The 103,030-nt window shown below is 40.9% G+C and overlaps 1 protein-coding gene across 1 annotated transcript; it reads right to left on the bottom strand.

Moving 5' to 3' along the window:
• Nucleotides 1-31,458: 31,458 nt before the first annotated feature.
• LOC124290486 lies at nucleotides 31,459-94,956 on the bottom strand. The gene is made up of 3 exons (XM_046727197.1): nucleotides 94,784-94,956; nucleotides 66,398-66,564; nucleotides 31,459-31,940 (listed from the first exon to the last, which is right to left on the bottom strand). Exons 1-3 carry the CDS (start codon nucleotides 94,906-94,908, stop codon nucleotides 31,858-31,860), a joined length of 375 nt encoding a protein of 124 aa, XP_046583153.1. The 5' UTR covers nucleotides 94,909-94,956; the 3' UTR covers nucleotides 31,459-31,857.
• Nucleotides 94,957-103,030: the final 8,074 nt, after the last annotated feature.

Genomic DNA, 103,030 nt, shown 5'->3' with positions numbered 1-103,030 from the left:
GCCTTTACATCTTACGAAGTAAAAGTAAAAGGAAGTCACCGTGTTTGATATTATCACAAAACAGTAAATAAGAACGCGACTGAAATGTCAAACTGTTCCTATGGCCAAATAAGGAAGCAGTTTCTGTACTCGTGCGTTTTCCTGATGAGTAAATTGCGAATGGGACCATAGCCATCAAACTAGAATACGCGAATCTTTGTGTCGGAATAGTTAATTTTGCACTTTATTTACAAAGTGAAAAGGTGACAGAACATACAGCTTTTGAGCAGCGTTACGAAAACACGCTTGTCAGGTTTAAATAGTTATTTATAGTAACACAGTGAGTACCGGCAGTGTCAGACGTAAACGGCATCGCCTCAAAACAGCACAATATACTTCTTGGCAAATACGGTGGTAAAAATAGACATGGTTGAAGGATGGGGACGAACCCAAACCTATCCCTACATTTTGATTTTTGTTCCCTTTCAGTCTTCCATCAGATAAGCATGCATTATATACTGTCCTTTTAGAAGTATGGTTTTTTCTTTCAAAGTTCTGACAAATTTCTGCTCAGGAATATCACTTTTCTGAAACAGGGATTGACTAGTTAAATTCCGTGATATGTGTATAGTTGGACAATATCCTTGACAAATCGACGGACGGTTTTACAAAGGTTTCCACTAGGCATCTGGGGTTCTCAAACAGAATAACATCAATAATTAAATCAAAATGAAATGAAATACGACAGACGATACGACGAAGACAGTTGCTGTACATAGCGACAGGTTTGGTCACTTTATCAGTTGAAAACTAAAAAAACTTCAATCAAAGGATTGACCGATAGTACGTTGATTTATTTATCACTGTTAGCTTGCGCAGTGGATTTATTTTGTCAGAAGTGTTTATATATGTAAGTTTAATTACTAAAGCAGACGGGAATACACCCGCATCTGGATGTCTAGCTATGACTAGACTTGCACAAGTATCGGAGGTAATAATTAATTGTTTAAATGATAATTTCTAAAAACATGATAAATACCAGACTGGGGTTCTTAGACCTATATTTGCCGCTTCGAAGGATAGAATTACTATACACCCATATGAGCTCAGCCTTCAGTACAGTCTTGCAGCAAGGCTATTCTATGACCAACAACATACTTTGTTCAAATGATTAGCCGATAATATGTTGATTGACTTGTCTTTGTTGTCTAACTAAACTGAATATTGTTTAGATAATCGTGGGTATAATATACTTCCCCTCAAAAGATTAGACTCACTAGTGTAAATGTAGCCACTTACTTCAGTCAACTATTCTACACTAGATTTGGCAAAATATTCCATACTGTTAAAAAATGCTGTTTTTAACAGAACAGATGTGTTGTAAAACAAATTCGTAACACATGCACGATATTTGCACATGCTTTTCAGCAATTTGATGCATGGTCCTCTTGCAATTCATCTGCATAAGGTTTGCAGTTGGTTCCCCCAAGTTAGTGGATAAATTCATCTTCGACGGAACCATGTATATATACATAGCATATAGTGAGTGCTTTAAGTGAGTCTAAACTTTTGATGGGTAGTATATCAGCATACAAATTTAGATGATATGTTGATGATATGGCTGACTTTTTGAGTTGGCGATTAGGTCCTGACTGAGTGTGCCCCGGTTGTGACTCAACCAAACAAAAGTACAAGTATCTGTCCTTAACTGTGAACGTGAAATCCTGAATATAACATATGTTACATAATAACTATAGTAATTGCGGCAAACCCGAATCAGCGCATAAGATCCAAAATAACTTGCTACTATACATCACAGTGTTCGCTTTACGCAGAAACCTGCGTTTTCACGCAAATAAATAACAAAAACACAGGAATTAGACACTTCTCTCTAAACTGAATATAATTGATATTCAAATAATTAATAAGAATTGTCACAAATATTTCCACAAAAATAACTTGGGCTATGTTCAATACAGACACGGATTACATATAACAATAACATCATATTATTATATTTCCCATGTAAGTCGTTTTTGTCTTAGCAGTCGACATAATTAGCAGACATAGGTCATTTACAGTTGACTATCGGAAAATCCTTTACTTGTGACGATATTTAGGAAAATCCCGTCCAGGTTAGCGTCTATCCTCTTGTCAACTAACTTGCCCGCCAAAACTTCACTCTTGACATATTATATAGGTCAAATGGACAAGGGAATAATTAATTACAAACACAGTTGAGTTGAGTTAGGCTTTACGTCACATCGGCATTATTCCAACCATATAGTGACGAGAACAAGTCTGCATTAATAATCATTGTAGGTACAGAGTCAAAATGAGTTTTGTTTCAAAAACATATATTCATTACATTGTCATTTAAAGACATAGCACTAAATTTAAAGGCAGGCAATTTGTTAGTGACATTACACAGTTACAATGTATGATACAGATCAACTTCCCTCAGGTAGTTCACTATTAGATGAGCGCTCACGCGGGAGAACAAATCTTTCAGATGTGTTGCATCATAATGTGAGTCCCTTGCAGACGATCAGTCCACACAGTCAGGCAGAATATGCTTGATGGTGAAAACATCGCAAGAGACACACATGGGGGTTCCATCCCCATCAGTTTTCAGCAGATAGTCATGTGTAAACCGACTGTGGCCAATACGACATCGTCGTTAAATTACATCACCACGTCTTGACTGACAACCCAAGTAGGTATAACTAATTGTTGGCTTCAGTTCGTACAGTTGATTTCTTCCCACTTGAGTGTCCCACCTCTTTTGCACGAGGTCCCGAGTATAGCTTTTGATAGTGGGTTTGAAGTCACTGTACGGGATCAGCAGTGGAGATAAGGGCTTGTCAAGAGCTGCTTTAGCTGCAGCATCGGCTTTTGTGTTACCTGCTATGCCGGCGTGACCCGGCAACCCGCAGAGTACGATGTCACTTTGGCCAGTAGAAAGGTCGTTGTAAAGTTCTAAAATGTCCAGAATGATTGGGTGACTTGAAGTAACGTTTTGAAGTGCTTGAAGGCAAGATAATGAATCTGTGAACGATGAAGTTTTTGGAATGATTCTGCTGTTTAATGTAGGTCAAAGCTGAGAAGATATCTTTTGCTTCGGCAGTGAAAATGGAACTGTTGTCGGGAATCCTAGAAGAAACAGTCTTGGATCCAATGACTGTAGCACTGGCAACTTGGCCCTCATCCTTGGATCCGTCTGTGAAAATGGATCTATGGGTGTCATACTTGGAACGTAACTGGTTGTATTCCTGCTGGAACACCAATGGATTTGTTTCAGACTTTTCGAGTTCAGTGAGGGTAAGGTCGACCTGTGGTTTCACCATCTGCCAGGGTGGCGAAGACAGGAGCCAGTAAGGTGCTATGATATTGAGATTAAGTTTAGCTGCAGATATGTGTGGTTGAATTCTGATTTCAAGTGGTGGAACCAGGCTTGGCAGTTTAGGAAACAGGTTTTTATAAAGAGGGTTGAAAACACAATTGTATGCTGGATTGGACTAATTTAGTGATATACTGCAGTGAAAGTTTAATGCGGCGTTGTTCAAGGGAAGGTTCGTTAGCCTCTGCATATAGACTGTCTACCGGAGAGGTCCTAAAAGCTCCCAGGCAGAGCCTTGGTGGTGAATAGAATCTAATTTTTCTAAATTGCTTTTGCAGACTCCACCATAAACAATGGAGCAGTAGTCTAGTTTAGAGCGAACCAAAGATCTGTACAAGTGAAGGAGAGTAGCCTGATCCCCTCCCCGCTCTGTATTTGAAACGACTTTTAGTAAGTCCAGAGCCTTCAAGCACTTGGTTTTCAAATATTTTATGTGTGGTACGAATGTCAGGTGACGGTCGAATATGAGTCCCAGGAATTTGGCCTCTTCTACTACCTTGATGGGAGTACCATCTAAAGACAAGTCTGGATCCTTGTGTGGTTTGTATTTACGACAAAAGTGAATACAATTTGTTTTGGATTTTGAAAACTTAAAGCCATTTCCATTGGCCCATTTTTGGATTTTGTTAAGATAGAGTTGTAGCTGCCTTTCTATTGCGTGCATGTTCTTACCACGACATGAAATGTTGAAATCGTCCACGAAAAGGGACCCATCAACACAACTGTTCAAGACGTTAGTGAGGCTGTTAATTTTGATGCTAAAAAGGGTGACAGACAGGATGCTGCCTTGAGGAACGCCCTGATCTTGGTGGAAATAATCAGACAATGTGGAACCTACCTGTACTTGAAACTATCTGTTGTGTAAAAACTGAGATATGAACTGAGGTAATCTGCCCCTCAATTCAAATTCATGTAAATCTTTTAAGATACCATGTTTCCACTTTGTATTGACTGCTTTTTCTAAATCGAAAAAGATAGATACTGTATGCTGTTTGTTGTCAGTGGAATTTTTAATAAAAGATTCCAGACGCACCAGATGATCAATGGTACTTCGGTTCTTTCGGAAACCACATTGGAGGTCACTATAGAGGTTATTGGTCTCCAAGTACCAGATTAATCGATTGTTAACCATGCGCTCCATGGTTTTACAAACACAGCTAGTTAGTGATATAGGACGGTAGTTTGAGGGATCAGTATGATCCCGGCCAGGTTTTGGTATAGGAAAGATAATGGCATTGTGCCACGAAGGAGGAAAGTTGTCGGTTGTCCAAATGTCATCAAATATATTGAGTAGTGTTTCCAAACTTGAATCCGGGAGGTGTTTGAGGAGCTGATAATGAATATCATCAGCTCCTGCCGCAGTGTCGTGATCCTGCCCCAGGGCAGTGCATAATTCATGGAGAGAAAACGTTTCATTGTAATCCTCACCATTATCAGAGTTAAAATTGACTGATTTCTTTTCTTGTTGGGTTTGGTATTTCTGGAACTTTGGGTTATAATTTGTGGAAGAGGAGTGGTTTGAGAAAGTTTCGCCAAGTTTATTTGCAATTTCAATTAAAGAGAGTCACCATCTTTGAGATGGCGAACACCAGATTTGGATCCTTTGCCCTTAATCTTTTGAATCATGTTCCACACCTTGGACATGGGTGTGCGGGAGTTGATTTTGGACACATATTATCTCCATGACCGACGTTTAGTTTGATTAAATGTACGTCTTGCCCTGGCATTTGTCATTTTAATGGCATTCAGGTTATGCACAGTAGGATGTTGTCGAAAGTATTTTTCCGCCTTCTTTCTATTTTTCCTAGCTTGTTTGCAGTTTGTATCAAACCATGGTTTGCGTATGTGCGGGTTTGCAGAGGACTTAGGAATGGTTTCTTCTCCAATAGTATTTAAGATATCAGAAAATAGTTCCAAGGGATCAGGAACATTCCTGAAGTTGTCCGGTATAAGTTTTTCAGAGCAGAGAGTTTGGAATAATGGCCAATTGGCCTTAGTAGAATTCCATCTTGTTGAAGGTGGTTCATCCGCGGGATTGATAGGAGTAAGAAAAGTTGTGAAGTGGTCACTTCCACAAAGGTCATCGTGGACCGACCATTCAAACTCGTTTAAGAGATTAGAATCCGTAAGTGATAGATCAAGTGCAGAGTATGTTCCAGTGGCAGGATGGAGATAAGTGTTTGATCCATCGTTGAGGATGCATAGATCATTATTTGAGAGAAAATCGTCAAGGACCTTTCCCATATTTTTTGTATCAGTACTCCCCCGTAGAGGCTGTTCAGGTCGCCCATGATTATGCAGGGCTTTGGGAGTTGATCATACAAGTTCTGAAGATCTGATAGGTGGACAGCTGAGGAGGGCGGAAGATAGAGTGAACATAGTGTAAACCCTATGTTCAGAGTCATGCGGACAGCAACAGTTTGTAGGTTGGTGTTAAGTGGAACAGGGCTATGGAGGATGCCTCACCAGGATAGAAGTGCCTCCTGTAGCTTTTACACCGGGAGGAGAAAAGGAGTGGTAGGAACTGTACCGACTGATGTCAAATTTATCAGTCCTTTTAGGTAGGTTTCTTGGAGACAAAACGCGGATGGTTTGAAGTCTTGAATCAATAACTGTAATTCGTTATAATTATTCTTAAGTCCTCTGCAATTCCATTGAATCATATTTTGTGGATTCATAGTGCTTCCACTGGTGACATGTCACGTGAACGTGAGAAAGCGTTTGATGAACTCCTATTGGTGTCAGGAGGAGATGGAGTGACCTCCATATCCAGAGGGCCAAAGGAGTTATGGACCTCGACGGGGACCTCTCAAGGAGAGGTGGCCTTTGGTCTTGTGTTTGGCAGTTGCTCAAGCTGCTTTATTCTTTGTAGCTTCTTTCTTTCCCTTTTTTCGCGCGCAGTTTCTGTTTCTGATTTGGGCATTTGTTCTGGTGCTTGTGATTCAGAAGTTTTGACTTTAGTAGTAGATATAATGACAGTCCGAGATCAAGTCCAACAAAATCCTGTGCAAAGCTTTATTTTACAAATAAAGCTTTTGTCAGGCCCTTAGATCTCGCCCCAGTATATCTACTACTTTTGAACCCCCAGTTAACTTCTCGGCCCCATGGGGTACAATAGTGTCGCACGTGGCACTACTGTACCACTATGACGTGTTGACAGGAGGTAACATTGTAACGTACGGTATGATCAATAATTCCTCTCTAACGAAACCTCTACCCGGCCAATCTCTCAAGTAGTACAAGTTCAGCTCGTCGGTTTTGATGTCCACTTTATCTATGTTGTAAGTTTTGGTAGAGGTACCTCACGGGGGCCCTATCTGGTATCTGTTTCTCTTTCCCACGCAATGGTGCAGCCGACTCTGCCACTATTGATTTTAGTTTGATAGCGTCGTCTGGTTTCTTGCCGGTGAGACGGGTGGTTTCGTGCTTGATAGCCAACACCACCTGAGGCAGCCGCGCTACCCATTCCATCGATCGTTTTCCCAGGTTGACCATCTCTCTCGCATACTGGTGCCCGAATAAGCGCTCAGCCAAAGTCCTATTGAATCTCTCAACTATGACTTGGCTGCGATGGGCTCCGGCCGTGCCACGCCTGACCTTGGTATCATGTTTGTCTAGCAGGTGTGACACGGCACCCATGAACTCCCGCCCGGGGTCGACTTGCAGCTCTGTGGGCCACGTCAGCGGGCTGCGTTTGTACATGCGTTCGAATCCGCGGGCTACCTGGGCCGAGTCTTTCGCGGTCAAGGGTTCGGCTTCCTTGTAGCGACTGGCCACGTCCACGACGGTTAGGGCATACTTGTACCTTTTGTTGTGGGGTAGGAACAGGAGGTTGGCCTGGTGAACGCTATTGGGTATGTTAATACCGAACTTCCTTCTAGGTACATAGCGTGGTGCCGGTAAATAGATCTGCCACAGGGCTTGTTTTTCAAACCTCGCTTTGGCCTCGTTCGGGGGTACTCGCGTCATTTTAGCCAGCTTATGTACGGCGCTAGCTCCTTTCCAGTACCCTTTCTTGGTTCAATTTTCTCATGCCCGTACGCGTACGTGTTGATCCCATCAATAGCTATCCAACGCTTAGTGTCCATCGGCGACAGGGACGTCTTGTTTATTGTCAGTCCGTATATCCTATGCCCATCACTTCTAAACGTGTTAATTTTATGCCTCAAGGTACGGGTCTTGAACAGGGCTTCCTTGAATCTGGCGTGTTTGATGTGTTGTTTAACCACATACTTCTTAACACCCTTCGCCTTTCGGATCTCACCATTGTCGGCCTTCAGGATGGAGTACATCTTGGGTCTCAAGCCTATGTACTCGGCTATTGGCGTGCCAGCACACTCGTCCTTCATCTTACCTAGGACCTTTTTATTTACTGTGCTGTGTATGGCATGGCCCTTGGGGTAGTCGCTGGTGTCGTACAAATCGAGGCGTTTTTTCATGTCCTCGTACAGTCCTCGGTTCGAATCTCCATCAGCAGGGAATCCGTGTCAGTGTACAGCACTTCACACCTGTCGCCGTACTGTTTCTTCAGTTCGTTGTAGTAAAAGTCGTACATCAGGTGTTTGGATAAATCGAGAATGCTCATCCCCACGTAAACAGGCCGGTTGAATTTGATGTGACTTTTCTTCATGTGTAGGGCAACCAGATCGTCGGTGAATATCTTACTCAGGTTGAATGCCGGGCTGGCTATCAGTCTCCCGAGCTTGTCATCCCCTTTCGACCGAACCAGCTTCACGGTCACGCGTTTCCTCAGGTTCTCCATAGTCTTACCAAACACCAAGTTGTTCATGAGCTTGTAGAGGTTTTTTCTCAAAGTCACTAGTGGCCAGCTTTCGCAGATCTGTGTTCATTCTGATGTAGGGCTCCATCCAGGGGCTCTGGTTGAACACGAGCACCCTGTGTATTTTGGTCAGCCTCATACCCAACGGCAGGTACAGCTGTAGGTTGCGATAGTGAACGATGTACTTGGTCTTATTCATTAAGTTGGGCACTAGTTTTTCAACGTCTGCCACCCGCCCACCTAACAAGTTATGTTGGTACTCGGACATCCAGTCTAGGTTAACCCTCATACGTTCGGGGGCCAGGGGGTAGCTGTTGTGTAATGCCTTGGGGTATTCCAAGTCCACCTCGAGGATATAGCCTTTGCTTGAATCGTCCGTGATGCTCATAACATCAATCTCGTGCGATGCCCATTCGAACCCCCCTGTGGGTAGATACTGGCTCATGGCCCAGCCGTACAGGTTGTTGGCGTCGAGGTAGAGAATATGATTGGTTGGCTTGCACGGGTCGTAGCCCTTCACGTATTGATTATTTGCTTTTGCGTATCGTTTGGTAGCCATGGAAATCCCACCTCTCAAACCTTTCTCAATGAATAGGTGCATGTCGTAATCGGTGAGCAATTCCAGCTTAACTCCGGTCTTTTTCAACAATGCATCCCACGACAGACCTGGGCTGGTGTAGTACCATGCGGGGTCGAGTTGATACTGCTTAAAACACGTCCTCCTAAACGTCTCAAACACGTCGGCTAGCAGGAGTACATCTGTCCTCAAGTACAGGTCGTGGTAGTCACCCAGATTCTTACAGCCCAGTTTATTCCATACGTTAATCGCGTGTGAGTAATCGTCTTGGGTGATTGTCGAGTCGGTCAGGTTGCTGTAAAATTCTCTGATGGGGGGTAGTCTGGTCTCGGCGAACTTGGCCCAGCCATCCATGTACTCGTAGGGGTACACACCCTTCCTCATCAGCAGGGGTCGAGTCTCGGCGTCCGTATATCGATCGGTGATGGGAAAGGTATCGTTGGCCTTGACCAGACTGTCGAGTGACGACAGGAGGAACTGAACCGAGTCGATGAACCTCAGGCCATTCAAGCTGAAGGAGATGTATCTCTCCATGTTGTTGGGGATGCACGTCAGGTTGCCGTTGACTTTCGCGATGGCCTGAGAGTCGTACCCTCTCAAGTTGTGGAGGACCATGGGGATGTTTATTGTCTTGGGGGTGATTCTAAGCTTGAGGTTACACACGCTGTGAGCGGCGCCTCTATACTTACCGGTGACGTAGCAGTGATCTCTCACCGAATCACCGTTCAGTGGGCTATCACACACGTGACAGTGAGTGCTGCAGGCGTGAGCTAGCCGGTCGGCTTGAGTCATACGCACGGGAGCGACTGTGTATAGTGCATTCCTTATACTTTTCTCTTCCTCCTGCAAACACTTTAGAAACTTTTCAGCCGCGTCGGGACCCCTGTACACTACGGGAGCTTTCGTTTCCCCATCACATGGGACGACCACGTATCCAAACCCACAGGCCTCGTGCTCCTGTGTTTTTTGTGTGTTGAGGGTACCCCCAGCAGCGTCAACGGGAATGACCAAGGCTTCGAAGTCGGCGTAGATGACATAAGGCATGGACATTTGGTTCTTGTGGTTGTCGAATTTTATTATATATTGTCACCTTCCTTGGGCATGTCGACTCGTATGGCCGTCTGCCCCACACCTTGGCAATCCCCCCGGTGTGATTCCAGCAGGTCGGGTCGGCTGAAACCGTGCAGGCATCGTACACAAAAGTGTTTTTTCCCATCGTGTTTCGACTGGTCGTGCAACAGCCTGCTGAGGTCTTTTATCCACGTGTAGTGGTACTTATCACCTTGCTGGATCATGAATATATTGATAACGCGGTGGGGGTTCCCCCCCTCCCCCAACATTGGACTGACCCTGTGCACGATCGTTGTGTTACCTTCGTGCCCAAAGACGTTTATGGCTATATCATTCTGTTTTTCTATTTTAGTGATCTGAGATATGGGGGTGGGTTCGGTTATTTCATCCCAGTTGAGCCCATCGTCCATAACTAGAAGGCCTGTTCGAATTAGTGTCAGCTGGAAACAAGGCTGACCTGATAGCTAACCTCATGCAATCGTCTCCTCTATTCTTGATGTTGACTATGGCCTGTTTTGCTTTGTAGTAGGGGGGCAAGTCTAGGTACGACCCGCCTCTGAACGGCACGTAGTTAGCTATGTCTAGATAGACATTATCGATTTTATCCACGACCCACCCAGAACCCATGTGTGTGTAGCGTTCTAGGTATTCTCGTATCTGCTGAAAACTGATATCGATTGACTCGTCTATAGTCTCGGTATGAGTCATGACTTCTTGTTTACCTCGGAAGTAAGGCTGAACGTACTCAATGACCCCAGCCCCCTGCTGTTTATCGAGTGACATTTTCACTGTGATTTGAAACTTTATACTTCCCAAATCGTTTAGTTCCTCATTGACTTTATCAGCGATTAGAGGCTTGATATCGGCGATGTCTATGTTCCTATCAACATGCATGCGCCAGCCTCTCAGATAGTTACCTACAGCGCGCTCAGTGCGCATGAACTCTAGGTCAATAGCTCTATTCTGCCATAGTTCTACAAGCTGGGACTTCCTCATACGGGAATAACCTATTAACCCCAACTGGCGGGCCTCCTGTTTGAGTTGTTTCACAGTGTGGGGCTTTGCTAGGGGGTCGTTTAATAATGTGACTAACATGGCTCTCCCCAGGCGGGAATAACCCGTCAACCCTAGCTCTTTTGCTTGGAGTTTTAGTTGTTTTACCGTGGGAGGGGTTGTATGTTAAGTAATCTCAACAGCTGAAGTTTCCTCATTCGAGAGTAACCAATTACACCTCGCTGTCTCGCGATCTTCTTGAGCTCCTGAGTAGTAGACATTGTGTACACACCTAAGTATATCAATCTCTAATTGGGCCACCGGCAAGGGAGGTAACTCTTCCAACCTTGATAAAATAGAGGCGCTATAAAATCCTTAGTAAATATCTAGATAGACCTTATCGATTATACCCTCGACCCACCCGGAACATGCGCAGCATAGTAGGGTGTTTTGTATTATTTGCAACGAGTCGTCAACAAGTATATCTATCTCTCCATGCACATCTACTCGTCCACCATCAAAGTAATTCCAAGTGTGCCCAGCCCACGGTACATCAAACCCTACTTTCACCATGATTGTAAATGAGCACCCCTTATATAGTTCGCTAACAATCATGGGTTTGAGAACACTGATATCTATACTTTCCCCCACATACATCTGCCAGCTTCTCAGGCAACGACTTTCCCTGGGCTCAACTTCCACGAACATTGTTATACCTAGGTGTGCACAGTCTCTAATTGGGCCACTACACTGCTATCCTGAGGAGGCGCCTACGTTCTTTTCTGTAGTCTTTTTTCTTCTCGTAGATAAGATGATGTCTGACTACGTTTGCTCCGTGAGCTTTGCATAGGCAGTAGTGACCTTTCACCCCGACACCACACACAGAACACGTGTAGTTGATACTCTTTATATGAAAACAACAGTACCCCTCAGTCCTGCAGCTCCTACCACAGGCCTCGGTCTTCCCCATAAGTATGTACTGGCATCGGTACGGGGCAGTTCTCAGCTTTGGTACTTATATGAGTACTTAGTCTAATTGTTTTGCAACCAATGCAGTCGCTGCTAGGCCAAGCGCGATAAATACCAGTTCTCGGTCCTTTTGTCCCGAGGATGGTGTGTAGTACTGAGCGAGTGTGGGCTTATGGAGTGGTTCTAGCTCTTTACCGGTTAGTAGGTAGTATTCTCTCGCTGCGTCGCCGACATCATGGAATGTTTTAACGGCATGGTTCTCACGCCTGAGTTGTTCGTTAACGCTGCTTGAAATTTCTCAAAGGCCAGGTTGTGGCTCTTACGCTCAGCTTGTATCTCAGCCGTGTGTGACTCCCGTAGTTTCGAGAAGAGGAAATTACTCCCGGAAAATGTCAGGGCGTTTACTAACTCCCCGCCGACCATCATGGCGATCGTAGCCATCCTATATATAGTTACATTTACTTCAAAATATTTTCCGGTAGGATCCCTTGTTTTACTAGGATGTCCTTGGTGGCCATCGCCATACCCAGGTTCATTATGAGCATACCCATATCCTGCAGGTTGAAATCTAGCTTGATAGTAGGTTGTTTAAGCACCATTTTGGTCAACCGAGCGTACCCTACGGCTAGACTGGCGACCACGGTGGCGTGGTATGCATCGTTGACGAACGTTTTCCCCTCAGACATTATGTATATGATATAAAAATATATATTTATAATATGATATGTGGGTTGACCTCTAATTGTGCGGGCTCCTCCCGGGGAGGTTGTTTATTATATAACCATGAGATAGCCACGGCAGCAGTTGCGCCTGCAATCAACAGGAGTGGAGCCCGGCTCCATGTGTTACTCTTATGTTGGCTAGACCACCTTTTTTTACCGGCAGCTACTCTCTTAGGGTTCTTCTGCCTGGTGACTGTAGGGGTCACCTCAGGAGGGTTCACCATCAGGGGAGGGAAACCCTCCCTGGGGGTTCCCCAATGTTGGGGTCTCCCCCAGTTGGGGTGGATTTCCCTCGTTCACCTCCTTTGCAGCATCCATCTTGTATACTATTATTATTATTTTTCCCCTCCTTAAATTGGCAATGCTTTGCTGTGATAATCGCCACCATCACCGGGGCTAAAAACATACCGTATTTGCGGTACAGCACGCAGCTGATAGAGCTTAAGGCGTGTTCAATAAACGGGTCTTTATCAAGGTCCTCCCACAGGTAAAGTCGACGTTCCTGGGGAATGGGAAGGAAGTACGACACTATACCAGTGTATATCTTGGTCATAGCCGATCCTATAGTTTTTGTCATCTCGGCCCCGAGTCTAGTCTCGTATCTCGCGTACAGCTTATCGATTTCTTTGGCTGACATTTTGTGAATTTTATCGGGAATGTAGTCCCCAAAGTAATGTTTGGCTTTACCACCGACTGCCAGCGCCACCAGTCTCTCTCGCTTGTCGTCACTCACCTGTGGCGACTGTGGCACCAATAATTGTTCTAGCAATTCATCACACTCCATCTTTTAATGTAATAAGCAAGTTTTAGTTTAAATAATATAATACCCGATGCAGGCGAAACATAACGAGATAAAGGTTAAGTTGCACATGACTAGCACTTCAAAAACAACCATCGTATAGAACTGTAACAATTAATTGCTAAACGCTAAGCTTTGCTAAGCATTGCTAAGCTTTGCTAAGCATTTGCTAAGCATTGCTCAGCTAAAACACCCTATAGGCCACGGGTTGGTCGGTCTTGAGCACGAGCTTAGCATGTTTAGTTTCAGCGAGCTGTTTCTTCACCGATTCCCTATCATGTTTATTCATCACATTGGTCTCTCTCAAACGCTCCTCGAATGAATCCCTGTCCTTGCAGTGGAATAAGGCCACCCATCTTGTCTGCTCCCTGAGGTCTTTCAACACCGAGTTGAACTTCTGCGTTAGCACCCAGACGCTGTGCTTTGCGTGCCGGACGGAGAAGGCCAGGTACGATAGCATGTCTCTCTTTTTTGTTATCTCATGATTAGCGCCGCAGTCGTCCAGTATGAACAGAGTCGACTCCCCCTTGAATTTGTTGTGATAAGCTTTCAACCAGTCCTGTTCCCGGGTCGACTCTGTGTACGTCCGGGTCCGTCATCACCCAAGGTCTTTCCGTGTACGTTCTATTCATGTGCAGAGTAGGGCACATGATAACGATGTTGTCGAACACATCCCGGTAGTACCCCTCCAACATATTCAACACGAAAACGGTCTTCCCACAGACTGTCTGTCCGCACACTATGGCGCAGTCACGGGGTAAATCAATAGATGGCTTGCCGCCGGCAGGCAGTGGCTTGCTGCCATCAATAGATGGCTTGCACGAATCTCCCATTGTCTATATTAAGTTGCGCGTCCATTATAACGTACAGATATAATTTCAACTTGCCCGCGGGTTGAGCCTTCTTGGTAATCTGGATTGTAATCCCTTCGCTGCCGTTGCCTATGCGGCGACCGCTGCCGTGCAATTTATCGTCATCCGTGGATCGCATGTCTAACCACAGCGCGTACTTGGTGGTCAGGTATTCGCCGATCTGCACGGAGGATAGGTCTAGGTCTTTGGTTATGTGTGGGTGCTGTTTGATAGCCGGTAGCTTTTTTATCTCATCCCACTGCTGGTATGCCCTCATACCATGACTGAACAGCTGGTTGGGCACGCCCTCGATGGTCACTGGCCAGCTCCGGGCTAGTGACCATGTCGAACTCCAGAGAGATGTTGTCTATGGTGTAACTGGCCTCATCACCGTTCGGCGTACACACGACTTTTGCTGTAGTCGTTAAATGTGAGCTCGTATTCAAGCCTATCACCCAGCGCGGCCTGGTAAAACGGCGCGTGTCCCGTGAGCAACTCGAAGTCGAGCGGCACGCAGAACCTGTTCCTGTACGCTTGGGCGTTGGCCTTTTCACCGTCCGAGATCTTGTCTAGCTGGTCTGCCGTGAAGCCGTACCTCACGCGCAACCGAGTCGATTTGCTGATGCCTTGGTACACGTCATTGACGCGTTCTCCCTCGCTTTTTTCCAGAGGTCCCCGTAGCAGTGAAAGACGTCGCTGTCGTCGATGCTCAACACCTCGTTACCGCTGATCTTGATGGTGGTTTTCTTGATGATGGCTCGACCTACATTCCGCACTAGCTCGCGTTTGTCGTTGTCGGAGGTCAACGTGAGGTTGAACATCAGTCGAACCGTGCCTGGTACGATAAGGTCATTCTCACCCAGGTTTGGGAATCTAACCAGCAGCATTTGGTTCTGGTCTATCTTGCTGGGATTGTTGGTGATGGTCACCAACTGGCGCACGGCTCTGACGCCTAGAGGCTCTCTTGATCTTCGGAAAGGATCTAGTTTCCTGCCATACATTGTTATATAGATAAAATATAACAGTTTAATATAAATAATGGCTGAAGGCGGTCATGAGGACATCCCGATGGATGATATGTGGGATGATAGTGCCCAGACGTTCGGGGAGGATGTCACCACATTCACGAACAACCACTTAAGTGCTGAACTTGTACAGCCGGCCGTCGACGATTATTACTCCGCAGTTGAAAAGAGAGACAACATCAAGCCGTTGGTACGAGACTATGCCAAGTTTACCATCGATAAGAAGGGCACACTTCGATTGAAGGCTCACCCAGGGGTCGATATCATGAAAAAAGACGGGAAAGGACCGTATGCTTTGTCAACACTCTCCTGTCGCCCTGGTGGTAGTCAACTGATCCGTGATGAACTAGGTTTCATAGATGACGGTGGCGCACGGCCTAAGCTTCCCCCGAAGGTCATCCAAGATCTACAAAACATCAGGGCCGAGCTCAGCGGTGAAGGTGATGCTAAAGAAACATCAGACAGCATCGAAAAACTATTGACCACGTACCATGACAAACCCTTGCCTGGTTTCGAATTCCCTGTTCGAAAACTGCGAGGCCTAGACGAAGCCTTGAAACGTGTACGCGGAGAACTCGTGAACAACATGGGGAAACTGAACGAAGTCGACGAGCACATCGCTCGCGGGAAAATAAAACTCACCGAAACGGAGGACGATGATATGAAACGTCGTATCGAGGAGAGAATAAAAAACTTGGAAGACGAGAGACGGACTCGGTTGGAATCCGCTTCCTCGAACCGTGAAGCCCTCCTATCCCAGATCAGACGGGTACGGGAAACCATCGATCGAGTCCTAAATGAGGACACCACGCTAGCTGACAGGATCCGAATCCTCTTCCGAGAGCAAGGGATCACCATCACCAGCATTCTCACTGCATTGGGCTTCATCATATCAACCCTGATGGTGACGCTGAGTGGGGGTACCCCCACACCAGGTGGTACACCCACTGGTGGCGTCAGAGACTGGATAAAAAAACACCTGAAATCACTCGGTGAAGCTCTAGCTAAACTCGCTGGTAAGGCCACCGAAGCCCTACCCGGCATCCTGGGTAGCATCGTCTCGTGGCTGCTGAGCGCTCTGGCTAAAACTGCCACGTGGCTCGGTCAAACTCTGTGGGCAGCCATCGTCGCCGTGGTAGGGCTGGTGTACATAGCAGCTAAGGAATTTTTAACCAAATAAGCCCCACCCCGACCGCTACCCCGCCAACCACCAGGGCTGTTTTACGGTTGATGTGCTGCTGATTGGATTGTGGGGGCTGGGACTGTGGGTGTGTGGGTTAAACCCTGGACTCCGGGGGTGGTACGACTATACCCGTTTCACCCGTGGGGGGTGGTACGTGGGAGGCGTTGACATCGGGGTTGACGCCCAACTTTTGGTCTGACGTGGCTACGACTATTTCGTTGTTGTAGCCCACCACTTTGTTGATTCTCAGTCACATGTCGAACACGTGGTCGACCTTCGACCGGGCATATTCCAACACGTCTTGGTATCGTCGGATGGCACCCGGTAGATCGACCGGGGAGGCTATGGCATCCTCAACGTTAACAACGAACTGTTTCTGAGCGTTGTAAGCAGTCCCCTTACCGAGGATGTTGGAACGCGTTTGCGTCTGCGCACCCAACAGCGCCCACACGTACGTTCGAATCGAGTCGTTCAAGCGTTCGATGCCGGCACGAGTGAACCCCCTCGACGTGTCCAACATGAACTTTTTCCAGTCATCCGCTGGCCCCTGCTCGAACCTCCAGACTCGGTAATCCTTGCTTTTGTTGAAAGCAATGTAACGGTCATCCCACTCGTTTGTTGTAAGGTGATGATACGACTTGTACCCCCATTCTTCCATCTTGTCGCTGGCATCCACGATAGGCATATTGTGAGCAATTGGGATACCCAACCCATGGTTCGGTCTCGGCAAACGCCAATCCGTCTTCGGGTCTAGCTTAAATTCGTTGCAAATACGTTCGTAGGCCCGTCTATCGTACTGGTTGTTTACTGCGTCCCATGCTTTGTCCTGTGGGAGTGGAGCGCTGATCTCTTTGAGGATACGCCTGACCTGGTAGTACACGTGGTACGTGAACACAGACTGACTCAGCGGCCCCCGTCGAGTGTCTGTTAATGTCAAGCCACACCCCGTTGTAGCGCAACACACGGCGAAGTTGAGTTGATTCTGCCAGAACTGCATCGGGTTGTTGAACCAAGCGTGGACTACCTTAGCGTTAATCACCGAAAACCTATACCCCTGGCAAACACATCTATAAATTGGGCGCCGAAATACATCCCAGAAGCGTCGACCACAATCTTCATGTGTGGGAAATCTATGTCCAGTTTAGGGTAAAACACTCCTGGGGAGTAAAACACTCCTTGGGAGGATTCTCCTCCTTGTTTGTCCATTTTTAAAGTATTATATAATGGGTATATATACTCTAACATGTACGTAACACTTCCAGGAATAACGAGCAGCGAGGCCGTTCAGCTGATGCACGCGATCGATAACACGTCTGGTCAACTCGAAGTCCCACTCTGCGATATCACCTACCTACCGCGATGGACTAACATCAATGTCAACAACATCAAGCTGTTCGTCAGTGGCGCCCGCAACCAGATAACTGACGGCTACTACAGCGTGTGCTCACTAAGCGATGAGGTCTTCAAGCCCTAGGGAGCCGAACTCAAGATGAACGACTCAAACGGCACAGTGGTGTTAATCAACAACGGAATAAATCCCTTGAGGCTCGGTCGGCCATTGGCGAGGACACTCGGTATGCCGCCTGATGAGATAAAACCAACAACTACCATCACAGGCACGAAGTTACCTGACCCAGTACCGTACCAAGTTCTGTGCATTCATCTCGGTCAGCTGAGCACAACGGACAACATTCAAGGCGGTCACCCTTCCACAATACTGAGAGCCGTACCGGTGAAAACGGAGAAATACAACGACGGTAGAACCGAGTCGTTAGATATAAATCATAATCCTGTGAATATAGGATACCTCAGCATAACGGTGCACATAAAATGACTAGCGCACAAGGCCCCGGAATGAGGTTGAAAAAATGCATCAATGCGGGGATCTCCGACCTCGGGGACACACGCGGATTCGACGACCCCGGAGTAGATGGTAAATTGTATGCCTTGCAACTGAAAAACAACATTTACAAACGCGTTGAAGTCCCCTCTGGTGGAACCCTAGGTGATATAGTAGATACCTCAGGAGCGACCGTCAACTCTCGGTACACCCTAGTCCGCACCGGTGATGATAAATGGATGGTATACCCATCGTTCGGGGGCAAACTGTTCGACATAGAAGATGTTGAGAGAACGACCGTCGCCCGAAACAAACCATATACGCTCGTCTTCATCGACGATGACAAGTGGGTGTTGTTACCCGCTAAAGGCGACTGGTTTCTCAATATTAGGCTCGGCTCCCCCTACGTGTTCACGGAGAACAAAGACAACTACCTAAACAAAGTCGTGAACAACGGAACCCTGCTCGTGGTTTACGTCCCGGCTCAGAAACGTAGCGTAGTCATCAGCCCAGTCGCCAGTATGGCAGCCCACATGCTATCTAGCAAGCCCGGGATGCAAAACGTGACATTGCAGTTGGTGTCTGAATTCGAAGGCATGGTCAACATCCTGGAGAGCCTACCGGCGAACTCCACGCTGGTCATCAAAGTCTACCTAGGGGAACCATCGACGGATGAAGCCGAAATCGTGAAGGGGGTCAAACTCCGGTGGGGGAAACAACACCAGTATCAGGTTTGCACTGTTTACGTTCGGGTGGGTGTCGACTCCCACACCAGTCTGCACGGGGTCACCGTGACCGTGGAAGACACGATATCACTCACCAAGATCTTCCTACCCGACAACATACACTTCATGGGGGTGAAGTGCACCCCTGAGAAATTATCAGAAAAACAATTGGAAACTATCTCGTAATAGTATTATAGCAATGACTAGGCATCGGCCCAACGCTACGCTTAACGACCTAGGGGACACGGAGGGATTCGATCAGCCCGGTGAGGAAGACGCCTTGTACGTCCTACACTTGAAGGACAACGTGTATAGGCGGTTGTCGTTATCAGATTTTAAAGAGCCTGAATGGTTGATCAACATGACCCTCACCACACCTTAGATATCTTTTAAAAGAGATAATTATGTCTCCAAAATTAAGAACAACGGTTTACTCCTCGGGTCTTTCACTCCGGGGCCTGCTGTAAAAGTTCGGACAGCACCAGATTACAATAGCAACATGTTATGGGCATCCGGGAAGAGTAAGTTAAAGTTTGACTTCTACGAGCAACAAACTACTGTGGAGCCAGGCTCAACACTCATTATAGAAGCCTATCTCTTTACAACTTCTAATAGTATAGAACAACTTTTACCTGGGGTAACAATACACTATGGCACCGTAAACACGAACGGACGTTTCCGTATCGTCATACAACCAGACCCCTCAACAGGTTATATAGATCCCTTAGTAAGCCAATATGGGCCTCGTGTGAACGCAGAGTTACCTATTAACCTCTCCCCTATTTCCCTGCATGAGGATCTACACCTTGCAAGCTTCAAGTACATTAAGCGATTATTAACTGAAACCCAATTAAAAATGTTTCATAAGATATATTATACACACAGTATGGGTCTGTACCCCGTCGTAGAGGAAGTCGTGAAGACCCTGGAAACCGTAGACGGGTTCCGCTTGAGACAGTTATGTGATGTAAAACGCCAACTAGAACAAGACCGCGACACGCGGAAAGCACTATATAAGAAATACCATAGAGCTTTCAATATCGTGGACGGGACTGATACTGCCCTTATGGCAACCAGCATGGGACTAGGGGCGGCAGGTGTTGGGTTGTTAGCCACCATCGTGGCCGCACCTATAGTGCTAGGCATTGAAATAACAGCTGGGGTGGTAGGGGTGGCAGGGTTGGTGTTTAAGTTTGTATCCCACAGACTGCATCGTAAGGCATTGAAACACGACGAGATCAGGGTTCTGGCCGAAGCAAAGCTGAACACGGTAAGTGAGCGTATTTCCACGGCACTCACTGACAGTAAGATCTCAGAGGAGGAATTTCGTTCAATCCTCTCTGAACTCGACAAGTACCTTAAGATGCAACAAGAAATCCGGTCCAAGTCTCGTAAGTCTGCTATCAGCGAAGACGAGAAAAAAAAGTACATAGAACAGGGGGTACGAAAGGCCCAACAAGCCTTTATTACAAACACCAAAGAGATCATAGGCGATTCACATTAAACTGTTTCATCGAGGTCAACACGTCATAGCGGCACTATTGTACCCCGTGGGGCCGAGAAGTTAACTGGGGGTTCAAAAGTAGTAGATATACTGGGGCGAGATCTAAGGGCCTGACAAAAGCTTTATTTGTGAAATAAAGCTTTGCAGAGGCTTTTGTTGGACTTGATCCCGGACTGTCATTATATCTACTACTACTTTTGGCTTTGGAGATGGAGTGGCTGAGATGGGCTGAGTTGAGTTGAGTTGAATTGAGTTGGCTGAGAAGACATGACCCATGTCAGATCGGTCTGAAAAGAGATAGTTGCAGTAGTGATAGAAGGACGGGAGACAGCAGAAGAGTAGGTGATGGCTGAAGGGGCTACAGTTAAACTTGCAACCCTCTTCTTAGCTTCATGAAACGAGACATTTTCTTTGTGCTTGATCTTTATGATCTCTGATTCGCGTTGCCACACGGGACAAGATTTGGAGGAAGCCATATGGTGACCACCGCAGTTTGGACACTTCACTTTCTTAGTACAGTCATTGCTCTCATGCTTGTCACCATGTTCAAACTTTTGGCAGTTGTAGCACCGGAGTGGATTGGGTACATAAACCTCCACACCAATGCTGCAATAACCAGCTCTAATAGTTTCGGGAATCTTCGATCGGTCGAAACGTCAAGAGGTAGGTGTTTGCGGGTTGAACCACACCCTCCTTCTTGATAGTGAATCTCTTCACAGCTGTGACAGACTGCTGGGAAAGTTCCTGGACAATTTGTTTCTCAGTCATGTCAGACAGGCATCGAGCTCTGTCCCGTAAAATGCCTCTACACGTGTTCAGTGTTTTGTGCGCTGAGACAGCAACTTTTACATTGACAAACTCTTGTAATTTCAGTACATTCAAGGATTGCTGTCTCCGAGCACATTCTACTAGTAGAGAACCGGACCGGAGCTTTGTGACATTGCCAACCTCCCTGCAGATACCAGCTATGCCCTTGGAGACTGCAAATGGGTTCAATTGCAAAGGGCGTACTCTCGTCATACGAGGAATTGTCAGAGTCCATATGTCTTCGTTTTGAATCCGGGTATTAGGAAGCCATGTCGTAAGGAATGTGGTTCGGCATCACCTCTCCCCACCCACCATGGAGTGTCAACAGGGACGATCTTATATTGCAGCGGATCTCCAAGCTGCAAAGACCGGGGATAATGGGGTGTTATACTCCAACGAATTTGACATGAAATGCTGTAGCTGTCTACTAGATTAAAGGTCAGGATTGTTCGGTCCATGACAATTAATTGGAGACGTACAGAAATCGGAGGTCAGCATCACCAGATTGGCCCATGAGCCACCGCCTGCATAGGTCTGCAAGGCTAATTTGTTTTGGCAGAATATCAGTTAACACTTTTGGCCATGTTCAAAATGTTATGTAATACCAAATTTTGTATAAACATTCCATGCACAGGGCAAGGCGCGACCAGCCGATTGGTAGAATCGGACCTATTCTACCACTCGTCTAGGCAAAGTTAGGGTCGAAGTGGTGTGTTGGATTATTGAACACTATTGCCGGTTCCGTCATCCTCAGCCACCAGACTCCCTTCCTCTGCCGACACTGGGACGCAACCCACGGCAAACGGGTTGCCCAAATTGGTCGCCTCTTACAAGCACAGGATGTCATTGGTTACTGTCGAAGAATTGCTCGGAAGTTGTTCATTTCAACAAATCAAAGCACTGGTTGCAAATAATAATATTATCAGTAATAGGATCGATATGTAAAACCACTATTATAACGATCGTCGGTTGTCAGGATGTGACTTGAACACACGGTATAGGCAAACTACAGTCACAAAATGATCATTAATCATATTCAAACACTGGAACGAGGGTTAAAGCCTATAATTATAATTATCTGTTATGATAATGATCTTATTGTTAAGAAAATCTCACACGCAAAAGATTTGGACAACATATATATACTTTTATTTCTGCACGCACTGGTACAAATCCTACCGCGAACACTGACATCCCTGAACTGTTACACTGTTTGGATGGCATATTAAGGGTGTCGAACTGTATCACATTGTTTGATGATTACTTTAACATAGTTCATACCTAAAAACAGAGCTACTGTATGCATCTGAACATTAGGGCCGTAAACATTTAGATATTATCGAAAGAGTACATTTATAGGCATGTAAACGGATTTTGGTGTAATATAATAATTAATTAATACTTTAACGGTGTATATGGTGTATGTGGGAACTTTTCCCGAGTATTTAAATGTTGTGAAATGCTGGTTTGTGTTCTAAGTTAAATGTGCCAGCCACAAGATATTGCAATGTGATGCTTCGCTGAGACAACCACGGGTATTTGGTATACAATATGTGTTAAACTTTACGGCATCTCTCCGATGGCAAGGGAGTTGATTGGGCTAAACGATACGACAGTGTCTCCGCATCGACGACTTTGGCCACTCGGACTTTGTGTACGTTCAGTCACGCGACTGCAAATATATGTACTCTGTCGACAGTTATTCCCCTTAACAATGACCATGGCTACTTCCAAATTTTACCGCCACGGTCGACCAACCTGAACAACCATCAAAGGTCAAAACACATGTTCTTACACAGAGGCAATCTCTGGGTACCATAAGTTTGTTGTGACTGCCTTATGCACAAACTCGCAGCAAAACGCACGTTTGTTCAGAGATGGGGGAGACATAAAGCAGCGTCAACACTGGACGCCATCTTGGGGGAGAAATAACCTTTTTTCAAGACTCTTACATTGCCCACGTGCCCAAGCACCCCAAACGTAAGACCATCAACCGTCCACGAGCCTCTACTGACCAGAACATACAAGTCACAACAAACTCAAATGCTGGCTCAAAACGATTACAATCACAGTCATACCAACATCTATTGCCACCGACGACAGTGCTTATGTCAATGAGTGCACCCAACAAGAATCTGAACAAGGTGTATTTGAAGGGACTGTTCGTACAAGAACAGTCAGATACTATATAGGAGGCATATCAGCCAACTCCACATGGCAAGCTATTGTAAACTTCCCAACAATAGTTATGTAACAGTCACAGGACTCTGTTTGATCCAGGGCAAATATAACAACAGTAACCAATCAGCCAAGTTAACTGTGCCTAAACACCAATCATTACTTACAGAGGAAAGTGTTGATTGGCCTCAGGGAGTGCACTGTAGGAGATGGTTAAGTGTTAGACAATCGCAAGGCAAGCCCACCAATCACTCCCAGACCAGTGAGGAAGAACGCGAATGGTACTAGTCACGCAAATCCCGATCAGCACAACTCATTTCACTAATGCACTGTTTACTCCACACTCTCTCAACATGGTGTATTCTCACAGATTTAATGTGCCTGAATTTGTACCAGCCAAGTCGGAAATAGACTATATGTTCACTGCTTCTGAAAACATGAACCATATAAACAACGTTAGCATCAAAGATGACTTGAATTGTGTCTCAGACCATCTGCCCATCACAGCCAACCTTGTCTTACATCCACTTCCCTTTTATAACTAAGCCAAACCTCCTACCATGAAATGGAGGTATGAAGTCCACCCAACAAAGTGCCAAGTCATCGTTTTTAGCAGCAAAGCCGTTGACGTTACTCCCAAAGAATGGGTTCTGGTCGGAAACCCAATTCCAATTGGCAAGTGCGTCACTCATCTTGGAACAAACATTTCTTCAGACCTAAATAATACAGAGTCCATCGTACAATCATGTCGCAAAGCAAAAGCAACCTTCACTCTCTTGTTGGAATAGGTATAAAACCAAATGGTGTAAACCCTCTCGTAGCTGCATCAACTGTGCATAGAATTGTACTACCCACACTGCTGTTTGGTAGTGAACTCTGGACTAAACGACTCATCTAGGATGAAATGAAACTGGGAACAACATGGCGCTACATGGTTTAGAAGATCCAAAGTTTCCCGCCACGTACCCGCACTGACATGAGCTAAGCATGATTGGATGGATGCCTATCATCATATTGGATGGATGCCTATTGGATGGATGTCATCAGTCTCGACGCCAACTGATGTTTCTCCACAAACTTATAACTTCCGATATCTTCACATGCAACCCAGTCCCTGCCTACCTTGGTCCCTGGCTCTCAACGTCACCACAAAACATTCTGCTTCCTGGCTCAGCTCTGGATTGCTACTCCAAAACAACAAGAGACAATGTGCACACTGTGCAATCAAGTCTACACAGATTTCTTGAGACATATCGCCAGTAGTTGTACAGCTCTTAAGTCAATTCATGAAATCTTCTGGAACTACACTCTCGATAGTCTCTCCTTAAGTCTCCATGTGCATCTGAACAACTGTGATGAAGAAACTCTCCTGCAATACATCATGGGACGTCCTCAGGACAAGTGTACTGACCCAGACGTTCTCCTCGACTTTCACCTTCACTCAGCTCTCTTCTTGATGTCGGCCATGTCAACCTATCAGCGCCTGATAACTATTTATGCAGTGTCTCACACACAAACATAACAAATCTAGAGGACTCTACCTGCGCCGATCCAATATGAACTGAACTGTGTGTCTCTCGCCTATGTGCCAGCGTACCGGCGCTCATACAATATAAACTCTGAGCCTTTGTATTATATACATGTCATGTGTGCTGCTTCAACCACTTCTACTTTATCTGAATCTCTGTAGCTTCATTTAGTCCTTTTTGAGTATGTAAGCACTTATATAAAATGCACTCATTGTAAAAAGGATAAAATCATTCCATGTAATAATATCACGTGACCAATTGTAGGCCATAGCCTCGGGCGAAGCGAGAAGCGTGGCCTATATGATAAGGCCAGAAATTATTGAGAATTTTAGGAATATGTTTAATTGGATTTCTAGTATAAACAACCTTGACCAGCTATCAAGTGCTTGGTTTCATTCAAGAGAGACAAGTCCGTTAATCCTTTTTCATCAGTTTGTGAAGAGTTATCCCCCTTTGTTTACTTGCTAGCAGACGGCATTTTCAGTGATCCTCAGTATGGATGATTTAGAGAAGAGGAAATTGATTTTAGAGTATTATAACAAGGACATCAGATCAGCTAAAGTGATTTCAAGTAGAACAGGCATCCATTTGTCCACTGTTTATCGTGTTTTGAAAAATATTGCAAATTGATATGGCCTTGAGCACCAGGGAGGCGCAGGTAGGCCCAGAAAATTTACTGTCGGTGACAGGAGGCGGCTTGGTGTTTCAAAAACCACCGAAGGAGTTTAGAAAACTTAAGGCTGGATATGACTGATAGAGGAACTGTGGCTGTCTGTAAGGAGACAATTAGAACTGAGCTGCGTGCAATGGGTTGGCGGAAAAGTCGAGGAATTCCATCACCGATCATGAAACCTGAACAAAAGGAGCGAAGGTTGAACTGGTGCTTACAGCATAGAAATGTTAACTGGGATTTTCTCAGATGAAAGTTCTGTGTGGCTGTTTCCTAATACACTGAAATTCTGGACCAAACAAACTGAAAAACATTTGTATCAGCGCCCATAGTACACTCCGAAATTTAACGTGTGGGGTGGCATATCTGTGTTAGGGGCAACGTCCCTCTGTGTATTTGAAGGGAATATGAACAGTGAGCGGTACACAGATATTCTCGAAGGACATTTACTTCCATCTGCTCACGTGTTCTATGGAAATTTGTGGATTTTCCAGCAGGACAACGACCCAAAACATCGTTCAAAGCATTCACAGGCCTGGTTTCGGACCCAAAATATGGCATTATTAGATTGGCCAAGCTTATAGCCTTGACCTAAATCAAATAGAAAATGTTTGGGGACTTATGAAGGAAAGTGTCAATAAGAAAAATGTGACAAATATTGCTGAAATGAAAGAAGAGGTGGTCCGATATTGGGACAGCATGGACCACGACTTTCTAACTTCTTTGATCAGTAGTATGCCCCGCCGCATTGAAGCCTGCACTGCTGCCCATGGTGACTTGACAAAATACTTACTGTTCACCTGTCTTTGAATCTGGAGTTATGTTCTGCTAATATTCACATTTAATACGTGAGTAATGAGTGAAAAAATTATATTTTTACAATCTTTAAATTCTCAATAATTCCTGGTTGTACTGTAACAGATCGCGTGAATGGAATAATGGACTTGGACCACATCCAATCAAACGCATGTTTGTTATTAAAACTCTGCCTACATGATGATGCAATGGGAATATTGCGACATGACGTCAGTTTTGTGGCTCTATCGGTCTATGCATTAAACAAGAAGTTGTTATCTGTATAGTTGTATTTTATGTCACCCTTTCTCATCCACACAGTGATTCCAAACCAACAAATAATATAAACGCTAGACTCGTAATCTTCTGCAAAAATGTTGGATCACCAAGAATGGAACCAATGAACTTCATAAATTTAAACCAACATTTGTTCACATCTGTTAGATTTGACAGTCAAAACATGATGGGGTGACCTCGTTACTAGTCTGTTTATACACACACATTTGTTCTAAACAGATGTCGAAGCCCCTAAGTGTATCCCTTGTAATTAAATGTTCACCGTCTAGCATCATGTGCTTGACTTTTCAGTTGCAATTTATTCACACTATCATGCAGTATGCAACGAAGAAATATGTTTATCATCTTGATGTGGCGTCGCGAGTAGATAATGTTTGCAACGGGATTTTATTGTGTTTCGATGAAATGTAATATGCCAGTGAACTCCGTTTTGTACTATTCCTGTTTGTAGCATACAAACGGCGAGTCAACGTAGATATTCAGCAAGCATTACATAAGCGTTGTATGCAGTTAACCAAAAGTGTTTTTGAGTGCCCGATAACCTACCAATTAGTGTGTGCTGTTCAATGTGTTGTTTGTTTAGAATGGTCCAACATAACATTTACTGCACATGGACATGAAAGTGAGTGATCCCTTTACAGTTCTGGATTTCAAGTTGACATTTCGGCAAGGATGTCAGAGTAGGACATGATGATACAGCAGAGAGATTAACAAGTATAACAAACTACAAATTGGTGTTGGGGTTGAAGTCATGTCAAAGTAAAGATAGGGGTTAAGCCTGTAAGCTGGTTGATAGTTGACGAGATGATGGTAGGACAACGTTACCTTGGTGTCCGTTAGATGAATGGGATGGTCAACTTGGTCCAGTGACAGGGGTTTTGATTGATATCATCTGAGATAGCCGATTTTGAGTCTTTGGTACAGCTTGGGTGTTCTGTGATGAACATGTTAAGGAACCTTCATCATATGTATGTTTTCATTGAATTAATCATCATGCATCTTCTCCACTAGGAGTGTATACGTACTTAAAAGTATATCTCCTTGACTTTGCAGGAACATTTGAGTTGACCTATCCCCAAACGTGGGAAAGATGCACGCATTTGGGCCATCACTTGTAGTGTTTGTGTTTTGTTACATCACTTCGTTAAAAGAAAGGACTCGTACATAGGGGAAACGTCCCGCCCCCTAAACCTGAGAATCAAGGAACATCAGACAACAGTGAAGAAAAAAGACTCCAAATCAGCCATTTCCGACCATACATAAGCCCATCCGAAACATACCATCCTTTAGAACAACATCAGCATCCTTGAAGCCAACCGGTCCATAAAAAAGTGTTCCTCTTCATCATACAGCTTCTAAAAGCCACTTAAAGAAGATATCTACATCACCTATGCGTTTCTGTTTTTGGAGAGTATATTCACTGAGAACAGACAAGGTATCAAAACAGTAAGCCACTCCAACAGTCTTGAGAATTGTACTTTTTTAAAAGTGTTTACTTCATTATTACACCCCAAAACTCTGAACACGATGTGAACAATTTCCGAGAGAGGTGGAAGCACATTGGTGACAGACAGATCGGGTGGCATTATCTCAGTAAGCCCCCTAATGTTTGGTGTGGGGAAATTATACACACCGTCTTGATATGTGCTTCGATGCACAGTGACCTGTACATCCAAGCTTGCACGAGGGCGTAGGTAACATATGTGAAAAAGACTCACCTCCTCCGATCATCCAGTGGATATGTGTAACAATATTATACTCAACAAAATAACTTGGCACCCACAGTATTGGTATTAATTGTGAGGAAATAATTCTTTTTAGTTTCTTGTCGCGATATAAACATTTCAGTGACACGTAGGCTGATTGAATATTGTTTGTGTGACCGAACAAATGTGTCATAAAGCGTTAAACAACAATCAAGTGCAGCGACTCACGTGATCACATTATTGATCGCACATGCATTGAAATGCAAGCAGACAAACACTGGAAAACTAAACCGGACAACACATAAAAATGCAAGTTACATCAAATCGCGCGACCCACAAAGGCTTCATGATGATGTTGCAACAGATGGGCACCGTTGCAGAATGCCCCAAGGTCTGTGACATCACACCAAGATGTCCAACTTACGTCATCTCAGATTTGTGACTGCAACCTCCACTAGCAGACAGTTGGTCATAGGATTGTATGTCTGGAATCGACTGAGCACATCAGAGATCTTGACACCATACACTAAACAGAAGCGGAGAACGTCATGCACAGTGTGGAGTACGTGAAATGTGTTCCAACATTCGTCCAGTGGAATCTCACTGCCATACAGTAGCAGACCAAGACATTCTGACATCAGCTTCTTACGTTGATGTCATTTGGGAAGACGAGCGCGACAGCAGATGAATCAACCCCAGACCATGGCGAAACATGGACAGGCATTCGTTGATCAATGGTGACAAGGTCTGGTTAGAGTGTTCCGACTGTTTCTCCTGTCCAGGACACATTGTATTGTAACGGTCGCCTAAGGAGGTCACACTCGTTACTGACTTCAGCTTTATCAGTGTGAGGTTTTGTGATCCATAGGAAGTCATGCAGTATGTTTCCAATAAAACGATGCCGCAACCCACTTTCCATCTTTTTTTTACCTGGATGCTGACACTATTATACACATCTATTTTTTAAAATATAAAATGCACCCTCCACTTCCGTTGTGAGATTCAATTTAATAAGTGTCACGTTTTATATTTGGTTGAGTATATACGTATTTGAACATTCTAAATATGTTTGCGGAAAATAACATAATTTCCTTTGTTTCGAACATACAGAACTAGAATGATAAAGTAAATTAATGCATGTCGTGTCTCACACTGTATATATGTTTTGATTATCAGTGTAGTTTGAGTTAGAGTTGCTTTAAATATACTGAACCACAAAAAGAAACGTCGCCTTTCAAAACTTAATGCAAAATTTTGTTCTTACAAGGTGGTGTTTTTATTATGATTGTACCGTTTTTCAAACATGGTTTTCAATCCAAATTGACAGTCATTACCAACATCAGTGTGTTTTCTGATGAAAAAGCATATCGACCAAATGCACAGAAAAAGGCAGACATGGGAAAAGGTTCCGTATGACATTCGTGAAAATGAAAATGCACGTGCATGTCGTGACAACCCTGCCAATGAGAGCGAGTCCCAAACTCGCCTGAAATCATTTTTGTTTTGACACAATCACCATGCCACGACTTACGAGAGATCAGAGGAACGAAGTCTTTGGACGATTGCAAGTTGTCCAGACTGCACAGAGGGTAGCCATGTTCATGTTAGGACAATCTACCAACTGCAGGAGTGCTATCAGGTCACTAACAGCATCCAGTGTCGATACAAGACCATATCGTAGTCCTCTCCTCGCCGCTCATCATCGCCCAAACCGACTGCAATGGGCAACTCAGCATCGAAATTGGCGTTATCGACAATGGAGAACTATGCTTGTGCCTCACGAAAGCCGATATTGTGTTTCGACAATCGATGGCAGAGTGGGAGTATGGTGAAAGCGTGGGGAACTGTTTTCCAATGAGTGTATTGTTGAAAGAGACTCATGGGGTGGTCCAAGCATCATAGTGTGGGGTGCAGTCAGTCTGAACCAGTTAGTTGACACCGTGGTGTTCCAGAATGTGGGTCCAGGATGAGGAAATGACGTGACAGCTGCTCGCTATATTGACCAAGTCATAAGACCCCATGTTGTACCACATTTTGGACGTTACAGATATTACATCTTCCAGCAAGACAACGCTCGTGCCCACACTGCCAGAGCAACATTGGACTTTCTAAGACAACATGGCATCCAAACCTTACAATACCCTGCAGTCAGTCCGTATTTAAGTCCAATAGAACACCTTTGGGACGAGATTCAAAGAAAACTGAATGACCTCCAAAGGACTGGACTCGATCAGGCATTTCGCAGAGAATAGCCCAAGTACCTATGGCCTTCATCAACCGGCTAATTCATTCCATCTAAAGACGATGCATCGCTTTCATCGATGCCCACGGAGGCCACACATAATACTGACTTGGGGTATCTCAATGGTACCATTTTTAGTGATTTTGTTTTTGTGTGAACTCTAAATGTGACGCCCGAAAATGTGTTAACCATACATTGTCAAGTTTGAACTCAGTCCTCCGTTTTGATTGTTAATTAGAGTGGATTAAAGTGTGTGCTTTAAGAAACAGCTATCGGTGCGACATTTCTTTTGTGGTTCAGTATATTAGACGCTACAGGAAAATCCAGTTCAATGAGGCGTCTCAGTCACATGACCTGGCAGCTAAGCAACTCCTAGCACCTAGTTGTAGATGGATCTGTGAACTAAATCTGTATTGTGTACACAGTGCAAAGCTAAAATGGTGTTTTGTTTTGTCTCCATCGAAGTCGCTGCATATCACTGCGTCCTGGAATCGTATGGTGCATCATAGATCGAAGTCATGGCGAATCTCATCATCTCGAGAGAACTGACACCTATTATAAACTGAAACAATATTTTCCGGCAACAGTGAAATAATTAAAAACCGGGGGTTAACAACCTGAGAAAGGCAACGTCATTGTTGTAGGCGTTCATTCTAGAGATCCATTTGAATATGAAAGGCCGCAAAAATATTTCGTTCGACTTTTCGAACGAAAGATACTTGGGTCAATGTTGTAAAATGACAACGTTGTATTTGAGAAAGTGATAACATTCCTTGTCGTAATTTCATCTGATCATTGAAAAAACCACACGAAGGGTAACATGATCAAGCATTTATTTAGAACAGAGTTTATGAAACATAGAACACCTCGATGTTCGCTAATGTTAAGTTCCCCAGGAAAAAAAGGTTAAACATAACATAGTGAAATAAAGTATTTCTGGAGTATAACTGAGTATTTCTCGAAGAGATAACCATCTTGGTGAATGATCTAACGGTCCTTTGTACTGCTGTATACAAGGAATCTGGTGGAAATACTCCCTTGCAGTAGTATCTGACGGAGTACGAATGTGTGTAAGATAATTGGAAAATATGATTTCATATGATGGTAAGTATATTAAAGCAAACTGAAGAATGGTAGAACAAGAAGAGGTATAAATCCCGTCATAACCACACCGAAGGACCTGAATGTCAGTCTTCATGTTTTATGAACACAAAATCATGTCAAAGACTTGTGACATACTCCTTCAAAAAACAGCCGCCGTACTGAATTCATCACCATCCGTTTTCTTCTTCGCCGACCTGCAAATAGAAGCAGATTTACTTAAATAACATGAACACACATTGCCTGAAGCAAGGTAAACTACAACGTCTCACCTTCCTGGTTCTGGTGACGCTAATATCGCTACAATGATAGGGGACACGTGGTGCTGTGAACATCATGTATGTCATGTATCCTAAAGAAGACATCTTTGAAAAATGAGACAAAACGGTTTCGGAACCCAAACTTCACGCCCCAAACATCCGAAAACATGGCACGTGGATGCAATTCCTCTGTGCATTTTAGTACCGGATCAACAATATTTTGCCACTTGAATGGTTGAGCTATGAGGAATGTTGATTTTCATTATCCATGGTAATTAAACGCAACCTTTCTACTCTGGCTTATATGCAGTCGCTTACAATCTGAGTTAGCTAAAGGGGTTTTGGATGTTTTAAACTCAGCGAAGGGAAGCCAATATGTTCAAGTCAAGTCAAGTCAAGTCAAGTGTTTATTTATGAAGGCCAAAGGCCACATACAGTATTCGTATACCTTGGTACATGAGTTTCTGTGGAATAACATTTCAGTTTTAATGCTTGTCGTTTCTTAAATGCGCAATACAAGCATTTCCACAGAAGTTTTTGCATTATTATGAAATTCTATTCTCCTGCATCTTGAGACAACATAATCCCAAAAGTGTGAAAACAGCAACAGTCGCAATTAGGCACATAATTATTACATCCATCTGTACTTCAGGTAACAAACCAGGGTCAAAGAGCTTGTTGAACAAAGTAAATTAATAAAGCATAATAATAGCTTCAGTATGTTTCAACATTTCAGGACACATCTGTCTGTTTCATTCACCATCTCCTCATCACGACTAGGAACATTAGTGCTGTCGGCATTAGAAACAGTATCAAGGACATTCTTAAAGGGATTAAACCAACAAGTACTGTCTTGTTTTTTTGTTTTTTTCATAGCATCTGCTGCGCTTAACACTTTTTGAAAGAAAATGTCTAATGCAGTATTGAGATCATGAATCCCTTATTCGTGGCAAGTGGTGACCTATCAGATCGGCGGTCAGGCTCATTGTCGATTATCAACAGACCACCTTAAAAAGCTGTGTTCGACCTTTCAGTTTTGACCATACTGAATTATCACAATATTCATATACTCAAACCTTTCCCCATCACAAATCAAGGTTGACAACTGGATGCTTTCAAGAGTTTCGATTCTTATTTTCAGTATGGTCGCCAAGAAATTCATATGAATAATTTTACGAAGCCATTTATAATATGAAATTAGGTATATATGTAACTGGTGGCGAGTCTTCACACGTTTTAGCGGCATAAAATGCCAGATATATTTTGACGGGTCATATACTTATGTCAGGACACTGTTAGAGTGCATGCTTATTACTAAAATGGGTTTTCCGATCAATTGATTCACTCGATTTGTCCTGTGCGAGGTCGATTTCGTGTCTAGAGAAACCTTTTCAGACTATGTAAATCACAGACTGATTCACATCCTTATAAGTCAGACCAATTTAACGACCTGTCACTGAACAATCAAAATAAGGAATGGCCTCCTTTGCCAACATGGAGGAATTCCATGGAGGGCGTGAAATGTTTCTGTGGCTAGGGCGTTTGACTTGTGCTCTGAAACCGCAGTGATATCTTTTTAAAGCTGACCTTACTTCTTACAACCGATCATAACATTCATATTTTAGTTTCCGTATCCTTTAAAACGTCTGAAAAGACCGATAAGGCTCATTGTCAGCTCAGGAACCCTTGCCCCCTCCACACGTGGCCCAGACTGAGAATGGGCCTTCTCCCAGGAAACGCAATTGAATCCACCAAGAATTTTCCGGAGAATATGATAAAAGTGAGGTACGCCTGTTAGCGTTGTATTTTTCTGAATCTTTGTTGTCAAGAGGGACAACGATAGAAATAATTCCGTCGGTTTTATAAAAAAGTGACAACATCGGGTTTGCCGGCTTGGATATGTCTGAGGCTGGATATGGGCCTATTCCAACGAATTTTACACGACGTCCCCTACATATTCTGGGTCGTACCATGGATGGACGTCGGAGTTCATGGCGAAGACGGTAATAAAAGCACCGAGCAACACCATTATGTCGCTTAAGATACCGTGCCTGTGCCAATGCTGGCCATTCACTCACTAGGTGTTTGACAGTCTGATAAAAATAATTACACACTCTACTTTTCATATTTACATTTTGACGAAAAATCACACATTGACGGTTACAGACGTCCATCCAGCACAATGAGAGGTTACGCTCGTACCATCTTCAAGGATATTTTTTGAACCAACAATTGATCCTTGCAACCCCAACATCCCTTTCTGTCTCTTTTCCGCTCCATGTAAACATTAACGTTGGAGGAGCACATGATCCGTAAGACACCCTGTCAATAATTTGTATTGTGTATTCAGGCTCCTAATAGCTGGAAGTAGTGTTCGACCTTTGCAGAATCGAGAAGGGGACATTCCCCTGTATCAACGAGAGAACGCAAACGGTGAAGTAACAAAGGAACAGTTTCCCATACTGGTTTCCAATACCGTCAGACCCTGGCGCCGCATTCGATTTAGTACAAGTATAGATCTAGATAAGTATATGTATGAAATCATTCAGTTTATGAGGGTACAACAGACCAACATGATTTATTGCAAAGGTGTGTTTCCAAACGGTTACTTTTGAGAGTGAGGAATTAAGAAAGTTGAGAGTTGCAATGTTTTTTTTCAATTCTCAAAGTGTATGGGACGCATCGCGCAACAACAGGACTGGTGCACCGTTACTCACCTCACAGAGCAAGGGTTTGTGAGCATGGCATCAACCTCAGTGGAAAAGTCATCAGTTCTGTTCTGAGACAAATTTTCGGACACTTCAAATATTAATTGCGCCCCTGACTTTGGTATAATGATGTTTGAAAGACAACAACCGGTTCATATTATTGTTTTACTATATCTTTTCTCATCCCACTATACGTGAAACAAGTACACCTTCCCGAATGGATCATTGCATATTAGCCTAACAGCTGTACATAAATCTGACTCGTATAAAACTTTATTGTCATGACAAAGCTAACAATTGCGGGGGATAATGTGATGAATCAAGTGACACTTGAGCATTTAACCCCCTCCTTCCTGCCATTGGCTATCTACATCCACCGTCCTTCCTCTGCAGCCGTAATTGATGAAGTTGGTATGTGGCCCCGAGGAATGAGGCTCTCTCACAGCTCAGATGTACACTGCTACAGTTCCGGTGTGGGACTGTCCAAAGCAGCCACTGTTTGCTTTGCGTCTGATGGCACATGTGTAATGTTGATTTATACCTCGGTCTTTCCATTGATCTATTTGTTCGCACTATTAGCCAAGTAAGGCCCGTCGGCAAGCCTTAAACGAAATATTGGGCGATGCTGATTGAAAATAATCTAACTTTACACGTTGTGTAATTACTTAGACACACACTCTTTTAGAATAATCATTCATATCGAACCACATTGTAACACACTATGATGAAAAAACAATTTAATAAATATATTTTTACTGTGATATTTAAATGATATACGGCTTTCCCATTGGATAGGAGGTCGGACACATGAACGCGAATATGACGTTCATAAGTGTAAGAACGACACATGTTGACAACTTAGCAAAACTGGGTAAGTCAGATATTTTGATTGCATCGCCGTTCAGTGATTTTATCGGTAGAACCTTCCAAGTGAAGGAAAAGGAGAGAACGTCTAAAATATATGCCGATCCGTATGACACCATAACACAGCACAAGGCAACCTTACTTTCAGTTTGAGGAAGCGCATGCGTGTTACACATCTATTCTCACGAAATGTGCACCATTTGTAATTTTTCGTGTCTCCGCATTAAAAAACAACAACTTTTTTACTGATTTCACCTGTTCATTTCATATTTATATTGGGCGACAGGCTTGGAAGGTATCCAAGACACAGAAATTGTTAATGATCTGTTATTCATGTGTGTGACTCAGGATAAAACGTCAGTCAAAATCACCGAGATGTGCATGTCTCCAATGATAGTATAACATTTCGAGGGAATATTCATCTAGTGTCAACAAAACAGATTACATTTTCGACAAAAAGTGTTGTCCCTTTCGTCCATACCCTGAACATATCTTCATATGGTTTAAGTTTGTTAGAATTTATGTTTAATATGATGTCTCCATAAAAGTGTAATCCACGTTACCCCACGAAAATGTCCATATAATTATTTATAAACTTATATGTATTCATTAGATAGTATGCCTTATGTATAGTTTTATATTGGGACAATACAATATCAATCTCATAGCCAATACATTTCAGCCGATTTCTCACCATGATGCTTAACAGGTTTAAAGTTGTAGAGACATTTTAAGGAGGTAATCTATCTGATCACCATAAGATAAAAAGTGTACACCCAGTGTCACCAAAGGGGTTGTAAAATGAACGGACCTATTCGGTAGTAACAACTAAGTGAAGGAGATGCTCTTCCATTACACTTTAAACGTTTGGTAGGACGTCTGTGTAATCTACGTTATGTAATCTACGTGACCTCATTTTCAAAGAACACGTGAAGATCCGGGTTAGAACTGACCTTCAGTAACCCATGCTTGTCGTAAGAGGCGACTAACGGGATCGGGTGGTCCGGCTGACATGGTTGACACATGTCATATGTTCCCAATTGCACAGATCGATGCTCATGCTGTTGATCACTGGATTGTCTGGTCCAGACTCGATTATTTACAGACCGCCGCCATATAGCTGGAATATTGCTGATTGTGGCGTAAAACTAAACTCATTTATTCGCGGTGTGCACACCTTTGACACTGACCGTCCACTGGTTCCAGAAGTAATGTAGGCGCAGTCATCCAAGCGCCAAAAGCACATGACATGACGTACAATTTATTCAGTGGCGTGATTGAAATGTGCACGATTGTCCAGGGACACTTTACAGGTCACCACACACTATCAGGGCTACTGAGGTATGGCAGTTTTATGGATCTAATGTTATGGCATGAACCCTTCTAAACATTCGATGAAAATTTACTTTTAATTGGTTTATCATTCTTGATATTCTGCATCAAACCAAGCAGGAAACGTGATTACATTTTTCACTGTGCTTCTATACTGTCTGTACTTTAAATAATGAATGAAACAAAGAAACAGTTAATTACTTTTGTAACTTTTAATGTAACTCTCTGTAATAGTATAGCAAGATTTCACCAGTATTGTTGCTAAGTTTCTATATAGATATGTTGGTTTTACGGTAACAGTGCGTGTATATGTACTATCCCATCCTGTAACTTAGATTTAAAGGTCAGGGAAGGTCCATAATCTCTGTACAGAAACTAATTCAGTGGATTAGCAATGGATTAGCAGGTAATATTTAACCATCATCTTTTTACAACTGACCTATAAGATGGAGAATATTTCAGTAAATAGCAAAAAAACATTTTATTATAACTATAGAAACCATTTTATTGTAACTATAGGATGTGATATACCCACATGAACGTAAAGTAGAGATTGTTTATTTGATTGATTCCACCTTTGTATGTTTTTTACTTCTACTTGGCCTTGATTAGATTATGGTAATCAAGAATAACCCTTCTCTACCTATTGCCCATCTAGCTCCATAGCCGTTATCTATAATCACAATAGCTATTAGTAATGTCAACACACAGCACATCAGCCTTTTCAACTGTATACACTCTAATATCCTTTATGTATATGTTCTCCGTGTGGATAATGTTGTGCATCACTTGCTTTATTAAGACGTTGTCAAAGCTTAAAAGTTGTTCCTCTTCGTTATACCAGCCTCAGAATGCTACTTAATGGGGTTACAAGTCTCGGGCAGATATGCTCACAACTGGTGGTCTCTTGTATCTGGAAAACTTAGCCTCTTCCGTGATTTTAGTTGAGCTTGCGGACTTGACGATATCGGAAGTTAAACAACTGAATGTGTCCCAAAGATAAGCGGCCTGGTTAACATGTGTGATAATGGTGTACTGATGTGATAAACTCTATTATTTGAAAATTTTGGATTTTTGTTTGTGACAAAGTATTTTTTGTGGCAGCGCAAGAAGACGTGATCGTTTTGTTTCGGTAAGAAAGAACCACACAGTGCTTGAACACTACATAACATAAATCGATAATTGTGATAATTCAAGACGAAAATCCCAAGTATCTATGGCTTGTCCCTTCAAAATAACTCTTAGTGGGATATTTACATAAACTCTGTGATTAAGAAAGTTAGTCCATTGATTAACTGCTTAAGAAGTTTGAAATATCGCCTATCGCGTAAAGGTTGAGAAATTATCTATAATCTTTCATATTACCGATTTTGTATTATTGCGACCACATTTGGAACAACTGTACTGAATAATAGTCCATCGTTAGTAGGGCAGATCATCGAAAAATCGTTCACTTTGTGATACAAGCAACAAAACTTGCATACATGTTCACTTTGGGACACTCCCTGAAAAAATAACGTTGGCCACTCAAAATTCATTTATATTACACTATCTTTGTTTCAGCTCCTAAAAACATAATTTCTCTGCGATTTTCAACGTATTTGTGTCTCAATGTGTTAATCAAGATATTGTTTATGCTTTGTAGCAACATATGATTGCTTCTAAAATCCAAGATGGCCAATTTTCCAAAAAAAGCAAAGTTTAAAAATATTTCTTGCATTTTGAACTCAAAACAAGACAGAATCAAAAGAAGTCTCCATATTTGACTTTCATCATAACATCTCTAGATTGGATGATGTAATAGGCTAGAAAACCTATTAATTTTGCTGAAGGAAATCCAAGATGGCCGTCATATTATATCATAAACAAATGTCAAATGAGGCAAAATACGACAATTTCAACCAGACTTCGACTTTTTTTTGTCTCAGATATGGTTGGTGGTATTCATGTTCATCAAACAATAAGGTTGGGTACGCCAGGGGTAGAGAGAGATAGTATTTCAAAGGCAAAATTATTCCAAATTAGGACGGGCGCCATTTTTCATTCCGCAACTTGATCAGATCATGATCACTCAATACAAGAACATGATTTAGAAGACAATGAATGTTCAATGATATTTTTTATAGCTTTCAAAAGAACAAAATTATTGTAAGGAAGTATAGACATCAAAATCATCTATATTGTAACTGTTTACCTGGCTCATTTGTTTCATTTATAATTGCCTCTCTAAATGATCTGATCAGCGTTAGGATCAAGAGTTCCATGTCCAGTGCCAGATTAAAAAAGTGGAATTGAGGGCTTTTCGACTTACGCTTCTCACTTTTCAGAAAAGTTTAAGCGGATGACTTTGGAATAGGCTATGCTTGATGCAGCAATGATGTACTTTAAATTTCATCACATATTTCTTAGAATTTGTATAACACAATTTGTTTTTTGTTTAACATAAGTCAACAAGTTTACTACCAGGGGATGAGATATCAATGTTTCAATATAAGTTCGGAAAACATATTGTTTATACCATTTATTTATTTATTTATTTACATCAAGTTTGATAACTATGAAAAAAAACAACATAAAGTTTGTTTGGGTCTAATGTTATCTAATTTTGAATCTACACTATTAAAAAAAGAAACGCATTGCTGACAACAGTCATATATTTAAGCATGTAAGTTTAAGTGGTATAGGACACTGTTGAACATGTATTGTCCAGTGGAAGTAGAGGTGGGACGTAACAAATGACATGTGCAGAAGGGTCAAAGTCACAGAGCAGTCAATATCTTATGTGAACGCCATTAGCAACAATGGCTGCCTGGCATTGGCGTCCCATAGACTGGATCAGATTCCGGATGAACTGTCTAGGAATGACCAGATGTTCTTCGTGCAAAATCAGAAACAAAGCAGCTAGGGTCTGCAGCTGAGGATCACACTGTCTCACGTCGATCCAGTCCGTTCCACCAATGTTCACTTGGGTTCAGATCTGGTGATCGGAGGGTCATGCAAGAACCTGAACGTTGTGCTGAATCTTGCTGTATGCGGTCGAGCATTGTCATGTTGGAAAATGACGTTCTGACAGTTCATGGAGGGGATGACATGAGGCCTGGTGATTTTATGGAACAGTAACGTCGAGCTGTAAGATTGCTTTGGACGTGAATAAGATCGGGTCTTCCACTGCCTGCCCAAACCATAACACTCTCGCCACCGAATCTGTCCACTTCCTGTACGCAATTGGGAGCACACCGTTCATGACGCCATCTGTACACACATGCTCTTCCGTCAGGCTGAGCATATACCAGCCCACGACTCATCGGTGAACACAACAGTTCTCCAATTTGTAATGGTCACTGGAGATGGTTTCGACACCCCTGTCTACGTTGTTGCCGATGATGTCGTGTAAGATAGGTCTCCGAGGACGAATATGAGCCAAACGAAGGCGGTTTCTGACAGTTTGGTCCGAGATTGTTCGGAGTCTGGCACGACAGATGTTGTAGAGGATGCGGTCGTCAACCTGTTCCGTAAGTGTCGAAGAATAAACCTGTCCTTGGCGGACGTGGTCCCCTGACCGAGGACGATCACGTGTCGTTCCATACTGCTGGTGCTGATGCCAAAGCCTTCCTATGGTACTCTTGGACTACTAAAATGGCCTTACAACCGTTGACTACGACTCACCAGCTTCCAAATGATCGATCGCATTATTGTGCTGAGCCTCGGTAAGTCTAGGCATGACTTCACTTTAAGATTTACGTGTGTCAGTTGTCGCTAAAACAATCAGACCCCGCTAGTTTATATTGCAAATGTTGCACGGATTGTGCATGCAGAGGGAAGTGTATGAATCGCATCACATTCATTCTTTATTACCTTAATTGAGAAAAAAAAAAGATTCGGTTCCGTTTTGGCGACAGGTATTCAATGGCAATTGATTCAAACTCGGAAATGGTTGGAGTGAACGTTCACAATTAGGGCTGAGTATTGGCAAATAAATTGTATTGCAATATCTTGCAATTCAGGTACCCGTATTGCCATACGTATTGCGATATATTGGGAACTCGTCAATCCTATTTCCTACATTATAAGTCCCTAAACATATATGTCATGATTCTGATTCTCAAACTTAGGTTGCATAGTCAGGAATTATATTTTCTTACCTTTCTTATATGTTCTTTACCAATATAAGGATTCTCATAACAAAATATTGCAATTGTTTGAAAAGCGTATTGCAATATACCGGTAATACCGTGCAGTCCTATTCAAAGACATACCGATTAGACACACACTTATGATTCATTTTTGAGACATTACATGGAAAAATACTGGCTATGCGTTTCTTTTTCTATTTTCAGTATTATATATTGGATTAAACATTTTTAAAAATCTGTTAACTGCGTTATGTTATGTGCCACAATATTTCTTGAAGACCAAAAGTATAAGAATTGTTAACAGTAATACGAACAAGAGATAAGCAAACATGAATATTAATATATAACTTGATCATATATTTATTATATTATCTAAATATGTATTACATCACTGCAATGTTTTCATGTTTGAATAATTTTTATAGTACTGCAATATTTTCACCAATGTCCTATAAATATCAGAGTGATGAAAGCCTGCAAAGAAAATCTCAAGGAAACCAAACATTTTGTATGATCAGTGGCAGCCATCTGGAAAAATAGCAGCCATCTTAGATTGTTGAGTGGCCAATGCTGTTTTCTTTAAGATGAATCTTTGTTGAGTAAACGTACCAGTTTTGGTCCTTTAACATCTAAAACTTTAGGGACCACAAACATTTAATATAGACAAGAGTTACGAAAAAAATAACAAAATCGTAATTTGATCTTACCATATTCAGAAAAAAACCACCCATATAATTTATTATTTGTCTTTTTTTCTTTAAAACATGGTTCTGCAAGCTAAACTAAAGTGGAATTAGACATCTGGATGAAAAACATCTGCCAAAAATGATAGTCAAAAGAAAAAGATTATATATTTTTGTATCTTGAAAAATGGCGACCATCTTGGATTTTTGATTGGCCAACGTTGAACAAAGCGATAATGCCAATTTTGCGGCCATCTTGGATTTTAGAAAAAAATTAATCTAGATTGGCCAACGTTCAATTTTGTAGTTAAATAGGTGGAGCAGGAAACTAATCTAAAACCGCTGAAATAACCGCCTTCAAATAAGCTCCTCGGAGCATGTTGACCAATTTAATTAAGAATGTAAATGGTTATGCTTTACATATGATACTAAACAAGACTTCGTTGGAAACCTTTCACGAGTATGAAAACAAGTCGGATGCTTTTCGAAATATTGTGGTTGCTACACCCACAGATTCGGTACCTTGGAATATATTGGAAAACTCTGTTTATCCGTCCCGCGTGAATACTAGCTGGGGATTTGACCATAGACTCTTCTCTCAAGGTGCAACCTGACAGAAATGCATTTCCGGGCTCGAGTGTATGAACGTTAATATGCATATAGCGTTTTTGTGACATTAATAAAAACACTTTCCTTGGATAGCACAGATGAAAAATATCATATTCTGGATTATATCAAGATGATATATATATGATGTTATCGCTTACAATCGTGTAAAGGATTTGACTGCTTTTCTTTCCTAAATTTACCTATTGGAGCTCCCGTATTAACCTTTATTGGTTCATGCTGCTCGGATGAAGCACGTTATTGAAAAATAGTCCAACACATTTACACATGCTTAACTTAATGTGTGAACAGTTTGACGTCTCTAACTGTCAATTGTCACTAAACATACACCTGACAAGACGCCCATGGAAGTAAATCCTTTCCAAAACCGACAATACCCAAAAAAAGGTATACATTTGAACAGAATTGTACCAGATCGAAGTGTTCGAGATGACGGGGCCCGGACTGTCCAATATAAACCCAAAACAATTATGCATAATCATCGGCGTTTGTATCTACCCACTTACCACTATATTGCGTGATTCCTTATCGTATTTTAACGAACGTATCCGTTAAAGCTTTTTTATTGTATTTTATTCAACATTTGTCATATCTTGCTTTTTGGTTCGATTTGGCTCCGACTGTTAAAATACAATTCAACGTCACAAATGTATCCCGAATAACACTTTATAAACTCTCAAATTCCAGTAATTGATGCTGAGTGAAAATCTCAACACAGTCTCTACATCACAAGTGTATACTAACTGTGTTTACATCCGCAGAACAGTGTTATATACAAATATAACCATTTTATAGAGTTGAGAGTAGTATATTAAGCAAACATCTGCCCAAGATAAGTCCTATATTCTGAACTCAGTGTGCAAATCTTCCAAGTATTCGGTTCGGGCTGTCAAAAGCTACTTAAACGTCGCAGATGTATCCTGAATTATGAGTTGACATGCTTGTGAAAACAGTTTTGACTAGTTTTATAGTTGGTCGAACTCCCGCTTCTCGCCTCGTGCGCTGTCAAGCTGACAACACTGTCACAGTGACTCGGCGTGATATACTATGATAATGATGGTCACATACCATAGAGGTTATTCCAACACATCAAACCTGGCAGGATGTTTCGGTGGTCACTGGTGCTGAATTTGTTGACCTGTTGGGACGATGGCGATTCTATGGCAGACGATGTTCTGGCACGACGGGATCTACGGCTCTGTGGCAGGCAAACTGCACCTGACGGCCCAACCTCGGTAGCAGGTGCATTTAGCAGAATGTGGGAGATACTATTATATTGATTAGCGTTCAGTTGACGGTAATGGCCATGGTTTAGGGGGGTTCACATTCTTGTATGAGGCAAAAAAATATTAAGTTTACTTATTGTTGCTTGTTAAAAAACAAACGTGCTAAGTAACGTAGATACAATACAATTAGCTGCAGGTGTAACTGATAAAAAGGCGTATGGTGTCTGTTAGACCTGAAGCTAATATATCTGACACCTTGCATTATAACTTGAAAAAATTGACATTTGTTTTACGATATGTGGCGAAGTATCAGTGATTTCTTATTTCACTAACGAGTGTATCCTAGTAGTGTTTACCATGTTTTGTGTTAAATATTTATTACATGTACACTCTTCCAAAAAAGAAATGCATAAGCCATTTTTAGAAGAATCCATTGCGTTAGTTTAAGAGCAATAATTTCATGTAATTTCAATAGTAAAAGGGTGAACATTCACACGTCTAATAGACAGAGAGTTCGCAAACACAACAGCAGCCTTTATTGTTGTGTTTCTGTTGATTTGAGTCATCAACGTCCGTGCTATATATGGCCACCATTGGCAGAAATTACTGCTCGGCATCGTTTCGACTGGATAAGTCAATGAAGTCGCTCTTGAGGAATTCTTCCCCACTCTTCTTGCAATGCTATGGCCAGTTGTGGAAGTGTCTGAGGCGTGTTTTGACGTTGACGTACACGTCGATTGAATTCCTCCCATTGGTGTTCTGTCGGGTTTAGATCTGGTGATCGGGAAGGCCATGACAAGACATTGACGTTAGAACTGGCAAGGTAGCGGACCGTGACGCATGCTGTATGTGAAGTAGCCTTGTTATGCTGGAACGACTCCCTATGTCGGTCCATAATCGGAAGCATTTGGGGTGTAAGTACTTTGTTGCTGTACCGATTTGCTGTCAAATTCCCCTGAACCCCGACTAAATCAGATCTTTGTATGCTGGATATTAAAGCCCACGCCATTACACTTTCTCCATCGAATCTGTCGACCTGTCGAATGCAATTAGTTGCAACACGTTCATTTCTCCGACGCATCTAAAACAAGGGAGGGGCGGTGGGGTGGCCTAGTGAGTAAAGCGTTCGCTTGTCATGGGTACAATGTGTGAAGCCCATTTCTGGTGTCCCCCGCCGTGACATTGCTGGAATATTGCTAAAAGCGGCGTAAGACTCAACTCACTCACCAACTCTAAAAACAAGGGGACATTTTAAAATTACCGCGTTTTGGCGCCGAAGCTGTTTGCAATCACACAAAGATGACGTTTTGGAAACACATAGTTCATTTGTATTGATTTTGTCGCAGCTACATGAGTCCAATATTCTCAAAATCACCTCTGCGTTTCATTTTTGAATAATGTATTTGTAATTATGATATCTATATTTTGCAACTGACATTGCAGAGACAGATTTGATGTACCTGTTATAATCTGATTTGGAGGAAGGCCTTGAATTTGGACCTCAAGAACTCCTAGCAGAGCAGACAAAAATACCAGCTTTACCATACAACCCGCACACGCCAACAGTACCGGCTCGCAGCACGCCAACAATACGGGCTCGCACTCGTAGCACGCCAACAATACCGGCTCGCAGCACGCGTGGGGCAATAAACCCGAAAATAAGCTCGGGAAACAAATCTATCGCAACGGTTACTGTAAAATAATTAAGTTGAATTTATATCACACAACACATATAACACATATGTATTTTACTTGAGCAAAATGAATTAGAGTCCCAAATTAGTACATTGAAGGTGTGATTAGGTGTGCCCCGTCGTAATGGTCAATAAAATGGAACTATATCAATACCTAGAAAAAAATAAACTTCGGTAATGTACAGGGGTGGATTCAGGTAAAAAAATCTTGAAGTCCAAAGGGTAGGGGGGAAATGCTCCTATTTTCAACAACAACCCCCGACCAAAACATTTCATGCTAGGTACTAAGTACCCTGTGAGTGAAGGTTACCCCAGGCGCCATTAAACCGCAGTCCGAGCAGGTTCTAGTTGTTTTCGACAAAAGCAGTCGCATTAAAATAATAATAATGTTATATTTCGACCTAAACACAGATCCTAACACAATGCTTGGTTTTGCCGAGGATATAGTTCTGGACAAGATGTTTGAAGCTGTGACCCGACTCCCACAGGCTGGTGTACTGCCTATGCTGTGATGCGTGCTGCAAGCCAGTAATTCGCATGTGACTACAAAGAAATGTCACCTGACTCCACGTTCATTACACAGTTGGAAGCAATTAGTTGCAGTATCTAGTTAGAGAAGTCAATCTGCTTACTTCGGCTGCGTATTGTGCTAGAAAGTGGAGACACTCTGAGTTTGACCGATATTGTTGGACACTTAGGAGGGTTTATTGAGACATGGAGCTATAAATCTTTTGTTCCTAACTGTTGGACTCTTGATGTGTTCGTGTATATGTTGAATAACAGTCACTTTGTACAAAATTAGACTCATACTCGATTAGGTTCTCTATAGAACATGTAACGCAATTACATGCTGCCCAAATGAATGGCAACCTGTTTCTAAGCTATAGGGCAGACAGTGAACTCATTACGAATAACGTTTTAGAGGTAGAAACAGGACAGAAGCAGGTATAAATGTCTAACACAAGTACTCACGTCACAAACAGCGGGATTTGCTGTTGTTTGGCTGGATGTTTCTTCATTAAACATTTTTTTTATCATTATTGTTATATTTCCATGTATCTACGCTTATGCATACCATTGATTGAAACACGTGAAGGGCTTGTGTGGGGTTGACATGTGGCCTATCCTGTCTGAATATGAATCGAGTCATACAGTAGTCATGTAACCATAAACTTTCATTAGAAACAGGTAGATGGTATAATATTATTAAAGAAGAAAGATTATGTACACTGTGTAAGAACACAATAGGAGATGGACTTCACTTCATGTTATATTGTCCATGTTTAAGTAATGTAAGAAATTCATTCCTACCAAACTATTATTGTAATTATTAGATAAATTTATATCCCTCATGTCTTGTACGCATAAAGCACTATTGTTAAAAATAAGCAACTATGTGCAAACCGGACTACGTATGCTCCCATGAAACAAATCTGTACATTTGTATTTTTCTCTATGTCACTATTGCGTGATCTTCATGAGAATAAACCATTCATTCGTGTCCGTGCCTAACTATCCGTGATACTCACCCAAGCCTTCATTGTTGAGGAACAGGTGTACACTCAGGCTGTTAGTTAACCAAAACTCCGACTTTGAAAGCGGCGGAATACAAATCAGTTGTTTCTTCGTGGAATAAAAATGTGCTTATTTTGGACTGGAACATCGACGGGTTTCACTGTGTTCAGCGCTATTCTGTTGCGACACCTCTCGGACGATGGCAGCATTAAAGGGTATACAATAGAGGTACTGTCGAACTGACTTTTGCTGTTGTTGATTAATGAATGCAAGACTTTAAGTGTGAAGTTATCTGTGAATATCATTATTATGCATACCACACAGTATCCCTTCAGAGAATTCAGATAAACGAAGAGATGACAACAGACTTTGTCAATATAAAGTGAAATCTGAGAAGAATTATCATTTTGATGATGTACCATTTGAAGTGTATTGCATAGGCATAGTTTTATACCCAATAAAATAACTTCAAAGATTTTTTTGGGTAGGGATCGAATTAAAGTGTTATTTTATCACAGATTATATATCCCAAGATTGAGTTATTTGCAGCTTTTAGTAAATAGATAGATATACTTTATTTCCTTCATTGTCATGAAGAGCAGTACACAAACACAACAACACGAAATACAAAATAATCAGTCATAAGACTGGGATGTACTTGATACGGATATACTGACTAGATGGGGGCTGGACATATACCATATATGTATACATCACACATTTGTGAACGAATTCAGATAATTTTAAAAATGCTTAGGTCACCGCGCAATTCATTCATTCATTTCCGGAATCGAACGGTCACAGCAACTGCAAGTGTAAGTGCAATGCCTGGTTTAAGGAGAGTGTCGGGAGACCCTATTTTGGTCCTGTGCTGCGACGACTACATCGACGTCGACGGATCCTGTGGTGCAATAACGTTCGATTGTGGAATCTACAAAACTGGCGATGTGTATGGTTCAGCGACGAATCACGCTTTCTGCTTCAGTGCCGTGACGGAAGAGAAAGTTTTACTCAGAATGGTGTCGCCCAAGTTGGCTGATATGGCGGTGACAATGTCATGATATGGGGGAGCCATATCCTACACGCAGAAATCTAACTTTGTGCGCCTTCAGGGCAACTTAACTGCGATTCGGATTCACATGATTTCGATCATTGACCACAAGAGGAAGTTGTTCCAGCAAGATAATGCCAGGCCTCACACAGCACATGCCACTATTTAGCATCTTCAGAACGAGAACATTACAATGCTTCCATGGCCTTCCAAATCGCACGACCTCAACCCCATCGAGCATTTGTCGGATGATCGACGCCCCCGACGTTAGATGAACTGTTGCAGGCATTGCAAGAGGAATGGGCTAGAATTCCACATGGTCGTATTCAGTGCAGAGCAGTTTGGGGGATACTGAAGACAACGCCCAACTGGGAAGGATGCCTTTCACGTATTGAACATTTTGTGTGCTATACATGTTTATAGACATTTGATGTGTTATTTTGTGAAATTTGGCTGCAATTGATACAGAATTACATGTGTTATCTCACATAGCCGATTTACTTCGTGAAAATACTTCCAGGCATTTCTTTTTGGGGGAGAGTACGTAAACGTTTTTGACAAACCCACTGTGCAAAAAACAGTGATTAATTAAAACACGTATCATCGGTCAATCATTTCATTTGGCAACACAACAGGTAATTTCTCTCTGCTGTGCATTGTGCATAACATATAATGCATTCAGACCTTTTGATAATTACACCAGACGTGTGAAATGCCAAATGCAAACCCCTGGTTGCTACATATCCTTGACACTTTCAGATGGAATGGTGAATTTTGTTGAGTTATTTTGCATAGTCTAGGTAATCCGAGTGCCGTCACCACTAATTAATACTTGTAATAAATTCATTCATTGGACATCACGTGTAGGGCTTATACGTTTCACATGTTACACATTGTACCTGTAGATTCAGTAAGGGGTAGTGATGTGCTATATCTAGAATCGACTGCCTTAGTGCAGAATATTCCAGCATTCTGTTTTAGCGTATACAATGGGAGCTGGTTATTCCCTCTCATCTCACATTACATCTCAAAATACCAGAAAACCAGCATTGTGTGTGGCGATCAGTATACCCTGCCAGGCTAAGTTTCAAGATGGATTGCACCTACTGAGAGGTGAATGTTACCACCATTATCTTTATTGCTATACTCACTACTCTTGTGTTATACTGCCTCTACATTTGTGTTGGATAAACGTATGAACAATGCACACCAATAGATACCCTTTCAAAGTTATAGGTTTTTGAAACAGATATTTATGGAAATGTAAACTGGAGTCGTCAGTGCGATCTTTACTTCACTAAGGGCACTTTTGTATCTTCCAAATCTCAGAACAAAACTTTCATAGAAGATCGAAGAAAATGTTTGCAGAAAATGTTTCAATGGAGAAACTGAAGACGACTACATGACATGAATTATGGATAACATAACAGTTTCAGAGGTCTTGCTCCTTCATCAGGTGAGTTGGATAAAAACAATGCACTCCAATAGATACCCTTTCAAACTTATAAGTTCACCATTCACCTTATTCATTCACAGTTGGTGATGAAGAATATAAAAGTTGATATAAAAAAACGTGCCAAGTATTCATCTTGGTCCAATTTTCAAGAACTCAATCGAAGACGAATTCCATATTTCGTTAATCTGTGAGAGGTATGACTTGAGAAGTAAATGTCTGCCTTAACTTAAAGACATTTCAATATGCAGTTAATGAATAATCTTGTAAATTCTCAAAATACTAATGTTATAACCGCCGTAGATTTGTTTCTAAATATTTTTTTTACTTTTTGTGCACGTTACAATATATTATCTCCTGTGATCTGTAGCTGAACGATGTGACATTAGGCCTTTAAATACTGAATAGACTGTCCAATACAATGTCAGTAATTGTATTATACATATGATAAGGGTATCTTTTACACCGTTAGTGGTCAAAAGTTTGTATGATTATTGTCGCCCTTCGGGTAAACCAAACATTGATTTTAGATATGCACGTGCTTTGATCAAGGGCGAGCATCGCGTGCATCTACCTGTTTTGCAGGTATCAAGTTTCAGTAAACGGTCCTTACAGCTTGATAACTTGGAAAATGAACTGACTCCGTTGTTGACAAGAAGATTGGGCCTCCTCAACAGACAACTGCTCAAAGATTGCAAGTCAATAGTGTAGGGAATTATGGCATGTCAGTGGGGGCTATTGCAAGAAATGCTGGTTGTCATCCATCGACTATCAAACGATTGGCCAGAAAACTAATGCCGTTTAGGACCGTCAGGGCGACCACGAGTGACGACCCCAAGGAAGTTTTCTGTTGAAAGAACGGTGCGAAATCGCCTAAACTCGGCCTGGCACAGAGTGGTTATCCCCAGCACAGGCCCTCGTGTCTTTGCGAGGATTAAAGATTAAAAAAATATTGTTTTTGAGATGACCCCCGACTCGAAATGCTTCAGAGTATAATACATAAGACACGAGGGCCTGTGATCCCCAGAGCACAAAGCTGCACGACTGTAGTCTGTTTGCAGTGAAAACGTACCGATGAATTTCACTTTAAGCAGAAAAGTAAATCAAATTAAGTGAAATTAAGATTGCGAATCCTCATAATTTTATCTTGCCAAATGATAAAATTAGATCTCTGAATTTTATTCAACTTATAATTAAAGTTGTTTAACAAACTATCATATATTCAAATCGCTATTATTGGTTTGTATTACAAGGGGGTAAGCGCAGTAGAGAGAACGGTGAAACAAAGGCACGTGCGGTGCTCGATGAGCGTTAACTTAGACTACCGTAGAAATCAACCTTTCATGTTCTCGGGGTTTCCTTTAAAGTGCATACCCCCTTGTAATACAAACGAATAATAACGACTTGAAACTATGATCGTTTGTTAAACAACTTTTATCCCAAATTGAACAAAATTCTGAGATTTGAATGTTCAATTGTCAAGGTAAAATTATGAAGATTCGCACTCTTAATTTCCCTTTATTTGATTTACCTTGTCATTTAGAGTGAAATTCATCGGTACGTTTTCACTGCAAACAGACTATAGCTTGGTCTGTGGCTCGAAGTCACTGGAATTTGAAGTCATGGAGAAGGGTCCACTGGTCGGACGAAAGTCGATTTTCTTTGTTCATGATTGATGGACGAGCTCGTGTTTGGTGCCGCATCAACACTGCATATCAACAACGGAATATCTCGGAAAAAGTACCGTTGGCAGAGGCTCAAGGATGATGCGGGGGGAGACACGTTGAGCGCAATAGTGCAGCGGTAAGGCGTCTGCCTATCACGCTGAAGGCCCGGGTTCGATCCCCGGTGGAGGCCCCTAAGTTCGGGTCCCGAGGTGGGCACATTTGCGTAGTATCATTGGACAAGATCCTTAGAGCCACATTGTCTCAGTTCACCCAGCTGTAAAATGGATACCTGTGAGGATGTGCTGGCAATGTGAGTGTTTAGTTCATTGCGCCAAACAGGCAGCATGGCTGTATGATCCATAGGGAGTTGGAAAAGTATTGGAAAGTACGATAGTGTCCTATGACCGGGGATAGTAATTTACGTAGGGCCGTGAGCAGGCAATGTGCCTGAATATGAGCGCCATATAAGAGGACTTTTTACTATTACACGAAACGGTGTAAGAGTTAATGAACGGACATTGCTCTTATTAATGTTATGCCAGTTTCCCATAATTGTGGTATTGTAACCCCGAAAATATATTTCCAATTGTTTGATGCACAAATCCAACAGATTATGCTTTATGGCTATGGAATTTGGGGATTTCAACGTCATGAATGTGTAGAGAAACTACACCTTTTAGCATGTAAAAGATTTTTAAATGTAGCGCAAGGAACACCAACTTGTATGGTTTATGGAGAATGCGGTAGATATCCGATATGTATATCAATTTACAAATCAGATGTTTAAATATTGGTGACAGATCCTTGGAATGCACGAACAAAGAATCCCCAAACTAGCTTAAAACATGCTTGTACATTTAGATGATAGGGGTAAGACAACATGGGCGTCTCATATTAGAACTCTTTTATTTTCTCATGGCTTTGGATTTGTGTGGCTAAATCAAACAGTAGGTAATATTAATTTATTTCTTAAGCAATTTCGAGAACAATCTGTTAGCATGTATTATCAAGAATGGCATTCCTGTCTAGACAATAGTTCAAGATATCAGTTGTATAGATCACATAAGAGCTTAATTCAACCAGAACTATATCTATCTGTATTGACATCTAGAAATATCAGACGCACATTTGTCAATTTTCGATTGGGATTGTTGGAGTTATCCTACAACTGCCTTTTTCCCATTCTATCCTCCCAAAATGAAAATGTAATACGTAATCTAGCGCTTTTTGTAAAACATGCTGTTATCCTTAGAAGCAATATGTTATCTGAACTGTAATTTCTTTTGTGAAATGTCTGTAACATGTGCTGTATATATTTAGGGCTCCTTGCCTCTAGGCAGGAGACCTATTGTAATCGTTCGGATTATTATTATTATTATTATTATTATTATTATTATTATTATTCCGCCGATTTTTGTACCAAAAATTACTCCTAAACCAATGCTCCGAATCACTTACAAAAAAGCACACAGATGCGCACCGAGGTGTAGATATTTCCCCTTAAAAATCTCTAGGCTCTTGGCCCAATAGCAAAGGGGCGATAATTCAAAATTAATTCCAAAATTTCAACGTTTGACAGCAAATATCTCAAGAACTAATTGTTCCGACACTTCCAAATTTCTTGTACAGATGCACAATTGAATATCCAACAATTTTGCCTGGACGGGTCAAGTCGCTAAAACGTACCGTTTGGCAGTTATTTTTGTTTTCAGTTTTTCTGAGTAGTTTGCTCCCAAAATGTGCACATTCTGCACAAAGTGCCAGTATGGTAGATGATGTCCTGCTGATTCCAGAACACTAACTGTTTTGAACGTAGACCCAAGAACAACTGAGATACAGCCTTTTAAAGAGGGATCTATTTCTTCTCCGGAACTACTTATATAAAGGTACATGACCCCCGTGACCCCGGCTGTATTTGGAAGATCCGCTCGCCTGTCAAAACATGTGTTCTGGCTCCGTTTTGGACGATGATATCTAGCCCTCAGATACAATAGATAGAAAGTAAAGCCAAGGAGACCTCATCGTTGCCTGCAACTATATTTAACTGTTATTACTTGTATATGGGCCGGAGGCCTTAAGTACAATAAATATCTTTGACCTTTGACAACGCATTATAACTAAATAAGCCTCTACTGGCGTTGTATCACTAAACTATGGTAACCACCTTTCAACTTGCGAATGTGTGCAGCCTGTCAAGGGCAGCTTGGGTAATGCAGGTTAGATTAGATACATGTCAGCCAGAACCTTGCTTGTCCATACAAGGCTTGTGGAGTGGTATGTCAGAAATGTAGGGGATGACGGGATATTGTTGCTGCAAATACATTTTACATCTTATTAAAACAATTTATTTGTACACAAAATTACCTAGTCATGAAGTACATTTTACCAACTGTTGCAGGAATAACTTATGGTTAAATAGACATATCAGCTTTAACAATAATTTTCAGTTTTTATTACATGGAAAACCAACTGGATAATGACCATGAGGATGACATACATCTTTAGATAGAAATGTCACAAACATTTGTGTAGGAATTATTATGAAAGATGTCAGAATAAGGTTACACAATATTCCAAGTCATTGTTAAATCACACAGTTATACAAGCGATATGCAAACCGTAACTTGTAAACGGACCACAGTTCAACAGCAACAAGACAATAGCAAAAATGACAAAGCAAACTGAACATAACTGATGAACCTTTTGGGGACCTTCATAGTTTAAAATCACCACAGGAAATTGAAAGGAGAGAGAGGGCCGTTTAGCTACATTATTGGCTCTTGTGTCGCCACCATAACCAACAAGACTAGCTAACCATCAAGACCGCCTCCGTGGTGTAGTGGTTAGAGCGTCCGTCCGGAGAGCGGAAGGTCGCTGGTTCGATCCCCGACCGCGTCATACCAAAAGACGTTAAAATATGGTACTTGTTGGTCCCTGCCTGGCGCTCGGCATTATGGGTACAGCAAGGACTGGTCGGCTCGGAGTCAGTATAATGTGTCTGAGTGGGGCATTCATGCTTCACTGCGGCATGGTATCTCAGTGGGCTAGCACTATAAAACCAGCTTAAGTCTGGGCTAGTACAAGCAGCAGCACATACACACGCATGCACGTCGTCAATTGAGCGAAATATTCTCAAGTACGACGTTAAACCCAATTTCACCTCACCTCAGTTAACCATCAAAGGGCTATGTGGTATTCGCCAGTGGCAAGGCGTATTGCATAGGTTTGAACTATCATGAATTTTCGGGTTACGGGACGTTCTTCAGTGCACGCAGCAAGATAAGAAATCAGATAAAATGATGAAGCGTTAACACAATTATTTTTCTGAATGTATACCAAGGCTATTTGAAAAGCTGTGACTTCAGGAGTAAATATGGGGATATTAATTTGTATTCTAGAAAATTAAAACTTGAATCCATAGATACTGGAATTGGCAACTTTGCCACCGTCCGTAGATCCATAAGTGAGCAATGCGAATCGTATTTGGATATATTTTTGCGTCTTACTTGGTTTGTAACATTAGAAATATATCTTACCACTAAACATTAAGACCATGAAATATATGTAGATGTAACGAAATGATAAAGAGGAAAGATTTTATTCTTCCATGAAAACCATCCTGTTTATTCAAAAGTCCCCGCCGAAAAGAGAGCACTCCCGATACAGCATATGAAACGTGTCACTCGTGTCCATCGTGTGTAGGCTACGTTGGTTGCGATACGGGCTGTACATTTCCATATCATTGAGTTGATAAATCTTTGTATTAAGACTTTAAGGAACCCTGTTCCATTCCCGCACCAAACGGGTACTAGTATTTAGGTTCTTTTAATCTCGGTCCTGACATGCTCAGTTTGCACCATATCAGAGACAAAAACGGCAAGAAAACAAGGGCATGATATTCAGTCAGCACAGAGACCCGTACTGAATTGGGTGTTGTCCTGTTAAACGACCCTCAGTGAAGGTTGGTCGTGGAAGACCGGTCTGGCGTGGTTACGAAGAACATGTGTCCCAGTGCACCTTGTTTAAGGGTCCAGTGAAGATAACTGAAGCCTAACCATACACGATACACATGGGTTATCGTAATGCTCATCACGTTGTATTCACAACCCGATGTCATCTTCGAAACCTTGATTTTTTCCGAGACGACAACTTGACATCACTATTGACATCACCAGCGCAGTTGCTGTAAGGCTCACTGTAGGTTTTGTTGGCGGAGACTTTGAGTCAGTGTGGACTCCCATCTAATTCCAACCGTGCTTAGCCGAAGAAGTATTGGCTCAGCCGGCGTGGTCAATGAAGGTTTGCAGATGTGGTGCTCGTCGCTGTCGTCCACACAGATGCGTCACCAGGATGTATTGGTCCCGCGCTGGAGTACTGACACTCTGGCGTCCGGAATGACGCTGGTCTTAGACACTGCTTTGTGGCTAATCCGATTTTGGTAGATACATGTTATGTATATGTGCCTCGCCTCAGCGTTGCCGTGAATCACGTCTGTAAGCATCAAAATAGCAATGCCTCGCTTCAGTTCAGTTATTTGAACCATATTTAGCATGCGTCAAACAACGCGAAATGACTGCAACAAATAGAAATAAAATAAAACTGGTCTGGGGTTTCTTAAGTTACAAAACGCTGCTGTTTTGGAGAATACGTATCAATTTCCGCATAAACAAGAAAGATCCAAAATTTAGACCAAGACCTTGATGGTGTATTGAATCCTATTTCTGTAAGTTAGCTTTACAGGCACTGTCGTAAATGATAGAACCGTCACCCTATTATGAGCGGATTAGTTATTTGTGCAAATAGAGAAGTGGTTTCTTATCCCTTGCTCATTTGGAGTTTTGATAAGACTTTCAGCAAGTGAATTGCTTTCAGACACTTTGAGCCTTGAGATATTTTTAAAGCGATACGAATGTCAAGTGACAGTCAAAAATTAGTCGTATAGTCCTTTGAACTATGTTTGGAGAGCCCTTATTGTAGCGGTCTCTCAGTATGCATGTTCCTAACATGAACTATTAAATTTATCAGAAAACTATCCATCAAGTGAATCAGATGAAACCTTTCAAAAACTATTTATTCAGTTTGTAATGCTGAATAATGTGACTAACACAATACAGCCTTGCGGGACACATTCATTCTGATTATCATGGTCGGACAAGGTTAAATGTAGTTAAAATGTGTGGTATAAAGTGAGGTACACGACATCTCGAACCGGTCATTTTATTTCTTTTAACTAACTTTCCTTCGTGGTAGTATCGTATATTAAAGCAAGCTGGTCTTTTTTAGTGTATTATTCTTACTTATTATCTTACTTAACACTCAATAGCAGTTCTATTTCTACACGAAACCACATCGAATATGTTTCTTTAATTTCCGAAAAAAAAGATATTTGGGGCGAGAACAAAATGTCCATGACTAAGAACTGACTACTACTGATAAAACTAGATTTTGTTATATCCTATTGGAATAAAGTAACTGTGCATTATTTGACGTTATGCCATATTATAATGCTGAAAGATAATAACAATAACCTGATTTGCTGTGTTTTCCTTAATCACTGTTTAACTATTGACATGATAATATCGAATTTGGTTAGATTTGACACTAGGCATCGTGACACGCCCTTGATGAGACGTGGTGTCAAAAGTCAGTTCACCAATTCAGTGTCGTGTGTGTTTACCATTGGAGTTGAAGTAGGCTTGGCAACGGCGTCGCATTGACGACGATAAGCGATTGAAGGAACACTGGGGAATGTTGAATCTTGTCTCCTGTACCGCAGATGCTGTCTGCACCAGGCAAGACCTGCCTGTCCGTAACGTTGGACGAATTGCAGGCCGTTAGGGTCAACAGAATAATCAACCGTTCTTCAATTTTCGATATGAGATTTGTGAACTTCAGGTATAAAAATACATGCAAGTGAGTAAGTTAATTGTGCACAAAGTGCACGCGCAACGCGCGATACGTGGCACTATGCTTTGCTACATGTTTATTGAGGGTTATTTTATAACTTTAAAATACCTTTCATTTTATGGAATTCTATGTTATGCACAGTTACGTTTTTCTGTTAGTATACAAATGAATCACTTTCAAAACGGAAGACATGTCATGCTTGTGAGTCACTTATATGTTATTGGCTGTATTGTCAAGGTGCTTGATAAGAAGCTTAAGGTGGGCCGTTACACCTCGTGTAAGATACGAATGAGTAAAATATGAATGGCCAATACTCCATCTGAGCAACCGTTTCGAGTTATTCCCGAGTATTTTTTTAATGGTATATCAGATATTAGATTTAGTATTTGGTCCTTTAAGTAAAAAGAAGGGAGGTTTGGTTTTGCCGCAGCATCTGCTCTGACGTAACCTGTTAACCAGCAGAATGCATCATGGTGGGAGTGTGCAGATGAACGATTATGTTTTAATTGATGAGGTTACTATCTTGTTTGGTGTCTGAAGCCACACTGTATGACAGTAATCAGGTTGTTTTTTTCTTAAAACCAAATATACAGCCAGAGAAGCAGTGTAGCAACTATGATTCTGGTGCGTGCCAAATTAACTCATTAATACATTTTCTGACCAAGGTGCAGTTTCTTCGGATATATTCTAAGGGCACTTTTGTAGAAAGTTGAAATGGTGAAACATAGTTTTCGTAAAGCATTTCCATTTTATCAAAGGGGAGCGATTGGATTAGAAACATTCTTCCTCTAACCCTCTCTACGATGTTGTTTTATTATGTACCATAGGTGCTGGTTGTACATATTGTAAAATTTCAAAAGTAGGCTCATGGTTAAGGGTTCTTTAAGCTGCCATTTTCATCTGACGTTTTGGCTTTTTTGAGGTTTGAGATATTGAAGTTTTGGCTTTTTGAAGTTTGAGATATTGAAGTTTTGGCTTTCTGAGGTTTGAGATATTGAAGTTTTGGCTTTTCGAGTCAGCTGGTTCATTCATGGCCAAATCAGCATCATGTTTGAAGTTCTATAAATACATTTTGTGTCTGTGTAGGAATCAAATCTAACCCTACTGGCGTCAATAGAAATCATACGGTGGAAAGTGAGATTAAGTGATTGAAATAATACTTTCTGAAATATATTAAGCAGCAAAAGAAACGTCAGTTTGGAATTTTCCTTCGCAGAAACGGATAACTGTAAACTCATTTAATGTTTTGATTGTATATTTTTGACAACATCTCCAACTTTACCTGAGCAAAGGCACTACTTCCCAAACTCAGAATTGAACCCAGGAAATGGTCTCAAAAACAAAACCTGATTTCGGAGATGGTACGGTGTTCTCCATGTTTTTCATGCAACTTATGCTGCACGTGCTGTTCACAAGGACCAGCTCTATAAAATGCACCCCCATACCTGGTTGAAACATTCACATTACAACGTCAGCAGGATGCCGCGACCCACGACAGCTCAGAGGAACCAGGCGCTAGGAAGGCTTGAAGCTGGCCACACTGCACAAGCCGTTGCCAATCACTTCCAGGTCAACGTTCGGACCATCTACAGGCTGCAGCAACGTTTCCGGGCCACCAACACCACAAATGATCGCCCCCGTACTGGCAGACCAAGGGTGACCACAAGACGACAAGACCGCCATGTTGTGCGACAGCATGTACAGAATCCCTTCATGCAGGCATCCGAAACAGCACGCCAGACAGTGGGAACACATGGAAGACCAATCCGTACGCCGCCGGATTAACAGCGGGAACCTCCAATGCCGTAGACCTTACCGTGGACCTATCCTCACCCCTTGTCATCGGCGTGAACGCCACAACACCAAAACTGGCGATACAGGCAATGGAGAACTGTTCTGTTCACAGATGAGAGTCGGTACTGCGTATCAACTGCAGATGGCAGAACAAGAATATGGCGACGACGAGGCCAGCGTTACTCAGACCAATGTTTTATGGAAAGAGACTCAACGGGAGGTGCAAGCATCATGGTATGGGGTGGAATAGGCCTGAACCAGAGAGTGGGTCCTGTGGTGTTCCAGAACCTTGGTCCATGGAGAGGAGGCGGCATCATAACGGTGCGCTACATCGACCAAGCTCTCATACCCCACATCATACCACGTTTCGCACGTCACCGGAACAACATTTTCCAGCATGATAACGCCCGGGCTCATACTGCCAGAGCTACACGGGACTTCCTACAGCACAACGGTGTCAACATTATGCAGTGAACATCTTTGGGATGAAATTCGGATGAGACTGAATAATGTCATACCAAGGCCGAACACAGCCGATTTATTGCGCCAGGCCTTTCTCAGAGTGTGGTTCCAGGTGCCAATGGCCTTCATCAATCGATTGGTGCACTCCATGCATAGACGCTGTGCTGCAGTTATTGCCGCTCGCGGTGGTCACACTAGATACTAAAGTCAATAGTCTGAATGGACTGCAAACGTTCACGTAATGTCTTGGAATTGTGCTGAGTTATTCATTGATGTGTCAAGATATTGTACACAAAAAATGTTTTTGATCCGCGTATTATGTTCATTTCTGTAATGCTTTGATTACAGTGCCTATCTAATTTTGAATTCGTACTGACGGATTTTTTGCTGCTGAGTATAGTTGAAAAGTGATCACTGCCCACTACTTACTGTCCAAACAAGTTCAATGAAAAGTTAGGGGCTATGATAGAAAAGTATGTTGATAAATATGAAGGTTTATATATTTCTCTATATATAAAATACGCAGACTACATTACTGAAGTTGCTCTCCGATTTTTCGCCCGTATTCATCTATATATTATTAACCACATATCTGTAATCATTCCCCAGAATGAAAGATCTTGTGTGTTTATTTATCAATTGTTCTACAACGACCAATTAGAGAACTGAAGATGGCAGCATATATACACTGAAGACATTTAGATTATGTGCAGTGACAACCTATCCGTTATTGCTTGCATAGACAGAATCTCGTAGATCTGAAAACTCGGGGTTATGGTCATGTTTGGTCCTTTGTTAGTTTGAATTCGGGTGCATTTTTGTATGTAGTTGATGTTTGTATGTAAACAAACGACGCAGTTGGAGCTGAAAGAGATCCGTACAATTATCTCATATGACCTTGTGCAATATGTTTGAGACAAATTGAATTTGTGATGGGTTTCAGAGCCTGTTTTCTATTTGGTACTGCAGAGTAGTATCTTTCATCGACAATCTTTCGTACATCAATATAGCCAATATTTCGGTTGTACAGCTGACTCAAATGTAAACACAGGACACTAAGTTAGCACATATTATGGCAGCTCAAATTCTGACCCTTAATGGTTTCAATCTCCCCATCAATAAAAGAAAGCATGGTTTGTGCATGATCCTTTGACATAACCAAACCTTTGGCATTCGAAAACAGTGGATTGAAATTGGGTTAAACGAATCAATTTTCGTTGCACACTAACTTATACCTCCGTCACATATACCTAATGTTTCAAAGGTCGCCGGCCGATGCGGGGCATCGTTGGGTTTCACCAAAGTCACGGCATGCGACAGATCTTGGTTCACATCTGTGTCACATCGGTGCGGAAGTCACAAAACCAAGGATGATCGGAAGACTTCCTTCCAGTCACTGACAGGTGGATGGCAGGCTATCTGAAGTATTTGGAAAAATGGAAGGTTAAAATCGGCAAGTGACTGACGGGTCACCTGGCGGGAATCGGCCGATCATTTCCAGATACCCGGACGGTATCATTCCGAAGAAAAGCAAATCGTTCGGTTCCAGGCGCCGGTCAATGCCTGGATTAATATTGCCCGGTTTCTGCTCGCTTGCAAGGAGCCCGGTCAATCAAACTTGTTGTTCGACTGCAAGTTATATCTCACAATCCACATTTCAGCAGACATGAAGAGAAGTGCACCGGTAGAAATCGCCATGATGCTTCCTCTCTAGCTCTGCCATCAGATTCTCGAACTGGCCGTATTTGGGACGACACAACGGCCAAGGCCGGATCCACCACCTCCGTTTACGCCTCTCAAGTCTTCTCTTTCTTTTCTTTCTGCAGCAACGCTGTTGAAATGACATTCTGGCGGTGTCGGGCTCTGGCATACTCCAAACGGAACCGGACCAGTCTCAGCAAGTGTGGTGGGTTAGGCAACCCATTCAGACCCTTACTTATACCCCGGACCAGGCATGTCAACATTCCCGGTGTCTCAATGATACCCGTTCGGCGCCTGTCCGATGCTTGCCCAGACTATGGTTGGTCACCTTCCGACTTTGTTGAATCGTATGGTCTACTAACGTGAACAATTGGAGTATTGATCGATTCCCGTCAGACAACTTTTCTGTTATCCTCCGGTGACCATACCACACCAGCGCACTGAAAAATCGTCCGATTCCTTGGCGGTCTGGCAGGTGCCAGTATGGTCACTGGCGGGTCGCCAGAAGATGTGCCACAGATCCGTTGCCCACGGGTGATCTCCAGCTACCTGTCGGGTATCTCTCAATTTTAGCGATTTTCAGCGCGACCGGGCATCGTAAACTAATCGTTCACGGTAAAAGTGGATATGTGACCTAGGCATTATTTATAAGCTTGCTGGAAGTTGAGGTTTGTCACAAGTCAAGAGTTGAACGTTTGAGGGCAAAACATTCCCATGTTTCTTGAACATGAACTGTTTCTTCCCTGAGTTCAGTTTCATCACGTTTGCAATCATTCTGACTACAGTCATCATCACTGATCTTTGGAGGTTTAAGGGGGGCACTGGCTGATCACCATGGGGCACTGCTGGAGAAACATGATTCGCAGGGGATGAAAGGTGCGTGTGGTAGTTTGGTACCCGTCGTTCGTCAAAAATGTCTAGAGAGGATAAGTTGTTGATAAGTGGCACATAGCTTCAGAAGCGTCGTTTGACCGCGGAAGTGAGTCTGACAAGTGCCCGGCCTTCTGAAATTGACGCTTGCGCCAGTTTTCAGACTGAGGGGATCGGTCTATCCCCTTCCTCCACAACGACAGGAATGCAACAGAATTCAAACTTCTACTTGAGTCTTACGACTGTAGGTGGGGTGATCTGGACACATCGTACCTCAGATCTCGACGTTGTGGTCCCTAAGGCTGGTTATAGAGGGAAATGAATGCTGAGATTTGATCCAGTATGTCTATCTAAACATGCCTCAAGACTTGAGACAAATTATTTGAGACTGATGAATTGCTCACTAACACAAAATCTAAACAAAACCAAAATTTGCACAGTCAAATGATATCGACAAACCAACTCTGATGATTTGTGTCATAAGTTAGGTGTGCGAGTTGCACGTGTGAAATTGAAATTTCACTACACACGCTTGTTGATTACCTGGCTACCTACAAGACGATGGTTACTTGTTCACTTTGCGCAACAGGTTCGTCAGAACGACGGGGAAGGCAGCGGCAGCATTAAGATTGAGTGTGTCGTAGGTAATCTAAACAATGTCCCCTTGGAATGGCCTTGACTCATAGACATCACCTGGTCCATTAGAGGACAACGCTGTTGCAGGTTGCATTGCACTGGCGAAAACAGATTCTGCTGATCGGGTTCATCGTGGGAGAGGGGACTTCCATTGCATTTATACGATGTCTGCATGTGCACTTGAAGAAAGGTGTTTATGGAATTTTCATCTTCTTAAACAACGGGTGGTTTCTTAGATCTCAAATTCGCAATGTTTCGCCAATTGCTTAAAGTCCGAAATGTATTTCAAATGTATCCGTTCTCGTGCCGGGCAACAAACGACAGCAAACTGTACATTGAATAGTCTGGTCCTGACAGTGTACTGATTGAGGTCATCAACACAGATCTACGTTAATAAGATAAGATGTCTTGCAATCAAGCAATCACCGTTTTGTCAAAACTTAAATCATGACGGCTTCAGTGATAAACACCACACTGAAATACGCCAGGAGGTACTTATATATGAGTGAGTGAGTGAGTGGGTTAAAATTTAACGTCACCTCGGCAATATTTCAGCCATAGAGGGACGAGAAATATTGGACATACACAATAAATACAAGTAGGTAAATTACCAGTCATTGTCGGACTGGAAAATAACAAAAGTATCACAGATATGGATATATAACCAGCTTGAAAACTAAAACATTTTAATTAAAGCAGACAATACAATATAAAACACGGGCTATAGATCGCCAACAACTAGGTACTTATGTCTATGGATGACATGTATGTATGATATGAAAAGAAAGCACATGGTATTATGTATGCAACGGTTCCATTTCTATACTCATGCCAATAATGGTTGTCACCTCCCTCCCCACACCTCACACCCCCATCCAACACCCCACAACCCCTCCAATTAAAAAAATTGAAGGGGGTGACAACCATTATTGGCATGAGTATATTAGGATATCAGGGCAAGTGTATTGAATATTAAGCTTTTAGTTAATGTATCATAATTTTGAATATTCGCTCCACACAGATCACCCTAAATATACCATAGCCTTTATATGCTGCTAATGTTTTGGGAGATATGTACACACACAATTACTGGCACCAGTAATACTCTTAGTAGCACAACATGCAGTGCCGTCAACGCAGCTCAGCCTTGTTGAGATAGGGACAGCGCAAGTCCCCCGACATCGATCCACCTTTTCTAGTTATATACCGAGTTTTCATATTCTCCAACTCGAGTGTATAATTGGCAATATAGGTGGACATAGGCAGTAAATGTTGCTCTGATATTGTTTTAAACGTCTTTTTACATGTACTGTCCGTTATGTTAGGAACGGCTATGTTCAACTGGCTAGTTGAAAGTTGGATCTGGTCGACCAAGGACAACAACTGGCGCACAAGACCGACAAATCAGAATCGTGATCGAAATCCCTCTCAAATTGAAGATGAGCTTCACAGCAATCATGTTAAAGTAAGTGGGCAGACGATTCGTAACACGAACCGCCACATTACTGGAGACGCCGTTGGTATCCAGTGCGGCAGCGCTATGCCAATAGTTGTAACGCAACGGCATGTTTTGGGAAGAATGAAGGTTTACTTTGGACATCCTTGAAAGAGTGTGGCGTAGACAAAATGAACGTTATCGTGATCGTTTTGCGGGTAGCTCAGAAATGGTGTGGGATGAGTTCGCTGTGACTCGTCGAACACCTTTACGTGTTATTTACGGACGTGTCACTGGACGGTACTACCCAGTACCGTGACAACATCCTGGAGGCACCCGCAGTGCCATCTGAACGCCGACATGGACGTCGTTTGGTGTTTCTTGATGACAACGCGACAGCGCACACGGCTGTGGCTGAGTACTTCCAACAGGGCAACATGTCCACTTTATCATGGCCTGAAGTCTGCTCACACTTATCACTCATCGAAAAAGTCCCGAGCTTCCACGAGACAAACTAGCTTGAGATGCCGGGGGTCCAAGGAGCCCCTGAAGCCAACGCACAACTGCAAATTTTATCCCCAGACAAGCCTCTGAAAACGATGTATTCAGACCTACTTGTGTGATTTTTAATGGTATAGTTAGTTACCTCCTACGACAAGCCTGGTCCAGTTCTAGCCCGAACATACGTGTTACGCCCGTCTCAAATCATGTCCAAATACATCTGATGTAACATAACTAAGTTCTTAATATGGCTTCTGTAGCGGTCATATTGACAATCGAATTCAAACTGGTGAACATTTTCATTATTGGAGAAAATGCCGGGGATGTTGACATACGCTGCCAGAAAAAGCGGCGATTTCATACATGGATTGCCTTGCCCAGCCAGGGAACTAAAATATCTCCATCTGGAACCCTTTGAAGCTGAGAGATGTCTTTACTGAAACCACACCAGACAATAAAATATCTAACGATCAGCAATCGTATGATCTGCATACTGTAATTGTGTGTATCAGCCTTCAAACATTAGTAATATATATATATACTGAACCACAAAAGAAATGTCGCACTAATAGCGGTTTCTTAAAGCACACACTTTAATTCACTCTAATGAACAATCAAAACGGAGGATTGACTTCAAACTTGACAGTTATGGTTAACACATTTTCGGAAATCACATTTAGAGTTCACACAAACAAAATCACAAAAATAGTACCATTAAGATACCCCAAAGTCAGTACTGTGTGTGGCCTCTATGGGCATCGATGAAAGCGTTGCATCGTCTGTATATGGAATGAATTAGCCGGTTGATGAAGGCCATAGGCACTTAGGGTCCATACTCTGTGAAATGCCTGATCGAGTCCTGCAGCAGTTGTCGGCCTTGGGTGGTAGTCATTCAGTCTTCTTTGAATCTTGTCCCAAAGGTGTTCTATTGAACTCAAATCAAGACTAAGTGCAGTCTATTGTAGGGTTTCGATGCCATGTTGTTTTAGGAAGTCCAATGTTACTCTGGAAGTGTGGGCACGAGCGTTGTCTTGCTGGAAGATGTGATTTCTGTAACGTCCAAAATGTGGTACAACGTGGGGTTTTATGACTTAGTCAATATAGCGGGCAACTGTCTCGTCATTTCCTCATCCTGGACCTAGATTCTGGAACACCACGGTGCCAGCTATCTGGTTCCGACCGACTGCACCCACACCATGATGCTTGGACCACCCCACGAGTCTCTTTCAACAATACACTCACTGGAAAACAGTTCCCCGCGCCTTCACCATACTCATACTCAGCCATCGACTGTCGAAACACAATATTGGCTGTCATGAGAAAAAAGAATAGTTCTCATTGTCGATAACGCCAATTCCGATGCTTAGTTGCCCATCGCAGTCGGTTTGGGGGTGATGAGCGGTGAGGACAGGACTACGATATTGTCTGTGACAGCAAAGGTTTCTTCCGCACAAACGCAGACGCACTGTATCGGCATTGATGGGTCTGTTGTGAGTCCCAATTGTGTGGCGTGCTCTTTCCGTCGCTCTGGGGAAGCGATCCTGCAGATGGTGGTGCACAATCTGTCGGTCTTAACGTTGTGATGTTACTGAAGGTCGCCCATTGCGTGGACGGTCTTGGATGCTGTTAGTGACCCGATACCACTCCTGCAGTCGGTAGATTGGTAGATTAACATGGACAGTAAAATGATTGGCAGTCTGGCCAACTTGCAATCGTACGAAGACTTGGTTCCTCTGATCTCTCGTAATTCGTGCCATGACAATTGTGTCAAAGCAAAAATGATTTCAGTCGAGTTTGGGACTCGCTTTCATTGGTAGGGTTGTCACGATATGCCCGAGCATTTTTATTTTCACGAATGTCATACGGAACCTTTTACCAAGTCTGCCTTTTTAGGTGCGTTCGGTCGATATGCTTTTTCATCAGAAAAAACACTGATGTTGGTAATTACTGTCAATATGGATTGAAAACATGTTAACAAAACGATTCAATCATAATGAAAACACCATTGTGTAAGAACAAAATCTTGCATTTGGTTTTGAAAAGCGACGTTTGTTTTGTGGTTCAGTATATGGTTAGCGTTATTAAGGTTATTATGATAGATATGTTTTCGAACAAAAAACGTGGAGTTAACCTACCAGGTGAGCAGGATGGATCGACAGCACAATCGTCTATTATACTCATCAATGTTCTCATCAGCGCTTGACGGCCGGCTTTAGCTCCCAAGTGAGAATACATGCAGGGGAAGCCATCACACGACCTCTTAGCTTCTGACCTTGTGTCATATGCTTGCTTTTCAAAAGATCTGAAACGAAGAATTTTTTATATATGCAAAGAATAACAGTAAAATGTTTCATACCATGCACTGAATCATAAACTAAGAAACAGGACAACCATTGATGCCAAGCAAAATAATATATCAGTTCATACAAAAAGAAAACAAATATTCTAATACAACAGCCATTTACGCGGCAGGTTAATAGATGTACAAATACAAAACAAAATATTGCAGAGGACACCCAATTGAAAAAGTGATTTCAAAATCTGCTTACTTGTATGATAGCGGAGCGGAGCGTAGGTAGGATTGATAATTGCATAACGAACATCGTAAAATGTTCCATGTATGAAGTTTAGCTGTGTACAGTAGTGCATGTCCCAAGAAATACACAAAATAATGACACAACAGGAATTTCCCTCCAACACGTTCCAACTTTATCTTCACTGTCATAGTGAGTGAGTTAGTATTACCTGACGCCGCATCACCTATCTCGCAGCTACATATTTTCGCGACAAACATTAGGAAATACCCATTGTCGAAGAAAACCTCAGTGAAGTATCATACTGATTTGTAAAGAACTGACTGTTGGGGTGTAAATCTAAATTGTGTGATAGAGATATCCTTGAGGTCTTTCAGATTTGCTAAATTGAGCTTCTTACAAAAAGTTCTAAAAGATTCAGACTAAGATTGACCATTGCAAAGAGTTGTCGTTGAGTGCAGCACACTCACGCGAATACGGGCAGCTACAAGGGATGCATTGAGTCGGATCCTCTCATTACCTTAACAGAAGTCATCAGAAGATGACCCTTTGTTTTTCCTTTTTTTTATTCAGTCAAATGTTACAGAAGATGACCTCATCGAACATCTAATGACCCTTTGTTTTTTCTTTTTTTTATTCAGTCAAATGTTACAGAAGATGACCTGATCGAACATCTAATATATAAAGTGAAACAAAGATTCTTGAAACCTACCCAGTTTAGAATAAAAAAAACCTTCAGAATATCAAATACCTATAAACACTAAGCTTTACGATTCTCAATATACTCAATAATAGATTTATTATCAACTCTAAAGCCGAAAACCTAAGTTTCGTTAATAGCTGTGATGGAAATACATCAGTATCTGGATCCTCATGCATTTTGTTTTGTTACAAAAATGAAAACAGCAGGTTTTAGTATTAGAAAACTTAAAAGTATTTTTCCAGTGAACACTTGTCCATCTTATTAAACCATATCTGTAATTGTTTTTCAATTGTTTTCAGTGAAAACACAATACCATTTAGAAAGTGGTTAGATGTAACATATACTACCCATCAAAAATTTAGACTCACTTAAAACACTCATTATATGTTATGTATATACATGTGGTTACATCGAAGATGAATTTCTCCACTAACTTCGGGGAACCAACTGCAAACCTTATGCAGATGAATTGCACGAGGATCATGCATCAAATTGCTGAAAAGTATGTGCACATATCGTGCATGTGAACAGCTGCGTTTTGGTGTAAAGTTTTGTTAAGAATTCGCCAATTTTCACTGAGTTTCATCATTTATTGAACTCATGACAATACTCTTTTCAACGTTACGAATTTGTTTTACAATACATCAGTTCATGTGTAAACAGTACCCTTAAACTGAATAGAATATTTTGCAAAATCTAGTTTAGATCAGTTGACTGAGGTAAGTGGCTGCATTTACACTAGTGAGTCTAAACTTTTGATGGGGAGTATATGTACTTTCTTTGTAAAGTGCAGATTCTAGTACTTTTGTTGGGTTGAGTCCTATCCCGGATTCAAACCCACACCCTCAGAGTCAGGCACCTAATCGCCAGCACACAAAGTCGGCCGCCTAACCCGCTCAACCACCGCGGCTTCCGCTGTTATTCAGGTTAGTAAAAGGTAACATTGATGTGATCATTAAAAGCTTTAACCAAACTATTGATTTCAATACCTAAAAGGAGATAAAATACTTCCATGAAAACTCCCATTTCATAACAATTGAAGTCACTTAAAATTGTCTATCGTTTAAAAGACTTGTTCCATAACAAGTCATACCACGATGGACAGTCGCATGTTAATATTTCAAAATATCATATTTCCAAGTGTTATCGTATGCCTTTGTACAGAATCTAAACGTTATTGAAAATACATGCTGCTTATTTAGAAAAGGATCATTTCAGACACATGACTCTAGTCTGATGTAAATGATCAACGGTACACCTCTCGTGCTTTATTCAAGTTACCAGACAAGTCGACGCTCGTAAGCAATTAGATGTTAATACAAAGGATCTGGATGATCAGGGCTCCGTTTCACAAAGCTATCGTAGCGCTACGACTGTCGTAAGTCTATGTTACAGTATAGGAGGTACGACAGTCGTATTGCTACGATAGCTTTGTGAAACGGGGCCCAGGTTTGTAAACTTCCATTCATATATGGGTGACTAACAGACGTGAGGAAAATGATCGCCATCGTACACATCATCATGAACGGGCAATGAAAGCATGTACATAAATGCAGGGATGAGTATGTGCCGAGTACTGAGTGTAAAAACACTATTACTAATATCATGACTTTCTTGAGTTATGAATGAAGTCCTCTGCCGCATTACCATTCTCTTTATAACCATGTCAACCAAACAAAAACAACCACCATTCAATCACCAACAAGCAAGACTAGCTTTGAAAGTTTGTCAAACGGTTTATCAAGATCCGTCACAATATACGCAAGTGCTTGAGGAATGTATAACAAACATAAGTTTGGACAGGTAAACGGACATGCTCAAATTGACAGGTCCGTATTTTCCGATGAGAGCTGTGGATTGCTGCCTCTTGAACACAAACACCGATGGTGCTATTGAACTGCAGTCACAAACAGACCCAGAATTTCCACAATTACACTGTATTGGTGGGAGAACGACCTTGGTCTTTTCATCGCCGCCACGAAGTGTGGCATTCATCTTCTAAATGAGGATACATTTTTGCACAGACAGAAATTTTACACACTGATGTTTCTGGTCATATCTCGTTTGAATTAGAACATTGTTATCTAAAATATATTTAGTAATGGTTAATAGCCCTTTCTCCATTCTCTTCAAGTTTGTGCATATTGTGTGAAATGGGGATAGCTTCCTTTTAAGAAAAAGAACTATTTAAGTAATAATACCCTGTTCACATGCCAAAAATACATACTTTATTATGTTTACATAGGAAGAAATTTGGACGTGCAAGTAAACGTAAAAATACATGCTTTCACATGGAGAAAGTCTGCCGTGTGCAAAATATAACTGCTGTACGTTTCAGAGTAGTTATTCGGCACCCTAGCAAAATCCTAAAAACAGGAACTACTCAACGCTCGTGGTATTATAGGTTTCGGGAGGTACTCTTATTATACAATTAATACTGTGCAGGGACAGCAGCCACAATCATACATGGTATCGGAACCAAAATGCCTTCTAATTTGATTGTGACTTCATCAACACAAACAGGCAATTCAGTAGGCAAAAAGCACTCAGAAAGCCACAAACCAGTGCAGTATCGGAGACAAACCTCTTCTTCAAGTTTGTTCCGAAACACACGTCAAACGGCACCTTAAGATAGGTCGTCGGCCAAAGCCCGGATATTCTTCCAAGTTAACAGAATGCGAAGACACCGACAAATCTTGTTCAAGCATGTCGGAACACAGTGACAAACAGTTTAGTTTCCTTTGCTGGAGTGTAAAAAATATCAGCGCCTTGAGCATGCACTAGTTGCCTGAATATGTGCGCTATATAAATATCCTATAATAATAATACATAAATAAGAAATGGGTTACGAAGCAAAACTAGTGATTCTGACATTGTCACTTATCTACATACACTCAAAATAATATGCCTTGTTGAGACCTTCGTGAATGATCTCTTGGATATGAACTGGCTACCACGCTATGGTGTTTTCTATAGTCCGCCTGTGAAGCTTTCAAACTACGGCCGTTTGTCTGGCGGCATATGTGTATGTATTCAACATTCAATTTCCCACTTATACAAAGAAATTCCTTCAAATATTGATAAGTGCCTATGTTTTACATTAAAGCTTAGATGCAACCAACAAAATAAACATAATTAAAACCTAATTATCACTTATTCATGACATATAATATACATTGCTGATTATGAAAAAAACAAATGAACAAAATTATAAGCGTACAGTCAAAAGTGCAATATTTTGAACTTGGATTTCCTACCCTCGAAACGAAGCATCCGAGATACCGAACCCAGTCAGAGCGGGTGGGCGTGCACTTAAGTGTAACGAATACTTTCATTGCCTGGTTCATTTGCCAATACACTCAAAGCTCTTTGTATGTAAGAAAGTCTGTCAATGTTATTAATTCCTACACATATCTTGGTTTGGTATTTTCTCACACAATGTGCTTTAAAATTTCCACATTTATAGAATTATAGATCTTTGATTCAAATATTTGCTGTTTATTCTAAACTTGGAACTGTTCTCCCAAATGTTTTTTTAAACTGTTCGATTCTCAAATACAGCCAATATTACTTTACGGTTCAGAAGTATGGGAATTCCAAAGATACGATTGTTTATAAAACATCCACCTCTTGGCAGGTACAAATACCTCAGGGTCGGGTCCTCTTCGCCGATTTCTATCGCATATGGTGAATGTGGCAGATCCACTACATATAGCCTCACAAATCAGATGCCTTAAATTCTGGTTAAAAGTTTTAGATATGCATGAACGTCTACCGAAAGCAGGCTACAATTTCCTCCTACACTTAGACAATGCAGGTAAGGTAACATGGGCTTCATTCATTCGAAAGCTTTTATTCTCATACGGTTCTGGCATTGTCTGGTTGTCCCAGACAGTTGGTAATGTACGTATATTTTAAAATGAATTCAGGGAACGCTCCATAAATATATATTTTCAAAATTAGCATTCGAATTTAAACGAAAGTACACGATATGAATCTTACAGATCGTTTAAAAATCTTCTTGAACCCGAAAAATACCTATTCGTACTAACCTCTGGAAAGTTACGTGACTTGGTTGTTAGATTAAGACAGGGTTTGTCAGACTTAAAGATCAATGGATGAGTGAGTGAGTGTCTTTAGTGTAGGAAAATAGGGACTAATAAAAATGAAAGGATTTGTATGTCATGTAAATGAGGAAAAGAGAATGAAATTCACTTTGTCTTAATAACCCGAAAATTATGTATATACCAAAAAAGTACTTAGGTAAACAACCAGAAATTGCATTCTCTTCTTTTATGACCTCTAAAAGTGATACCAATATTTAACACCTGCCATTATCTTTAAAACTTGCAACAAGCTTAAGAAATATAAAAAAAATATTGTAGATCCAAATTGATGTAATACTGCATGTAACATCTGACTGTGTGAGTTGATGTATATTTGTTTACCCTGCATGTGGGCCGGAGGCCTAAAATACAATAAACTTCTTCTAATTCAATGCATTAGATAGAAAGAACTTGCACAATTGAAAAAACAATGCTATTGGACCATGTGAAAGTTGTGACCATATAACTGTTTATGTAATTGACAGCAATGTTGTCAAAGTTGGCAAAACGTGAACACACTGGACTGGAATTAAATTCGTTAAAAACACGAGTGTTCTTACTGGGAGATATTATGAGAGGCAGTTAAAATTCCTGGCATATCAAATTGCATTTTGGTTTGGGAAGAAAACAACAATGTTGAAAGTACGAGTATCATCTCTGATATCGACAAAGCTGAAAATGAAATAAATAGTTCAAGTCTATAACACATACATAATGATGATATCATTCTAATAGATTCCCATTTCGTACATAACATCAGCAGCAGCAGAATGAAATTTCTAATATCATTAAACGTTTCCTGTCAATAAAGTTTCGGAAACCTGATAGAATCAGTCAAAAGTAACTTAAATGTATTCACGTACCGCTATGTTTCTCGTTACTAAAAGTCTTTCCAGATAAATAATGAAAAATGCCAATGAAATGCCTTTGTTCGAAAACGGTGACCACACTATTGTATGAAGCTATATTTTATATATCATAATATTTGCTTTGGAAAACTGTTTGAAAGAACTGTCTTATTGTGTTTAAGCACATACATATATAATTACTTTTATACGAACACCTCACTGAACAAGTATTAATCCGACCTCCCCAACATCCATCAACTGATTGAACTGTACCATCAAATATGGACATAACTGGATTATGTAGGAAACGTTTGTATGCTATTTTGCAACGTAACTAAAGCCTTTGACATAAAGGGCTCATTCAAAAGCTGGCAAGAAATGACATGAAAGGTCCATTCTTACAAGAACTGCTTTCAAGTTACAACACAAATCGGTATCACTGTGTGTTTGTGAAGGGAACCTAATTACAGCCAAACCTTTGAAGGTTTTGGTCCTCGGAGAGTCATATTTTTCTTTCTATTGCTTATATTCACAGATGATAATTTACGTTGAATAACAAGGCATTTTGATGATGACATATCACTTGGGGTTTCTTGGGGATACAATTAAACAGAGAAATCCAAAAACAGAAATTTAGCTTTATTAATTGAAGAGGAAGTCGGATGCGTTAGAAGGGAAGCTGATACATTCTCATTAAAAGAGGATATATAGTTATCATTAAATTACATTTGATGGCAAGGAACATAATCGACAAGCATTCTTGTTTTTTAAGCAATATTGTAAAATAACCTTAATAAGACAAAAACAAACAAACAAACAAACTTTAATAAAACTTCAGTTTGTGTTAAACTCTCACATTGCTATTGATACGAGTTTCATTCGGATTTGAGACCGCCTCCGTGGTGTAGTGGTTAGAGCGTCCGCCCGGAGAGCGGAAGGTCGCGGTTTCGATCTGCGATCGCGTCATACCAAAAGACGTTAAACTATGGTACTTGTTGGTCCCTGCCTGGCGCTCGGCATTACTGGGTACAACAAGGACTGATCGGCTCGGAGTCAGTATAATGTGTCTGAGTGGGGTATTCATGCTTCACTGCGGCATGGTATCTCAGTGGGCTAGCACTATAAAACCAGCTTAAGTCTGGGCTTGTACAAGCAGCCGCACATACACATACACACGCATGCACGTTGTCAATTGAGCGAAATATTCTCAAGCACGACGTTAAACCCAATTTCAGCTCACCTCACCTCATTCGGACTTGAATTGAATACGGTTTTGAAGTTTGGACAATATGCATCGAAGCGAAAGACTAAAGAGATTGTATATGGAACCAGCAAGAATCATCCCTGGACATAAAAAAACTTTCTTGAGCCACGAAGTCGTAACGACAAAGTGATATTTTGACTGTTGTGAACATATATCAAGTATCATCTGCACAGAAGTAAAGTATCATCAACATATAAGTAACGTATCATCTACATATAAGTAAAGTATCATCCACATATAAGTAAAGTATCAACTACATATAAGTAAAGAATCATCTCCAGAGAAGTAAAGTATCATCAACATATAAGTAAAGTATCAACTACATATAAGTAAAGTATCATCTCCACAGAATATAAGTAAAGTATCATCTCCACAGAAGTAAAGTATCAACTACATATAAGTAAAGTATCATCAACATATAAGTAAAGTATCATCTCTACAGAAGTAAAGTATCATCTACATATAAGTGAAGTATCATCTCTACAGAAGTAAAGTATCATCTACATATAAGTAAAGTATCATCTCCACAGAAGTAAAGTATCATCTACATATAAGTAAAGTATCATCTACATATAAGTAAAGTATCATCTACATATAAGTAAAGTATCATCTCCACAGAAGTAAAGTATCATCAACATATAAGTAAAGTATCATCTACAAATAAGTAAAGTATCATCTACATATAAGTAAAGTATCATCTCCACAGAAGTAGAGTATCATCAACATATAAGTGAAGTATCGTCTACATATAAGTAAAGTATCATCAACATATAAGTAAAGTATCATCTCCACAGAAGTAAAGTATCATCAACATATAAGTAAAGTATCAACTACATATAAGTAAAGTATCATTTCCACAGAAGTAAAGTATCAACTACATATAAGTAAAGTATCATCAACATATAAGTAAAGTATCATCTCTACAGAAGTAAAGTATCATCTACATGTAAGTAAAGTATCATCTCTACAGAAGTAAAGTATCATCTACATATAAGTAAAGTATCATCTACATATAAGTAAAGTATCATCTACATATAAGTAAAGTATCATCAACATATAAGTAAAGTATCATCAAGTATCATCTATATATAAGTAAAGTATCATCTCCACAGAAGTAAAGTATCATCAACATATAAGTAAAGTATCATCTCCACAGAAGTAAAGTATCATCTACATATAAGTAAAGTATCATCTCCACAGAAGTAAAGTATCATCTACATATAAGTAAAGGATCATCAACATATAAGTAAAGTATCATCTCCACAGAAGTAAAGTATCATCTACATATAAGTAAAGTATCATCTCCACAGAAGTAAAGTATCAACTACATATAAGTAAAGTATCATCAACATATAAGTAAAGTATCACCTCTACAGAAGTAAAGTATCATCTACATATAAGTAAAGTATCATCTCTACAGAAGTAAAGTATCATCTACATATAAGTAAAGTATCATCTACATATAAGTAAAGTATCATCTCCACAGAAGTAAAGTATCATCAACATATAAGTAAAGTATCATCTACATATAAGTAAAGTATCATCTACATATAAGTAAAGTATCATCTCCACAGAAGTAGAGTATCATCAACATATAAGTAACGTATCATCTACATATAAGAAAAGTATCATCTCCACAGAAGTAAAGTATCATCAACATATAAGTAAAGTATCATTTCCACAGAAGTAAAGTATCATCTACATATAAGTAAAGTATCATCTCCACAGAAGTAAAGTATCATCAACATATAAGTAAAGTATCATCTACATATAAGTAAAGTATCATCTACATATAAGCAAAGTATCATCTACATATAAGTAAAGTATCATCAACATATAAGTAAAGTATCATCTACATATAAGTAAAGTATCATCTACATATAAGGAAAGTATCATCTACATATAAGGAAAGCATCATAGGCTGTCTGAAAATGTCATCAACGTAAACTTCTATGATACTTTACTTCTATGTAGATGATACTTGACTTATATGTAGATGATACTTATTTCCATGAGTGCACAGAAGTAAAGTATTATCTACATGGACGAAAAGTATCATCTACATAGAATGAATTATCTACAAAGAAATAAAGTATCATCTGCAAGACGTAAAATATCTATATTAACGTGTGATCATGTTTGTGCGTGTGCGAAAATTGATTTTAGACACGTAAATCCTCTAGGGTTGATGCGTATTTGTGCAAAAATATGTCTCACCTGGACACTTGTGTTTTTAACATTATTTCGGTTAAGCACCATAGGATATAGGCGTAACTCACTTTTATTCCAACATCATCTTTTATTCCATAAGCAGTTAAACTGTGGAATAATATTCCTTAGCTATACTGAACCGCAAAAGAAACGCCACGCCGATAGATGTTTCTTAAACCACACACTTTAATTCGCTCTAATGAACAATCAAAACGGAGGATTGAGTTCAAACCTGACAATTATGGTTAACATATTTTCGGGAATCACATTAAGAGTTCACACAAACAAAAACACCAAAAATGGTATCATTACGATACCTCAAAGTCAGTATTATGTGTGGCCTCCATGGGCATCGATGACGGTGTTGCATCGTCTTTACATGGAATGAATTAGCCGGTTTATGAAGGTCATAGGCACTTGGGTCAATACTCTGCGAAATGCCTGATCGAGTCCAGTCGCAGTTGTCGGCCTTGGCTGGAGGTCATTCAGTCTTCTTTGAATCTCGTCCCAAAGGTGTTCTATTGGACTTAAATCCGGACTGAGTGCAGGCTATTGTAGGGTTTGGATGCCACGTTGTCTTAGAAAGTTCAATGTTACCCTGGCAGTGTGGGCACGAGCGTTGTCTTGCTGGAAGATGTGATTTCTGTAACGTCCAAAATGTGATACAACGTGGGGTCTTGTCAGGCCATTTCCTCGTCCTGGACCGAGATTCTGGAACACCACGGGGCCAACTCTCTGGTTCAGACCGATTGCACCAAACACCATGATGCTTGGACCACCACGCATTGGAAAACCGTTCCCTACGCCTTCGCAATGCTCTCATTCTGTCATCGGCTGTCGAAACACAATATTGGCTTTCATCAGAAAAAAGCACAGTTCTCCATTGTCGAGAACGCCAATTGCGATGCTGAGTTACCCATTGCAGACGGTTTGGGCGGTGACGGGCGGTGAGGACAGGACCACGATGTAAATAGTCTATTATTATTATTATTACATGGTCTGTGACAGCAGAGGTTTCTTTCGCCCAAACGTCGACGCACTGGATCGGCACGATTGGGTCTGTTGTGAGTCCCAATGGTCTGGCATGCTGTTTCCGTCGCTCTGGTGAAGCGATCCTGCAGATGGTTGCGAACAATCTTTCGGTTAATTAAGATATATGACAAGTACTCTTCATTATGACAAGTGCTCTTCATTATGACAAGTACTCTTCATTATGACAAGTGCTCTGAAAACTGACGCATCATGTCAATGTGGTCATGGATGTGTGAATGTTTTTCATTACTTCCTTGAATGTCCATTGTATACTATTCAAAGACAACTATTCAAAAAGTGTTGAAACCTTTAGAAAATATTGTTCAAAATGGAACACAGATTGATATTAATGTTATCTTACATTGCAATGCAGGTCTCTCAATTTCTTAAAATCAGAATGTTTTCAAATAACTACATATCTGTATCTCTCAAATAAAACGTGTACTCAGTTAACTTCTGTTGTACATATCTTAGCCTATGTCTGTCACTTGTTTACAGTGTTGTAAGATGAATTGTGTAATTATTGGGAGAGGGCTTTTCCAATTTCTGTAACCAGTGCCCAATCCGTTTTCTTGAATGGATAAAATATGTTTCAATCAAATTCCTACTTTTCACGATCTTCATCATACCATGATTAACATTTACATTTTGCAAGGGCTGAGGAAGGCTTTCGTCTAAAAGAGCTTTAAGTGGATCTTAATATATTTCATTAGAATTCAGAATATTCCTATTATTGTCAGGTTGAAGTTTTCCGTTCGTGTTTGATTTAGCCAAGTTTCACCTTTGCTGACGGGATGTCATTGTCTATCAAGGACTGTACATTATCACTGAAGATACAGAAGACATTTGTTTTGACTTTTGCCTTCTTATCGGTATCAAAACTCACCCAAAGGGAGTTTAAATGTCAATAATTATACAGGGCCGACGGAACTGATCATACAAAGAATGAACCTGTGCTTGAAGGAGGAAGGGTTGAACGTAATCTGGAAACTATGTTCAAAGTTACACAGAAAAACAAAAAGGGTGGAAGATTAATGTTAAGTGGAACAGGGCTTAACATTATGCCATGCCTCACCGTCGAGAACAACCCCTGCAGCTTTATCACCAGTAGGGGAAAATGAATGGTAAGAACCGTATTTATGGCTGTCAAATTGATTTGTGTTTCATAAATAAGTCTCTTTCAGACAAAGAGACCATGGTTTAATTATTGAATCAATAGCTGAATTCCACCAACAAAAGCGTAAGACTCTGCAATTCAGATGTATAATGTTTGATTGATCCATAGTGTTTCCACGGGAGACATATCACGCGAACGTAAGGAAGACTTTGCATTAACCCTAGTGGCAGATGAAGATACCTCCCTGTTCAGAAGTTCAAATTCGATGGGCCATTCTAAACAACCAATGATCTTTGTTTTTGGTGGTTACAGCAGCTACCGTTGCTGATTTTGTTTTTTATAATGGTTATTACAGCTGAATCTTTCTTATAATGTGCTTGGAACTGTGGCTTCATTGGCAGAAAATAGAGGCAGTATCATTGGGTTATGTGTTTTATACGCAGTCTCATCCATCATTTAATTTAAAAACATGTTCCATACCAATTTGTCTTGAATGTGACTTTTAGTATCTTTGAAAAGTCATGGACGTTATAGGGGTAACCAATGAGGATATGTCATCGAATTTTTTCGGACAAACAGAATTCTAAATCAACATAATGTATACGATGAGACACATGTCAATGTACTTGTACTCATGCCAATGTCTCCAAGTGTATGACAGCAGATTGTGTGACATCTGTTATTAAGCAGTTTGTCACCTGTGTAAACAAATAGATTTTGAAATGCCCTCGCTTCATATAATTGTCAATTTACTGATGGCTGATTTTGTCATTGTTTCTGCTGACGGGTGGCTGGGTTGATGTACCCTCGATGTTTGTTTATGTTCCCTGAGCCCGAAGGGCGAAGGGAACATAAACAAATATCGAGGGTACATCAACCCATGGGCCCCGAGGGACCAGTGAACAACGTATTTATCTTACCGAACACCTTAATGTTAATTTTGAATTGTTTGAAGCAGGGGTACAAATCCTTTTGCAGCCATCGCAAGATTTTGCTGACAAGACAGATTTAGAGTTATCTCCCTTCCATCGATTTGCATTCGCAAAACATCGGTAATTTCCGTACATCATACGTGATTCAATGTTTTTCGAGATAAAGAATTACTACCACGAAGTACCAAATGAGTTGCCATTGACAGCGGGTACATTGAAATGTTACTCGCTTGTAAGCGGGGTACATTGAAAATAATAGAACAGCGCTCAGCCAATCAGAAAGCGACATTTATGTGTGAGGTAAGATAAATCATTATGAAGTTGCTTGTTCCGCGGGATACCAATCACTATAATGACATTTCAGTATTAAGTTCAACAGAGAAGTCACATCTGGACTGAAATAACGGTGGGATATGAACATGACTGAAGTATCAAATCTGACATCAGACAATAGTTATTTATGTCTTCACGAGATATCTATGGGTAGCGCCCCTGGGAATCCAAAGAAAGTAATGTCATTATACCCACGAGGAGGACATTTTCGCATGCTATTCCGCCACGACTTATAATATTCAACATCAGGTGGCGAATTTGATAATGAATACGTGAGACCTTATTTCCGCAGGACAGGCCCTATCATGTCGGCCACAAGTTATGCTGAACGAGTTATGCATACTTTGAAGACTAAAACGTGCAGATACGTTTAGAATGAACTATCACCAGCTGATGATAATAAGAACAACGAAGCTGTTGTATGGAAACAGCAGTGTGAAGAAACATTAGTGAAAGTTGTTAATATGAAGCATAAAGTAAAACGAACATTTTAATCACCATTCGCAAAGAGTTGGAGGACTGAGGGAATATGTCACCAAAAGTTTGTACTGTCGTTATGGTACATGCTGTACTATATTGCAGATCGTACAGTTCAAGGCAGTTCCTTTGAAATGAAAAACAGAAAGTCTCCAAATCTGGATACTGAACATAATACTTACAGCTGGTTAGAAAGAGGTTTTAATGAAATGGATGAATTCTCGAGATCACTTTGCAAACGGTATAAAAGGAAAAGACTTCTTATTGAGACACAGCAGGATTTACTCCAGCCACTCCTTTCTTTCCCTTCCGCAACACTCACTCTTCCAAAACGAATACTCCTAACGGTAAAATGTACAAACAGTAGTTTCAGTAAAATGTGCATGATAATAACGAAGTACGTTTATAGATGTTATGAACGCTAACTATAGGGATTATTGTGAAACTTCAATGTTGGCTTTTTTAATCATTAGTGTGTATAACCACCACGATTTTGTCCATTCGCTCATACTGCTTAAAAGTCTCACACCTCTTGCGGCCCCGAGCCATGTTTAGCTAACGTGGTCGGCCATCTAAAGCGCTCATTTCACTTAATGTACACTTGGAATAGCTCCAACTATTATCCCTAGTTTCATAAGTAAACTATTTCAAATTAATCGGGAATATGAACTGCCAGTGTCATTTGACTTGAGTACTCTATATGTATACCTATTACCGACTAAACGCGATGGAATGCTGTTACATTAAGTACTACATATAATTAAAGATTTTCAAATTTCCTGATTGCTCCAAACAATATTTTATAATGTTTCATTTCAGGAAGTAATCTATGATAAAGCAATTAGATTAATCCGGACAAGTAAATCTACAAACAAAAGAGGTCAACGTAAATAACCGTGTTCATCATCTCTATTATCTGTTATAATTCCCATCAGCATGTTTCAGCAAAGTGCAAGTTGTCGATAAAAGGCCAGTTTCGAATCCCCATAATTATGGAGAGCCTTAATTGCGCCATGCTTTGTAAATATCTCCTGTCGACGGAGCTTGTTGCATGTACAACAAGGCAGAGAAAGTATTCAACGTGCATCCCTCAAGGGAGACTCACACAGTATAAAAGTTGTATGCAAAACAGCTCCGGTTTATTCTATTTTTTTAAATAAATTATTTCCAACATGTGAATATTTTGTCGAAGTGTAAAGAAGGGTGTATATTATGGGGATATCTTCAAAACTCTCCATTCCTTCACAATAGAGGAACTGCATGTCCCATTCCTTCACAATATTGGACCCGAGGCCCTGTAGGCCCCATTCTTCACAATATTGGACCCGAGGCCCTGTAGGCCCCATTCTTTCAAAATAAGTGAGCCGAGACCAGATGGTTGTTCGGGAATGGAGATTTAGTCGGACATTCCTTTCTACGTGGCCCCAGCACAAAATAAGTTCGATCAGTCATAGTGATACCAGCTCACACTATAGCCGATCAACCACCAAATCTTTCACGAGGTCTCAAGCTGAGTAGTTTCCCGTCTGAAAAATTGACACCTGACCAGCGTCGATTACTCCAGTTTGGTCGTCGTGTGCACCATTGATTTCTGTTGGCAATATGACGGTTTGCAAGGACACGTGGCCGTCGAGCTGGCTGTAGAAGGTTTCTAATCGTCTGCCAATTATTTACAAACTACCACCATATACACTAGTTGGCCATAAGTGAGTCATCATTAGTGAAATTCCCATAGACTTGCATGTTAATTAACTCTTGCAAGAATAATTTTCATAAATTTAGTTTCGATCGAATCGCTTTCAATACTACTACCAGCTGGGAAACATCTCAACTACATACACATAATTCAATAAGGCAAGGAATCACGTGACATTCCGCTTTCCGTAAGTTTCTTCATTTAACAAGTGAACAACACAGCTTCATGTCAGTTACTGTGCGAATGGACTTCTGTTGAATAGCTTGTCACAACTATCGGCTGTGTCAGTTACTGTGCGAATGAACTTCTGTTGAATAACTTGTCACAACTATCGGCTGTGTCAGTTACTGTGCGAATGGACTTCTGTTGAATAACTTGTCACAACTAGGGGCTCTGTAAGTTACTGTGCGAATGGACTTCTGTTGAATAACTTGTCACAACTATCGGCTGTGTCAGTTACTGTGCGAATGGATTTCTGTTGAATGACTTGTCACAACTATGGGCTCTGTAAGTTACTGTGCGAATGGACTTCTGCTGAATAGCTTGTCACAACTAGGGGCTCTGTAAGTTACTGTGCGAATGGACTTCTGTTGAATAACTTGTCACAACTATCGGCTGTGTCAGTTACTGTGCGAATGGACTTCTGTTGAATAGCTTGTCACAACTATCGGCTGTGTCAGTTACTGTGCGAATGGACTTCTGTTGAATGACTTGTCACAACTATGGGCTCTGTGTGCGAATGGACTTCTGCTGAATAGCTTGTCACAACTATGGGCTGTGTCAACTGTGGAATGGACTTCTGCTGAATAGCTTGTCACAACTATGGGCTGTGTCAGTTACTGTGCGAATGGACTTCTGTTGAATAACTTGTCACAACTATGGGCTGTCAGTTACTGTGCGAATGGACTTCTGTTGAATAGCTTAACTATGGGCTGTGCGTTACTGTGCGAATGGACTTCTGTTGAATAGCTTGTCACAACTATGGGCTGTGTCAGTTACTGTGCGAATGGACTTCTGTTGAATAACTTGTCACAACTATGGGCTGTGTCAGTTACTGTGCGAATGGACTTCTGTTGAATAGCTTGTCACAACTATGGGCTGTGTCAGTTACTGTGCGAATGGACTTCTGTTGAATGACTTGTCACAACTATGGGCTGTGTCAGTTACTGTGCGAATGGACTTCTGTTGAATAGCTTGTCACAACTATGGGCTGTGTCAGTTACTGTGCGAATGGACTTCTGTTGAATAACTTGTCACAACTAGGGGCTGTGTCAGTTACTGTGCGAATGGACTTCTGTTGAATAGCTTGTCACAACTATGGGCTGTGTCAGTTACTGTGCGAATGGACTTCTGTTGAATGACTTGTCACAACTATGGGCTCTGTAAGTTACTGTGCGAATGGACTTCTGCTGAATAGCTTGTCACAACTATGGGCTGTGTCAGTTACTGTGCGAATGGACTTCTGTTGAATAACTTGTCACAACTATCGGCTGTGTCAGTTACTGTGCGAATGGACTTCTGTTGAATAGCTTGTCACAGCTATCGGCTGTGTCAGTTACTGTGCGAATGGACTTCTGTTAAATGACTTGTCACAACTATGGGCTCTGTAAGTTACTGTGAGAATGGACTTCTGCTGAATAGCTTGTCACAACTATGGGCTGTGTCAGTTACTGTGTGAATGGACTTCTGTTGAATAACTTGTCACAACTATGGGCTGTGTCAGTTACTGTGCGAATGGACTTCTGTAGAATATCTTGTCACAACTATGGGCTGTGTCAGTTACTGTGCGAATGGACTTCTGTTGAATAGCTTGTCACAACTATCGGCTGTGTCAGTTACTGTGCGAATGGACTTCTGTTGAATAGCTTGTCACAACTATGGGCTGTGTCAGTTACTGTGCAAATGGACTTCTGTTGAATAGCTTGTCACAACTATGGGCTGTGTCAGTTACTGTGCGAATGGACTTCTGTTGAATAGCTTGTCACAACTAGGGGCTATGTCAGTTACTGTGCGAATGGACTTCTGTTGAATAGCTTGTCACAACTATGGGCTGTGTCAGTTACTGTGCGTATGGACTTCTGTTGAATAGTTTGTCACAACAGTAGTAAAATTAAACTAATATATAATTTCAACATATTCTGAAAAAGATGTACGAGTAATGACCAAGCATATTTTGATTTTTAATATGGCTGTCATGGCGGCCATATTGGAATTCATTCGAGCCTCTTGAGCATACATTGTATTGGAAACAAGCATTTGAAGTTTCAGCTTCAGGAGATATTTACGGCTTCCGGCGCTCGACACACAAACAGGCAACGACATTAAGCTCGCGTGAGCCAAAAATAGAATGGAATGAAACTTGGTGTGGTGTAGTTTTGAATGTGGTATGATGAAACAATGATATTCGTGGTTTACCAATGTCTTTTTTATGCGTTTCGACATTGGACTAACTATCCAGGCGATAATTACAGCAAGTTGTCTATAAGTAAATATCATCTGGCATAAGTTGGTCCTTTCCACACAATAAATCATATTCAACATTCATAAAATATACCCAAAGGTAACATAGTAATGACCACTATATGAGAGCGTAGCGGGTTTTATCATCTAATGGGGGGTGTTATCGGTGCAGTAAGGCAATCTGATTAACTTGGTGTCATAATCTGATAACTATGCAAATTACGTCAATCCACGAACTACTTTCTCAAAACTCCATACATGCCGTGCGAATCCTAAAACTTTTAACATTTCATTGATGACGTCGTATAGAGTTTGCGTTGCGTCGACGAGTTTGTAAACAAACATGGCTGCCCCCATTATCAAAATTGGTGATTCTGTAGAATTGATGGCAGAAGTTCTGGAGTCGTTACTGCAGTAATTGACTTTGGAAAACATGAAACGGAGACCTTCGTTCAAGTTGAAGGTACGGATTATGAGGCACGAGTGACAGGCTATCGTCTAAGAAAGGTACCAACCAAGGATTTCGATCTGTCGATCACAACGATGAATCGATTCCTTCAGGTATCAGAAACTGATATTGATGAGGTGATTACCCGCAATGAAAATATAAACACTACCAAGAAAACCCTGCCTGATTTTGTTGTTCTGTTTTGACAGAAAGATCTTATTTTTGAGCATGAGTTATGTTTGCACTGTATTAGCGACTAGTCACAACCATATGCAGCCGTCATGAACGACCTTCACCTTGGTGTACCGCTAAGTATTCTTACACGAATGCTCGACTCTCTTCATCTATACATTCACGTACGATTTGCTTCTTTTTTAGAGTAATGTTAAGAATGACATTATATGATAAAGAGATTATTAACCGAGTGTGTTTCCGTATCATTAATATCATATATTAAGAATAAAAATTGTATTATAAAGGCTCGCATAATACAATTTTTATTCCTAATATATGATATTAATGATACGGAAACACACTCGGTTAATAATCTCTATTTATCGAAACGCCAATTGATTATGTGTACATATATAAGCTGGAATTTCTTCAGTTATTGTGCATGCATCATTCTTTGGGAAAAGCATGTTCGATAACCACTCCGTCAATGATAACAAAGTTATATACGACACAAAGACTATCAAATACAGATCTGTTTTAGGTTTTGGATAATGAATTGGTGGATTTAACCAGATTAATTTACAAACTGTTCACATGTAAACAGGGTGAAAATTGATAGGGTCAAGGGTGGTCCATTCGTCTAGTTCACCGCCGATCGCCTTGCAGTGATGCATTTCTGGGCAGTGCAACGATCCAGTGGGCATGTTTTCGTTGCTCAGATCCCCTTGATTACGCAACACCAAGCTGCCATCATTGATTTCACAAGGGACTGCAAACATCTAAGATCTGCACCTTAGGATATCATCCAATAAAACTGTATTACTGTTTGAAGCTCTCGCTCACCTTTCCAGTTAGTTATAAGCATGAGCACATACAGTATGGCCCATAAAATCAACCAGATTAGACCGAAGCTACATCGTCAAAGTATATATAGTAATATCCAGCAAACCAAATTGACAGATTAGGTAGAGGTGAGATTAAACGAGATTTAACGTTCAAGATGATTGCACCTGTACAGAGACATACAGGCACATGTGTGTAGACGAAGGCATGGGTCATATATAACTCTATGGGATGAAATCGGCGTGGTGATAAACGTTTCTTTCTGTCAACACTGTGTCTGTTGAATGTGAACACAAGGATGAAAAATGTAAAACAGCTTTTCCGAAGTTGGTCAAGCAATATCTGATTGTAGTGTCCCAGTGAACAGTCTTTTAACCTGAAGGTTCCAACCGAACTTGTGTCATCTTCACGACGTGAACAAACTAGCATCAGACCTAAAATTCTCGTACTTCATTCAAACTTGTTTTTATTCTATCTATTTTTAATGTTCTTGGATCTTCCCCGTTTCAAAGTAGACACATCTTTTGATTTCTATCACTGACGACTTTTCTTGCAGAACATAGCAGAAACTACTGCAGAACGTACATTAAACACAGAGTGCTCTCAGGTATAAAGAAAGTCGCTCAATTTTGGAAAGCAAACACAATAATGGAAACAGACAATGATCGGCAATCTTAATTTCCTCTCAGATTATTTCTTGTTTAAACATCAAACAGTGTGTGCTGTACCACTTGCTATGTGCAGTCAGAGGTTGAGAGATCGACAGATAAAAAGTACACATTTCTTTTCGTGCTACACTCACACACACTCCTTACAACATGGCGCTTTCTTAGCCACGCAGAGTAATGATAAAATTGTCGTTCGAAAACACTCACTGCTTGATATGGGCAAAACCGATACACAATAAGACAAATGTAAATGTTGTCAGTCATTTTAAGCCCAATGTTCATCTTAAACCAAATTTTTAAGTGATGTGTTTTGAATCAGCCGCTACCTTTGATGTACATAAATCAAACAGCACTATCATTTCCACCTACAAAACATGTTACTTCACAACATAAGACAGCATAGGGCCTCACACAGATAATTCCAGGTAAATACGACTGCATGTATAGCCTCATTAATCTCCCCTTGAGAAACATACGGACTGGATAATGGTTACGTGGCAATAGTGAACATTGTGCTGAGAATTGCTATTTGTAATGTTTGATTTTGGAGGATCAGGAAATGCCACATCGTAACCCAGCTAGCAATTTCACGTTGTCACAACGTTATGCTTTCGTTGTTACAACGTTATTCTGTGGCTTCCCATTAACGTTGAACATTACAACGTTATTCTGTGGCCTGACGCCGTGATGCGTCATTTTTTACGTCGTACAAGGTTAGAGTTATTTGATGCTAACGTATGTTTCGTTGTCCTCACGTTCTATTTGACGTTAATATTTGAATAGTTTTTCCAGTAGTAATCAGTACATAAGAAACAAAGCAGAAATTCACTTCGATGTTTATTCGTCAATTTGCATGTTGTTTTGGTCGTGTGTCTTATGAAGCTGTAGCCTAATAGTGAAGAAAGAATCTCAAAGTGAAAACTTTTACAGAAAACTATCGTGACACCAAGTTATAAGAAACGTTGTTATAACGTTGTGAGGAGCCCAAAGCATAACGTTTCCTCAACGTAAATTTTCAAAGTTGTTACGTTGTGACATAACGTTATAAAGTGACGTAATACTAACGGTGTGACAACGTTGTGTCATGACATTACCAATCTACATCCTTCCCACAACGTTGCGAAAACGTTGTTGTGTTAGCTGGTGTTAGGTGCGCGTGTTAAGAATACTCAGACAAAATGTAGCTCATTGTCATCGTCTGATATACTCCTGTCCGAGGTCAACGAACTAAAATGTTTTCTCTCAAAGGTATTAAACAAATCGATATATTTGATCATATATTTGTTCTTCATGTCCTTGGAAAATATAGTCAACATTCGCGCCAACCGTTTCTCGTTAATACTCATTCGACATTGTTTTCAGATTTTAAGATAATGTTCATGACGTAAGGGTAGCGTTATATATCAGCTGTAACTAAAGTTAGTATACGTTCAGTTTTTTATTTCAAGTGTGAATTCGGGGTATTCGAATTTTGTCGTGTATTGATTGTGAACAGTTGGTGTCAGTTGGCCATTTTCAGACGCTCCTCTGTTATAAATCGAGTAATGAGTAATAATACTAGGTCTAGTTTCTTTGTAGCATTTTCTGTCAGCTGTTCTGTCAGAGATCCGGTATTGTAAACATGTGCTGGTATGTGCCCTTAAGATCGCAAGCCAATAATGTACCGAAAACCGTATTGTAGGAATTAGCTAGCAAGTGTTGCCGAGGCAGTGAAAGTCCAACCACTCGTTCAAATACATATTTATTTTATCGGAAGTGAGCATACTACCGCGGGGAATAATAAAGGTAATTTGGTGAACATTGGAGAATTACATTTGGTCACATACACACGCACGAATTCCTACGCGACAAAACTATCTGCTCGTTCTATCATGTAGATATTTACATGAAATCGAAATATGTTGCCGTGTGATAGCAAAGGGGTTGGTCCAGTCTATCACAGCCTGGAACACTTACAGGCATACTGAAAGACAATTACAGCGTGTTTCTTCACATTCTTGATGGCCTAATGGGGTTACGGCTTTGAAACGAACGGCTAGGGAAGCTCCCCCGAAGATCCTAAAACTGCAATAATTCGTGACAAGGAAATAAAAGGCAATCGGTAAGATGTGGTCTGGTTTATGGTTTCTGCTATCGGCGCCCATGCAAAGCCTCGTGGATTAACTGTGTGTTACAATTTTCACCCAAGGCTATTAGTGAAGGAAGGCTAACACATCTATTGTCAAAACTGGGACTCAATATGAGTGAGTGAGTTAATATTTAACGTCACATCGGCAATATTTCAGCCATATTGTGACGAGAACAAGTTAATTTATATCAATATTAAAATCAATAAATTTAGAACATAAAAAGCCGTCATCGAAGGACAGTAAAAATACCAGAGTATCACAGATATAAATTTAAAACTAGTACGCTATCATCAAATTTAATCACAATAGACAGTACAAAATACAAACGGGCTATACATCACCAACAACTGAAGGTAGATCACCAGTGAGTGAGTGAGTTAAAATTTTACATCGCATCGGCAATATAACAGCCATATAGCGATGAAAACAAGGTAATCAATTTAAATAGCTGTCGACAAAGGACGGTAAAACAACTAGAATATCACAGATATAAATGTAAAACTAGTAATTAAATCTTAAACATTTTAACTATAGAGGACAACACAATATAAAAATAGGCTATAGATCGCCAACAACTGAAGGTAGATCACCATACCAGGGACGTAGATCACCAGACGAGGGCCCTTGGGGACTTACATGCTCAATATGAGATGTGTCAATTACGATCTATTTTAAATGTTCGCATTCACCAATTAATTCAACATTAAACATTCCAGGGCCCTACTTGTACAGACATGGTTTTGTATGAAAATCAGTGCTTATTTTAAATGAGCAATTATCATCAAAAAATCAACATGGATTCCAATCATTTTGTCTTTTTGTATGAGTCAAAGGATCATACGGGTCAGAAAGACTGACTGGTCACCACGAGAAGTTATATGTACATGCTGAAAATTCAAACACGAGTGTTGAAGGAGCCATTCATTTCTTGCAGTGGTTTCTCTCACATCTTATAGGAGGTTGGTTCGTAACTATACATCGTCTTATTGTTTTACATATTGGTGATAAGTCGTTGTGGTTGGTATTTGCAACAGTGCACTTGTTATGTCTTCAGTCAATATTCTACCACAGACGAAGAATCTCCAGCTGTTGGAAATATGAGCTGTTTTGGCAGTGTTTTGAATTCTTCTCACTGCACATCATTTGCTATAGTTCAAACTGTTTACATTCCGTGCGGGCTATACCCTCGAGTGCAATCAGTCCTTTGTAATTTGTCTGCTATTTATCGGTTTACACACATGTAAAACACAGAACCTTAATCATTTACATCCATTACTGAATTCACCTCTGACTACTTACACTGGGTAAACAAAACATTCTTTCGAAATTGAATTATATTTGTTTAATCATTATGTATCATTGTTAACATATGTAAATAAATAAATCGGAGAATATGAACTAATTGATTTCATATTCAAAAGAGATAATAATAATCTATCTTTAATTTACTGTTCATTTCCTATTCGGTACGAACAAAGAGGATCAAACAAAATGTGTCTTCCATGCCAAATATATCACTAGGAGTCAATAAAAAGTTGAAAACAGGGCAGTTTCTATTTCTAGTAATAACAGTAATAATCATTGTCTGGACAATAAAATATACAGTTAACCACCTTCATTGACAGAGAGATTAGTAATGGTAATCAATGACGTCACAGAGGTGTGCAAATCAAAGGGATCCAATATCTCAAACAAGCGATTTCTGTGGAAAATAGAGATAGTTATAAATAGAGATTACAACACGAATGTCTGTCATTTATCTATCAGCTCGTTGTTAGACAATGGTGCCTGTCAAACAGATACGAGTGCAATAACCGCTTTATTACAAACCTAACTGCACTGATTCAAAGCATATTTAGTCTATTCGAATGATCGCAGTAGCGAATTGATACATAACGCAACGATCATGTGTGATGTCATCCGGCTCACATATCCTACCAAGTGTGACCCTCCACAATAAGATTACATCGTTATATGTGGATTATCAAAGTGATTGTGATAGTGCAAACTAGGTAAGATGGAAAACATCTATAGACACTCTACAGCCAGACACATATAAATTCGGCCGAAGCACATACTTTTGTGTGTGCCGCAGATTAAATTCGTGAAAATACAGCTATTCGCTTCTTTTGGGGGAGAGTATATTAGCACTGAGTAACATCTGACACAATATACATGGGATATATCATGTATGTACGCACAACATGTGTACATAGGTGGCGGGCACATCACTTCATTGTTGCTATTTCTAATATATTCATGACTAAAGTATGAGACCATACAAGTCAGTAACAACGATTAACACATTTCAGTCGATAATTTAGACTGTAAAATGTAAAACGGAAGCACATATGTTTCTACATTTATCTTGAAATGAAGCAACCGTTCTTGCACGTACAATGTTCTGTAATTCATTTCCTCCAAACACAAATAATGTGGCCTTTCCAGAGCATTGCCTTCATACAACCCTATGATACGACAGTAGATTACTAATACTAATAGCTTGGTTGAATAGTGTTCAGAACATTGACTGGTCCATAACATCGCTTTCATTCATTCAGGAAGATCGAAAACATATCATCTTCTAATGGAAAATGACAAAATACTCTGTTTTCTGATGCGTTTCCTCTTATCAGCAGAGCTATTCGACTGTGATAAATATGCCACATGAGTTGTTTTAGGCAACCTATCAACTAAATCATGCAATAAACGTCCGACTATACTTAAGTACAGCTGTAGTTGTACTGCTCTTACGTCCAAATGTGCGTTTATCCTTTAAAGCAAACACTGGACAGAATAGCCCTTTAGTTGATGGTGAAAATCAGATGTCGTCATGACGTCATTCGGTAATACTGCCTTTGATCAAATCTATTCAGTCTACTAGTCTATTACAAACTGTACATACGACAAAAAGACACGCGAATGTCTTCTGAAGCCAAACGGCAGCAGAAGAAATATTATGTGAGATAAAAGTGATTTGGAGATATGGCATGCAAGATACTGTAAATTGAGATATATCCGTCCTAGACATTAGAGCAGTACATGAAAGGATGTAAAGGGCTATGACACAGAGGCTGATCCTGCCCTACACAGTGCAGCAGTATCCGACGGTCGTATAGGAATGCGGCAGCGATGGGACTATTTCCCAGACAGACTGGAAGTATAAGAAGGAACATTTCTTTGTCATAAGGATGTCAATGGTCAACATTACTACACGAAGCCGTGCTGGCAATGGTAGAATGTTATTCAGAAAGTACTTGAGGGAAAATATCACTGCAATATTGACCTGCTAATTAAACCTGTCCAAATGCTTCTTTATTGTAGCAAGTTCCCGGTTCTCAATTAGATGTGGGCTTATTCTGTGACAGCTTATGAAATAGGCTTGTGTTTTGATAGAGCTTTGCCATTATTGGGTGATAAGACACGGCTAATATGGCGAGGAGATGGAACGCGAGCTGTCAACGAACGTGAAATCGAGCATTTTACTTGTCAATTACCTTGTCTGGCAGTCGGGAGTTGGAGATAGAGATAGAGGCTATTAGTGGTCACTGAGTGGTACAATTAATTAGAAACCGAATCTATCATTACAAAATCACCTAAGTCAGGCTTGATGCAGAATTAGTTGTGACTGGCGACAGCGTAAGGCAGCTTGGCTGACGTGGTACTTGTCAACCTCAGGCTATGTTCATCAATTTGGTTGGCAGGACACTTCACAGCTTTGCGAAACGCCCTTTCAAGACATTTAAATGATACCACGAATTCATATCATACAACATTGCCTGAAAGGTGTACAAGATACATTGATGTAAGGTGAACACAACTGTGATCTGGAGGTATTAAACTACAGTTCCATCTGTTAACAAATAATAACTTCTTTAATTATTGGGGAATGTTGACCAATTTCAATATGTTGACATAAAATCTAAACTAGACCCGTACGGCAGTGTGAATGTCATCTGAAACCACACAGTCTCACAACTGATTACTAGAGCACTACAGTAAGATTTAATCAGTCGGAACGATGTTGTAGCTGATCTCATATTAAATTAAAACCGACTTTCAGGGACCCATGACGACCATGCCAAGTGAGTAGTTGGGGTAGTTTGGTGCAGTTAAAAGTCTGACATATATTCTGACATATATTTACGTTACTATCCCATAACATTCACCTTTTTGTATGTGTCCTTGTTTGTTGTTGATGCTGAGCTTTGTAATAGTCCAGCTATATGATGACGGGCTGAAATATTCAAGTGAGGAGGACCAGACAACCCAGTTATCGATACTGTTAGCCACAAACATCGGTACACGATGACATTACATGTCTTCATCCCTTCCGCATATTCTTGACCATATTAGAGGGTCTACATACTACATAGTTGGTGTACGCGTACAACACTTTGTCTAACGTTTTGAATCTATGAACAATATCTGTAAATTAGCAAGTGTCTTTGGTAAAACGGATACAACACTTGGACCAATTAGATAGAGTTTAGCATCGCTCATAGGGTTTAAACCCAGGTTGCTGCCTATCTTTTGCAACTTCCTGGTATCTGATTACATTATTGGAAACACATGTTGACACAAGGGCAAAAGGAATCTATGCTTTGACCAGGGCTCACGGTTACCTTGTTATGACAGAACACAGATTCTGTTTCTTTACCATCATAATGTTTCTTGTACACATGATTTTAAATGGTGTAACTAATTGTTTATTACACAAGTATAATTTTAACATTTGTATACTTTCTGTTGTGTACTAAGCAAAGGGTGTTGTTTTTATCTGCAGTTTTCGGAAGCTAATCATCAGCTACCGTCTTTATTAGTACACAGTGGTACAATGTTCCCACTTAAATAGCGTTGCAAAGCTGCAATATAGAGATACACATTGACTGGCGAGAGTGTTTCAGTCTAATGTGATTCTCACCGCAACCGTTAGAGATATTTACATTAAGATGGTAAATACGGCTGTGTAAGTCGTGGTCTTAAGTTTACCGTCTCATGAAAATTAAGTCCTCTCAGCCTGCTGGAAAGTTTGCATCTTATTAATTTCATAAAACCATAACTGGAATGAGCACTGCAGATTCTTAACACTGCAATGAAATCGTATTACCTATTTTGCTTGGAACATCAAACCCACTACTTCTTGAGTGACTCTTGATCTGTCATACATTGGTATGGTCTGAACCATAAAGAACAACAGGAATGAGAAATCATCTTCCTAAACTGTAAATATAAACAACATTCAAATTTTAAACCTTACGCATAAAAGAATGTACCTTAGGATCTAGTTTGTATTAATCCTTTTCATAGAAACGAGTATATTTTGCTTTCAATTTCGTCTCATACCGATCTGACAATTAGATAGAGTGGCGAAAAAACCACGAGGAAATGTCAACTGTTTCAGGTTGTGAGACGTTTGTCAGTATTAAAAAAGTCACCTTTCCAATCAGCCAGTCAGATAACACAAAGCATATATTCAAAAACTGACTTTCATCTTCAGAGATTGAGTTTCAACAACGTTGGCCAATGAACTCACACAAAGTTAAATTCACTACTTTTCACCTATTATTTTATGCCTTAAAGGATGTATTACACAATTTCATTGAGGGCCTGTAACTTTGTGTTTACGCCAACAGTCATACAACAACCAGCTGTAACTCGAAGCCAAAACGGCGCTATGGGGTAGCCTAGTCGTTAAAGCGTTCGCTCGTCACGCGGAAGACCCTGTTTCGATTCCCCAATGTGAACGATGTGTGAAACCCATTTCTGGTGTCCTCTGCCGTGATATAGTTAGAAGATTGCTAAAAGCGGATTGTTCAAAAGAGAGGTTAATGAGCTTAGTATGCTCAAATTGCTGCACAGATTCAAATTTACCATCATTAGATGAAACAAAGTGTCTTTCAAAATACCCCAGTCAGGTAAAGTGACACAGCGTCCTAATACATTTACAGCAAATACCGGACGACAAAATGGCTGACACGATCAACGTGAGAGGTAAAATTTGTAGTTGTTTCTTTTTCATCCCCTGTGGCAATTACAATTCTTGTATATTACACTCCACTGAAAGACGATTACAATTCTTGTGGATTACACTTCACTGAAAGACGATTACATTTCTTGTGTATTACACTTCGCTGAAAGACGATTACAGTTCTTGTGTATTACACTTCACTGAAAGACGATTACATTTCTTGTGTTCGTGCCTGTGAAGTACACAGGAATGTTGAAGTAGCCCGTCAATGTTTTCATCATTTCAAGAATACGGTCACCCGGAAAACGTGTAATCGCATAAACGTCAGTTTTGATGTCATGTGACCGACCTTCAGTGGAGAAGCCGTATACCGTGTAAAATTCACATAATAAAGCATAAGTCAGTGGAGAAGTAGTATTTTTGTGAGAGAGAGAGAGAGAGAGAGAGAGAGAGAGAGAGAGAGAGAGAGAGAGAGAGAGAGAGAGAGAGAGAGAGAGAGAGAGAGAGAGAGAGAGAGAGAGAGAGAGAGAGAGAGAGATATGAAGGTGTTGGTGTGGTTTGTTTTTTAAACTTACCTGCGGGGGAGAGAGAATGTATCCGTGGCACCGGCAGAGCTTGGTGGGTGCGACATTACTGCTGACAAAGTACACAAAAATATACCTATGAAGCAACAGAGCTGACGTACATCATTCGAGGCCATGTTCCCTGGACAGTTCGTGTGGACGGAGGGAGGTGAGATGCGCCAGCCGGCCGCCACTGCCCTGCGTTCTGTTTAAATATATAGCCAGTTCATCCTTAAGGGATTGGTAGCAATTAGGGTCGATGAAGCCACATTGCGCGAAATCGTCCAGATGGGCGGGGCAGACTTGTTACCTGTATGTGTACATTAGCATACAACACGCACAAACGGAGTGGGGGTGATATTGATTCGGCTTGGGGAAAAATTGGATTCTGATCAATGGAAACTGTTTTATCAGTAATTTACAGTTATCCAATACCGTTATATTACCTGCAGTGTAGGAGTTGCCTTGTTGCATCAGCCACCTACGGTTTTATAACTGGCAAGACATATGTGTAATTAAACCTTACACTGGATTGTTCTGTAATCTTAGAAGGTAGTGTCACTGTATCACCGAAAACATATCATTTCGCCGCGCATATTGTAAATGAAGTGACTCCCCTAAGCCTCGTCTCCTTGATGTTGTACCCGGCTCGTTGCAAACACACACTTGACTGAAACCAGGTGTACTTAATACTTGGTACACCTTTGATGAATACGAGCTGTTCAGAAGCTAACATTGTAGCACTCTGCGTAAACCAACCCATATAATACAAGTTGATAGTGGTGCAGGTTATGTAGATGTAATAGCAACTCTGGCCTCAGCATAGCCTTGTTATGATGTCCGGAAGACGGAACATCCACAGGGCTTGAGAGCATAATACGATGCATATGTACATGCATATATCGTAGTAGCTAACTTAGCATCAATTAGAATTTCCCATGTCAGCTTCATGTCAATTTCAATTCAAGATCTCAATTACGGTGTTTAAGTCCAGTGTTACAAATGATTCTTTATCTCAGACTTTGTCCTCTCTAACACATCTGGCTTGAAAGTCAATATTAAAAGTTTTGAGTTTCTCTATACCGGTTTGAATTTGTACATTTTTTGAAAGTGCATGATTTAGGAACTATTTCTTGAATTGATCATTCGATACATTGCTTTACATTAAAACAATATTTCAAGTAACTGCGTTTAATTATTGACACGGGTAAAACGAGTATGGCCAAATTCACATCGTCGCATTACAACTACATCATGTCTGCATCCAAAGTCGGTATAACCTAAAGTTTGATTTCATGACGTTTGTTAATACCTGCTTGTGTGTTCCACTTTGTTTGTATTAACTGTCGGATATATTCTCTGACATATAGCAGTTAAAATCAGAGTAAGATATCAAAAGTGGAGAGACAGATTTGTCAAGAGCTGCTCCAGCTGCATCATCAGCTATTGTGGTGCCAGCCATGCCGACATCACTCGGTAACCAACAAATTGTCGTATTGATCAGTAGAAAGATCATTATATAACTAAAATTTCAAGAACATTTTTCAGTGCCTGAAGGCATGACAGGGAATCAGAGATGACGATAAATTGTATACTATTTGATTGATGCTGAATGTACTCCAACGCTGCCAGAATAGCCTTTGCTTCAACAGTGAAAATTGAACTATCGTCTGGTATTCTGAAAGATGTTGTTTTAGATCCAATGACAGTAGCAGATGAGCCCTTGTCACCATCCTTGGTCGAATCAGTAAATACAGAACAATGGGAATCATATTTCATTCTCAATTGCTGATATTCCTATTTGTAAACCAATTGATTTGTGCCTGATTATCTAAATTTAGTCAGAGTAATGACTACTTCTGGAATAGGAAAAAGCTCTTTATAGTCCTCGCCGTTGTCAGAATGAAAATTACTTATTTGTTTTCTTGGTCTGCAAATTTCTAAACTTTTAGATATATAATTCGAGGAGGAGGAATGTTCTGCTAATGATTCTCAGAGATTGTTTGCTATATCTGTTTGATGTATCTGTTACCCGCCTTTAGATGATGAACACAAGACCTTTAATGTACCTTTAAGATACATACTAACTATCATATCTTGATGAATGTGAAGTTAGAAAGTGGTCACTAACAAAGGTCATCACGAACTGACCATGCAAATTTATTGAGTAACCTTGAATCTAAAAGGGACAAATAAAGTGAGGAGTATGTGGGATGCAGGGTGTAGGTAGGTGTGTGAATCATGATTTCAAATACATAAATCATTATTGTCAATAAACTCCACAACGACTGTGCCCATTATGTTTGTGTGCGAACACCGCCCCGGAGTGGATCATGTTCATTTAAATCGCCCATGATGATACATCAAGGCGAAACATATAAACAGCTCAATGTAAACGTCATTGTTTCTGGTGCAGGAACATCAACAGCTTGGAGGTAAATGTTGAGTGAAGTGGGACTGTGGATCACTACCGACTCACCATGTTAGACAAACCTCCAATTACCCTATCGCCTAATGGAGTAAAACAATGGTATGAGCTGTAGGTCAAGTTTACCCGGCTGTTCCAAACACGTCGCTTGTAGACAAAATGCTGATGGTTTGAATTCTTGGGCAAATGATTGTAAATCGTTAAGATGTGTCCACTACAATTCCACAGGTTGAGAGTTGATCGTCTCTAAGGTGCCCTGACTGGAGATCTGGCTCGACCATTTGCTTAAGCCGACAAACTGTTATAAAGTTTAATGGGATCATCTGATCGTTTTGATGTTCTACTACCCTGCGGTTTGCGGTAAGATGCAGTCTGTTTTAAATCTTGTGCTTACAGAATGTGCTGTTGGTGACGTAAACCAGATTTTCGATTTGACAAGGGTTGTATCACACAAACAGGTAGACGTCTGTGAAGCTGGAAATGGATCATGAGACTACATAGGTAATTTAGATGGTACGATTGGCTCATGATGGACAGAATGTACCCGTGCCAACAAGAGCAGAACGTTAACGCATGTAGCCGAGAGACAAATACTAGGAATATACGGATAAAATAGACTTGTAGTAAGTGCACCAACGTGAACCCTAAGTCACTACGTTCTGGCACCAACTTCTAGGCAAAAAAACAATTCTCAAGATTGAAAGCAACATGTCATACAATATATTCAGAAACAAACACGTCAACAACATATCCAAAACAAAGTCATTTCTACCGCCCGTCTAAGAGACGTAAATGTCTGAGTGGTGTATTAATATTGGACAAAGGAACGCTAGTCACAGGTGCGCACCGACACAGGTGCGCAACGAACGGAAAACACAGGATTTGCAAAAATAGACTGTTTCCATAGCCGACAGCAAATAGTCTAGTCTTGTCCCAATGATATAGTTTTCTTGACAGACCCTCCGACAGCTCGCCTAGTATTTTTGCAAATCCTTTTCTACCAACCAATACGTTTGTCGCTCGAAACAGTCTGTCTTCGTTCTCTCGAAGTAGGAGTCGTGTTGTCGTAGTACTCTTTCTAGCCCCGCCGTAGATCAAACAGTGCTTGTTTCGCCCATTGGCGATTGGAGGACGATGCGTGTGGAATGGTTGGTGGTTTGGAAGCCGAGAATACCGTATCGACCGGCTATTGCCCCTACTTTGTTTGTATCCATACTGCGGAGAGCATTTTCCACAAGCAGTTGGGATTGTCTTCGTTTTTGGATGTATGCTGTGGCTTCTGCGAAACTGTCTTGCAGAGCTTCGATCTCTTTTTTGTGCATTTTTTTCTGCCTCCATTGCCATTCGATGTGTGGAGTTGTCGGGAGAAATATGTCTGGATCCATGCCAGATGGATGTAGAGCTGTTGGCTTCTTGCTCTCAGCTAGCACTGTCTTGGTGTTCTCGCCTTTGGCATAGCATCGGAGTGGGCCTAGTTCCACTGTATCTCCTTCTACCGATAGGATGTTCACACGGAATATTGGAACCCTTCGAAAACCGAAGTCTCCTATGGCCCAGTCGATGTTTTTGTCCCAGGATTCTGTGTTGGTTGGACGAATGTGTACTCCGGACATGCGGCCTGTTTTCGAATGTGCGTACCACGCGACAAAGATCGTTTGCTGTGGACGGTCGGCTCAGACCAAACAGCGGTCTATCTTTTCTGCGAGACGAAGCCACTGCGTTGCTGCTGGTTGTACTACGAATAGACCGTCGCCTGCTGGCGAAACCCACTCCAACACGTCTTGCAAAACGTTTTCTGCTCTGTTGGTGGACATGTCGGTGCCTTGGCAGGCGTACAGGGACACTTCTATGCGAGTGCAACCTCGTTGTTGTACGTCTGGGTGGAGACAGGTTTTCCGGAGATGCTCGTTTGGACAGTCCACATAGTCGGCAAGATGGCCGACAATTGGTTCTCGGATTTCTCCTGTTTCGAAGTTGCAAACAACTTTGTTGTACAGCTTGGTGCGCATCGTTTTGCCGGACTTTGTTGTCTCTATCCACGTGCAAACATGGTTGCCGACCGAGTGGGTGTTGTCCAGGATGGTGGGTTTTCCGCTTTCGATCGCTTCCACGAGATCGCCTTGCTCGACAAATCCATGTTGGCTACAGAGGAATTGCACGAGCTGTTTGCGGTCTAGGACGCCGGAATAGTCTCGGGTGTAGTCGATGCTGTAGATCCCCAGTCCATTGCCTTGTAGTTTTGTTTCTAGATAGGACAATTTCTCTTGGAGTTGGTCGATCCCGATTTCGGAGACGTCCACTTTGGCCATGAAGACTGCAAAAGGGGTTTCGTCGTTTTGGGCTTTCCATGCTCGTAGCGATTTTTGCTGGGTTTCCCTTTCGATCTTTTGGATCGTGCTGGCAATAGCTCCTGCACTCGTCTTTTGCACCGTGTGGAGAAGTGTCGCATACATTTTGGTGGCTTCGGTATGCTCTTTGTAGGTGGTGCGTAGTATCCAGTGGAGTAGTCCGACAATTTTTTTCGCGTGGCCGTGCTCTCCCGTCGTACACTGGACGTTTCCTTTGTGCTGCACGATGTCTTTACGAGATAGATAGCCAAACACGTAGAGGTCGTCGACAAAGGCTGGAAGACCGCAGAGTGGTTGCATGTGGGTTTCTCCGAGATTTGCGGCGAGATAGTCTACCATCGAGATATCGGACACTAGGTTGTTGTTGTGCGTGTTTTCCAGTAGGAGGTGGTGTGCGATCGATTTGCTGCACCGAATGCCCATTTCTTGGAAAATTGCTGCAATTTGCTTTGCCATAGTTTTTGTTGTCGGAGTGTATCCTGTATATTGTAGCAACTCTATATGTCCAATTGGAAGTTCGAGCAACCTTGGTGTCGGGTCGAAAAAAAGGATTTGTGGTTGCTGAAAAAATGGGTTGCCCCTAGCGAAAATGAGATTCTTATAACAAAAGCTTTATTTGTGAAACAAGGCTTTGCAGAGGCTTTTGTTGGACTTGGTTCCGGACTATCATTGTATCTACTACTAGAGGTATTAGCTTTACTCAGTACTCATCACGAAGAATGAGCTTCAAGAATGCAACTTTACGAAAAGAATGTAGTCCCAAATATCTTTGGGCAGCAAGTAAATGAGGCCCTCATAAAATATTCAGCTGCGGTTAGTTGTCTGTGGTAAACCACATAGTATCCACCTCTTTTCCGGGAACAACATACATAATTTGGGGACTGACTGAATGTATATAAGCGTGAGAATTCAGTTGCATGAAATTAACTTTGATTCCGTTCTAAATCATGTCAGTTTTCGTATCTCACACACATTTCTCGTTCAATAATCCCAAGACTGAATACTTGACAGACAATGGTTGATACAATTAAAATATTTTCACTGCAAAGACACCCGTGATAAGTTCAAATGAAGAAACATGCTTACTTATCTTAAACACAATTGAGGACATCTTTCTTGTTTAAACACTTTCTTGTACACTTCACAAAGGTTATAGAACTGTTACAGCGTCTAATTCAGGACAGCCAAATATTTCTGAAGACCAAAACTATGTAGCCAAGCCATGTGTGACTTAATTGTAATTATTCAATCTGCAATCTTAATCCTTATCACTACCGCAGTGTACATTGTCTTGTCAGCCACCCTGTACCACTCTGTCATTAATTATTGTATAAGACATTTATTGCCTTAATTGGTCATCCCCCTTGTCCATTGCTGCCAACACATCAACTGGTCAATGCAGTGCTATTGTTTCTCTATCTGTCCATTGTTGAGTCGTCGCCTGTCCATTGTTGTCAAAAACTGTATGTATATGCTCACATCTATATTATCAACGAGTCAGGTATTCCGATTGTCTGTGTAGATTAACTGTAATTAACTGTAAATGTTTCTAAAACAAAGATAATAATTTTTGGGAGGGGGCCTGACAAAATACACCATGTGTTCAAGCTACAACAGCAAAATATTGAATCGGTCTCAGAATATGTATATCTTGGTATTTTATTTACTCGCTCTGGTAGATTCTGTAAAGCTCATAAGAGAATTGTCGAACAAGCCTCAAGAGCAATGTATGCAATTTTTAGAAAATTACGTTTGTTAGATATTCCCATTGATTGTCAACTTAAACTGTTCGATAACCTTGTGCAGCCGATTTTGTTATACGGCTCAGAAGTCTGGGGCTTTGAGAAGAGTACTATCTTAGAAAGGGTTCATTTAAAATTTTGTAAATATATATTAAAAGTTAAGCAATCAACACCAGATTATATGATATATGGTGAACTGGGAAGATATCCAACCGATATACTTATAAAGGTTAGAATCATTTCATATTGGTGCAAACTAATCTCATCAACTGGCACATTGTCTAGTATTTTATATCGGATCATGTTTACAATGAAAACGAATGACCCAAACATATATTTACCTCTTATCAATGTTGTTAAAACAATTTTGGAATGTTCTGGCTTAAACTATATATGGATGTCTCAAACCTGTACAAGTAAGATTTGGCTTAAAAGTAACCTTAAGTCTATATTATGTAACCAGTTTTATCAACACTGGAACGAATGTAAATCGAAATCTACTAAAGGCCACTATTATAATATGTTTAAATGTACGCATTTGGCTTACCTATATTAGAACTTGTAACCATAAACTTTCAATAGAAACAGGTAGATGGTATAATATTATTAAAGAAGAAAGATTATGTACACTGTGTAAGAACACAATAGGAGATGAACTTCACTTCATGTTATATTGTCCATGTTTAAGTAATGTAAGAAATTCATTCCTACCAAACTATTATTGTAATTATCCATCATTAGATAAATTTATATCCCTCATGTCTTGTACGCATAAAGCACTATTGTTAAAAATAAGCAACTATGTGAAAACCGGACTACGTATGCTCCCATGAAACAAATCTGTACATTTGTATTTTTCTCTATGTCACTATTGCGTGATCTTCATGAGAATAAACCATTCATTCATTCATTCTGTAGGGACGTCCGCGAGCAGGATAATGCCGCTCGTTGGAAACACCCTGGGGTTGAGCTGGCACTCCGCTCACTTCATTCATGTATACTTGTTTACCATGTACTGTAGAACCAACTAAAGAAGTTTGAACTCAACTATGCCTTCGTCTTCCTCAACGTATTGTACGTATAATTATGAGCTAATTTCCATTGTCGACACATATACCATGCGTTCACAGAACAGTCAGTCTGAGACGAATGGTGTTATTTTAGTGTCATGGTGTCATTTAAACGTTGGGGTCTAACTATATTAAGAACCATAAATCTGAATTTTACACTTCAGCGAGAACAATATAATCCACACGGCATATAAAGAAGCTTCTGTGGCAATCTCCCGTGAAGTCAAATCTTATAGACGGTGATCAGATTTTTACCATGGCAGTGAGAAATAACGGCCATATTTAATTCACAAAAAAATACCAATTCCCCGGTCTGTCATTGACACTGTTGATTCTCATTTTAAAGAAGGGTCCTGGAAAAAGTATAACGCGATGAATAAACATTGTTATAGGGACTAATTCTTAAGGAGGATGGATGTAGAGTCTAATTGGAGTGAAAGAGACAGGTGAGATTCCCGTGCCCCTTGTGGCCTCTTGGTCAGGTAATGTCTAAATGAGTACCTCTATTGCAACCTCACTGTTATAGGGACTAATTCAGGACAGCCATCGTCCAAATTTTAAAAAGTAAAAAACTATTTAGTCAAGACATGTGAGACTTTATTGTAATTATTTATATGACGCTAATCTGTATTCTATGTAATCCTTGTCACTTCAGCATTGTACATTGACTT

Source organism: Haliotis rubra, unplaced genomic scaffold (assembly GCF_003918875.1).
Source record: "Haliotis rubra isolate DU_JTF1 unplaced genomic scaffold, ASM391887v1 Scf467, whole genome shotgun sequence".
Classification (NCBI taxonomy): Eukaryota; Metazoa; Mollusca; class Gastropoda; order Lepetellida; family Haliotidae; genus Haliotis; species Haliotis rubra.
Note: the sequence above shows the minus strand (reverse complement) of the source record. Positions and strands in the feature narration are given on the sequence as shown.

What these genes read in the sequence shown, in the direction of transcription:
- LOC124290486 (XM_046727197.1), bottom strand. Translation starts at nt 94,908, where the DNA reads ATGGCCTCGAATGATGTACGTCAGCTCTGTTGCTTCATAGGTATATTT. An exon ending in ACATTCTCTCTCCCCCGCAG is followed by an intron (nt 66,565 to 94,783) that starts GTAAGTTTAAAA and finishes TCTTCGTTTCAG; the next exon opens with ATCTTTTGAAAAGCAAGCAT. An exon ending in CGATCCATCCTGCTCACCTG is followed by an intron (nt 31,941 to 66,397) that starts GTAGGTTAACTC and finishes TTCTATTTGCAG; the next exon opens with GTCGGCGAAGAAGAAAACGG.